The sequence below is a fragment of the Vidua macroura genome, chromosome Z (genome assembly GCF_024509145.1).
Source record: "Vidua macroura isolate BioBank_ID:100142 chromosome Z, ASM2450914v1, whole genome shotgun sequence".
NCBI classification, from domain to species: domain Eukaryota; kingdom Metazoa; phylum Chordata; class Aves; order Passeriformes; family Viduidae; genus Vidua; species Vidua macroura.
The window spans coordinates 65,722,994-65,864,927 of record NC_071611.1 but is presented as its reverse complement, the minus strand read 5'-3'; the positions used below and the strand labels follow the sequence as shown (position 1 = coordinate 65,864,927).

Here is a 141,934-nt window from a genome sequence, read left to right as displayed (position 1 = left end):
TGGCACGGGGACTTGGGCTGGGGCCAGTGCCACTGAGTGTCTGCTGTGCTGCTTCGCCAGCTGGCTAGAGTTACAACAGGGTGGAGGGAATGCCCCTCCATCTGCAGCAGCTTCTTCCTTGCTAGAAAAATCTCCCAACGTTCCTGAGTCATCTACTGCGCAGGAGCCACAGCCCTCTTTTCCTCTTGTTTTCTTTTTTTCCATCAGGACCCCATGCAGCTGCCCTTGCCTAGGGTTGCTCCTCTGCAGTCCCAGTTTGAACCAGAGAACACAGAGCAGCAGGGAGCAGCAGCCTTGGGAGTTGGTTAGTTCAGGTCAACCATCAAAATCTTTCAGATATGACCTTGACTAGTAACAGTAGGCAGATCAGCATCTGGTTGTTGGTGAGATAACCCCAGACTAGGGATTTATGCAGCAGCCTCATCCCTCCTGCACAGTTACTCTCGGGACTGCCAGAACTACCTTATCCCAGCATGGAAATGACTCCAGTTTCTAGACTGTCAGTTCAGAGCTGCCAAGTCAGTCTTCTCACCACACAACTAACAGATAAGGATTGGAAGGGATCTAAACATATTAGGCTTGATGGGTTGGGACACTTTTAGATAGCAAGCTGAGTAAGAGCTTTCAGAGCCAAGGCAGTATCCTCTGCATCCTCATGACTTCAGCCACGTCAGCCAGCCCTCACATGTGAATATGCCTGACTGTCAGCCAGAAAGCTTCCTGATAACCCCTTGACTCCCTTCACTGAGAATTTTGGGTGCACAGGACCATATGACAAAAGAGCAGGAGAAGTGTTCTTTGATCAGTTTTCAAATATGCTGTTAACATTACTTCTTTTTTTTAAGTAAAAGATTGACTCTGTGTGCCTGGGTTCAACAGGAGTTTTGCTTCTCATCTTAATGGGATTTTTGGAAGGGCACTTAGCAGTTCCTGTGCCTCTGTTCACCAAAAACTTCAGCAGGGATGTTTTTACCAAGTGCTGGCATTACATGGGGTAAATAAGGAAAGAAACTTAGAAAACCTTGGGCTTGCTATACAAGTGGCCCAGTTGGCTCCAGAAAGAAGTCCTGAAATGAGAAACTTCAAGTACCCCAGACTGCACAAATCTAGCCAAGTGTGACACATTCAGCCCACTGAAAATGTTTGCAAGACCAGAGCAATTATCATTTCATCTCTGTGAGCTCTTACTACTTGATTGACCTCGCAGAATGATGAAGTGTAGCAGAATCCATCCGAGAGCAGGCCAGATCAAAATTCAGATCAAAAAGAGTTTTTCATCATTTGAAAACAAAAACTAACAGAGCCAAAACTGTGGATTATACAGGTGAGTGTTCCTAAATGAGCTTCATTCATTAATTCTTCCAAACAACAAGCATGCAATCAGGTCAGGGAGAATTGCTAACCTGAAACAATAATTATGATTTGCCTTGTGTGATTTAGCAATTAATTAGCATATGACTAGTGAACATTAGGCATTTACAAGATTGCAAATCTGTAGTCCCAACCCCAGCTGGAGGCTCTGTTAGACTATACTGCTAACATAAGTCTTAGTAAGTAGATTGGTAATCTCTGTTATGGGTTTCTTTCCTGTTCAGAGCGTAGGAAACATCCCATTCCTCTAGGTCTGAACAAGGATTAATTGATTGGTCTCATATGAACCTGAAAGCCATTAAGAGCATGAAGGATGAAAAGCAATTCAAACTGCTTTATTGTCATTTTCTAGTAAAGTACCAGTTTAGACTCTGGACCTACTGTGAAGCAGCAGGTTTCCAGATATTGACTGTGCTGGCATGTGCTTCTGGAAAAGAGGAAACGGCTGATTCCTAAAAGCAGAAACATCTGCTCAAGTCATGAACACACTTTCTGTCTGAGGCCAAACAACAGGACTGATAAAGAGGTCCCTGTGCTGCCAGCCACATTGGCCAGAATCACAGCAAAACAGTGGTGAACTGTGAACCATGCTGATCCTCCTTCATCCTCAACCTAAAATATTTGTTTTATGGGGCTCACCATAACCCTTACCATGTTGGCTTTCACAAATAAGGCACAGAGAATTTTTTTTCCCTCCCAGATATCGGTGGAGGAGTAGAGTTGTTTGCCCATGAGAGTCATCAAGCAGTCCAGAGAAGCCAAACTTGGTAGTCTGGGCACTGCACTAGGAGGATCCACATTTTTGATTATGGTTGTTCTCATACGCCAGCTTCTTGGGCTGTTTGATGCATTTGTTGGCCCATTTAAATCAGTGCATCTACCACAGTGTTCCTGACTAGACAGTGAACAAATATGAAAGAATTTGGCCCAGTGAGTAAAATACTGATGTTAGAACCCCATCTAAGATGATTCCTCATCTGCCCTGAGTTCAGTTTATTTGACAGAACTCCAGAAGTAAATAAGGGGACCATTCCAATGCTTTTCTTGAAGCAGCAGAGCTGCAAAATCCAGGCACGAATATCCAGACACTTTTGATAGTTTAGTACTACTGGCAAGTGAGTATGATTGAGGAACCTATCCACTGGGGTATTGGTCTGATGTTCTTGGAAGAAAAATTCTCTGCCCCTTTTATCATGAATTAGAAGTTGGACTTTTCCAATTGCATCTGGAGAACAACATTCTTAAAATCAAAAGAATGACAGCAAAGACTAAAACCTTGTATCAACGAGCAGTGTGTCTGGACTTATATTCTGCAAAATAAGCAGAGCATGAGTTTAATTTCTCACACCGAAGTCACCAGATACTGACCATAAGCATTTCCTAAAGTCCTTGTGAAACACAAGGGCCACAGGGATACAGCCCAGAGAGAAGGAAGGTGCACAGTCGACCTGTGGGTCATGTTTTCCAGCTCCCACTACACCTTCCTTACAAATTGCTTACCCCTGTTGCCTGCTTCACAGTGTTGTGAGGACATTTCCTGCTTCAGAACTGACACTGCAGCCTTTGATCCTGCCTGAGTCCCACAAATGAGAACCTACAGCAAGGGGTTCTTTATTCTTCTTGCTCCCAGCCCTCACCACACCACATCTCCACCTGCACTTCAGCAATTCACTCGAGCACATGCTTAACATTAAGGTCATGCAGGACTTATGTCTGTGATTAAAATTAAGCATGCATTTAAATGCTGTGTGGAACTGGGACCTCAATGAGGATGGCTGCTGGATCAACCTGCTATGACCTCTGCTGAGCTGATTATAATTCAGCCTTTTGTAGCATTCTATTTTTCCCCAAAAGTCATAGTTTACTCACTGTGTCTTGTAACACAAATTTAAATGGTCCTGATTTTAGGTTTTTGCTCTTTTTTTTTTCTCCATAACACTGTGCAAATGACATTGATTTTTCTAGCCCTGCAAATATTTGATATTGATAGGAAAGATGTCCCACACCCCCCAGCTTCTCCCCAGCCCATTCTGTAACACCTTCCGTACACCAAGGAGGCATGTGAAACATAAACATACCTTGGATGCTTTTAAAGTTCTATGAAGGAAATAAAATCAGTTTCTGTAAAAATTTCAAGTTTCTGCAAACCAAGTTTAAGAGAAAACAGGTGAGTGTTGTCTTTATGTGTGCAGCAGAATAAAGAAGAATGGTTAATCACCCACACCACAGAGATTCCTGACTAGTCCTCTTCTGACCATTGAAAAATGTGGTGGCATAAATAATCAGGCAGATTTACTTCACTTTCTCTTCTGAAGGAACATTTCTTCCTTGCTGGAAGCTCAGAGAGGAACTCTGAATATGCCTGATGGATTGAGAAGCAGAAGGAGATCTTTAATTTTTGTTTTGCAGATTCATATCTGTGGATTATGCTAGTCTTCTATCCCAAAGGGAAAAAAAAAACAAAAAAAAAACCAAAACAAAAAAAACAAAACAAAAACCCAAACAAACAAACAAAACAAACAAACAAACAAACAAAACAAACAAAAAAACAACACAACCAACCAAACTAAAAGAAAAAACAAACAGGCCATGGTATCATCTGCATCAGTGCTGTGAACAGATTAGCCCCATGCCATGTGGAAACTCCTTATCCAACAGCTGGGATTTAACCTGTGAGGACTCACCCTTTGCTGTGTGGCCTTGCATGTCCATTTCACCCCCAAGTTCCAAAGGCAAAATATTTCAACGGCGCTTTTTCCAATTTACCTATCGCCCATATTATGAACAGACAGCTGATCTTCCTTCTGATTTTTAATCCTTCCCCCTTTCTGTCCAGAAGGACTGCTTAACCTAAAACCTTAATCCTTAAGCTTGGAAAGTCTGCAGTCACTTGCCTTCATAACGATGTTAGCTTTATCACTGCATCATCAGAAGTACTATTTTTTTTTTCTTTTTTTTTTTTTAACAGAAAAGTCGATGTGCTAAGCCTCTCCTCCAGCACTGCAGTCTTCAGATACAGCTGGTGTCCTTGCCCAGCCTCATAGCTGAACTTCTTAAATTCAGGTTTATTTTATCATCCCCAGCAAGCCAGGAAATTGTGGCTAATGGAGAATCAAAGGGTTAGTAAAAATTTCACATCTTACCCTGACAGAGGAGAAAAAGAGCAGTTTACCTTGAGCAGACAATTAAAAATAGGGGGCAAAAGCCCAGCACTGTGAAGTCAAGGAAAGCTCTGCCATCCACACCAGCAGGGCAGAATTTTACCTGGGATGTTTTATTTGGTTCCTGGGTGCTCTCAGCTTTGGCTCTGTTCTCCTTGGGCAGCAGCTTCAGCCCTTTTTTTCCAGTGAGAAACCACTTGTAAAAATGAGTGTATGATGTTTCCTTTTTCTTTCCCTGAGAGTGGCTAATAACCTCACCCTTTATTAGAGATGGGAAAAAGCACATAAGAAAGAGATGCTGAAAACCAAAATTCATTATTTCTGTGACTCATGGAGGACTTTTTCTTCATTAAGAGAGTTATCTTGAGGGCATAAGGGAGATTTAAATCCTTTTTCTCTGGTTCATGCTTCTGTTCTCATGCAGTTTTACCACTCCATCCAAACATTTCTCCATTTACAGCCTTGGCACTTCAGTTTTTTGGTTTTTCTACTACACTTCTCACCCAGCTACCTCTCCACAGGATTTGTTCTTTTAAAGACATACAGAACTTCTCCAAGATACATGAGATGCCTCTGTTAATACAAGATATGTAAAATATATGCTTCACATTTTCATGCCCCACTGTCAAATCGGGTAATATGAGATTAAATAAAGCATGTGGACAGTCTTGTTTAGCTCTCTGGTATTCATGAATGAAAAGCTGAAACTTCTTTTTTTTCCTAAATATTTACCTTATAAGTGTTAAGTGTGCTGGTAGTATAACTATTCATATATTTTTCATTTTAATTAATGAAAAAACAATCACAGACAATATATTCCACTTTTCTTTCAGAAAAGGGTAACTTTTAATGAAAAACAGAGAAAATTTGTAATATAGCAAAAAAAGACTGACAAATTTAGACTTCAGTGGTCACTTCATGTGTACAACTTAATATTGTAGAATTTCCATTTTTTATTAAAAAGTCACAAATGAAAATGACAGTCTAGTAGTTAATATCTGACACCATAAATTCATCAAAAACTGAAGAAGGACCTAAAAAATGTCCATTACATGACTTTTGTCTGAAAAGCATAGCAGTCAAGCCTTCAGTCCTCTACATCCAGAGTTCCACACCTAATCTATAGGGAAGGCATGCAAATACACCCTTTACTCCAGATAATGGAATTATCTGGAATTACAAATTATTGTATATCTCTGGCATGAGTGCCAGCACACATCTGGAATTCTGCAGATGAAGGTTTCCAATCTCCACTGAAACCACTGTCACCACTCTGTTACTTCCTGGGCAAGGATTTTGGGGACAAAAATGGAGATCTGTGCTCCCCACAGCACTGCCAGTGTGCCCACAACCAGCTCAGGTGGTTTGTGTTTCTATCAGATTCCTCCTCTGAAGGGCTTGTTAGCTGACTGGTAAGATTAAAATAAAATAAAATAAAATAAAATAAAATAAAATAAAATAAAATAAAATAAAATAAAATAAAATAAAATAAAATAAAATAAAATAAAATAAAATAAAATAAAATTAGCACTCCTGATTAAATAAAAAGCAAGGTATCGGAGAGCCTGTGTAACTTCTGTGGAAAATGGAGGTCTACTCTGATTTACCTTAACATATACATCATTTTTTGCATGTCTGTTGTGCTCCTAATTCAGAAAGGGATGCTGTAGAGATGTTGTAGTGCCAGGACTCTTGAATTTAATCCATTCACCTTCTCCTTCACTAATCTAATGTTATTTATTTAACAGCATCAGGCAAAATCAAGGCTCAGTCCTACTCGACTATTCACTAGCATTGTCAAGCAGAAGAAAAAGAAAATGTACAATTACCTGATGTATACAGAGTTTGTCATGTTAGGTCAGATTGATCCCATCTCTGACAATGACCAACAGCAGATGCTTGAGGAAGGAATACAAGGTCAGAACAGCCACAGAGAGATCTTTTCCTGGTATACCCCTCCACATTCTGAAAAAGAACAAAAAAGAAAAAAGAAAAAAAAAAAAAAAAAAAAAAAAAAAAAAAAAAAAAAAAAAAAAGGTAAGCCTCTACAAAACTGAATATATTACTGCATGCTGAGAGTATTTGGTTGTGTAATTGCCCCTGTGCTTAGTGTCATGCATGTCCAGAAGGGGCTTCTAATCCAATCTCATACTTTGAACAGCCGTTGGCTCACAGGACCAGTAACTCCATCAGAAAACACCTGACATGCTGCACCCCAGAACAGAGCTTTGAAACTGCAGTTTTTGAAAGTGGTGTCAGACAGCAGCACCGTGTCAAGTCATTCACTTTTCCTTCAACTCAGATTTTCAGCTCTGGCCAGGTCTGGATGCCACCACCTCCACAAACCCTCCTCCAAAACAGGTTTAATTGGGAATGAAATGGAGCACACATCTAAACAACAGAAGTAAAATCCATCAGGCTGCTGCCTGTGCAGGGGAAGCTCTAAACACAGAGGAATCTGAGTGCCTCTGGGAGAGTTAACACCATGAGGATGACAGTCACCGTGCTACTAATGCTCAACCCTGCAAACTATTTGGCCAAAATAGAACAGGCAATCCCTTCATTTCTGTAGAACAATCCTCACTATATTGAGCTTGGATTGAGGAGACTGAAGCTTGCCAAAACTGACTTTATCAAATGTTCTACAGTAGTTCAGCCAAAATCAACTCACTTTGACTGGTTGAAGAAGCTTTCTGTTCTTTTCTGCTTGGGGTTGGCATTATGTGCATCACTTGGGCCTCTGAGCATTTCCAGTGGGGCTGAGGAAGCCAGCTGAGGTCTGTGGTGTTCCTGTCGCTCTCTTACCCTTTTCCAACAGGTTGTTTGGGCTCGCAGGTATCCTGCTTACTCAGTTCTCTGTGCTCCCATGCACGCAGCCTTCACATCCACATCTGCTTGTGCGTTTGCATGAGCCAGGGCAATTTCAAAGAAGCCCAGTTTTCTTTTTTAAACAGTGGTGCAGTTTGATTTGTCCTTATAAGGCCATTTCTTAGGGTGGCCCCAAGCCCTGACGAGATGTTCCGTCCTGTTCAGTGCATGTGCAGGGTGGGGATCCACTGTGCTCTGCAGCCATGAAGGGCACTTGTTACCTTGGAAAACAAAGGGAAAGCTGATTGAGGCCCCATGGGGTATTGCTCCCCTGCTTAAAATCCTTTCTGAACTGAAGGATTGACTAATTCTTCCATAAAGTGCAAGTACACCTAGAAGGAAACATGCCTTTTTTTTCTCTATTTCTCCACACGTCTTTTTTTTCCCTATTTGTTTAGATGCGTGGCAGGAAGGGGCTAATCTTTTGAAAAGGACCATCTGAGAGGGAAAAAAAAAAAAAAAAAAGCCTAGCAAATGAGCGCAACAGACTGCTTTTTGTGCTACAGCATGGCCTTGCTAGGTAAGACTAGAAGCAGGGTTTTGGAGGAGGAGCAAGGGGAAGCATCCTTCCCCTGCCTGTAAAGTTAAGGCCACACTGAAAACCAAGGATGCATGGGTGCTCCTCCTTCACCACTCTGCTCCTGTGCTTGCCTGAGAGAAAAAAGCCAGTGCCTGAGCTGAGGAAGAGGTGGCAGAGGCTGCTGGCAAGGATGAGGATGGTGGGACTACATCCAGAGGAAAGCACCACTCAGGCAAGGAAGATTAGATGCCCTCAAGATTAGATGCCCTCAAGGCTTGAGTCAAGCCCTGTTGTGGTTGGTGGGAAGGTTTTCATTAATCTGAGTGGAATGCATTAATGAGTGCTGGCACACATTGTTTATATGGTAGTGTTTATATGGTAGTTCCCCAGCTGCAGGAATGAATCAGAAAGGTGCAAGCTCATCATGCATATGAAGTCTTTTTTAGATACCGATCACACTACAGGAAGCCTTTGATCTTCAAGGAAAACCTCATTTTGCCTTCAGCAAGGAGGAATACACACACAGTGAGCAGAAATGTCCTCCTCAAGCAATATTTGCTGTTATTACACCGACTTCACCTCTGCAATGAAATGGGGGTGGGAAAGTGACAGGGCTGAAAAACTCTGAGTGGAAACAGGACGAGGCTGCAGCTCAGGACACTTGGCCATTTATGAAACGTGGCTTCCAGACTGATCAAACCCGACTGGCCTTCATTTTCCCACAAATTGTTTCCTATATTTGGCAATTCAATTTCCAGCACGCCTCCTGTGCCCAGCCCCACCAACTGCTGAAGGACAGGAGATGGGAGTGAGGCATTTATGCAGAAATCAGTGCAGCTGCATCCATCAGCAGTGTGGTTTGTGCCCCTGTTTGCCACAGGAGGTGCTTGTGGATGCCAGAGTTAGAATAATTTGTGGTTTTTCCTTTCCTTCTTCTCTCAGCCAAACTCACCTGTGCCTTAACTGAGTACAGGCACTTTTTTTCTCATGTAAACTGCATATTTTCTCCAGGCAACGCTGGCATTGAAAACCTTTGTGTTGCTCCACCTTTATTACAGATCTACCATCGTCTTTCAAACTCTGGTTTGTTCACCCTCCTGCTCCACTCTTCTCAATATGTTGAATGCACTGGTAATATACTGGTGCTGTTTTGGTAACACTTGCCTGAGAAACTCTAGTTCAGTATTAGTCTTTAGTGTTTGCCCCTCCTACCCAACATTTTTAAAGATGCCTGCTTCACTTTTATGTTGAATGCTGTTTACATGACTGGAAGGCAAACACAAATTCTACAAAATTTGTCAATGGATTACAACTTCCACTTAAATTTTTCTGCAAATCTCAGTGACTGTGGTTATGATTTTCCCAAATTCCTATACTATGGAATGGATCTGTTTAATCTAGGATACTAATCACTTCTAAAGTGTGGTGATAAAAGTGTCATGAAAATACTAAATTCCTGTTTTAAGTCTTCAAATTACTTCTACTGTATTCACCAAAAAATTATAAAATATTAATATATTTCATTACAACCATTCTTTCATTCAAGCCTCTGTTAGAGAATACTATTTTTTAAACCTCTCCAGCTATCAATAAGTTATTGGGATACCATTTATATATTGCTAATTAATTATTTAAAAATTGGATCAATTGGAATTCATTAAGCACTTACTTCTAGAAAAATGCATAAAAGCACAAAAGAATTATTAAAATTACTTTTGAGATACCAATTTTCTGTATACAGTTATACAGAAAGTTATAACTGTATAACTGGAATTACACAGTTTTACCAAAATGCTACTGTTATGTCTTTGGTAATTTTTAATCAGAAAATGAGTCATTAAATTAAAGTACAGTGAAATAATCTTGAGAGTTTTTTACTTCCTCTTCTGAATAGAACAAAAAGAAAATTCAAAATATCTAACCTTTCTTGAATTTAAAAGTTTGTTTTTCTGACAAGTTTACTTAGTGGCCATTAAAAATAAAACACTGATTAATGAAAAGAAACCTGAAATAAGAAGAGCCTGGATTAATTAGTGGCCTTCTGTGGTGTGTTTTTTAATACTTTAGAATAGCTTTAATTGCGTTCCATTGCATGGCTGAAGTGACCCAATACACCCATGTTTCTCAGGAAGATCAATTGAAAGCTATTGCATCTTGTTCTCTTATGTTCCAGAGAAAAGGAGAGAACAGGGGATGATTTATGCTCTCAAGACCTCAAGGAAAAGAGTCACTAGTGGCAGGGAATGGGATTAATTTGATTTTTGTCCTCACTTGCAAGAGCATTTCTTAATAAACCAAAGAACATGATCAACAGTATTCACATTTAAAAATCTGAGTGCTTTTTTTACCTTTCACAAACACTTTTTTTGAGACAGGAAAAAGTTAGATGGCCCTCTAGACACACATTCCTCATCTGTACAGCATTTGGTTCTAACACTTTGTTCCAGGTCACATCTTTGGTCTCCAAAACCCTTCCCAGCTCTGATTCCCAGCCGTCGAGTGCCCAATGGAGAGAAATGAGCTGAGAAGGGCTGGTAGAGCAGGATGAAAGGCATGACTGGATGTAGGGAGACATCCCAGTGGAGATAAATGTGTCTGTCTGGGGCCGTGGGGACAGCCAGCCCTGCTGGAGAGCAGATCCTTGTGAAGGACACGGGAATGATGCTCCTCAGCCTGGTCCCCAAGGGATGGGACAAATGAGAGAGGACAGCTGCTGGAGATTTTAGATTTTAGAGGATTTTAGGTAAGCAGAAGGCCCTGACAAAACTTGGCAGAAGTGAGATTGAAATTGAGAGGAAAACAGTCAGGCTGTGATCTTATGTGGTGACTGATTTTTTTTTTTTTTTTTTTTTTTTTACCCAGTAAAGGGATGAGCAGGAGTTAGTTCACTTCCTACCTGAGAGCATTCAAGCAGTGGGATTCTTTTGTGCTGTTGAATTTTACACAGCAAGAAGAAGAATTACTGCTATATAGTGAAAATTTTTTGTCCGTTGCAATATTTTTATAGTGCATTCCCACAATGCTAAAAACTGCACATAAACTTGCTCTTGCTGGTCCGGCTTGGAATCTAATTGATTAAAAAAAAATTAAGAATAGTGTGTGAGACTTATTAAAACTGAAAACTACAAAATGCAAAAAAAACCTATTCACCCTGTGGTGTGTACGTGCATTTAGGCGTCTTCATAAGATACATCTATCTGCATCTCTGCAAATCTCTTAGGTGTTTTGGTGTTTTGGGTTTTTTTCATGTAATTTAATAATATGTAAAATAACTTAAAGCAAGGATAAAGGGATGTAGAAAACCATGAAACAAGCACTGCAGAATAAAAATGTAATCTTTGCCTGCTATTTTCAGAGGTAAGTTGATGAGAAAATCAGTTTTTGATGGTTAAACTATGAAAAGGATTGAATAGGAAAAACGGAATTTCTTGATTTTGTAAGACAACATTAGAGACAGTGGAGAGTATTGGTGCCTTTAGATCACAGAACTCTCTAGGAGCAGGTGCCTCTGTATCCAGTTGTGAAAATTAACAGTGAGGAAAAACAGACCTCCAAACCTGGCCTCAAAATGTCCACTCCTCAAGTTGTTAATGTTTGAACAAGGTTAGATATACATGGACAGAAGAACTGAAGAGGATTTTGAGCTTGGCACAGTAGGAGCATCCTGGTGGCAGGATGTATGTGGCTTGGCTGAAACTCCTTGGCTGGTGGGGAAAAGATCTGGAATCAGATGGGATCCAATGCTGAAATGGCAGGAAGCCTCAAACAAAATGAAAAGGTTTGGCAGGCTTCATAATCTAGGAGTGAAATGAGACTCCAAAACATGTTCCAAGGCTTCTGCAACTGGGGTTGTGTGTCAGGCAAGAAGATTAGTCTTAAGGACTTGTCTACACAGGAAATGGCTGGTTATACTGAAATAATGATACTGCAAGAGCTTGGCTGGTCCGTTTCCTGATGCAGATGAGACTTCAGTAAGGCAAAGAAATCCTTATGAGAGAGGGAAAGCACAAAGCTGGCTGGGCTTACCCATCAGGCTAAACACTGTGGCTGTCACAGAGCTTAATCTGAGGATGGCTTTCAGTCCTGCTTGCTGGGGACGACCAAGGTAAAACAGCTCATGGCAGATGAAGAGGTCAGCTGGGAAACTGGGCTCCTTCTGGTGCTGAACACTGAGGCAGGAGCTGCACACTGCCCAGGAATGCCAAGTGTCCACCTCCTGCGGTTCACACCTCCTCTGCTGTCCTTCAATCCCAAGGAACAAAGAGCAATTGTTTAACTTAGCAGTAGAGGAGGATGGATGTTTAAACCAAACTGCTGTGAACTGACCTTTGGTCAGCACAATCAGGTAGGGCTTGGTGGAAGAAAACTGGTTAACACCAGCTCTCCAACCCCAGGAGTGCAAGATCAAGAGTGGATAGACATTTTGAGCTCCTCACCAGCAAACCACACCTGAGTTGGTGTGCCAAAGGGTTCTTGTTGCTTTGAAATTACATGGCAGCCTGATTTTACACTGAAGACATTGAAACCCGTGAGTAACTGGCTATGAAGGCAATTAATCATTCAATACATTAATCCCAGGGACAATTAAGTAGGTAGGCAAACCAATTAATTTGTTGGAGTCCCTAAGTTTTTTCTAGTATGCCATGGGTTCTTGCACTGGAAATTCCCATTTGCAGCTTGAAAGTTGTCAAGAGGGAAAACAGATATCACTGTAGCTCTGGACTTTCTCACCTGGAAGGCACAAGAAACACTTTGAAATTAGGGAATAAAAACTTCAGAGTGCTTCTATGAAATGATCAAAAGGGAAACAGTTAAACATGTGAGCCCAGCTCTAAAGCTATGTTTAAGTTAGAAGAATGTAAAGAATGACAATTTAAGAACATACTGAGATGAATGAGAAGGTCCAAACCTCTTGGAACTATTGCTCCAGGCTCTCTGCAGACTCAGAAGTACCTGCATCAGCTGTGTTTGAGGCACATTTATCAGAATTTAATTTGCAGCCACAATGACTAGAAACATGTTATACAACATGCACACTTGGACCTTGGAGAATGACCGGGCACCAGGGAGAAGCTTCCACAGGCAACAGCACCTGCAGCAAAAAAACCCACTGAGAACAGAACAGGCAAGCAGCAACAAGTATGACAATCTAGTCTAGAGACAGAGAGCAATTTTCAGTGCACACTCGATTGAACTGGAGCTAACTGGCTGCAGAATAAACCTGACTATATAACCTGCATATGTAATTTACCTGGTTTTCCTTCTGAAGAGCTGCAAACACGTTATTGCCTTCACCTTTTCCATCCAAAACATGAACCTTCAGTGTTTTCCATGAAGCTACTAATTTCTTTGTGGCTGTTCTGAAAAAACTTTGCCTTGGTTACCTTTGCATGTGCACTTCCTAATACCCACTATGTCCCTTTCAATCTGTCCAACCTACCACCACTAAGTATCAACACACAATTCCAGCTACATTTCAGCCTTCTCCTGAATCCCCTTGTCTGGTTATTACTGCAATCAAGTAAAATTTTTCTCTTTTTCTTTTTCTTTTTTTTTTCCCTCCCTTCCCTGTGTGTGCATAAACTTTTCAAGCCCCAGAAATCACTCTCACAATAATATAACTAACATATCTGCTAAATCTGTGCTCAATTATATCACTTCTCATTACATTCCATGTCAAGTTTTGATGCTCGGCATGTTTTACTATTAGAATAATAAGTACCAGCTTGATTGCAGCTATATCTTTTGAAAGACTACACCGAAAGGAGTACCACCCACTTGCAGTTGTCAGATTTTCAGATAAATTAGTTCATTACTGAGGAAATGATGGCTTTTTTTTCCTGCCATCTTCTTTTGAAATTAATTCAAATATTAATATATTGATTGGACAGGTGGCATTTACATAGAGACTGATATGTATAAATAATTGTTACCTTTCTGAAGACAGAATGGGATGCTGAAATATTTTTGCAATTATAGGTGAGGATTTTTTTCCAAGTGTGCTGGTACTATTTATGGACTTTCTTTTGTGTTCTTTTCTGCATCTTTCTTTTGTCCTACCTTCTCCCTTTTAATGGGATCCACCCAGTCACCTCAAATCCTGTGTTTCCATAAAGGAGCTGGAAAATCCTGATATTTTTTGTGCTGGAAAAAAGGAAACAAAATGTACCCAGCTGTTTCCACATGTTAGTATAAAAACCATTAATATGTGCAGTCACAAAACAGGTAAGGATGTCCATAAGTTATGAATTATATTTAAATTTTTGGGGTTTTTTAGGTTGGGTTTTTTTTTTTGTTGTTGTTGTTTTGTTTTGTTTTGGTTTGGTTTTTTTTATATGCAATGTAGCACCAGTCTTCTTAAATATGAGGTTACATTTCATGACAACAGGATTGGCTATCCCTGACTAGATCAGTCGGCAGTGTAATCACTGGAAATATGAACTCGTATCACAAATGGTGCATCTTCAATTATTGTAGAGAACACAACAGCTGTGAAGATAAAAACTGGAAAAAATGCCTTCTACATAATTGTGACAACATGAGTACCGGTGAGATGTTGCAGAAGGGCTCCTTTGAAATACAGCATATTAAAATAAATTATGCAGAGAGAAACTCAGCAAAAGTGTGGTTTAAAATAAAGGAGGTCAGGGTGGGCATTAGGAGACAATAACTCTGGAGAGATCAGAAAGGGGAGCAGAAAAGAAATGTAATGCTTAAAACAGACTAAGACTTTATGAGCTATCATTGTATCATAGATAAAACACCAATGGAGAGAAACATATAATTTTAATACATAACACCTACAAGAAAAAAGAGAAATATCTAAATTACTGAAAGGAATAGGTAAAGATTATTAAGCCAATTAGATGCAAGAGTGAGCTAAGCAGAAGGTTTAAATTAGCAGTTTATCCATTGGAGTCAATGAAGCCAGCAAAATTGCATCAGCTGAGGATTTGGCTGATCATTTGGAGATGTAGAATAGGGGAAAAAATTTAAAAGTGCCATAAATACATGGGATTAGAGAAAATTCAATGTTTTAATAGAGATGAATGGCCAGCAAATGGATGAGGAAGACCTTGATTTTGTGCTGGTCATAGTTTTAAAATCCTGAGCAAAATCTTCAGAGGGATTTTGTCAAGACCTCTCTGGAGTAGCAGTAGAAGTGACAAGCTCAGAGAGAGGAAAGGTGTGCCCAAAACAAATGACATTATTAAAAGAATAGAGCTTTGGCAGGCACTTCAGCAGTGTTCTACTTTCTGCAGCGTGTATCCCTCTGCTCCCAGAGAAAATGAACTGGAATTGACCCACAGGCACCAGTGGGACTTCAGCAAAAGCTGATGAAGAAACAACTTCATTAAGAAATAAACTATAAACTGAACTCTTTCAAAAAGTAGAAGATAAAATACATTGTTTCCTTTTTATATCTTCAAAGGCAAGCAAGATGGGAAATCAACTACACCTGAAATCCTTCCACAGGCAAGGAAAATACCTGCTGGAGTTGCTTCAAAAGACGAAACTTGGGCTAACTTTGTAATGTATCAATAAAAATGTCATCAAACTGCATATACCAGACAGATTATTCTGTGGTAGCAGGTACTTACCTACAAAGCCAGAGATGGCCTTGATGAATTTTATGGTGTGTCTAGAAAAATTAGGTATCAGAAAAACCTGTTAGGAAGGGGAGCTCAAGCCTTCTGGAGGTTGTATATTATACAAGTTGGTTAAGACACACAGAATAAAAATTATTGGCTAATATTTGAGAGCTTAAGTTTCAAAAATACTAAGGTGTTAGAGAGATGTATCAAGAGCTGCAAAGGTTGTATTTAGGTCTTGGGGGAAAAAAAAAAAAAAAGCTTTTCTCAAGGGTATACAAGCAAAAATAGATTTGTATTGAATTGCATACATCTAGTAAAATACACGAGGAGGGGGGCACACTCTGAAAAATTACCAGTAAATATAGCCAGAAACTATTTGTATCTAACCCATAAATTCAAAATCATTTCACAAATCACTCAGTACCTCTCTCTTCTGAAGACAAAATCAAAATGTTTCTCTCCTGAAGTCTTCTTAGCAGCAAGCATAATGCAATATTGGGATACCATATCCCAACCAGCAAACTGTTGTCATCATCCAAAGGTCAGATGATGTAAAATGACTGCCGTTTCAATCTCATTGACTCCATCTAAAGCCATGATGAAGGTAAATGAAATCCAGCTGTGTCTTTTGAAGGACTGAATTTCATAAAACTTAATTTCCACCTACAGCAAAGAATATTTTGGTTCTAAAGATTTCAAAAGTGAAAAAAAGTGAATTTTATTAAGCTTTATGGTCACCGCTTTTTAGCAGTTAGTGAAGTCAGGACATGCCTTTAGTTGTTTAGAAATCTTTGTTATGGTAATTGCAGATTTTTTGCAAAGTCAATTTGTTGCTTGTATTCTAGTGGTGGATAAAACATCCTTTTGACTGGACTACATTCTATTATTTTACTAAATCAAACTTATCACTGAAGAGTGGATACATGCCAACAAATTACTTAATGAAGATCTAAGGCCATTTGTGGTTCATGTTTTAGTGACTAACGGATGTGTTTAGTCTGGTTCCAACCAAGTTAATTTTAACTCTGAAGGAATTATTTTTCATTAACTCTCCTGCAAGTTTCACTGGTCTCTAAATACAAGTTTTTCTGCTGCCTGCACTTTTAGACAAGTTCTGAGGCTGGGGAAGTGTGACCTGTGGTACCCACCAAACCCACCTTGCGGTCTACCACAGCCTGCCAACACCACACATTCATTATTCTTCTTGCCTCACGCCTCAATTATAAAGTTTTGGAGAAGGACTAGTTCTCTTTGCAAAGTGATTTGGTCCTAGTGAAGAGTTTCTGAGGAACACTGGGGTTATAAAAACCCAACTGTGAGTTTACTCAAGCATTTTGACTGCTGAAGATTCAGCTTCCTCAAGGGAGTAAAACCTCTATTTCTAATGATTTCCACTTATGAGTCTATCAGAGAAGGAAGTGACTTCCAATACCCAGCATGGTCCTCACCAGTGCACTTCTCTTAAGCATTCTCAGCAACATAAAAATACATCTTTCTATGGGTTTTCAACATGTGTACTACATTCTAGGGTGTGCTTGCAGACAAAGTGATCTCACTGTGAAGAGCTTGTTCTTGGAGATCGCAGTCTGAGCTCTGCCAGGTTAAAAGAAAAGCATTTCAAATTTTGTTAGCAGGCTAAAAGTTTCATGTTTTAATAGGAGAATTTTCTGAAGAGTTCTTAAGAGCCTAGATTTGCACTATTAACATGTAAACCTTTTTGAATACACTGCCATCTACAAGAGTACTTGCTTAAAGAAAATTTTCTTGATGAGATGATGTCCCTTGTCTTTCATAGATCAGAGCAAGACTTCAGCACTTCCAGACAACTAGCTTCTCCTCAAAGTCCTCTCCCAAGAAGGGAACTCTCAGAGGTTAAAAAAATATGAGAGTTACCAGGGTGAAAGTCAGATCAGCACATTACTAATCTTTTTAGACAGGAAAGTGAAATTCTCTCAATAGCTGGAGAACATAATATTCTACAGACAGACTGATATTTAGTTGCTCAAGGAGCTGGTACAATACTTACTTGCCTCTTGCCTACCTAGCTCTGGTAGGATAAAACAGCTGTGAAGAGGAGGATAATAAATACAAGTTCATACAAACTTGTTGTAGGAAAAGGAATAAATCCTTCCAAATCTGGGAAGGAAAAAAGAGAAGCCACTTCTAGTTCTGTGAGTGGACATTAACAACAGTGCTTCACTGCTGACTATGTATAAAGATTTTGCTTTCAGTGTCTTATTTTCCACATTTGCTTTCCTGATGTCTCCTGCTCACTACAGCTGTGTTCACTGTCCATGCTAAATGTACCAGTTTACCATCCTGAGAAGCTAATTAGACCCCATGGAGAAACAGTTTTGGCTGAGGGGAGTGGGTGAGGAAGAAAGAAAATTCAGAATAGATCTTTCCACACAGTCTTCTCACCCCTCTGCCTGTGGTCTTGTTACCCTGGGGCTCATTGATCAGCCTTCATGGGCTGCAGGACACAGTGTCAGCCATGGCCATGCAAACCTGACTCATTGCACCACAGCCAACCCCAGACTGAGGGATGAAATTCTTGGGATCAAGCTCTCAGGCTGGACAGATTCTCTGGGTAAGGAAAGATGTGGTCAATCTGAGAGGCTGGAAAGATGTTTGTGTTTAGTTCTGTGTTGAAAAACCAACAGTTGTTTGGTTGGCTTAGGGTTTTTATGTGCGTTTGGTTTGTTTTTTGTTTTTTTTTTTTTTTTTTTTCCTCACCCCTGGTTTTTCATTCCCCTGGCTACATGGTGGAACATGGACCATCTACCTCAGATAAATGAGCAAAGGCTTAATTTCTTTTATTTAAAACCAAGATCACGCCTTCACTGTGGTTTCAAACCAACACGGCGGTGGGACACCACCTTTGTTGGTAAGACAGAAAGAAGCTGAGATTGCCCTCTAGCTTCCCACCCCCGGGTGGGGACCGGGGATGCCCTGGGCCATCCTGGCCACTGCCCGACGTCCCCGGGCGACCCAAATGCCAGAACCCAGAGAGGAGCAAACTGTCTTCATCGCCCTTAATGGGACACTTAACCCGCCGGGTTAATTAAGACCCGGGGGCTGTCAGCAAGATTAACCTCTTCATTGCCGGGCGCGGCACCGGGGCGAGCCAGGAGGGTGCCCCCGCATGCCCACCACCCGCGGAGGGTCCTGCACCCCCCGGCTCGCCCCCCTTCTCTCGGTAGCCACAAATGCCCGTTCCTGAGAGAAACCAGCGGTCCGAGGGCTGGGGGGTGTCTCCGGGGAATCTCTTCCTTCCTCTTTGCCCCGGTGCTCGCTTCTTCAGAGCCCAGCGTGTCCACCTCGCTGCGGGCTGTCCCCGGCGGCGCTCGGGGGACGCTGGGGATGACAGCAAGCCTGCGGGAGGAAGTTATGGACCACCTGAGCCCTGGGGAGAAGCCCCCCGCCCCGTGGCCCCCAGCGCTGCCCCAGGGCACCGCGGTTCCTCCGGCCGCCCCGACCTCCTGCCGCCGGAGCCCGCTGTCCCCCCGGGGCTCGGGGGGCTCCTCCGGGATCGGCGAGGGAGGGCCTCCCCCTCCCCCCCGCCCAAAGACCGGGGGGATAGGGCGGGAAAACACTTCCAGACTATCTCCATGAAGATCCAGTTTCTTTCTTGCTGGTCAGAAGCAACGTGTTTTGTGGTTGTGGGTTACTCTTTCTTTCTCTCTCTTTTAATTTGTTTTTGTTTTTGTTTTTTTCCCACCCTTTGTTTTTGTTTGTTTGCTTGGTTTTTAAATTTAAAATGCTGAGAGACAAAGAGGTGAATTATCTGTCTCGGCGTTGATGGTACGTCAAAGACTGCAAAGCCCAGGCGCTCTGTTCCTGCGATGAGGATGATTTATAGAAAATTGCAGGCAGAACACATGCACATTCTGGCAGCCGTAAAGACAGTCCCTCCCTTTTCCTTAATGTTCTTTTATCAGCTTCTTAGGAGGTGTCCGCTCCGTTTGTCTGCATGAAACCAATAGTCTTAGTAGGAATCCTCAGTTTTGGTGTTTTTTCCCCTTTTCCTTAAGAAGAATTCTCTAAATCCAACCGTGCTCCTTCTGCCCAGATATTATCCTTCCTCCCATTTCTCACAGCACTTGTTTGGGGTGGAGGGGGGGGGGAGCGGAAAGAGGGGAGAGGAGGAGGAGGAGGAGGAGGAGGGAGAAGATCTTTCTCCTGTTTAGTCATTAACTTGCACGGCTCAAAGAAAAAGATTTAATGGGAGAGATCCTGCATGTATGCTTTGTACTCATGGCATTCTTGCGGATGGGAAGATCGGAGGACGCATGGGTTTAATATTTGACCACTACCTGGGCGACAGATTTTTGTATTTTATTTTATTTTATTTTATTTTATTTTATTTTATTTTATTTTATTTTATTGCTATGGTTAGTATTTCTGCGTTTGGTCTTCAGCTGAGCTGAGAGAGACAATGAAGTTCTAACATGCCTGACTTCTCCCAGAGTCAGTAAAACCTGAACTCAAAAAATTCCAGGAGATCACCTCAGGTCCACCACTCACATGTAACTTCCTCGGGAGCAGGGGAGGATCTCCCCCTCCAGCCGAACCGGAGCTCCGTGGTTCTAGTCTCTCTTCCAGCCATGCAAAACTGCAGAGCTGGAGAGCTCGAGAAACCCCACTGATGTTCCAACACCAGTCATGCCCTTGTGCTCAAATTGATTTTGCCTCACTCCCGCGTATTGATTTACTGAGTCTGCACGTAAACCCTAATTCCTCCCGCCCCTCCACCCCCATCCCCCTTTCCTCGCTAGACATAACCCCAGAAAGAATCTGACCTGGTGCTGTGGAAAGACTGGAGCGGGGGGGGTTTGCGCTGAGGTGGGGGTGTCGAGCAAAATAAGTAGCTCAGGACAATGCTTAATAGAAACGAGAATAAATAAAAATGCAGGCTACAGCCGCTTTGTCTTTGTCTGCTTGCCTTCATCACCCAGATACCTTTCTTTGTGAGCCTTGATCGTTAGTTTCCACGGTTTTAAATAATCAGTCACAAAGAGGCAGACAACTAGGTGTTGGGAGGCATAAAAGTTATTTTAAGTGGAATTATTTATTTTATTTTGCGGCCAAAAAAAAACACGTTTCACCAATGTAGAAGTGATTTTGGTGATAGTAGTGCAAGCTCTCTTTTCTCCCAAACGCTTGTGAGAAATAAAAAACCTGGAGATGACTGTCTTTATTTCCAGGAGTAGACTTCAAAATACGTGCCAGAAATGGACAATTTGAGTGTCCTTTCTCCACATCAAATGTGGGCTGGAAGGGGGATTAAAAACCAACCACGTGGTAGATCTGGTTTTATACTTTGCAACCTCCAGCTCCATTTATGTTCTTTACCCTGCTCAGGGAAGATTAGCCTCTAGATGGATGTGTCTGAGGGATCACCTCGGGGGCAGATCTGCATGCAGAAACCGGTTTTTGTCATGGCTGGAAGAGAGCTATGACCCAGCAGAGCGCTCCATCCGAGCGGCTCCCCCAGCATCGCAGGAGCAGCTGAGCGCTCCTGCACAGGAAGCTTTGTGAAGGCAACAGCTTGGAAGGGGAAGATCTTCAGATCTTTCCCCCTTCTTCTCCTCCTCCTTGGCCTGTGAGTGATTCAGTGTCCCAAACCTTAACTTTTTGTTACCACCTTCCTCCTCTTAATCTCCTTCATCTTCAACACCTCCTCCTCTATCACTACCATCTTCTCCTCCATCTGTCTGCCTGCTGGATCTCTCTCGCTTGCTTGCTTTTCCCCCTCCTCTTCCACCTCCCTCCTCTTTCTTCTTGCCTTTTCCTCCTCTCTTTTCTTCTCTTTTCTTTCTCTTTTTCCTCCTCTTCCTCTACACGTTGTTGTTGTTGTTAGAAAGGATTCTTGCACCCCCTGGTGCTCTTGCGTTTTGTGTGGTAGGAGAGGAGATTGTCTTCTTTCTCTCTCTCCCTCTGGTTGCTCATTATTCAGAGAGAGACACAGAGGGTGAGAGAGAGAGAGAGAGAGAGAGAGAGACGGATATCTCAGGTCATCTGCAGCTGCAGCAAACCAGTGAAGGAGAGAGAGAGAGAGGGAGAGGGAGAGGGAGAGAGGGGGGGAAAAGCAGGGAAAGATGGCGATCCTCCATTGCTGAGACCTGGCAAGGAGCACATGAGACTCACAAAACAACTTCCACAACAATAACAAGAAGAGCTAGGCAGAGAGGAAGAGGAGAGGAGAGGAGGCAGCAGCAAGAGCAGCAGTGCCGGGACGCTCCTGTAAGTTCTTGCAATTAAAACCCATCTCTGGTTTGGCATTGGAGAGATCATCTCTCGTTTGTGTGTTTATGTGTGTCTCGTTGTGTGTGTGTCTGTGCGTGTATTATTTTGTTTGTTCTTTTATGTCTGTCTTTCTTTCCACCACCTTCCTCTGAAATCCATTCATTCGGTCAACGGAGGAAGGAGGAAGAAAGAAAGGAAGAAAAGAAAAAAAAGAGAAGAGAGGGGAGCGAGAGCGGGGTGTTTTGTTTGAGAGAGAAGTCTCTTGCATGGAGGAGGAGAAGAGGAGGAGGTGCTGGTGGTGGTGGTGGTGGTGGTGGGAGGAGGAGGAAGGCGGTTAATTAATTTTTTGTTGTTGCATTACGGGGGGGGGGTGGGGGGAAATAGGGGAGATAAGTGAGATACCAGCCGAGCTTTCGGGGTGGGGGGTGCCTGAGAGGATATGTGTGTGTGTGCGAGGTCTGGATGGTGCTGTGCGTGTGGACTTGGATCAGAGACGGGAGACACACGGAGGAGAGAAAAGCTCCGTGCTGGCACGACCCAGGCAATCGGGTGACCTCTTTCTTCCTTTCTTTCTTTCTTTCTTTCTCGCTCTCTTTCTTTCTTTCTTATCTTTCTGCTGTCTTTCTTTCTTTCTCCCAGCCGCTCTCCCCCTCCTCCTCTTTCTTCTCGTCCCCTTCTCGCTGCCCTTCTCGCCGCTGGCGAGGCTGGTCCCTCGCCCCGGCGGTGGTGCCCCCACCGCGGCTCTCCTGGAGTTGGGATGCGGGGGTCCCCGTTGGCGTCGGGGCTGGGGGGCTGGTGGTGCCCGCAGGAGGTGGCTTGGAGGAGGACAGCGTTCAGCTGGAGAGCAGGAGCCATTACACACGCTTGTGCTCTCCTTTGAGAGAAAGGAGAGCGAGAAGGGAAGAAAGGAAGGGGAAGGAGCCCACTTCTACTTGCTCAGTTCCCCGATGTCCCTACCTTTAAACCAGGCAAGGGAGAAGGCGCTTTCTCCCCTGCCCCTTTCTCAACCCACCCGGAGCAGGTTTCTCCCTATCTCTCCCCCTCTTTCCCTTTCTTTATCTCCCTGTCCTCCATTTGCAAGCTGTCTGCTTTGGTTCCAGTCCAGGCTCCACAACACAAAGCTTCTCCTCGCTCTCGCACACATGCACACACACAGTCCACAGGCTCTTTATGTCTTCTGGAGTAACCTTCTCCTTCCTCCCCCCCGTGCCCCCCGGCTCCCCTCAGCATTGTGGTTTCTATTCTCCTCACAGATAGATCCTCCTGGAGCTTCATGTAGTTGTGATCTGATAGGATTCCTCCCCCCCTTCCCTTCACCTCCCTCTTTTTTGGGGAGAAAAAGGGAAAACTTTCATTTGTTTCTCTGGTGTTTGGAAGGGGAGAGACCTCCAAGTTTTGAGTGCTTTCTGTCCTGCTTTTGTGTGTGCGTCTGTGGGGGTCTGTTTGTCTCTTGAAGCTGCTTACATGTCTAAGAGGAAGTGACTAGTTTGGCAGAGAGCTGTGATCTGAGTCAGGTAAGCCATGTCATGTTCTCTAGCTCCACCAGAAAATGGAGGAGAGAGAGAGTAGACAAAGCTGAGATGGGAAGTGCTCCTAACATTGTGGATGTCTCTCCATGTTTTGAGGCTTTGCTGGGTAGGAGCTAGCTTAATCATGATTTTATCCCCTAAGGTTTTCCCTTCAGATTTTTCAATGCACAACATTGTGATGGGTCTTCTCGCTGTCTTCATGCTATCAGGAAATGAGGATTGGAGGAAATTGCTCAGATTCTCCTTCACACAGAGAAACACATCCTCAGGCTTTTTTCCTCTGATGCTTTCATGCGGAGGTCACCTTTCTAGATATTTTTCTTTGGTTAAAGACCACAGGATTTTGAAAGTTGATCAGTTGGCCAAGTAAATAGCATATATAAGCATATATTTTTAGATTTCTGAAAGCATTTGGAGGTAAGTGCATGCAGCTTGAGGCTGCTCAGGTTCTTCCAGAGGGTATCATGAAATGTTTCTTTTTTTCCTAGGTGATGATGCCTATTTTTTGGGATTTTTAACATCTCATTTCCAAGAGCATTCCTTCTTTTGGATGTGTTTTAAATTAAGATGGAATATTTCTCCCCACTCACTAGGTTGCATTAAAGTGATACTGGCAAGCTTTTAGTAGGTTCTTCAGAGCATCATAACATACATAATCTCTCGGAAAAAGCAAAACAGTTTTCACAGCTGTCTTTTTGGTGTCATAAAATACTGTTTTTTCCTGAAAACTTACAGCAACATTCTTACTGTGATTTTAATGTCATTATGGAAACCTGAGATCTTTAAAGTGAGATAGCAGTTGAGCAGGAGTTAGTGTGCTTTGTTTTTAACCCACCTTTTAATCTGAAGCAATTTTGAGTAGACCCAAAGCAGTCCTCAGATCTTTTCCCACCCACTGAAATCTGCACATCAGCTGCACAGTAGATGCAGTTCCTCAAAAAGTTAAAAATACATCCTAAAATGCATGAGGGGGATATTAGAGTTCAGTGCTGCTGAGCTTGAAGGCACAGTTCCATGGAAGGGTGTGAGTGATGTCCATACATTGATTATTCTAAGGTGTTTAACAACAAATACAGGAAGATGTTAAGTGGCAGGATGGGGGACCAGTGAATCTGAACCAGAACACCCTCCCAGATGTGCAAAAAAACAGAAAGATTTGAGGATTGCAGTGATGGGTGATGAACTTGAGATTCGTCTTAGAGGTTAAAAATCAATGCCCTTGTTTTATTTTTGCTGTGGAAGAAATGTTTTAATGTGTAATCTAATATACTTCGAAAGGATATTGCTTTATCAACTGTGAATTTCTTAAGTTCTGGTTGCTGATGTGTCACCCAAATTACTGAGGTTCTCTGGCTGTCTCCATCTTTCAGAAGAAGGCCATGGAGCATACCATTTCAGGTATGTTTAATCTTATATTTTGACAAAAAGAGAGGCTCACTGGTTTGGTTTTGGGGTTTTGTTTGTTTGTTTCTTTTTGCTGTTGTTGTGGTGTTTTGTGGTTTGTTTTTTTTTTTTCCCTGAGGTGTTATTTTTTAATGGCATTTTCAGACCTCTGCACAGGTCTAAGTCAGCCATTGAAGACAAACTGAAAAATTGCCCACTGACCTTTGCTTATTTGGGTCAGATCCCAAATATCCATCCCCTATATGGACTGTATGCAGTGTTTGTGGTTCAGAGCTGTGAATCTCCTCTTACTTCTGGAGAGGTCAGCCCAGTGCTGGCACTACAGGGTGCCCTGCAGATACACTGCCCTTGAACGTGGCATGTGCAATCCAAGAACAGCTCTGAGATTTAAGATCAAGATCTTTTTGGGAGGGCCTCTTAACACCCTAGAAAACCAAACAACATCACAGTCGTTTTAATGGGATTTTTTTGGTTGTGTTTTTTTTTTTTTTTCCCTGGGTTTCCTCACTACGAGACTGAAACCTCTTCAGAGAATGACATTCTTGTTAATGGTGCTTCTTGCTGTGGTTCTTCCCAGACAGACTGAAGTTCACCTTGCTCTTAAAATTCTAGCTGAAGAACTTTTATTAAAAAAAAAAATCCCAAAACAACACAAAACAATTCCACCCACCAAAAAAATCCTAAACAAACAAAAACCCCAAAACCCATTGGTTTTTAAAGAAGCTCCAGAAAGATGATCTTAATTCACGCCATGGTGGTGGCATGAATGTTTCTCCAAATCAGGCACAAATTTCTTCATTCAGACAATGGCTTTCAATTGCTTTTGGTTTGGAGCACACAGAATCTTTTATTGGTCCCATCTCTAATAGAAAGAATAAGCATTGATAGCTTATTCTCCAGTATTTAATGCTTTTCTTAATCACTTTTCTCACATCTACTAGACATAGCCTATGAAGCACTGCTTTAAAAATATTTAAAGAATTATTTCATTTTACATTTTCACTAGCTTCACATGTGGTTATGTTGTTGAGAAACTTAAGATGTCATGTTTACAATTTCCTTCCATAATTAAAAATACTATTTTATTGCAAGAAGAAAACTAAAAATACAGTAATTTGTATGCTTAGACTGTGAAGAATATGAGTACATAAAGGGGTGCTGGAAAGGGAAAGCAGGGCAACTGCAAGTGGAAATGGAAAAAAATATGACCATTCCAATCCAGTGACCTTTATAAATTTGTTAGCGTTGTGCACTTTGACTTAAAAGAGGAATTGACTTTTATGAAGACCGATAAAAGGATGACTAAAAAGAGAGTTGACAAGTAGATGACTATTGTTCAGCATAGATGTCTGGACATCTGGCAGATGTTCCTCTGGGGCCCAAGGAATGGGCAAGTTTAATTTTAGCCTTTAGAAGGAAATGGGAAGAACTTAAGTCTTATAATAGTACAACTTACAGTTTGAGGAAGAATACTTCAGAAGAGCTCAAAAGATGTCTCTTGAAATCTGGAACTCCCAGAAACCCAGTGTGAATTAGCATTTCCTATTGGGTTTTCCCATTATTCCAAACAATGTGGAGTTACAATATAAATTGAGATTACCTCAGTTAACTGTAACACTTTCTCTGTGTGGTGTTGCGGATAATTTCCTTAAACAGGCAGAACAGCAGTGCTTTGAAGTAAGAAACTGCATAATAAGGACTTGAAAATGTGAAACTGGTGAATAGCTGTGTACTACTCATTAACTAATATTGTCCCATGTTGAAGTGTCACCAAGCAAACTAGGGACAAATGCAAAAGTCCCCAGTGAAATAGTGATTGGAAGAAGCTGCTGATGGAGGAAGGAGGTCCTGTTTTCCACAGATCAGGAAAGGTCTACAAAGGCCGAGATGTCTGTGTTGTTTTGTGTATTTTGTTTCCTTATATTTTGTTACATTTCCAATCTATTATAGAAGAAAAATAATGGAAATGCTTCTTCAGCATAATGTATTTCTCTTATTTTGAATCTTAACAGATACTTTTCTACCTTGAAGTAGAAGATTATATATTTTGTGAACTTGTTCTGGATGAATATGGTCTGCTACCAGTGCCAGAACTGTATGATTTGCTTAACTTGCATACTTGATCCAAGATGTGTTCAAGTATGAACTTCTAATTGCTGGCTTCAGCAGAGATGTTGAACTTCATCAGTCCAAATGCCTGCTTGCTTTCCCAACAGTGGCTTCATCTAGGGTACTAAACAATCAAGAAATCTCTGGGCACACGGGAGGTGTGCAGGAGGTCTGCGGAGTGTTAATTGAGGAGAGAATGAGAAATTCCATCTTATTCTTCAGAGAGTGAGAATAATTTTGGTGGGGGGGAGGGGGAAAATAAAAGGACTGTGATGAGAGTGAAGGTTGCTTAAACATCTTCTAACTTCTCAGAGAGAGGAACTCAAATTGTTTAACCAAGAGGTGCTGGAGAAGGTGGTGTGATGCAAGTCCTCAGCTGCTGGCAGAGACACAGTTAACATTGTACACGGTTGAACTTCAGAATGGCACTTCTCCAAATGAGTTGACTGTTGAAAATAAAATGTTCCAGAAGAACTGGGAGAACAGGAAAGAAGTTAAAATAGCATGGTTTGTATGCCAGTGCTGAAAGAAGAAAAGGGGAGAGGAAGGGAGATAGATCGACTTATGATAATTATCTTGTCGGTTGTAGCAAAAAAAAAAAAAAAAAAGTCTTTTGTAGAAGTTTCCAAACTTAGGGGACCAGGTTTAATAGAAGTGATCTGTATTTGCATCCTGAATTTAGGAAGTATTCTTCTACTTTCAGCTTGTGTTTGGGAAGTTCAACACATAGGTAAATACAAAGTCATGTGAGTTCTCTTGTTTTTGGGTTCTGTTCCGTTTTGTTCTTTCAGTGTTAAAAACAATACCAAAGATTTAAAAAGTCTGCCCCTCATCTCTTGAGCTTTATTAAGCTGTGCCAGAGGTTGCAGCACAAATACATCTCCAAAGGAATTTGAGGAAGAGGAGAGAGATTGAGATAAGGAAAGGGGAGCCATTTTGTTTGGTGTCTTACAGTTGAACACAATCTTAAATACAATATAATTTTTTTTTTCCCCTCTGGGCTGTGTTGGAGTTGATGGTCTTGGTGCAGTTGCTTTGGTCAGCTTGAGGCAATGTGTGTTACTGCAGTAACTCAAAATATCCTGGGCTAATCGCTACTTGAAGGAACTTTTCTTTCAGCAGAGTTTAAGAAAGCTTTTCCTCATCATTGCTTTTGACTGCTTTGTAGTAATTTTAGAGATACATCTGTTATCAGAACATCAGTCCCAGACCTAGCAGCAGTGCTATACATTGTATTTTACCTTGATCAAAAGTCTCATTGTTTTTGACTGGTTTTTGTGGTTTTCCATAATTATAATTATAATTATAATTATAATTATGGACCTCCACAGCTGCTATCTAAGGGGAGTACAGGGGTTCTGGCTTGGGCTAAAAGCAGCTTCTTAGGTAGAAGATGGTAAGATCCATCAGAAGAAGCAATTTAGTTGAGTTTAGCTGGTAATTGAAAGAAGATGGAAATAGGAGATCTCAGGATGTTCAGGAGTTGTTCTTGAGTGGAGTCAAACACAGTCTCTTAAAGAATACTTGTTTAATAGTGTCAGCATAAAGAGCTGTAGGCACAGCATCAATGTCATGAGTGATTAGGAAGGACTTATTTGGAGCTTATTAGGGTAGGAATCATTGCAAGGCCACTGTGTGTTGAGGACAAATAATTCTGGGAAAGCACTTGATTCACTGGGCTACTTCTATTAGTTTTGAACCAGTTAAATTAAGAATTCAGTTCTTGACGTGTCACTTGTTACTTCCTGGTGGAAAATAAGAGATACAATAAGAAAATAAGACCTTCTAATTGGGATTACGTGTGAAGAAGCTAAGTGTTTGCATTATGTGACAGTGTTTTCCCTTCTCCTTCCAGTTCCAGGAATATGCAATTAATAACTTGAAGTCATTTAGATAATGGGTGCTCAGCAGCCCTGGATGTTGTATTTGCAACACTTGTTACAGATGCAGGCTTTGTGCTGACCTGAAGATTAGGAAGTGGGATGTTCATCAGAATGGCACTACAGTTGCTATTAAAAAGGTCTAGAAAGGGGCCTGAGAACCCCAGCTGCTGTCATGGTGTGGAGGAAGTCAGGCCTTCAAAGGATACAAGGATTAGAGCATCAGGAAAAGTAAATGGTAGCATCAGCACAAGTAGAAAATAGGCAGAGCTGTTCAGCAAACAGAAAAAAGTAGGCTAAGGCATGCCATAATTATGTGCACTGGAAACTTGCTTCTAATAGAGCAGTGGCATGGGGTAGAGAGGCAGGAGAACGATTTTTCAAGACAAAACAAAGCAGACATTGCAGAGAATTATATAGGAAGACTGAGGATTCAGTGTGCTCGTGATAATGTGAAAGAGAAGACTTTGTTTTGAAAGATGCTAAAAATGGAATCTTCTGATGCACATGTGGTCAGTGTTTCCATGGCCTGGTAGGACAATGGGGGCTTCTTTTGCATTGCTGGGATGAGCAAACCCTTCCTTTCCGCCTGCAGCTCTTGGGTTCAAACAGTGTCTTGGGATGGTATCAGTGGAAAGAAGGCATCACAGGATATTCCTTTTGGGAAGAAGATGGGTCATCCTGGGTTGGACTGTTGTCATGCAAATGCTTCAGAACACAATGGCCACTTATCACAGGAGCCAGGCAAGCACATTCCTCCCACACACTGTCCCCAGACCTCTCCAAAGAAAAGAGCAGAATGGGGGGGAATGTAACACTTGGAACCTGTGCTCCAGCAAGCACACAAAATTTTCTTAAATTTCTTGTAATTTTTCTCTTAAATTTCTTACATTTTCTCCCCCTATTTGTCAAATAAACAGCAAAGCTAAGGGAGAGACTACTTGTGCTGGAAGATTTTGGTCCAGCATGATGTTGATGTGGAGGGTGGTTCATTTACCTTCTAATGATTGAGTTGCTGGAGAATTTGATTGAGTGTGTAGCTGGGAGAGTGATCATTAATAAAGGCCTTGCTGCGGTCCAAAAGTCAGAATTTAGCTGGCTGATGATGCTGAAAATGGTTGGGTTTTGTGGGTGTTTTGTTTGTTTGGGGTTTTTTGTGGGTTTTTTTGTTTGTTTGTTTGTTTGGTGGGGTTTTTTGGGTTTTTTTGGGGTTTGTTTTTATTTTTATTTTCTTCTCACTTCTACCTCCCTCTTGTTGATATTAAATGGACAGCTGAAATAGATCCTAGGTCAGAAATTCAGAGGGATTGGTGTAGGTGGTTTATGTCAATGGTGATTGTTCAGCAACTTCTTTGTCATTTCCCTTTTTTTGTATTTTAATTTTCATGATTTTATTAAACAAAGTGAAAACTACAGTCTGGGCTAAACTTGGAATAGCTTGAGGAGTGCTGGTCTTGAGGGGGATGCAGTGAGTCAACATGAGTACTCATCTCTAGTTGAGAAAACTGCTGCTGGAGAGAACTTAAGAGGCACATGGATATTTATTTATTTTAACTAAGACTTGGATTCTTCAGTCCAGTCAGACTCAGCTAGATTTGTGGGATTTGTGGGTATGTGGCTCTTTGTTAAGGGTATTTGGGTGTCTCTGACCAAAAAGAAAGGAGACCAAAGAATTGCTGTCCAGCCCTTGAAATATTGCTCTTTTTTTTTTTTTTTTTTTATTCATTCAACCATCTATGCCTCTACCCAGTAAAATAGGTATAATTAGGATTTAACATGGATGTTGGAAATTACGACCCTGGTGCTGGACTCTGCTGCTGTGTGTGTTAAAACAAACCAAGATAAGGAAAGAAAAGCCTCCTTTTGTGAGTGGTTCTGGTGTGTGAGACTGGAGCAGAGCTGCTCTTCTCTTGGCGAGCACTTGAGAGATGAGATATGGTTACCTGCCACCTTGTTTTTGTGTCACTGCTGTCATTCTGACTGAGCCTGTCTTCTCAAGTGTGTTATTGCTTGTGGTGAGTATGGATAAATATATATACACAGTGCCTACTTAATTGGTGATGCAGCAGAGTTTGGAAGGCAGTGGCCAATGGAGTTATCTTCTTGTTTTCTTCTATGTTGTGAGACAAATGGCACCATGAAGACAAATAAATAAATAAATAAATAAAATGTCAATGTGAACAAATTTGGAATTATTTCTCTCTGTATTTGATTGGAAGCTCTGATTTTGCATTTCATTTTCTCCCCTCCCTTTTGTCTACAGCTGTGTGGCTCGGGGTGCAGGATGTGGGACCTCTTTGAAGCCTTGCTTCTATGATGCTCAGCTGAATAGCTTGACAAGTGTAAAAAATGTAACAAATGGCTGATGGAAAATCGAGAGCAGCCAGACAGCTCTCAGCCTGGTTAATTAGCTCCTTGACTGCTAAATTGTTCCTGCTTCGTCATATGGCTGTGGCTTGCAGCCCTGCAAGAAAGGGTTTGGCTTCCTGGCCAGGAGCATGCATCCCAAAAGTTGAATTAATGTAACTTGAAGTCAGTGTGGACAGGTTCTTTTTGGACTAAATGACCTTTTATCTTTGCTGGGGGCGGGAAGTGGGGAGAAAGCATATCGGCTTTCAGCTGTGTCAGGTCATGCAGAGGCCAAGTTCTCTTGTCTGTGATCAAGCATATGGTGTGAAACAGCCCAGTGTGCAACAGCACCCGGGCAGAGAGCACTCCAGCAGCCCTTCTGTAGGTAAATGTGACCCAAGGCCACGTTCTGCCATGCAGGATGGGTGTGTTTAACCCTTCAGTGGCTCCTGGTGTGTTTCCATCTTGGTGGGTTTGGAAGGACCTGTTGCTCAAGAGTGCACACAGGTTTCTCCAGAACACCCGTGCGTGTGTGAGACCTGAAATCTCTGGCTCCAAGGACATAACTGTATTACTCACGGGGGCTGCTGAGAGAGTGAGTCAGTGTGTTTGGGTCTTTGCATGAATAAATGAGTAAACCTGAATTATTTTAAAATGAACAGATTGCAGAGGTGATAAAAAACGACAATGAACTTTCCATTCCACGCCCCCTACCAGTGTGCTGCTCTCCTTCCACTGTGGGGTAGGGGGTGGTGGGGGGAAGACAAAGATTTTCAGTTCCCCTAAGGAACCACATAAAAAGACCTGCTGAGGCTGTAGTGTAGTCAGAAAATGTCTTTCAGACAGAGATTGCTCGGCAAGGTGTCAGGCAGGTTGACCAAAGGTTGCCCAAGTTGTGCTCCTGCAAAATGAATATGGAAGGGTCGTTGCCCTCCATGGTTCTTCAGTGCTTCCACAGGTTCACCAGTTGGTGTACAGGAATATAGTTTGCTTGCTGGTATTCTGGTCTTATCTCTGAAGATATTTATTTTAAGAATTCATGTCTACATAGGTTTGTTAATACTGTACTGTAATATCAGATGGGCTGCTGAGACCTCAAGGGGGTGAGGAATCTATTTTTAGTGTGTTTGAAGGGTAGATGATGTTTCAGGTTGTGGAATGACTTTCTAGGGGGCCTGTCACCATATACTGAAGTTTTGTATGTCATGGCAGTGGAGGCCAGTCATATGATGATGAGTTAGTAACTTAAATGGGACATTAAAAAAAAATCCTGCTCTTTGGGGAAATTTTAAAGATAGATGGAGCTAAAATGTCACACCGCCTGTTCTCATGCTTTTTTCCTTGATGTGCTGAAGACTTCTAATCCTCTTTACAGGTGAATTAAGCAGTCTGCTTATGAGCTGAAGGCAATACCTGCTGATCTGTTGACATCCAGATTGAAGGGTTATTCATGTCTCAGTAAGACTTTTAGTAATGGATGACCACAAGAACATTTTAGCTGCCCAGGTGGTGTGAAGAAGGCGGTTTGTGATCTCCTTCCACGTCAGAAGTTAGTCCCATGTAGGAAGTTGGATAGTAGCAGTGCCGTCATCTTTGAGCGTGTTTGACACCCCAGCCTGCAGAGGTTTGGAGCTCTAGGTTGAAAAGATCCAGCTTCAGACAGATGCATACATGCAGCAATCTGAGCAGTGAACCCAGTTGTGCTTTTGAAGCATTGCACTGTGGTGGCAGCCACGAAGAACAGATTTTAATGATTTATTATAGTGAGATTTTACATGGATTTGCTTCCTATTTCCTTTGGAAGACAGCAAAACTGGAACTTTTAAAGGATTCCTCTTACATTCCTGGGATTTTGTTTAGTGTGCAGGCATGTGCGCTTTATTTATTTTATAACTGCTCACTACCACTGTTAGGAATGTTAACAAAGGCTTTTTAATAGGTTAGACCTCACCACTGTTGCATTTTCCTAGTTACCGTAGTGCATTTGGTAGATAATAGATGGTGGGGAGCTAAAGCCCTTATGCTCTAAAAGCTCATTCATGTGAACAGTTGCTGTGCCCTGATTCTGAATTTTCACTGCAGCTACTTGTGTGAGTAAACATTTGAAGATCCGATCCTTAGCTGCATGGAGTAATTCTTGTGGAGCTTTTCAGGGAGGCGTTTGAAAATTACATCTTGAATTGAGGATGCCCTTAACTTTCAACAGCTTCCACCTACATACATGAGATGCTCATTTGTGGTTGCATGTGAGGGCATGGCTGTAGCAGATTTGCAAGATTCAGCAGAAGCATATGCATTAGATAATTCTTTCACTTTCATTCATGTGCTCCTTCTTTCATTCTCACTCTTTGTATTTTGACAGCAGGAGCATGTATGTTACAAATGCTCAACTTTGACTTCAGTTAGTGTTGGCATGTCCCTGAAGTACTGTTTCATGTGAGTTTGCAGATGTTCTAGTGAGAACATTCCTGTTTGCTTTGTTATCTGTGGATGATGCTCACATGTTCTGGAGCCCCATCACTAATTGTGGTTTTAGAAGCCATTTTTCCCCCCTCATTTTTTTCCTCTTAATTAAGGGATTGGCTTCAATAGATATTAATAGATATTAATGGTTTGTTGAAGACAAAAGTGTTTTGGATCAGGAAGAATGCAACCTAGGTCCTTTTACAATGGCAGAAGTGTGTACCTTTGTGTGTGTGTACATAATACAAGTTCCTATCCATGTGGTTCGTGCTGCTGTGGTGGTTCATCTGGCAGATGATTTAAATATTTACTCCAAAAGAGCTTGTTCTCTGTTGGTGTGAAGCAGCATTTCCAGTTATTTTTAGGTCATTTTCATTTTAGCAACCCTGTTGGAGATAAACCAGATACAAGGGCTCCAAACTGTCCCTGCATTTTGGTAGAGATTAATAAAATAAAACTTAATGGTTTGATCCCAAGGGGAGGGAACGGGCCATCTGGTTAACAGAAGGTTAGGCAAAGCAGTACAGCACTGAGAGTGCCATAAACCAACCCAGAATATCTGGTAGTGTGTCCAGTTGCTGCATGTATTAAGCGTTGAAATGGTGCTCTCGGATCTGCAGAGCCAGCAGTTCTGTTACCACTGCTGTGACGCAGGAGATAATTCTGTTGGGCAAGCATCAGCATGGGGGTGGATCTACAGCACAGGATGTGTAATGTCAACATGAAGCATGGGAGCTGGCAGTAAGAAGGAAAGCAGCCATTTCATGCCAGTGCAGGAAGCCCAGATAGATTTTTTTTCTTCACCCCCCCTCTGTATCTTGTCCTTTTGTGCTGCTTTCATGCTTGGTATTAAACAATTACCTTCTGCTTTGTCATCTGGAAACTTCAGCCCAATAGGGTTTCATTTCTTCCTCTCTTCCTGAACCTGTGGGTTTTTTTTCCTTGGTTTTGTTTTGTTTTTTTGTTTTGGTTTTTTGTTTGTTTGATTTGGTGGAGGGGGTTGCTTGTTTGTTTGTGTGTATGTTTCTTTTTAAAGAGCCAAATGAAACACAAAGCAATGAAGTGCACTCCAAAAGCATGTCTGATGGATTATAAAAGGGGCTGGGGGGACACTGAAGGGCTGAGCAGATCTGGAGAAAGAGGACAGTTCAGTCATGTGCAAGTCCTGAGCTTCAGATGAATCTCCATGGTAGATCCTTTTGGCTTTAGTGCAGACAGTTTGTTCAAAAGCTGTAACCATTTGAGAACATTGAACTGCAGCTGCGAAATGCAGAAGGTTTGAAATGCTGTGATACTGTGTAGACCTTGAAACTCTGTAATTATTAAGAAACTGTAGAAAGCTACTGTAACTGTTCATGCTTTCTTTTTACCAGAAATTTGGCTAATGCAGTGACACCCTTTTGGTTGTGTTTTTTTTTTTTTTTTTTTTTTTTTTGTTTTGTTTTGTTTTTTTTTTTTTTTTGAAGAGCTGAATATTGTTACTAGTCTATCTAAATCTGCAGAAGAAAGTTTCTAAGTAAGTTTACTATGCATTTAATGGACTTAAAAAATTTGGTGGTATGGCTTCTGTCAGCTCAGTCACACACTGGCCAACTGGTTTAGGGTTTTTTTCCACCCATAACATTTGGAGATATCTTCTTGTAGCTGCAGCCTGGGAAACTCTGGGATACCAAAGCTTGCTCCTTGATGGGCACAGCAGAGCTGAACTTCATAATCAGAGTTCTCATGGTTTCCATTGCCTGCTCAGCAGGATCTTCAGATAATATGTTACAAATCCCCTTGAATGAATCCTTGTCTTGGATGCCGTTCTGTGGCAGCTCTGCAAAAGCATGATTTTCTTCATGTGTTCCTAAGAACTGGACTGGGAGTAGTCAACCCACAGGTATGTTTTCCCAGTTGCAGTTTGGTGATGGGAGGAGGGGATGCATATAAAACATGACTTGTGTGTGAAGACTGTTTGTTCTGTTCTGCAGTAACTCCATCCTTAAAACTGCTCCACTGGCCCTGTTCAGAATTTTTGGTTGGAGCTATGGGACTCTGGCACTTCTGCATAGGGCACTTGCAAATAAATGGCATTGAGGAATTATATGAGACTTGAACATCATTTCTCAGGGCAGAACTCCTTCTTGGTTCCATAGAGATGCCATGGTGTGGCTGTTTCATCATCAAAAGTATTAAGGATGCAAGCAAATAAAAATATTTTTTTTTAAATAAAGTACGGCAATCTGTCTACCCATGTAATTTCTACTTCAGGTTGTACTTTGTAGTGGCTGGTAATTTTGTGCTTTTTCTGGTGGTGTTGGAACAGTTTTCAGAACATGCTGGAGGAATGTTCATCGGAAGTGCTTCTTCATACGCAAATGAACAATGCCACCAGATATTGTCTGCACATTTTCTCATAAACCATTTCTGTAGTGCGAAGAAAATGCATTGTCCTTGACTTTTTTTCCTACTGAAAAAGGTGCTACTTGCCGAAGATAGTTTATTATAAATAACTACTAAGATGATAATCTCACCACAGCATGCTTGGCAGTCTTCCACTGAGTTAGCCTGTTTCAGCAAGGAGCTGTCGCTTAAGATACAAAGCAATCTGCAGGGACATATGATCACACACACTGACTGTTTTCTCAGTCATCATGGATGCCTTATCGTTTCCTGTGCCTGTAATTAGGAACTGGAATTATTATCTGGTGAACCAGCAGGATCCACCTCCAGAAAGGTGGACCTGTGTTCCCACCTCACAAACATTTTGGTTGCAGAGAAGTTCTGAGTTACGGAGGCTCTACTAGAAGAATGGCTGTTAGAAAAGGCAAGGGCTTTTTTGCCTTTTATTTTTGTCAGAAGGATAGATGTGAACTACTGGGGAAACTCCTGATATATATATATATATATATATATATATATATATATATATATATATAAAGTTGGACTGCTTACAGCAGTCATTCCTATTAAAAATTATGGAGAAATGCAAGCCTACCCTTGGCAGTGGTGCAGAGAGGGTTTTTTTTATTGTTAGCTTTGTTTGGGTAAATAATGACTTCAGGACCTCTGAATGTTTTGTTTTGTAGGGATGCTGTCCAGGAGAAAGATTATGATAAAGAGATAAGATACTATATCCACTTTTTATGAGAGTATCAGAAAACTAATATTAGTATCTGTATACACCTAGTGTCAAGATTTGGCTGTAGTCACATAGTTGGATGATGGCTTTTTTGAATTTACTGCTTTGTGGTACATGACTGTTGAGTTATCATGTTATTGCAACAATTATGTGATGGATATCAGTGGCAAACTTCCTTTCAATTACAGTGCTGGCAAGTGTTTGCCTTTTATTTGTTTAAAAACAACTTGATCAGGCCATCTCTACTGCTGTGTTGACAATATAATATGAATCAGAACTTTTTCTAACTTCCATGTTACTCATGGATTTTGTTCTGTTGTGCTTGATGCTTCTCAGTACTAAAAACTTCTCTTTAAAGCTTGGGCATCTGTGGTTGCTTAGAAGTGTGGAATGTGATATTTAGTGGAAGCAATTGGTGAGATTGAGGTGGAACAAATGAAGATACCAGCAAACATGATGGACTTTTTCTTCTACTGGATTTGGCAGATGATGTTAAATCCATGTATCTAAATAGATCAATGAGAAAGCAGGAGTCATGAAGAATTTAGTCAGACACTGACTTGCAAGGCTTAACATCAGCCTTAACATCAGCCCTTTTTCCCCCCCCCAAACATTGCAAAAGCATGGAATTGACTCATCTGGACAGAGAGATGCTAAATCTTTATCTAGTGATGGTATCCTTCTCTACAAACTCTACAAAAGCTCTGCTCTTTTCCTGTGAAGTTGTGGGAGCAGATTCATGGTGGAATGGGCTCTGCTTCCATCTAAGATGAGGAAATTATTGGAGCCAGTTCCTGGTATTCAATGTCTCTCACGTGACTGTGGATTGTTCTTCATCTCAACATCTGACCCAGATGCTTTCACACTCTGGGATGGCTCTTCAGAGTCTGTCATGTCCATAAATCACCTGCCTTGGATGAACTTGTGTCTTTAAGGAAAATCCTGTGGAACAGTTAGCTTCAGCCTTACTGAGGGACATACTCTGAAGAGCCAGCTCATTAAGCGAGCTTTGAAGGGTGTGATCTGCAGAGCAGCTTCCTGTTATTTGGTTAATGGTTGACCTAGTTCTACTGCCATATGCCTCCTGGAATGCATTCTAATATAAAATATGTGCTAAAGCAAGACTGGGATAATAGATGGAACATCAAAGCCTCTATGGAACAGAAATCATATAATGCTGTTGCGTTTTGGAGGGTATAGTAGTTACTAAAAATGGCAATATCTTAATGGAACTGTGCTGATTCTGATGGCAAACTCAGGAATGTTAAACACAGCCACCCATGTTGGGTATTTTTCAAGCTGGCCTTGTACAAAAGGTTTGTATCAGTAATTCCCCGTGCTCTGTATGTGAAGCTGAAGTTAGGTAGTGAAGCATTCAGAGTGATATTACAGCTGTGAGAAAAGATTAGATTAGATTTGGCTAAAGGCAGGCGGATTTTTTCCCTGTGGTAGGTGTTTTTTCCATTGCAACCATGGATTAGCAATTTTTTTTTCCTTTTTAAATGCTGGCTAGAAGCCACAAATTGGTATTTGAGCTTTTACCTGATAACAGAGACAGCATATTTATGTACATACTTACACTTAGGCAAAAATATAAGAAATTTGGAGGTAGTGGGTAATGTTCAACCTCCAGCCTGAATGAGGGTTTCAGATGTGCTGAAGTTCTGAAGAACTTGACTGGCTGTGTTTTCTGATTGATTTGGTTTTCTGCCCTAGGAAGAGGAAGGATGTTTGATAACAACTGTTTTCATAAGCAAGCGTGCATTATGGTAGAACAAGGGGAAGGGAGAATTAAAGCCACGTTTTGTAACCTCTCGAGAGCTCAGGCCTCTATCAGTAGAGGTTGGCGATTTATTTTTCTTTTGTCAGTGTGGGAAACTGAACTGCTCAGCAGACAGCACCACATTGCGTGTTCACACGACCTGGCAGTGGCCAACCTTTGCCTCTTGGGTTGCAGATGGCTTGCAAGCTGTCCAGGTGTGAATTCTGGGCAGAGGTATGTCACCACAGCGGTGGGGGTGGCTGGGGCCAGCCCAATTTGTCTGTGTGGGAAGCAGTAAGCTGTCGGGACACGCAAAGGCAGCTGCTGCGGATGAGCACGAGGAGTGCCCAACCTTTAGAGAAGTGGTGGGAAGTCTTGGGACTCACAATAATCTTGTGCTTCTCTAACTCCTTCAAGCCTGTTCAGGTGCTTCTGGTGACTCTGTGCACTTTTGTGTGAGGGCTGGGAATATTTTGGCACATTTCTGTAGGATACGTGCAGCGACAGCGTTCTGCAGTTTCCACTTCTTTCTTTCATTTAACGCTGAACTGAGTTTTTTTGTAGGAGAGCTGCCTGGTGGAAAACAAAACTGCAACATTTTTTAGCAGGACACAGTGTGTTGTGTGAGCCATAAATCATATTGGTCATGAAAAAAAAAAAAGAAAGAAAAAAAAAAAGAAAAATCTCTGCGACTGACACAAGCACAGCTATTTGTGCAACCTGATCAGAACAAAGGATAATGCTTCTGCTGCAAGATCAGACAGATCTGACGTTTCAGCAGGCTGGGCAAATGAATGGCGGAAGTGGTCCGCCTCCTCTTATCCATTGTCTCAAAGATGCAGGCTCATAGAGAAGAAAGGGAGTTTGAATAGGGCTTCTAAAGGAATATGCAGCTTTGTGTTCTGTGGGAAGAGAGCAAGGAGGAGTTCTAGAAGTTCTCTGCATTGGCAGGCTGACAAGCTCGTAATGGGAAAATGTGGCAGTGGACTACTGGTGTTGAAGGAACACTTTTGCTTCTGTAGCATGCCTAGAAAATCTGATCTGCAATTAGGAGACTGGTGAAATGTTCCACGCCTGGAATATGGAACCAACCCTCTCCTGAAGGAAGGTCAGTGGGTCTTTAAATCCAATGAACTCTGACCTCCTGCTTGAGACTTCTTGTATACTTTTCTTCTTCTTCTTTTTTTTTCCTTTTTTTTTTTTTTTTCTCTTTTCTGTGTCACCTGAATAGTCTGTGTGTTCTGGGATACCTCTCAGTTGTGTTCCTGATGGGACTTTTGCATAGGAAGGGCTGGAATATCCAATTACTGGGACAGTCAGAACCTTCTACTTGGGAGATTCTTGTGGTTTTTCGTGCTCCAGCTGTCAAGTTAACCCAACTGGGATTTTAGTAGCAATCTCCCTTTTTTAAAAGCATAATGAAGACAAGGAAATGTGAGAAGGGAGAGAGCCGGATAGGGATTTTTGATAAACTGGGTAGAATTGAGGGTTACTTCACATTTCAGAACTATAATATATGACTTCAGCCTCAAGGAGTATTTCAGCTGAGAAATTAATCCTTTGGAGGGTGGGGTATAGAATTTATATAAGTAACCTGGCTGGTTAGATCTCTGTATATTACCTTTTTGCATGGTCACTGGGACTAGAAAATGCTAGCAGTTAGGTTCACAATGATCAGAAAGCTTTCATATGGAACCAGTTTTCTTTAAAATCAAGCATTCCTTGGCTCATGGATCAACAGCTGTATTTTTTTAGCAAACACGCAATTTTTCTTTAAGTTAATGGAGATTAGATTTGTTTCTGTGATAACAGAACCGGTCTTGGTCGTCCATGAGATCTCTTCTGCCCTTTGTTTTCCCACATACAGCCTAGACGATTCTGTCAATCCAAAAAAGACCTAAATTAATTCCACAGGATGCTGGCAGTTGGGAACAAAGCTGTTGCTTTAGAAGCCCACTTTTAAAAAGCACATCAGAAAGTCATCAGACTCTCCTGATTGGAAGCCTCTGTTGAAAGTTTCCAATGTGTGATGGCTGGGCTGCCATGATTGGCCTGTTTAGTGTCCCAAAATAATTGTGAAAATTCACTGAATTTCACAGAATCACAGCAAGGGTCAGGTTGGAAAGTGACCATTGGAGGTCATTTGGTCCAGCCTCCCATTGTCTCTTTTCAAAAGACATCCCCAGCTTCCCCAGCCTTTCCTGGTGAGGGAGATGCTCCAGGCCCTTGCTCACCTCCAGAGCCTTTGCTGGCTCTGCTCCAGGAGCTCTGTGTCCCTCCTGCCCTGAGGAGCCCAGAGCTGGGCACAGCAGTCCAGAGGTGCCTCCCAGGGCTGGGCAGAGGGGCAGGATCCCCCTGTGACCTGCTGGCAGTGTCCTTCCAAGTGCACTCCAGGATCCCATTGGCCTCCTCGTCCCCAGGACACTCTGCTGGCTCAGGACAGCTCTTTGTCCTCCAGGGCTTCCAGGTCCTTCTCTGCAGAGCTGTTTGCCAGTTCTCCCTGGCTTGTGCTGGTGCTTGGGGTTATTCCTGCCCAGGTGCAGGACCCTGCATTTTTGCATTTCAAAATGTTCTGCTGTAGCTATCCCTTCAGGCCCTTGAGAACGGCAGCACAGCACTCCCAGTTTTGTATCATCAGTGAGCTTGCTGAGGGGACACTCTATCCCAAGCCATTAAACAATACTGGACCCAGTACCAAACTTTGGGGACACCTCTAATAACAGGACTCTGTGCTACTGGTCATATCCTCTGAGAGCTGCCCTTCAGTTAGTTCTCAGTCCACTTCACCGTTCCCTCTGTTTATTCTCAGCAGAGGCTAAAAAGCCATCCCAGAGGATGTGCCATGCTGGATTTGACCCAGAACCCACCAGCATGTGTTTCCAGCTTCTTTGACCTAAGGGGAATAATACTGGGGACAGGAAATAATACCACTAGTGTTGCTCCTTTATTCAACCATGGTTGCAAACTGTGTCTAAACTAAGTCAGTGTTATTTGGACAGAGTGATCAAAAAATGTTTATATTCCAAAAATGTCTAGTGGGAGGAGTTCAATGAGCTTTCAGTCCATGCCTGACTGTGAGGACAAGTAGAAAAAACTCATGGTTGCACATAAATCTCACAAGCATTCTCTCAAGTGATAAAGATTTGTGTCTGAAAGTGAAAGACCAGTATCAGACCTGGCACCAAGCAGAGATTAAAGGTCAACTGTGTATCAGTGAAGGCTACAAAATAATTTCTTACTATCTTCTGCTTACTCACCTCTTCAGGAAATAGGAGGGACAGCAGAGGATCTTGGCTAGGTTTGGAGAACTTGAGAAAGTATCCTTTGAAGTTGTTACAGTCCCAAATTTATATTAGGCAGATCTTATCTTTGTGGGGTATTTTTGTTATTTTCTTAGTAATATGACTTCTAAAAATATAAGACAGCTGGACCAATCTCTGCTTTCTGAAAATTCATAGCACTGTGCCAGTCATAGAGCTGATCGATTCCCCCGCCCCCCCCCAAAAATGGGGGGGAGCTATATTGTGCCGTAAATCAAAGAGGAAGCATGGGAAGCAGGATTGGCTTGCATGAAACTCTGAATGACAGCAATGTTCTTGGGTTCTCAGGCATCTGTTAGGTCAGAGTGAATGTCTGAAGTTCCAGTGGACAAAACTTGAGAATTTATCAATTCCACATGAAAGACTACAACAGACTTTTGGGCGGTCATCGAATGTTCTCAGTGGAGCTGAGTTGTAGGAGACAAATGATCAAAACATGTATTTGTATCATCTTTGGACCTACATCTGACATATTTTGTGGTTTGGTTTCTGTTTGGTTTTGGTCTTTTTCCCCTCCACCAAGTAAAAGGGGTTGAGAATGGGTCAGTGCCTCAGGGATCATCCAGAGAGAGGCACCTGTTTTTTGCATCTCTAGGACAAAGGGACTGTGGGATAAAAAATTCCATGCAGAAAGTGCACGAGAGTCATAAATCTCCTTGGCCATTGGCTTTTCTGGTGTATCAGAAGACTTTTGGATCTTTACAAGATTGAAGTAAGTAATGACCTTGCTTTGATGTATCAAACAAATAACACCAGTGTTGTGCCTTTGAGAGCCTGATCCCAAAGAGATAAGCAAGGGTTTTCCTTTGTATTTTGGACCCATTCCATTCAAAACAAAAGCATCCCACAGGTCAGACAAGAAGGGTATCTGACAGGGTTTAAGGAGACTTTTCCTTTTTTCTGTCTGTTTTCTATGCCAGTAATTTATATTTTTTAATGTGTCAGACCTAAAAGCTTGTCGTTCAGTTTGTATCTGTAAAAGACAGAAAATGTGGAACAGAAAATTGTCTGAGACTCACTCAAGAAATGTGAAATGTGTTGGCTTTGCAGCCTGTGTGGACTTAAAGGAAGACTCCTGTGTTCCTTTTAAATTAAAAAAAAAAACAAAAAACCAAAAAAACAGTGATCCTGCAAAGTAGTAGATATTTTTAAGATGGTTAGAATAGCTAAGTGGACTAGGTTGGAAAAGCTCATGATAGTAAAGGTTTGAAGCCTGGAAAATTGTGCTTCACCATGAGAGCTTTCAGGTAGTCCATTCCTCCCTTTCAGAGGTTTTCAGGAGTGACATTTGGAGGACTAAAAGCAGCCAATTTGCCTGTCTCTGCACAGTACTACAGGAATCTGGTGTCTGTATAAAGCTGGAAAAGATGCAGTGGCTGGAACCTAAGACTAGAAAAATGCTCATGATGTAAACAGTTCCTAATTTCTAATTGAATTGCAGGTAAAAAAGGAGAGCTGTTGGAATTTCTGATGGACTGTCAAAAGTTGTGAGGGGTTAAGTGTAGTTTCTTCTCAGATGCTGTGGTGAGAGACAGGCTTGATTGAGTTGGTTGCGGACAAATTGTGTAGCTGTAAAAGCTGAACCTTCAGCAGGATGACTCCCACTGCTATCTGGTGTCAATTTAGGGATTAAAGCACATTTGATGGGAATCCTGCCATGTGGAGCTGCAGGGAGTCCAGGGAGGTGGTCCTACCAGAATATGCAAGAAGATTCTTCCACACCTGGCAAAGGAATGGGAAGCAAATAAACCAAATTAGGTGAAATGATAAGGCTGACTGTGGGTTTGTAGTTATCAGTTAAGGCTTGATTATCTGTACTGGGCATTCCTCCATATCTCCATTTTAGGCTATAGACAAGTGATATGCATTTTGTTCTCCAAGTAGAATCTGTGCAGAAGGTTGGTCGAAGCTGCTTTCCTCTTCACAGTCTGATGCATTTTTCTGTTGTCTCTACAGCAGAGGAATAAAAGGAAATAGATTTTTTTTTTTTAAGTCCTAACAGAGCTACTGTAGACTTTCACACAGTAATTTCTAAAGGATAAAAAAATCCCCCAGAAGGAAGATCTCTGGTTTCCTCTGGAATTTAGCAGCACTTAAGTCACCCCGAACTTTAGTCCTGGTTTTACAGATGGAAACCAGAGGCTTTTGTCCTGTAGTTACCATAGAGGAGGTTGTTGCACAAAAACCCAATCATAATTTGTCAACATGTCAGTTTCCTAGGGTAGCCTAACATTCTACTATAGATAGCCCAACTAAACCATCTGAAATTATTATTAGCAGTAGAATTATTATTGTAAATGCATTTCAGTAGATTTGACGGTCTTAGCAATTTCAGTAGTAATTTGGTTTCATTTTTTTTTGTTAGTCATCTCTCAAATCTTAGGCTTTGGTCTGTCAAGGGTGATAAATCTATGAAATCTAGAGATTAGGTTGTTTTGTCTTCTGTGCTTATAAAATACTTTAACAATTAAGTATTTTAAATAAAAATCATTAAATCATCTTTTTTTTATAACTGATGCAAAACCAAGTCAGTTTCAGGGGAAAAATAGTTCATTAGTTTGGTTTTGAAGGTCAGCAGTAGAGGCCTCACTGTAAATGTTTTTTTTTTTTTTACTTTATAAACCAATTATTACAGCAGCGTGAAGGAGAATTTTGATTCGCTAATTGACAGGTTGTTTTCAATTCTTAATTTATAGTTTCAGTTTTGGAAGGGTTCTTTCAAGATTCAGAACTGAAAGAGCTAGAAGCCAATGGGAGAAGAAAGGAGATCAGGAATGAAGGAAAAAGACATTGAAGCTGTTCCCCTTGTTTTTGGAATGAGTGACTATTTTAACCTGTAAATAGCACTAATTAATGGTGTCCCACCATGAAATGCAAGTAAATATGAGATAAGATGTAAAAAGATTGCTTCCTCTTGACAAACCACTTTTTCTCCATTTCTCTCCTCTATTCTGTGTCAAATCTCTTCTCCCAGGCATGGGTCCAAGTCCTTTTGTCTTCAGCTTGAACATTTCCTTTCTTCCAGTAATCAAGCCTACAGATATAGGCCTGTGTGCTCAGCTGAAAAGGAAAATTTTTTTTTTCATTTTTTGACAGTGAACCTTCACTGCTGAAATGATCCTGTAGTGCAGGTGGCGTAGAGGTATAGGATATCAGTTATTTTGTCAGCTTTGCAACACAGGCTCTCCCCGAAGAGTGAAAAATAGCACCAGTCTCTGATTAGCATGTTTGGGTTCTGCCTCTTTCACCTCCTAAAACCTGGGAGATCCATTGCAGGTTCTTCTTCCAAGTGAGGAAGAAGAACTCACTCCTGTTTCAACCCTCCACTTTGTAATAAAAGGCTGTAGTGAGTACCGAGCCACATAAAGGTCTGGTCCTCAGCTGGGGAAAACTGGCAGAACTCCAGCAAATTTCTAGAAATAAAAACCTAGAGAAGTCTCTAAAACCACAGCTGTTGCTGGGACTTGCACAATATTCTACAGCTTGCAACAATACAGCAGCATGAAGCTGGGATGACACTGATGGCTTAATATTTTTTGTGATCTCCTGGGGTGTTTTTTTGTGGGGGTGAAAATCTTAAGGCAAGAACTTTGCTTCTGTTCTCTTGGTGGCATTGGCTTGGGTAGCTTTGTTTTTCTTTGAAAACTGATAGCAGAAGAGTATCCAACCATCAGGAGTGGAGCCATTATATGTGGGGCTGTGCAACAGGAGCCAAAGTTTAAAAATAAAATACCAGGCTGCCTTCCTGAGGATCCAGACATAGCAAACACACACGCACACACATACACAGGACCTTGGCTGGCCATGGTTGTATCAGTTACAGACTCAGAGCAGCAGACAATGAGAACCAAAAAGGGAGCCTTGTTCCTCAAAAAGAAAGAGGAAGAAATACAAGGCTTCTATAGCCTCAGATGGCAGTTTTCTGGTGTGCACGGGAGGCCCCTCAGCAGCAGCAGGTTGAGGGACAGACAAGTGCCAGTCATTCCTGGTGATGTTTGCTGTAGAGGCTTCCCGGCACTCCCTTCTCTCTCTCCCACATTTTCTCTGCCCTACTGAGTAAGGGGTCTGAGCTGAGCAGTCTTTTTTGAGAATGTGTTCCTTTCTTAAGAGAGAAAAGCAGTGGCTTTTATGTCATGCTGAGTGCTGAGTGATCGGGCTGACAAACAGCTTCAGAAGAAAGGAAGGACCAACTATTTTGGCTTCAGAGCTGTGTTGCTCATGTGTTTATCTGTTGGACTGTAGAAATAGCAGATGATCAGATCATCTTTCTAGAAGACCTGGAGGATGAGAGGCATACAGAAGAGATAGTGGATATACCAGGAAGAATAATTTTGACAGAAGAGCAGAAAGGTATGGCTTAGTGCCAGGAGTACAGCTTGGGAAGTGAGGCAAGTTATGTTAGAAAGGAATGGTCTTTTGAAGAAAAGGTGACTCTACTCAGACAAACAAGTCTAGGAACCTATGAAGATACAATTCTTCATTAATTATGAATGTGGAGACGGATGAAGGCGGCGAAAGATTTAATCCTTTTTTGCCTGCTTCCTCTAAGTGCTGGTCTGATCTCACACCAGCTCCCATGGCATTTGTGAGCTGGGCTGGCCAGGGTGGGAAGCCAGGGTTCCTCCAGGGTCTGGGTGTGGAGCAGCTGGGATTGTTCTTCTCTCAGGCGACCCTGACAGAAACTGTGTGCAGGAGGCAGCTGTGCACAGCCTTACCTGTAGCCTGTGTGCCACCTCAGGTGTGCTGAAAGATTGGAGCCCATGCTTTTGACTGCATGACATGCCCAGATGCACCTTGTAAAAAGTGCAAATCGAGTTTTTAGCCGGGTGTCTTCCAACTGCACCAAGAATGTTTGTGTATCTGAGTTTACAGCTACAGGTAGAAGAAAAACCCCAAACACCCAAAGGAGAGTTGTTTTTCCTCATCTCTGCCCAGGCAAAGTAGCAGTCACAGCTGCCCTTGACACACTTGGCTTTCAGCAGGGCTCAAGGCTGGTTCTGCTCTGCAGACATAGGATGAAGCATGCTCAGTGTGCTTCTTTTCAGCAGGAATGCCAGCAGTATCTTGGATTACTACAGAGGCTGCTCTGTGTCTGTAAGCTCCTTTTGCAGAGTTTGGGTTCACATGAAATGGGATCAGGAGTCCTTGGTAGGCTGTGCATGGCTCTGAGCACAGAGCCTTTTGGAAAGACGTGTTTTCTTAGACATACAGACTTTCAGTAGGGAACACTTATTTTATTGAAAAACCTTATTTTCAGAAAAACTATAGTAGCTTCACATACTGGTTGAACATAGGCTGAAGGTGATGTGATGCCTAAAGGTTTTGTAGGACGTGATTCTTGTACAATCTATCTATAAAATACCTTTGTCTTGCTTGTGGTGATATACAAACAATGAAGGATAGGTGCAACTGTCATCATGTGAAAACTAATTGCTTGGTTTGCTGCTGTTGTAAATTTTGTCAGCCAGGGTGGAGTGGAAGTGTGCACATGCTTTGTGGCTCCAGCTAGCATGTGTGAAAGAGAGGTCTGATTAAATCAAACTTCCTCTTCTATGGTCTTGAATATCTCCTGCTTAAAAAAAGACATTAAGGAAGACCCAGAGAGTTCCTCTTGCAGGTATCTTTATGAAGGTGCTATAAAGGGAATTTCTTTGATAATTGCTAGTAAGTATTGATGGGATTTTGTCCAGATCACTTGCTAGAACAGAATTATTATGATGTTTCTGATTATTTAGAAGAGTTTGGGAAGAAAGACTCAGCAGTCTGGGCAAAGTCCTGTTAAGAAAAAAGCCTCTCAGATCATCCAAGAATTTTAGTTTTTCTAGCTGCCAGCCCTGCAAAACAAATATTCTTCCTCACTCTCATAAAAAGCTTCCCCAAAAAACCCAGTTTTTTTACCATGTACATCCTCCACTGCAATGTCAGGTAATATGAAGGTTAAACCTTGTTCACCAGCCCCAAACTCCATCTCTACTGGTATTCTTCTCTGCAGCTCTGACATTTTGCTGAGTTGACCTAAATTCTTCAGCAAAAGGCCTGGATTCTGTGCAGAAAGGTGGAAGTGGCAACTCCAGCTAAAAAATAAATACAAAGATAAATAAAGAGCATCAGTTATATCCTTGTGTGTGGTGTTTTAATTTACTCTTCCTTCTGGAATTACAACTTCTGCCATGCTGGAGAGCTTTTTCATTTCTTCTTGTGGAAAGTTGGCACTGGGATTCCGGGACAGTGACACAGGAAGGTAGCGTGGCATCGCACGGAAGGGCTGGAGTCTGGAAAGCCACTTTGTGCTGCTGGCTGTGCCACAGGCCAGCTGTGTGACCTGGAGCCAAGGCTGCTTCACTTCTTTGTGGTTCTCCACTACCAGGTAAAGGAAGAAGGTTTTTTTTGTGGCAGACTCACTCAGCTTGCTTTTCACACACACAGAGCCCACCAACAAGTGTGGCCTGAACTTAGAGAGGCAAATAAATAGGTTGTGATTGGATGGAATAGAAGGTCAGTATTGCTGCCTGAAATACTTACAGATATCTGCCTTTTTGTTTCTCATCTGCAACTTGAAATCGTGAGCCTTCAGATTTCATTTTGAATTTGCAGCTGTTTGAAAACCAGGGTGATACTTCAGTCTTTGCTGTCTCTGAGAGCAAAATTCTGCTGAACTTAATGACTTGTCTGTGATAAATGAATGGAAACCTGAAACATATGATCCTGTCTTTTGTCATGCTCCAGTGTTCCATAAACAGCAGAAGGGAAAATGAAATTTGCACAGAACTGATTGTACACTTCTCCCATAGACACTTAGTCAATGAGGTCATAAATTAATGTGGAACTTTGACTCTGCGTGCATTCCTGCAAACAAGAACCCACGCCTGAATGAATGCTTATTGCTAGAAGTGAATTTAAAAAAAGTGCAAATGCCTCTTATTCAAATGACTTTTAAAAGGGAAAAAGTCTAGAGTGGACTGCAGACCACGTTATGTTCTTTTTTTTCTTCCATACTGTTCAAGGACGCTAGCTAAAAACAAATAGAATGTCTCAGAATACTCTTTGTGTGAATTCTGGTGTCATCAGGTTCATGTATGCCTCTTTTGGTATGAAAGAAACAGGGAGCAGATCCACCTGACTCGCAAGTGGTGTTGCTGAATGCAGTGTCTGAAGAGCTGTTCACTTAGCTGGACTCTTAATGCAAGGAGAACATCTTGTTTATATATGTGATTGTCCTTGTCTCCTCTCCATTTGTAAATTAAAAGACACACCCTGTCCCTTTCAACTACCATAAATCTTTTTTTTTTTTTAACAGCTGAGTCTAACATAGGTCTTTGCACTTTAGGTTTTGTTTTCTGGTTTTCTTTGCTTGTTTGTTTCTTTTCCTTGCTTGCTTGTTTCCATCTTTATTCCTTTTGTAGGAACAAAATAGAATTCTTTATGGGATTCTGCTTTGAACTTAATCTTGCTTTATTTTAAAATTTCCTTGAGCTGGAGGATTCAATGACCCTTGATCTACTGAAAGTACTTAGATGTATGACTTGGAAAAGCAGCAAGTTGAGAAGGTTTTAAGTGCCTTCCCTTTAAGTCAAACTTGGTTCCTTTTTTATTTTTTATTTTTTTAAATGGTTCTACAATAATCAGTAAAGATAATAGGAATTATGTACCCATTTGCTTTGGAACTGTGGAATGCAGCACATATGCCTGTCATTATCATAGGTGAATTTACTTTGTTGAAATCACTGAGAGCCAGAAAACCCTTTCTTTGCTTTCAGAACATTACTTCTGAATTTCCCAGATTAAAAGGCAAGCTAAATTCCATAATTCTGTTTATATCTCATCATGCTGAGGGTTCTCTTTGGTTTACAGATGGATTTTAAACCACCACAGGGCTTCAATCTTCCTGGATTTCTTTTGCATATTTTGAAACTTTTTTTTTTTTTTGCTCCATCTTTCTTAGCTTAAAAATATATTACCCACTCCTATCCACTTTTGCATGTAGAGTAAATGTTAAGGTTTGCCTAGCCATGGAGTTATTTAGACAGACGCACTTCAGTTCCAAACAGCCTTTTTGGGACCCAAAGCACGTAGCCAAAAGCAGAACACCTGTCCTGAAGAGCCACTGTCCCACCAATTTTCAGTAATGCAATAAAATAAGGGTTTTTCTGAGGCCAGGTCTTATTAGAAGACCATTTATTGGCCATTTATTTAGTGCTTCTTCTGAGGCTTGTCTTTATTGCTTCTTATTATTCACAAAACCAAAACCCTGACAAAGCCTGAGTTGCCACTGGACTGTCTTTTCTTGAATTTGTCTAAGAATCTTGGTGGGGTTTTAAGTGCATTTTGTTTTTTCCTAATTGGAGACAGTTCAAGTTTTTACTGGGGACACATGTAAGTGCTTTTTAAAAAGTCCCTCCACATTGAATTTCCCCAAGAATTCTCCTCTTTTAGGCCAGGGAAACTGAAAATCCCTTCCAGTCTACTCTATTACAAAAATTCAGTATTTGGGTGCAGTTTGGGTTTTTTGTTTGTTTGCTTGTTTGCTTGTTTGTTTGTTTGTTTTTTACCTCAAGAGATAGTTTTTATCTTGGCAAATTAGTCTTGAACAGAACTTTCCTTGTGACATGAGACACTGGGGGTTATAGATGTAGTTTGGCAATTGTTTACATATTCTGGAGTGAAGTTTTTGCTTCACTTTTTCTTTTATCAGGTGTCATTCTGTATCTTTAGGGCCACGTAAGAATGGTTCTTCAAAATGAGAGTCATCTTATGACAATGGAGACTGATTATTTTGTTCTAAAATTAGATTTTGTTACCTTCCTAGATAAATTTAAATGCTAGAAGATTGCTGAGTTTCAAATCATTAAATGCAGAGCATTTGCAACAGATGAAGAAAAACTAAGGTGTTGTGTAATGGACTTGCAGAAGAGAAAAAAAAAAACTCTTAAGAGTTCTGTAATGTCCACATATTTGCAAGGATTGTAGCTTTTGAAGGATGCAGTTGCTTATAATCTAAGCCCTTATTAAAAAGAAAATCGGGGTGTTTTTATTCTTTATGGTCTATTCCCTGTATGAGTATTTCTTAGGATGAAGAAAAAGAAATTGGATGTCAGTGGCTGACCCTCAAACAGCTTATTTAAAGCAAAGAGAATTAAACTAGGACAGAAGAACTCCATTAGGATCCTCAATCTCTTGCCATTTTTGATACAACTGAGCTATACTACTAGATTTCTCCTTAATTTGAATACATTCATAGTAGTCAGGGGCACAAGATGTTTATTACTGGGAAGACATGAAATAAGGTTAACAAGAGGTCGGTTGTGCTTTTTTCTTTTTCTTTTTGTGTGGGAGATTGTTCTTAATTATTACCTGCATAATGAAGTATATTTTTTTACAGACAGGTACTAACAGCTTTTTCTTTGTTTTAATGTAATAGTTTCTAATTCCTGTTTGATTAAACCACTTTCTGACTGGAGAACTTTCATTAAGCCTGGTCACTTCACAAATGTTGTGATCCATAGTTGTAGGATCACTCAGAAGTCCCTTTCCTCCAATCCTGAAGTACACTGTAATGTTCCACTTGGTTTCTTCTAGAGCCTGTCTGCCATCTATGTATCACATTAATGATTATGATTATGAGCCAGAGTGCTATTTTAAGTATTTTGCACTCGAGCTTTGTATTATTACACCAGCTGCAAAAATTTGATTCCTGGAAGGAGTAAATGAGTGAAAATGGGGAGCAAAAGGAGCAAGGTTCTCATTTATACCCAGGACATTGCACTCATAGTGTACCTCAACATGCAATCCAAAGGATTATATCTATAGCTGAAGTTGTTTGGGGCAAAGAATTTTGGGCAACGTGTTAGCAGCAATTTGTTCCTCCTTTTCTGCAGCATCCCTTCTCAGCTGGCAGGACCAGCATCTTACTGCCACCACCACAAAACAGACAGAGGACCTTCACTTGCCCAGGTGGACAAGAACTCTTGGGAGGGGTTGTTAGGGAAAAAGGTGTCAGCCTAGTGGTAATCACTGGTCTGAGGTCTGTCAAGTGCTGGAAAAGTGTATGTTCTTTTACCTGGGGCAGAGATGCTGGCTGCCATACTGCATGTGAGTCAGTGGGCAAATAAAACTGTATATTCTGTCTGGTATTATAAATGGGTCAGTGATGGATTTGTATTACCTGAGGAAATGAACTGGCAGACAGAGAAGCTTCTGCTTGATGCCCTGCAAATGTCAAATATAGCAGAAAGCTGGGAGAAGGGGAGGGATAGCTGGAGACAAAGGCAGTGTTAAAATAGCCAGGATGTCTATGGAGCTCCTCAAACAAACAAGTGCTTCTGAGGGGTAGCCTGGAAGAGCTGAACAATCTTTAGACTTCATTAATCAGTATTTTCTTACCCTTCAGCAGGGTTTCAGCAGTGGATCTTGCTTTATAATTGGAGTCATGCATGAGGTGCGTTTGCGTTTGCACGAGGTGGTGTGCTGTTGCACTCAGCTTTGCTGGCTGGTACAGAGCATGAATTCTGGTGCTTTGGTTTTATGGGGTTAAAACCATTCCTCTAAAAGTCCTTTTCCATCCTCTCGACATGTTCTCTTGTACTTCTAAAGTACCTCTGGAACATGTAAGATCTCTGGATGGACTGAGGGGGAGAGGGCTTCTTACTCCTCAGGGTCCTTAGGAAGCTGAACTCTTATGGGTGAGAAAGACAGGCATAGGGCTATGGCTCACTTGGATCTGATCCAGGCAATGTTCCTTTGGTTCCCAGCTGCCCTGTGAACTTCTCTTAGTGAGTCTTGAGGGACCAAACAGGGTAATGGGGTGCCAAATTAGGGAAGTGATTTCTGGCTGGAAGATTACTCCTCTCACCAGACAAGTTCAATCTTTGTCACCACAGCTACATCAGGTCCAGTTCAGTTTCTGCACTTAAAGGAGGAACATGAGTCCAGAAAAGCAACTTTTCACACACATCTTTCAAACTAGTGATATTCTGGCTTTATTTGGCATCACATTTTTTTTAGTTGGAGCCCCAAAGCAGAGCTTTGCCCTTTGTATTTGTGGTTTCTGAGTGCTAGTGACTTGGTTTTCACCTCTGTGACTACACTCAGAGTGCCTGCATGTGTTTTAAACCAGCTGTGTTGGCTGGTCTAATCTCAGATCTCTTAAGATTAAAATTCTGTGGCCCGTAAAATAATCCAGCAGTCTCTGTGTTCCCATGGTTTAGCTCTGTCACCAGTTTCTAAAGCTGTATTTAGACTCTGCAAAAATACCGTGCTTCTTGCAAACTGAGATTTGGTCCTCTTTAAAGCTCGCAGCTCACCAGCCACAGCACTGCCAGTGGCCATGGAATGGAGCATTGAGTTCAGGGTGAATGGCAAGATTACTTCTAAAGGCACTGGATGGAGGGTGTTTTAAGGGCAGATGGCTATCAGGAGATAATCTTTTCTCTCTTCAGACTTTGTGGCTGTTCTTTCAATCCACGGTCCAGCGGGGTATGTGGTGGAGTTTGTCGTATCTGGTTTGCAACTGGCAGGACCCCCTTTTAAGCAGCTCTGACTTTTCTTGGCAAGATTGAAGTCTTTGCTGGGGTTGTGCCAAGCTGAGGAGCCTGCTCCTCCCCTGCTCCTTCCAGGGTGAGGCTGGTAATGCATCCTTTGTGTAAAAGCTCCTGGAAGGTATTTGCAATGCATGAGAAGGAATTAGGTTGTTTCTGGAGTACCCGGGCACGGTGCTGCCGTGTTCTTCAGCACCACCTACTGACATCTTCCTCTCCCTCTTAGCTCAGCATACCACCGGGGTTTGCACCTCTTTCTTAACTCACAGCAACAGCATTACTCGAGGTAATTAACAATACACTCTTGGCTGGAAATTAGAAACCCCAGACCCCAGTGCATTCAGTTCCATTGTGCCATATGGGGAGCACTAATGAGCAGGGTACAAAAGCCAAGCTGCTTGGCTCTGGTGTCTGTTTTCCTCAGCTGGGCCAGCCCACTTGCCCCTTGTGTCTGTGCAGAAGAGCACTGAGGGGCTCGGTTGTGCTGGGGAGGTGAATGACTTGGCTCATGTCCTGTTAGTACAGGAACGAAGTGGCAAAACCAAATTTCTATTCTAAATTTCTGTCCCACCCTGTTTCACCTCCCTCTTAAACTAGTTTTGTGCATCAAATTAAGCATCATACAAAATAAGGGAGAAAGTCCTACTCTGACCATCCAGTTGTTCAGATTCTCATATATATATTTAGTGTCTTTCTGAATTCTGTAGGGATTAATAACTTGCCATGAAAGTAATTCAGAAGATCAGAAGAACCCATCCTAGCCTTGCTTGGGGCAAGAGCATTTAATGTTTGAGAGCCTTTCTCATCAGGGAAGTTCTTTATCCTCAGACGCTGTTGCCTATGCTCTGTATCAGGTACTGCCTCACAGCTAACCCAAAGGAAAGAGGGACAAAAAAGGCTAGAATTGTAATTTGTATGACAGTGTCAGTTTGTAGTTTAGTAAGATAGTGGCATTTTATTTGCAATCTACTTTTATTTCAAAAATTTGAAGTTTGAAAGTATCCTTCAGGTATTCAGACGGCCTCTTAATATATTTTTTTTAACAGAACAGGTATATAAGTAGAGCCCAGGACAGAAAGAAAGAGAAGAAACATTATTTGTGGGAAAAGAAGGAGTCATCAGCACTTAGGTAGCTTGAGTCAGTAAAGCCCTAGCAAAAGCAGATAGGTTCCACTATCTGTGATTCTCCTTTCACACTTTCCTCTAAAATCCATGGTGTGCCTTTATTCTGCTGTGGTCTTACAGTGAGATGGCTAATAGGTATTAATATTCAGTAACTACATTTTTCTGGGGTTTTGGATTTTTTGTTTATTTGTTTTACCTTTTTTCCACCCCTGTTTTTGAGAAGTCATAGTCTTGGGGAACCAGTTGAGTTGATACCAGTGTATCCATCATTTTGACCCATTTAATCTTATTTATGTGAGAGGTTCTTGAACCAGAAAAAAAAAAGAAAGAAAACTGAACCGTGCTTCTGGCAGCAATGAGAATCATCTCTTCCATAAGCTTTAAGAATGTGGTTTATATTTTTTTTTTTTAATGTAGAGGATTTTGCAAGCTGTGATAGATTTAGTGTGCTATTGGGTATGTTAAATGTCTGTATTCAGGAACATAACTAAATATCAACTGTATGCGGATCAGCAGAGTTAGCCATCCTATTTTCCAAGACAGGGAGATTTCTGAAAAGTTTGGAAGATAATGTACAAAGCATGTGTAGAAGATCTCCTTTTGTGAAATCAGATCTGGAACCCACTTCAGGCTCAAACAGTCTTTCAGGTAGCTAGATAAGGACATTTTGGGAAGAAAATGAGTTTGTGTCTGCTCAGTTTAGATTGTATTATTGATTTGTAATGAATCCCCAATAGCAAAGTTCTTCCTGAAAATACTTTACATTTTAATATACATTTCCATGTAAGTCAAGGGAAATATTTGCTGGAAGAATGGAATCACAGGCATCAGCTAACATATCTCTTATGTCCTTAACTGCTGAGTTTCAGAATGGAACAAACAACCCAAAACTGAATGTATGGAGATATTGATAATTACAGCTGTATCCAGTGATACAGTTTTATCATTAATTCCTTTACAGGAAAATATGAACCATAAAGTATGTATATTGTGGAGTAGCAATCCAGCCCATGGAGTTCTATCAAAACACAGTTGTATCAAATAAAAAAGCAAACAAAAATAGTGAAAAAAGAAATGGTATTTCAGTTTAGTTTATGTTGTTACCAGCTCAGAGAAGTAACTCCAAAGACAGTCCTCATAGGACCAAGAATTTCAATAGCTTGACTGGAATTCAGTCACTGAAAAAGATCTATGAGTTGAGTAGGTTTACCTGACTGTAGTTGTTAGTTGAATTTATTCCCTGAATTCTTAATTAATTATGGGGTTTCCTTTCATAAATGAAAGGTGAGGCTGGCTTCCTCCAGTTGGAACAGCCTTCAGGTTTCCAGTTTCTCAAATGTGTTAGTTTTTGCATTAATCTTACGATTTTGTTTGTTTTGTCCTCATTTTTGCTGTGGTGACCTTACATTATAAAAAGTGTTTAAGAAGAAAAAAATCAGGGGAAAAAAAAAAACAAACCCAAAACCCCAAATCCAAAGATGAGAGCTGGAGCTCCACTGTAAATGGGCTGAACCTGGCCAGGAGCCCAGGCAGCAGGGCTGGAAGGTCGTCAGCACAGCTGTAGGCATTGGTTTAAAACCCAGGCTTCCCTAGCAGGGAAAAATGCCTGAGGTGTTACTCATGGGAATTTTGAAAACTTGTCTTATCTGTAATTACATGCCAGCAAATTTAGTTTCCGTGGTATTTGGTAGTTAATTTCTGGAAGGGTGGGGAAGACTGGAAAAACCTGGAGGACCATGAAGTCCAACCATCAGCCAGCACTGCTCATGTTCATCCACAAAACCGTGCCCCCAAGGTACACATCCACACATCTTTTAAATACCTCCAGGGAGGGTGACTCAGCCAGTTCCCTGCTCCCTGCTTGGGGGAAGAAATTTTCTCTTCAGCTCCACCTTTTTGTTGAGTAAAATGAACGATCTGAGCCCCACCTCAGTTGTGGGGTTGAAGATGCCTCTGATCATCTGACCAGAGGAAGGGCTGGGGAGCTGGAGATGCCTTTGTTTCACATGCAGTGTTACTAATGCTGAGCTGGAAGCTCGCGGATTGTTGTGTGGTCTGACTGACCTTTTTAGTTATGGTTGTACATGTGCATATTCTTAACTTGTAGAAGCTCTGCTGACTCCATCTCAAAATATAACGGATGGGTAGTCAAACCACAGAAGCTCAATTTTGAGGTCAGTGCCTTGGGCTTCACAATTAATTTTGTATTTTGAAGCTTTAAAACCAAACTTAAACATAATGATTTGTACTAGTTTGGATGCTGCCAAATTCTGTAATTACTGTTGTTCAACAAGTACAATTATCTTTTGTTTTGGATTTTTACAAACCTCAAAATCTAATGCAACTGTGTCTCAGATGTTCTCAGGCATTTATGAGTGTAGAGGAGGATGCTGTAGATGATTTGAGACCACCTTGTGTCTTTAAAACAGTGTCTTTGAGAATCTCTGTTGCCCAGTGTTTTGAAAGCTTTTTGCTCATAAGAAAAATAAGAATACCTCTATATCTAAAAAGACATTGTAAATGCAAATTAGCCAGACAATGGCATTTTAATAAAGTTTTGTGAGGTTAGCATTGCATTAGTAAGGGTATTTTAGAAGTCACATTATTTATACACAATGTGGTCTCAAGAGATCGCTTGTGAATCTGTTCAAGGTCTTCTGGGATTTATGGATTCATTTAATGGTGATTTTGTTTGGTTGCTTTGGGTTTTTCTTCCCACACTTCTGCTGCTGAGTTACTAGATTTGGTAATTCCTGTCTCACTCCACCTCCATTCCCCTCTAAATTTTCTTATTGAAAATGTAAAGGGTTATGGAATGAATTAGCTTAGCTGACCATGATGGAGATGTGTGAACCTTGCTTAATCTCCGTGGCTCGGGATGTGTCTTGCCAGTGTTTCAACATCTGCGCTTGAAAATGGTCTTTGCTCTTTTCACCGGGTGAATATCTCCTGGTGTCATGTCCCATGGGGACAAAAAAGAAGAGAGATGCACATTGTGTTACAGTTTCTTTTGATACGTGAGCTCAAACTGGCAGTGTGTGTTTTTAGCCCTTACACAGCGGTGGGATTTTAAAGACAAACGTAGAAATGGTAGAGCAGAATGCCTTACAGAAGGCTTCATCCTGCTCTTAGCAGGTGATGCATGATGAAAACATCACACTGAAGTCCACTCAGCTGTACTTGATGTTTGTTCCTCACGGGAAGCAGTAAGATTAACCTCTTCTTGGGCTTGGTACTACCTTTGTGGTGCAGACCCTGCTGAGATTCAAGCAGGAACCCATTAGAGAGTCTCCATAATTTTTGTAATCAGCAGCTATTAATGATATCTCTCAACACAAAGTTGGTTTAAGCTTGTGTAGACAGCAACCAGCATCCTTAAGGATGCATTCTCCAAGCAGCAGTGCATGCTGGAGATGAATGAAGATGGTGGTGGTTTTCACCTCTTGGAGCTGCCAGGATTGTTGTTTTTTTTTTTTTTTTTTTTTTTTCATATCCTCAGCGCTGATCTCCCTCTATTTCATAAGCTGGCCTTAAGTTTTCCAAAAGAGACGGCGTTTCTCAGTGATGTTTCTAAAGGGTCTGAAGTTTTCGGGGGGCTGAGGAGGGGGAGGGCTGAGGGGGGGGAAGAGCGAGTTTTTTTGTGTGCTCGCCTTGTTTTTCATCTCTTCCACACAATGGAGCTTTCAGAGAACCTCTCTTAAAAGGCATAGCTACAGCCTTTGTGTGAAGGGTGTGTCTGCTGGCAGGGTTTGCTGATGCAGACAGGCTGGGTGGTGATTAACAAAGGTCATTAGACTTTGGAATCTGGCAGGGGAGTGGGGTGGTGTGTCTTCTGCGCCAAGCAGGAGAGCTCCCCAGGGACAGGCCCGGCTGGAGGCTTCCCGCCTGCTGTCCCCCCTCACTCCCCCGCGCCTCCTCCTCCTCCTGCTCCTGCTCCTGGGAGGCTCAGCTGCGTGTCGCCTCTGCCTGTAGGACATCTTGGACCAGTGTCTTGACGCTGTGAATGCAGCGTTTGTGGAGCGAACCGCCTCATTTTGTCATCCATGGGACAGGGGAACCCAACCCTGAGGAGGAGGTTTGGGGAAACCCAAGCCTTCGGCTGAAGGAGAGAAGGTGCAGCTTTGAGGAGGGCGCAGGGGGAGGAGAGCAGAGACGATTTGGAGGGCAAAGCCATGCCAGGAGAAAGGGAGATGTGATTCTGGAGGATGGTGATTTTTAAAGCATCACCTAAGGAGGAGGAGTTAAAAAAGAGGGGGCGGGGGGGAAGAAAAGAAAAAAAAAAAAAGAAAAAAAGGCTGGTGTGCTTGAGCTGAAGCTGAGATAAGTGAGGCCATATTGTGCATAGGCAAGAAGCTCTGAGGCTCTGAGTGCAGGAGTTGTCTGAGCTAAAATGGCTGCTCCCAAAGCTCAGAGGACTAGGGCAGCTTAGTGAGTCTTAAAGCTTCAGTGACGCAGGGGCTCATATCTCTTGAAAGTGTGATAAACACATTCAGTAGAGCTGTGGCTTGTTTGGCTGAGATGAAAGGACTAAGCTTGGGGGATGGGTAGTGAAAACTGGATGATCTGCTTTTCTGTGAAGTGCTCTAAATGCAGGAGTCGTCTGCTCCATGGAAAAAAATTGTTTTCAGGTCTAATGGACTGTGCTAAAGGAGACGTGGGGTGGGGTTTCACTCACTGCTGTAATTTGATCCAGAGCAGATAGCAACCTCTTCCACACAATTTGGTCTGGTGCTTGCACATAAAAGCTTGAGTATCTCGATTATTGTAACTTTGTTAGCTGAAAAGAAGCTGGTGCAGCGTTCATTTTCTTTATTGGTGGTGAGAGGCAGTGGGGGGAGAGAAAGGGCACAGTGCAGCCTGCAAAGTAATGTAGGTAAATGTGGGGGGAGCCTCTGTGCTCAGACTGTCCGGAATTTGACTAGCTAGAAGTTTATTTTAGTAGGCTATCAGAAGAAGCATTCCTTCATCTAAAATCCTGGTGCACTGCTCTCTATTTTTTTCTGTGCCTTAGTGTTTTGGAGCTTTCTCCTCACTTTGTAGGTTGCTTCCTCCATACTCTACATACAACAAACACATGGAATTTAAATTGCTGTGGGCTGCCGTTGTGTCTTGGACGTCTGAAATACTCCATTTGTCATCCTTTTCCAGCAGATGCATGGAAGCTTAAAGAGGCAATTGCTGTATTAGCGTAGGTAGGTAGCTCTTGTGCCTAAGCGCTGCACAGGGTAGGAGGGTCTAAGTCTTTTGTTTGGCTTCTGCTTTGTATCTCCTGTCCTTCATGGCAGTGCAACCCTCTGTCACAGGATTAATTGTCACAACTAAACCACTCTTCTTCACTGTATCTTATGTTGCTTTGTACTTGAAGGTATGCAGGGCTTTTGGATAAATCAGGGAAGTCATAATGACTCTTGAGTCTTTGTAACTCGTGTTTCCATTGTACTTTTTCAGTATGGTTGTTCCCATTGCTGTCCTTTTCTTCCTCCGGCTGCCTCCATCCCCCAGGCTGCTAAGGCACAAAGGTCTTCTCCCTAGAATAGACTGAAATGAAACTGTAAACATTTTAACAAAGAGTGGAGGTGCCCTTAAAAGCTTGGTGGAAGTAGGGCAGAGCAAAGTATTCTGCCTTGGGTTCGCGTAAGTGTATCCTTGCTTGTAACCTTGCTGTTAGTTTTAGACTTTCAATATCAGGACAGATAGGATGCTGTGATGAAAGACAGATTTCTCCCTGTGAAACCTTCTGATGGCATGGTAGTGAATGAGGCAGGAATTGGCAACTTCCAGGAAGGTTAGAGTGTGTCTCCTGAAGGCAGAAGCTGCTGTCTTCTGATTGTAAATTCCAGTGTATGACTGGGAGTAATGTGCCATTTCTCTGCACAAGGGCTGTGGTCTTTGAACAAGACCAAATTCTGAAAAACAGCCCGATGTAATGGAAAAGCCAAGAGGACAAAGTCCATTGGATCAGTAGTCACTTGTCAGAGAGTTGACTGTTCACAGAGTTGAGTCAGCAGCTTGTGAGCTACCTAGATAGAACTTCTTGTGGATCTGAGTAGATGCTTCTTAATAAGGTAAGGAAAGGTTGAGTTCCACACCACTGTGTTTGTGGAATCTCTGCAAATGACCGAGGCATCAAAAGCTTGGTGTTACCTTGGTTTTTCCAGGATTTGTTCCAAGAGTGCTGCTGTAAACTCATATTGTTCTTCTTCTCTCCTTCTCCTGTTTTTCTTGCAGATTTTTCTAATGTAAAAGATCATCCTGAACCATGGAGGTCCTGCAGTGCGATGGCTGCGATTTTCGAGCTCCATCTTACGAAGACCTAAAAGCTCACATTCAGGATGTTCACACTGCGTTTCTGCAGCCAACTGATGTCTCTGAGGAGAGTCCTACCCAGACGAGATCTGGTTCTATCAACGCTAGCAACCAGACCGAGGTTGAATTTTCTTCTGTAAAGGATGAATTTGCAATTGCAGATGACATAGCAGGTAAATCTCAACTCCAAGATTATCTCAGCTCTTAAGATCTCAGCTGTACCCCCTCTTTTACATGTGTCTTATTTTGGTGTGTTTAAGTTTCAGCCTTTGTTGTGTTTTAAAAATTTGTATTATCTTTATGGCTATGTCAGCAAAGCAGATATCTAGCATCAGCCATACTGGCTCTGACCATGGCTTTTTTTTTTTTTTTCTCCTGCAAATGCAAGCATGGAGGATGGTTTTATTTCCCAGCTTCTTTTCATGAGGTTCTTCATACTGATTTTTCATTTTCAGCTTTTCATGGTTATTTTACACTACCATGAACCACCTCAAAATTACAACATTTGTTAGTTTTCAAACTGAAACTAGTTTTATTTTTTCCCCCAAGAAGGTCATTTTGGAAACTATTCACCCAAAACTGTACACCACAGTCATTTATATGTAGAAATTATTCATAATGGCCACTTTCCTGACCATTTGCAGGTCTGTAGATATTACCATAAGTAAGCGAGGGAATCCTGTAATGGTTGTTGTCAGTTCAGGGTATGGTCACATTCTTAAGCATACAGGGTGGGTGAAGGAAAAGGCTTTTTATTTTATTTTATTTTATTTACAAATTTACGTATACACCTTAATTCTCATTTTAGGGCAAAATGCAACAAGTCAGATGGGGACTGGAAGTTACTATAGCCAGAGCCAGACTTTCTATGGCCAGCATATGGCTCCAAATCCTAAACCAACCAGCAAGTTTTTCCAGTGCAAGTTCTGTGTGCGTTACTTCCGTTCCAAAAACCTCCTCATAGAGCACACACGGAAGGTTCATGGAGCACAGGCTGGGGGGAGCTCAGTGGGGCCGCCAGCTTCTAGTTCCCTAAATTACAACATCATGATGCATGAAGGGTTTGGTAAAGTTTTCAGTTGCCAGTTCTGCACCTACAAGTCACCCAGGCGTGCGAGGATTATTAAGCACCAGAAAATGTATCACAAAAACAACCTGAAAGAGAGTTCAGCTCCTGCTGCTGCTGCTGCTGCTGCTGCTGTGTCTGAATCAACGTCTGCTTCTGTGCCAGTGCAGGAACCCTGCAAGGAGCTGCCGGCAGAGGTGGTGGAGCGGAGCATTTTGGAGTCGATGGTCAAGCCCCTGACCAAGTCTAGGGGCAACTTTTGCTGTGAGTGGTGCAGCTACCAGACACCTCGGAGGGAGCGCTGGTGTGACCACATGATGAAGAAGCACCGCAGCATGGTGAAAATCCTGTCGAGCCTGAGGCAGCAGCAGGATGGAACCAGCGCACCTGAGGTGCAGAGTAAGAGTGCCCAGAGTGCCTCTCCAAACTCGAATTACATGTCCATGAACACAGCAGGACGTGAGATGTCGAGTGCTAATGTCTCTAACTTCAGGGGATCTATGGGCAATTCACTTATCAGGCCCAACTCTTCTACATCTTCGAAGTTTTCTTCTGTGTCTTACCCTCAAATGAAGCCTAAGTCACCTCACAACCCGGGCATGGTTAATTTGTCTGACAGATCCCGCTATGGAATTGCTGATATGACGAATTCTTCTGCTGACCTGGAAACAAGCAGTATGCTAAATGACTCCAGCTCAGATGAAGAGCTAAATGAAATGGACAGCGAGAATGGCTTAAACTCCATGGATCACCAGACCTCAGGAATGTCTGCAGAGCAGCTGATGGGATCTGATGGCAACAAACTATTGGAAACAAAGGGAATTCCCTTCAGAAGATACATGAACAGGTTCCAGTGTCCTTTCTGCCCTTTCCTGACAATGCACCGCCGAAGTATTTCCCGTCACATTGAGAACATCCACCTGTCTGGGAAGACAGCTGTGTACAAGTGTGACGAGTGCCCCTTCACCTGCAAGAGTTCCCTGAAGCTCGGTGCCCACAAGCAGTGTCACACGGGAACAACATCCGACTGGGACACCATGAACTCCCAGGCTGAGAGCATTGCCTCATCCCTGAATGACAGCACGGTGTCTTACGAGACTGGGAATATCAACGGTAGGAAGTCAGCTGGGATGATGGAACCTGTGCAGCCACAGCCGCCGCAGTCGCAACCACAGCAGCAGCAGCAGCAGCAACAATCACCCCAGCCCCATTCACAGCATCCATACAAGTGCACGTTGTGCAACTATTCCACCACCACTTTGAAAGGCCTCAGAGTTCATCAGCAGCACAAGCATTCGTTCTGTGACAACTTGCCAAAATACGATGGGCCGCCATCAAGTGCACCGCAGGAGAGCGAGGCAGATGCTCACCCCTCTGCCAGCACCGTGAAGAAGAGCCAAACCTCCATCCTTGGGCTCTCATCTAAAAATAACTTCGTTGCAAAAGCCCCTAGGAAGGTCTCAAATGACTTCCCTTTAGATCTCTCTCCCGTGAAAAAGAGAACTAGAATTGACGAAATAGCGAGCAACCTGCAGAGCAAGATCAGCCAAAACAAACAGCAGGAGGATGCTGTGATTAACGTAGAGGATGATGAGGAAGAGGAGGAGGACAATGAGGTGGAGATAGAGGTGGAGTTAGACAGAGAGGAAGAACAATCAGAACCAATGATAGAGGTTTCCAGTTCTTACACACCCCAGCAAATGTGGGGCAGAGAGGCTAATGATTCCCAGAAGGAGACAAGCTTTAGGAGCATGCAGCATGACTACAATTCCACCAACGGGGCGGAGATTGAGCTCACTTTGTCTGAGGATGAGGAGGACTACTACTCTGCTGTCAGCATGAAGGACCATCAGAGCCCTAATGCCTCTGTTCTGGGCAGCCAGTCCAACATGTATGGTACCGACCAGAACAACGAGAATTCGGAGTTCAGTGACTCTGGCAGGCTTTACTACTGTAAACACTGTGATTTCAGCAACAAATCTGCCAGGAGTGTCAGTACTCACTACCAGCGAATGCATCCCTACATTAAATTCAGCTTTAGGTACATCCTGGATCCCAATGATCATAGTGCAGTGTACCGGTGTCTTGAGTGCTACATTGACTACACAAATTTTGAAGACCTGCAGCAGCATTATGGCGAGCATCATCCTGAAGCTATGAATGTACTGAACTTTGATCATTCTGATCTGATCTACCGCTGCCGCTTCTGCTCTTACACAAGCCCAAATGTTAGAAGCCTGATGCCCCATTACCAAAGAATGCATCCCACAGTGAAAATTAACAATGCAATGATATTTTCAAGCTATGTTGTTGAGCAGCAAGAAGGGCTGAACACAGAGTCTCAGACACTGAGAGAGATCTTGAATTCTGCTCCAAAAACTATGGCAACCTCCACCCCTGTGGCTCGTGGGACTGGTGTGCCAGCTGGTTTTAACAAAAGTGCCACCAAGAGTTTCAGTCCTGAATGTGAAAATCAGAAGGAACCTTCAGTCAACACTGTGGTTGTTTACGACTGTGATGTGTGTTCATTTGCAAGCCCTAACATGCATTCAGTTTTGGTGCACTACCAGAAGAAGCACCCCGAAGAAAAGGCCTCATATTTCAGAATCCAGAAGACCATGCGCGTAGTCTCTGTTGACAGGGGCTCTGCCCTCGCCCAAATGTCATTTGAACTGGGTGCTCCCATCTCCCCGAAACTCTCCAACTTGGCTTCTCAGCCTCCACCTCCCCCACCACCACCCCCAGACCTCTCTACTGAGCTCTACTACTGCAAACACTGTTCCTACAGCAACCGCTCCGTTGTGGGGGTGCTTGTCCACTACCAAAAGAGGCACCCGGAGATCAAGGTCACAGCCAAGTACATCAGGCAGGCCCCGCCGACCGCAGCCATGATGCGGGCAGGGGAGCTGCCACCGGGCATCCAGAGGCCACCAGTGTCCATGCAGCAGCTGGGCCGCGGTGGGTCCGAGAGCTCTGTGAACCCTCCGGAGAACGAAATGTTCTTCTGCCAGCACTGTGATTATGGGAACCGGACCGTGAAGGGTGTGCTCATCCACTACCAGAAGAAGCACCGCGACTTCAAAGCCAATGCGGATGTGATCAGGCAGCACACAGCCACCATCAGGAGCCTTTGTGACCGCGGCCAGAAGAAATCAGCTGGCAGCCTGCCCGCCCATACCTCCGGCACCGAGCGGGACAAGTCCAAGCTGAGAGCCCTCAAGTGCAGGCAGTGCAGCTACACCTCCCCTTACTTCTATGCATTGAGGAAGCATATTAAGAAAGACCACCCGAATCTGAAGGCCACGGTGACATCCATACTGAGGTGGGCGTTTCTGGATGGCTTGATAGAAGCTGGTTATCACTGTGAATGGTGCATTTATTCACACACAGAGCCGAGTGGCTTGCTTGTGCATTACCAAAGGAGACATCCCGAGCATTATGTTGATTATACCTACATGGCAACCAAGCTCTGGGCAGGTCCCGATCCTTCCCCTCCTGCCCTAGTGATGCCAACAGAAATGAAGACCTATAAATGCAGAGACTGCATTTTTGAGGCATCTTCAATTTGGGATATTACTAATCACTACCAAGCATTTCACCCTTGGGCCATGAATGGAGATGAATCTGTGTTGTTAGATATCATTAAGGAGAAAGATACTTCTGAGAAAACCATGCCACAGCCTGATGAAGGTGGGGTCAGGATGGAATCTGAAGACCAGATAGCAGCACCACAGATGGATCAGGATGCAGAGTGTGCAGAGGATCCCAGCCTTTCCCATGAAAAAACTGTCCAGCTGGCTTCTGCAAATCCTGCCATCTCTTCCACTCCATACCAGTGTACAGTGTGCCAGTCTGAGTACAACAACCTGCATGGCCTCCTGACACATTATGGCAAAAAGCATCCTGGCATGAAAGTGAAGGCAGCAGACTTTGCTCAGGATATAGACATTAACCCAGGGGCTGTGTACAAGTGCAGACACTGCCCATACATTAACACACGTATTCATGGCGTCCTCACACACTACCAGAAGCGGCACCCATCAGTAAAAGTCACTGCTGAAGACTTTGTGCATGACGTGGAGCAGTCGACTGACATTGCTCAGAACGACGTGGAAGAGACAAGCAGGATTTTCAAGCAAGGCTATGGTGCTTACCGCTGCAAACTCTGCCCCTACACCCACGGAACCCTTGAGAAGCTGAAAATCCACTATGAGAAGTACCACAATCAACCCGAATTTGATGTTTTTGCCCAGTCACCACCAAAGGTGTCTGCCTCAGTGGAGCCAGACATGGTGACTGAAATCAAGGCCTCCCCAGAAATTACTGCTGAGGATGTTGGAGAGGTCTCCATGCCGGCACCCCATTTCTCAAGTTCTCACTTAGTGTCACACACAGTTTTCCGGTGTCAGCTCTGTAAATATTTCTGCTCCACCCGGAAGGGGATAGCAAGACACTACCGCATCAAACACAACAACGTCCGGGCGCAGCCAGAGGGCAAGAACAACCTCTTCAAGTGTGCTCTGTGCTCCTACACCAACCCCATCCGCAAAGGGCTTGCGGCACACTACCAGAAAAGACATGACATTGATGCTTACTACACTCACTGCCTGGCAGCCTCCAGGACAGTAAGCGACAAACCCAATAAAGTGATCATTCCATCTCCTCCCAAGGATGACACTCCTCAGCTCAGTGAGGAGCTGAGGAGGGCTGTAGAGAAGAAGAAGTGTTCGCTCTGCTCCTTCCAGTCCTTCAGCAAGAAGGGCATCGTGTCCCACTACATGAAGCGTCACCCCGGTGTTTTCCCTAAGAAGCAGCATGCCAGCAAGCTGGGGGGATACTTCACTGCCGTGTATGCTGATGAGCATGAAAAACCAGCTCCAACTGAGGAGAGGAATGACTTTGAAAAGCCTGAGGTGGAGGCTGAGGCTCAGGAAATCGAGTGGCTTCCCTTCAGGTGCATTAAATGTTTCAAGCTGTCCTTCAGCACGGCAGAGCTGCTGTGCATGCATTACACTGACCACCACAGCAAGGATTTGAAGAGGGACTTTTCCATACTTGGAAGTGGCACCCGCTCTCAGAGCCCTGTCTACCAGTGCAAGCACTGTGATACAAAATTGCATAGCACGGCAGAGCTGACTGCACACTTGAATGGTCACAATGAGGAATTCCAGAAGCGTGCCAAACGTCAGGAGAGGAGGAAGCAGCTTTTGAGCAAGCAGAAATATGCAGATGGTGCTTTTGCAGATTTCAAACAAGAGAGGGTAAGGATTTGTGTGTCAGTCTCTTTCTCTGCCCCCTGCTTCCCACCAGGGAGCCCACCAATGCCCACTTGCATGTTCTCTTTGACAGCCAAATGACCACAGGCTAATGAATGACTCAGCGTGCCAGTGAGCTCCATAAGTCAATTACACATCCTGCTTTAATTTCCTCATCCATCCTCCCTAGGTTCTGTAGGAAACCTTGTTCCTCTCTACCACTTCCTTCAGTATTTTCTTTATCTTCTTTCCTCCCTCCCATGCTTCTGGAGAGCCATCTGTGTCTGACAGTTGCTTGTTCTTTTGTGACAAGGCTGCCATGTACTTTGTTGTGGATTCTCTACAAAATGTCCCATCCCCTTCTTCCATGTCCCTCTGGATAATACATCAGTTTTCTTCTCAACCTTCTTTCTCTCAGTCCTTTCTCTCGTTGAGCACTCAGGATTAGCATGACACGGATCTGTGTAGTGACAGGAGCTTTGGGCAGGTTTCTTATAAGGAGGGGACAAAATTGTTTCTCCATTTCTTGCTACTTACCCCCTTCCTTCTGCTTCAGTTTGAAAAAATACACTTGCGCAGGAAAAGCTTTGCACAGAAGTTGGGGAAGTTAGGGGGTCGTGGAGGAGGAGGAGGCACAGTTTCAGGCTAAACTAAAATGGTCTTCTAGAGGACCACTGTTAGCCATAAACTGAATATTTCTTCTGCATAGATGTCTTGTCCACTTACTTTGTATGAATTAATGATCTCAGCAGAAATTGACCTTGCAGTTCTGCAAGACTGGACATCAAGTACAACATCAGGTCTGAAGTCTGGTCTGTGCACCTAAAAACGAGGTGATAAAACCTCCTTCAGTGAATTATGTTTGTGTGCTCAAACAGGCTTTTGGACACTTGGAAGATGTTTCAAAACTCAAGGAGAGGAAGGTGGTTGGCTACAAGTGCAAATTTTGCGTGGAAGTCCATCCAACACTTCGAGCCATCTGTAATCACCTCCGCAAGCATGTCCAGTATGGGAATGTCTCTTCTGTGTCAGCCACTGTAAAGGTAAGAATTCCTTAAAGGTGACTGAAAGTGACTGAAACTACTTGCATTGTTTAAAATAAAGGCCTGGTTGATAACTTGTGGAGGGCTCTTGTGAGTTTGAATGGGTTTTGAACTGGGCATTCTGGTTCAGCATGATGTTTTAATCTAACACTAAGTTTCTGAAGTGCATTTGGTTTGTTTCAAGATGTTTTAATTTTTTTTCACTCTCGATCCAGGGGCACGAAGACTCTTTAATTCTCATTTCTTCTCAGCCACAAAGGAGTTGGTGTCGTTGATGATCAAAAGACGGTTTATGAGCGGGAAACTTTCTCTCAGCTACTTTATGGGCTACATTTCTGCTTAGCTAAGATCAAAAAGAGTTTTTTTTGTTTTCTCTTTTTCTATATGTATATGATTTTTATTTTAGGAGGAGGAAGTGTGCACATACAAATGTGTGAAGCTGATTGTGGTGCACCTTTCCGCTTTGGAATTTGTACACTGGCTCCAAACAAAACATTCAGTGGCCAGCTGAGCCAGTGATCCCGTCCAGGTGATGAGGTGCAAACAGTGTTGTTCCTTTCTCCCTGTGGAAAGGGGTGCCTCCTATGACATCTCCAAGGACAAGTGGTGTTTCAAAGTCTGATTTTCCAGGATATTTATTGGCAGGGGAAGTGAAAGTGAACCAAGGCTGTGGGAACTAGCTCTTGTCAGAGGCTCCTGCTGCCTGAGTGACAGGCCTTTTTTGGTGACGTAATCTGCTTTTTGTGATGAAGCTGTGTCCTCCACAGCCTAACTCTGCCCACCTAAGAGAGCTTTCATTGCCCTACCACTGACCTTTCCTTACCTTCTCACCTGGTACTCCTGACAGATTCAGATGCTTCCCTCCTGAGAGTCCTTTCCCTCTCCTCCTCACTTCTCAAGTGATGCTTGAGTAGGGTCAGTGCTTTCTTTTGAGTAAATAAAATCTTGCATCAGGGAACAAAAGCTGAAAGCCATGGCCTAAAGAATGTGCTGGAAATGCCTCTTACAGGGTATTTAAGTAGCTGCACAAATGCGTGCTCTGGTTAGAAATGGGAAAGGAAGGCTATGAAAGAGAATTAAAAGAAAGACTTTTTCTGTTTGCTCCATATTTTTAGAGGGTTCTAGGGTCTTAGTGTACCAGCTTGTTTCTTGAGAGTTTGACACTGATGGACAAAGTCTACTGAAGAGTAGACAGCTGTATTAGTCTGCAGGATAGCTACAGTCAGCTAGAGCAAAGTAAACTAAAATTAACTTGTCTGTAACTTACTAATTATTTTCTGATCAAGTTTAGAAGATTCTCACTAGGACCATGGGAAGATAGGTTTCTTGGCTTTTTGCATGATCTGACACAAACTTGCTCAAGGAGTGAGGTGTTTTTTGTTTGGTTTTTTTTTTTTTTACATATGCATGCATATATATAATAGATGTAATTATGGTTTTCTCTCCCAAGAATAGGTCATTTTTTTTCAGAAAGCCATTGATGTGGAATTTGTGTAGGGATGTGTTTAGAGAAATAATGCAGTGGGAAGCCTGGACGTTCTGCTGAACACAGGGAAAGACTGAGGGGGGCAGAAGGGGAGAGAGAATTGATGGCTTTGGGGGGATATGTGTTTTTTAGCAGGAAGCTGAAGATCCTTCAAACACAACTTTGATGGAGGGTTTTGAGGGAGCCAAAGACCCTGGCATTGTGGAATTTACAGAAGCTGAATATGGAGCATCCCTGGAAGATGAAGCCAGGCCTGGGGGCTACCACTGCAGCCAGTGTGACCGGGTTTTGATGTCTATGCAGGGTCTGCGATCTCACGAGAGGAGTCACCTGGCTCTGGCCATGTTTGCCCGGGAAGACAAGTACAGCTGCCAGTATTGCTCCTTTGTCTCTGCTTTCAGGCACAAGTAAGTTGTGGCTTTTTTTGTTTTGCTTTGTTTTGTTTTGTTTTGTTTTGTTTTGTTGTTTTTTTTTTTCTTTTGGTTTTTTTTTTTTGTTTGTTTGTTTGTTTTTGTTTTTGTTTCCTAAAGAATCGCCAGCTAGCAGTGCTGGTTTGTGGGCTGACACTGAAGAAGAGCTCGCCTGATTTGATGCTGAGCCACACTTTACTTGTGGTGTTAACATATTTTCCACACTGCAAAGTCTTTGGCCGTTATGATTGGCTGTTTGTAAAAGGTTGCACCTTTATGTGTTCTTTAATTCGTGTTAGCCCTCTTTTTTGCATGTAGGGGAGAAGCGTGCAAGCCAAAGAATAAGGATTATTTCAGTATGCAAACAGTGCAGCCCACCATTTACACAACTTTGTCAAATGCATGAGACAAGCCAAGAAGAGAAAAGTTAATCTTCCATATTTAAGAAACTTCTGCTGCATATAACTACCTTGTTTGTAATTATTACTTTTTTTGAGTTTTTATTTCTAAAGTTAAAACAGTGTCATAAATTTACCTTAAATCTGATTTTTTGTTCTTAATTATGGCATGCAATTTCAGTCCACAACTATTTCAAATTCATAACAATGTGCTGTATGAGTGACTCCCTCATCCTGCTTCCTTGTCTGATATATGATAATCATTAATAGTCACATTTCTTATAATTTGTTTCCCTGAGATTTGACTTAGCTTTAAGTTTCTTAGTTTTAAAAATTACTTTAATAATAAAAATATATGTGTCCCCCCCAAAAATGGGGTCTGTGATATATTTTCCAGTGTCATCCTGGATCTGATTCATAGGCCTGTTTCCTCTTAATTTCTGGGGAGAGAGCTGCTTGTTCACTGTTTTAACAAAAGGAGGCAGATCCAGGTGCTCATTTGATGCAGGACTCTTAAATTTGGTGATGATGTCACCATTTTGCAGTCAAATGCATGTGGAAGAGAAGACATTTTTTAGTTCCTTGTGATGAAAAACAAAGTTTCTGTAGGTGTCACAGCACTGCTGATGCCACAGTTGGAAAGGTCCACGGGACTGAGCAGCCAAGGGTAGGAGAGGGACTTGGGAGGAGGATGATGTGAACAGCTGGGTGTATCCCACCCTGCTTTGGCAAGGCTGGCAAGTGAGAGGAGCCCCTGCAGGGCTTGCTGTTTGCCTGGTCAACTTGCTTCAACAATCAGACTTTTGTTGAGTTTGATGCCTGGTCACTCCGTTTCTTACTGAGGATAAGTCATGTCCCAGAAGTTGCAGGATGGGTAAGTCAAAAAGTGGTGGATGGCAGGGAAGAACTCACCACCTAACTTGCTAATAGGTGTGGTCTGTGTTGTTGAAGTTGTTTGCTTTTTTGTTTCTGATGCAATTTTTCCCCTGGGAGATTAAGTCGGTGAAGGAAACCAAGCCAAATGTTTAAACAGCCCAATATTCACCCAAATCTGACCAAAACTTTAAAACCTCCTTTTGGAAGAGTGCAGCTGGCAAACTGTGTGGTTGTGAATATAGTTTCAATTATTGCCCTGTAGAATACCTTAAGGTATATATATTTATAATAGTTTTATATGTATTACATACCTCTCTAGCAGGCTGCTTTAATTGTTAAGTAATCTCATTCCCTGGAGGCTGTTTAAAACAAGTTTTGTTCTTTGAAATAGTCAGTGTGAGTGTTCAAAGCTTTACTCATTTAAGAGACATTTTCCCCCATTTCTGTAGAAAAGCTGTGCATTTTGTCTTGTCCCAAACTCCATCCTGGATTTCTGCTAAGTTGTATTTGTATGAAGTGACCCTGAGAGGAGATACAAGTTCATTTTTCTATTTTTTTGCTGTTATCAGATGTTTGAATACACAGGCTTCAGTGTTAGCTCTTGTAAACAGGGGTTTTCTGGCTCAGGCTCTTGTCAGTGTGGGACTGATCACGTGAAATCTTGTGTAGTGTGACAGGGCTGGAACAACTGCTATTTGAGCTACATGTTGATACTCTGTAAAAGAGCAGGACAATTTAGGACAAATAAAAAGAGCTATGCCTGAAATACATCTAGAACTGAAGTGGGGGTGGAAGGCAGTTTTGGCAAATTGCAACTCCTGCAGTGTCTCTGCCCCGTTGTTGTTCCATCACTGTGCATGAGATGAGTCAAGCTAGGACCAGATCACAAAGCATAAATGTGTCCAACGTAGAGGCTGTACTGGAAATATCTACAGCTTGGGCTCAGACTACCTGCTTGCCACCCAGAGACAGTGAATTCCTGTCTGTCAGCCACAGCGTAGGAACTGCAGAGCTCTGCAGGATTCACTCAGTTAGAATGAATTTGATGTTCTGTTAGAAAATGTGGGAAGCATCCTTTTTACTCCTCCAAATGTTACTGAGCTGTCAGGACAAATTGTGTCGAGAGCAGTTTTTTGATCACTTCACAGTATTCAGGCTGTTGGTGCTTCCATTTTCCGTGAAGAAAGTAGAGGCTGGTCTTTGCCACCCCTTCTTCTCCTGCTGAGCTTCATGTAGAATCTCCTACACTGCTGCTTCTGAAACTCTGCTGCCTTTTAATCCTGGAACTCATGAACTGTAGCCTGCTGGCACCCTCCCCAGAGCAGGATCTCTAATCTGCTTTTGCTGCTGTAACCAAAAGAAGGCTTCCTCAGTAAAGTTGGTCAACAAAAAAAATTTTTTTTTAAATTTTTTACTCTTGATCAACAGGACAAGAGGGCACATGTATATTTTCACAAAAATTTTTGGCAGGAGAAAAATTGTGTCATGATAATTTAATAAGAAAATAATTTCTTGCCTGTTTCATATTTCTTCAGCTGGTCCTTTCAGTGTGGATCATGCATAACTTAATTTATACTAATCTTGCCCTGTAAGTTTATTTAGGTGGCTTGCTCTCTGTATATACAGAATTGGTGTTAGCTCTGCTCCTTTCATTGACTCTAGATTTGACTTTATTGTGCAAGCAGACCTGTTGAATTTGTTGAAGAGAGCATGTGAGAATGGGTCCTTACTTGCTCTGCTGTTGCTGTTAAGTGCTTTGCTTTGCCTCTGAAGGTACAGCTCAAACAACTGATCCGTTTCTGTCTCCCTTTTCTGTCTCTCCTCAAGCCTGGACCGTCACATGCAGACCCACCACGGGCACCACAAGCCGTTCCGCTGCAAGCTCTGCCCCTTCAAGTCCTCCTACAACAGCCGCCTGAAAACCCATATCCTCAAGGCTCACGCTGGTAAGTCTTTCCCTCTCAGTCTTGCAGCTGAAATTGGCCCAGTGTGTTCTTGTGGCTGATCACAGATCCTGGGTTGAACCACGTGTTTTGTCACCAGAACTGGGTAAGATTTTTCCAAAGGCCACGTTTGTGGCTGGACAGCTGATGGAATCTGTTGGGCTAAGTAGGAGTTTGGGTAATGGGAAGGGCAAGGATTAAAAATGATGGGTACTTCAAGACCTTTTTTCTTCTCTTTCGTTTTATATGAATGGTATTTTTTCCTTATTTCTGCTTTTCTCCAAGTGGATTTCATCGCTTACACCATAGATGCCATAATGAAATTGGCAGTGAGCATTGCTCTGCTCTTTGCATTTATCTTGGTGCTTTAGGTGACTCTGGGAAAAAGACTGTGAACAGCCTTGTGGTTTTTGGTAGAGTCTAATGCTGGCTTTCCTGTTAAATCCAAACCCTGCAAATACTGGGAGTCAGGTCTGTGTACAACAGACTGAGAATGTCAAAATTGCATTACTAGACATGGAAATTTGTCTTGCAAATCTTTGTATTTCAGTATGGAATCCATACCAGCAAGCAAGCAAGACATGCTTCTGAGGAGCAGTAATTGGGAAGGTGATGTGTCACACAAAGGAGGTCACCTGAAATTGTTGCAGCTTTGATTATTAAAAAAGTGATTTCCTCATCTTTATTCCTTGGCCGTAGACTCTTGGCATCATCACACATCCTGCATTGAAAGATTATCTTTTGGTTTGCAGTCCAAACATGCACTTTGGTGCAAATAATAGAATAGTGACTAGTCTGAAAACCTGACAACTAGCCCAGCTGTTTAAAAGTTGTGAGTAGAAACTCCTTGAACAGGAGTTTTTTCTGATAAAAAGGACCCACAAGTATGTTCCTTTTTCTATTATTTGCTTACTCAAAGTCATATACTCTGGGGTGGAGGAAGAAAGTGGGAAAATGGGGAGAAAAGGCATAAGAAATTTGGAGCTGTCTGCTGATACAAAAAAAATATTATTGTTGCCATTGATCCAAAAGCATTTTTCATCTACAGAAATACAGATTGATCGTCTTGTGTACTTTGTCTCCTGGGTTTTTTGGGGGTTTTTTTTGGGGTTTTTTTTGGTTTTTTGTTTTGTTTTGTTTTTTTTTTTGGTTTTTTTTTTTTTTTTTGGTTTTTTTTTTTTTTTTTTTTTGTTTTGTTTTTTGGGTTTTTTTTGGGGGGGGGTTTGGGGGGGGGTTTGTTTTTTTTTTTTTTATTTCACAGAGCTTTTGCCAATTTCTGTACTTGGATGGATAAAATAAATTGGCTTGACTTCTGCCACCCTCCTTTTGTATGGGAGGACCATGGCATTCTGTCCTTTCTAGGAAATCCAACTGTACACAGCAGTTCCAGTTCACAGAATCCCACATCCTGTATGAAGGAGCCATGGTTCTTTATTTTCACCAACCATTAAGTAATGTTTTCTTGATGCTATTACACAGCTAGGCTCCTTGCTTGAACCTGGCAGATTTTTAGACCCAAAGTTACCATGCAACTAATATTTACTTCACACTTCTCTTCATGTAATTCATTGATTTATTTTTTAGGAATCCATGCTTCTGAGCTTTGTTTAGTGGACAGACACCCCTTGAAGGGCCATGTTTTGCATTCAACAAGAACACAATTTCATGGTTGCCTAGATAGTGCTTGCACAGTGACTTGGGTAATAGGGTTTCCAAAGGCTTACAGACGTTTCTGCCTCAGTCCCATTTCTACCAAATGAATAGTCACATCACAGAAAAGTTGCTTGTATGTTTTTCAGTCAGAACTTTGCTTTGGTCTGTTTTGAGTCAGTCATTCAGAAATAGGTACTATTGAACAAAAGTGTCTGACTTCCTCAGACTCCCCAGTTTTTCAATGACATGGTGGTCTTCTGAACCTCTTTTTTTGTGTTATTACAATTTTTTTTTTCAATTGTCAATCGTCTCATTATCCATTTATTTAGAATTTAAAACTTCAGTCCTCCTAAATTTTTCCTGAACTCTCCTGGAGATCTTTAGAGGTCTATAAAATCCTGAATCCTGAAGTGTTTTACTCAGTCTGCCTCTCTGCCTCATTTTCTGGGTGTAGATCAAAATTCAGTGAGCTACAAAATCCGCTCTTGTGTGACAGCTGGTACCAGTGTTTCTGGCATTTGTTTGTCATCCAGTGTGTGCCATCTCCTTTGGCATGCAGCAGAACAGTTTACAGTTACTCTAAACGGGCTCTCTTGTTTTCATCTGAACTTTTTCACCTGTTCTTTATCTTTTTTTCCTTATTTTTTTTTTGCTTGTGTTTTTGAGGAATCCTTGTCACCAATTTCTTAATCAGCAATTACTCTGGAAATGCAGAAATGGGTGATTGTAAGATAAGAGCATTGGTTCTGTTCACTTTCTGTGTAATCTAGTGCTCTGAGTACATATCAAGTGTTGAGACCCACTACATAAATGTTTACATTTATTTATTTATTTGTTTGTGTATTAATATGATCACTTGGTGAGATGCAAAATTAGCAGTCAAAAAAAGTGCAGAAGACTTCTGTTGGGCCAAACTGTAGCTTTTTCTCTGCAATCAGACACATCCTTTTCATGTTTTGATGTCCATTGGAAATGAATAGTGGGCATATTTATTAGTGTGTCTAGGCTGCTTGGTATGTAATCATCCTTTATTTGCTTTAATGTCTTGTGGTGCTTTTAAGTTAACAGTTGGTTGGTGCACATTGTCATCCAGGAATCTCTTACACTGACAAAGCCATGGAGGTCTATATTCTGTATCCCACTGGTATCTTGTAACCTTGGAATATCTTTTGTCCTTAAATTATTGTGTTCCATTGAGCAACTCATCATGCGTGCCACTCAAGAAATGTTGTATTTCTGTTTGTAAAAAGGAAATATGTAACTCCTGTAATGCACAGGTGGGGAATGTCACTTGAAAAAACACGCAGGGCAGTTTTTTGTTTCACCACTTCAGACTCTTCGAGAGATCTGTTCTTTTTCAGATGCACCAAGAAAGGTCATTCTAAGAGTTTGTATTTAGTCCTGATGATTAGCATGGTTTTTCTGGAAAATGGGTGGGAGTTTTGTGGAGGATGTTTGCTTATAATTTCAGGTGTGCTTACTCTGAATGGCTGCAAATGTGTGTGTTTTTATATTCTCTTTTGGTTCACTTATTTCTGGTGTGGGAAACAGTGCTGCTTGAGAACCTTCTTTTCTGGATTTGTCAAGAGGTGGAAAACATTTTCTGCTTCATCCATTACCAAAACTCTCGTTCTTCTGTTGCTGTTCATGAGTATTTCGCTCTTGTATTAGTTTTGGCACTTTATGTACAGATCGTATGTGGCCAGTGTTACTCTTGTACATGGAAGTGGCACTTCCAAAACAATAATTTGGCACCTGTATATAATATCACATTGTTTGTCTTGGGATGGTTTCACTTTGTGTTCCAATTGCCTCCGTGCCTCCCCGCAAAACAAATCTTGTATCAGGATTTGTTTCCCCTTGTTTGCTGTCTCTATGGCTTGGAATGTATTCAAAATTAAATCAACTACTGTGCATTACTTCTGTTCTTTCACTTCTTTTAGTGGTTTCTCATAACACACTTCCACACAGCCTGGTAGATACACCCGTTTTTACTTGGCATGGTCATGTGTCACCAGCCCTGACTTGGTTGCCACTTCTTTGAACATTGATGCTGCCTAATGGCAGGTTTTTAATAAGGAAAACTGTAACCTTTCCCAAATGTAATTACACCACACAGTTTTGTTTTTTTTTAACTTTTTTTTCTTTCTTTCTTTCTGTTTGTGGAGGGCCCTTTGTTAGAGTTTTGTAGTGTCCTTCTTGCTTCATTAATAATGACGCTGGATGTGCTGCATGCAGAAACAACTCCACCATCTCTAGTTGCTGTGCTCCCAAATTTGGGAGTGCTGTGGTTAAGTTACTCCATTTTCATCCCAGAGTCTGTTTTCTTCCCATACCATGCAACACAGGCATGCTGAAAGTCTGGTCTCTGTTTTTCTTGACATCAGCCACTGTACAAGGATCTGCAGTTGCCAGAAAGTGATACTTCGGTCCAAAGCAGGTGTCTACACCCACAGACTCCAGGCTGCTCCAACAAGGAGATGTGCATAGCTCATTTCCTTTAGGATCAGTCTTTTCGCTGAAGAGTCGTGGGAATTTTACTGCCAAGTTCAGTAAGAGAAGTGTGAGGGCCCCATTTTGTTTCTTTTGTGAGCTGATGACTTGCCTGTATTTCGCTCACCCAGGTGAACATGCCTACAAATGTTCCTCCTGCTCATTTTCCACCATGACAATCAGCCAGCTGAAAGAGCACTCCTTGAAAGTGCATGGGAAAGCACTGACACTACCAAGACCCCGCATTGTCAACCTTGCAGCCTCACACGCCCACCACACCTCCAAGAACCACACTCCTGCTGAAGAAGTGGAGGACTCTAATGGTAAGAGGTGCCTCAGAGCAAAGAATTTAATTGTCTAAGGTGCCGCTTAATATTTTTATTGCAAAACGAATTGCAGCAGCTTTGCACCAAAAGCATCTTCATTTGGTCATTAAGAGGAAACCAGAAGTTGCATCCAAACCAGGAGTAAACGTGGTGTTGTAGGAAGTGATCTGCTTTAGGTCCTCACCAGCTCATACTACAATTATTTGTTCCCTCACTGCTCCAGCTGACTTTGGAACATGTCACTGCTGGCTTTGCTAGCAGAGATTTACATTGTAGAAAATATTTCAGACTCATAATTTTCATTCCTAGCCAGTGGGGAAGTGGTCTTCAAATTCCATCCATGATCCTGATTTTCTTTTATATTCATAGAATCACAGAGTGATTTGGGTTGGAAGGGGCACCTTGATGATCATCTCCTTTCACCCCTCTTCCATGGGCAGGGACACCTTCTACTATCCCACATTGCTCCAAGCCCCATCCAACCTCACCTTGGACTCTTCCAGGGATGAAGCAGCCACAGCTTCTCTGGGAAACCTCTGCCAGGGCCTCACCATCCTCACAGGGAACAATTTTTTCCTAATATCTAATCTCATGAGTGGAGCACTTTGATGAAACCACATGATAAAGCTTAAAATGCGAACCAGTAACAGTAGGAAGAGTAATTATTGATGTTGTCGGTTGTGCAGAGGACGTCAAAAGTACCTTCAGATACTCAGCTGCAGGGAGGAGAACCTAAGCACCATTTCCTTTTCAGTGCTTCTTTTGAAAGCTGCTATTCCCCTTGTGCTGGAGAGATGTGTAGAAGATGCTTGGAACACAGTAGAGGGAGGGACACTGTTTAAACAGAGAAAATAGAAGAGGAGGTGTTGGAGTATCACAGCAAGCTTTAAGGCTTTTTAAGTAGTAGCTTATGAGGCATCTTTTGGTGTCACTTCCTACCAGTTAAGAGAAGAGCTCTTCTTTGGAAAAAAAGAAACCCCAACCTTAATTCCTGGATGAGTTTCATTGACATGGAAGGAGAATGTTTGCAGATGTTCAGAGAATTGGAATATATGGAAGGTGTGTTAGAAGAGGGGAGAAGAGAGCAAAATACTTTTTTTTTTTCCAGAAGCTTGAGTGGTTCTAACTGCTAAACAGCAGGAATTTTGTTGTTTGCTGTTTTGCTTGGGATACTGGTGAACTAAGGATGGGAGGTAGATATTATTTGTAATTGTTTTGTAGCATTTTTGGTCTCCAATTTTCCTTTCTTTCTCACCAGAAAAAAACAAAAACAAAAAAAAAAACAAACAAAAAAAAAAAAAAACCAAAAAAAAAAACCAAAAAAAAAAAAACCAAAAAAAAAACAAAAGTGAAATCAGAGTGAAAGGAAAGTTCAGAAAATGGCTGAAAGGAATTGAAGGAAGTAAATAATCAGCATAGAAGTACCTTATTGAAGGAAAAAAAAAAAGGCAAAATATTTTTGTGATTTAGCAAGTAACTTTCTGGGTGAGAATCAGAATCTTAACAAGAGATTTTGACCAGCTGCTCCCAGACAACCTATTTGTCAATGGGTTGTCTGGAACAGTGCAACTACTGAGTTTTTTTGCTGGATTAGTTTAAGCTAATTTTTTTTTTTTTCTGCTTTTAAAATAAAATGTTCCATTACTGACTTAAGAAGTGGAGAATAATTTTCAGTGGCTGTCCAAGCCTTCCCTGTGTGTTAGCAGTCTTTTGTTATTTGTGTGTGGACAATACTCTGTTTTGGGAAGGATGGTTCAGTTACTTTTTTTGTTTATCCCAGGTGCTAAACCTCTTGATTAGTGGAGTTAAAATCCAGGATACCTGCTGTATCCTGTAGAGAATAATTCTGCAACTTTTAATATTTCTTCCTAGAAATAGTTAAAACAATGACTCTGTTAATAACAGCATTTCATTGGGTTGACTTTGTTACCTAGACCTGTATTACAGCCTGAGACCAAGGCCAAATTTGTCCCAATTAGCTAGATCATCTTTAAATGGGGTTAATGGTTAAGTCACTTTGACAATAATAGAAGCCACCCACTGGGGAGCTCATCAGACAAGTACAGGTGTTACAATAATAGCGTTAGCATTTTCAGCATTGCTTGAGGAAGGAATAACCTGCTTTAAGTAGTTTTTTTCACATTATACAGTTGGCTGCAGGTCAGGTTAATGGTGGCTGCTCTTATGGCATCACATGTTTTTTGGGTTTTTAGAAGGCAAATTAAATCATTGCTTCTGTGGCCCAGGCCTGTGAGTCACAGGTGGTGTGCAAGACTAGATGAAATACTGGTCCCAATAATAGGAAATGCAGGCTCTGTTATATCTAGTTGGAGTATTAGGAAGGGCTCACGTGGTGTAGAGGAGCTGGATTTTGTCTTATTGGTTTGTATGAATACCCTGCAGTGTGAACCGTGATCAAAGCTAATTCACCAGGGATGCAGCAGTGAACCTGGGCTGGGGTGAAAGGCAGACAAAAGACTGCATCCTATTGTTAGGGAACTTGTTTTGTAGGTTGATAGGTGTGCAGCAGGCTTGTGTAATTTAAGTGGTTGCAGAAAGGAGCTGCTCCTGCCTGTGAGTGAATGCTCTAGTTGGAGTAGGAAGTACAGCAGGGTGGTTTGGGGAGATCTGGGGAGCTGTCAGGACTCAGTCGTCAGTTGTTGAGCTCCTTAAAAATGTGGAAGAGGGAGAAGGGTACTGAATTGTAATAGCAAAGTGCATTAATAGAGCTGCTCTGCAACAGCAACCCAGTGGAACTTCTGTGATGCTTCTTTTCCCTGCAAAAATTGTTCCCTGATGGCCCTTGCTTTTGTTCTTTTAGATCCATCTATTCATTAAAAGAGGTGAATGTGTTCAGATTTCTGTGGCTCATCTCCTTCAATTCTGAGTTGGTAGCAGCAGACCTCATCTGGAGTACTCAGCTGCACATCCCAGAGGTGTTTTTTGGGGTACCTGATAGACTTTTCATGGAACTGAATCTAAAGTGGAGTAGGTGCTGAATGTTTTGGGTATACCCATCCTTTCCAAGTGTAATTCTGGTGACAGCTGTCATTAGAAAGCATAACAACCTCTTTAGTCCAATTAATAACAATTATTCAGAGTGTGTGTGCTTCTCTCAGGGCAGTAGTGTAAGAAGGTGATGGTGTCACTCTTGATGAGTCAGCAGAGAACGCTTTTTTTACAGATGCATCATTCAAGGATCCTGCCTTTTTTATTGTATTCCTCTTTGCCTGCTGGGCAATATTTTAATATATAAAGAACTTGTTTTCACTGTATCCTCTTCTAACCAGAAATAAAGCACTATGTGGGGTTTTTTTGGGGCATGTGGAATTATGGTAGTTTGGTTTGTGGGTGTTCTTCTTAAAACAGTCGCCAAAAAAACCCCAGAAAATACTGGTCATGAGTGCTATTTTTCTGGTTTCCATAGTATAGGGACACTGAATGGTTTGTAGTGTCCAGCTTTTGTTGACACAATGAGGTTGCCATTGTGGTAAAATGTTCTTTGGCTCTCCTGATAGTTCACAGGTTTTTTTTTGACTTGTAAGAAGGAAATGGTGGGGGTTTACTATATATTTGTGTGAGTGTTTGGCTTTTTTGTTTGAATTTACTTATTTTCAATTTATACTAAAATGTTCCTTAACAGTTCTGAGAACTTGAGCAGCAAAAGTTAATTGTAAATGAAAATGCTACAAACTGCTAGGAGGACTGGATGAATCTCCTCACAAGATCTATTTCCATGTTCTTTCAGCCTTTGTGAGAAAAAGAGCTTGCATTCATCTTAATCTCTGGCCAGAATGGGTTTTTTGGGTTTTTTTTGATGGTGGTGTCATCCTGTGGGGCTCTGTGTGTCACAGGTAAGTGTTCCCAGCTCTGCTCCTGTTGAGGGCAAGGCAATGGAATCCAAAAATCTGCATTTCCAAGGCATCATGTGGGAAAGCTCCTATCTCTTTCCATAAGAAAGAGCTGCAAAGACACAAAGCAGAGACCCAAAAATTGTGTGGCTGAACGTGAGAAAACACGAACAGCAGCAGGAACTGTGTGCAGAGGGATCATCAGCTGAGGGCAAAGCACATGGCCACAGACACTGCCTGTGTGAGTCGTGTTATAAATGTGTGTTTGTGGTCAGGGGTGTGGAGGTGGTGATCTGCCCTCCTCTCACAATCTGCAGAGACACATGAGCTCAGCCCCTTGTCATAAAGTCCGTAAGGCAGAGTGACTTAACAGGCTGATGAAGAGTTTCACGTTGTGCCTTCAAACACAGCAAAGGCCTCTTGAGACCATGTGAAATACCTGTCCTAAATTGCCCTGGTTGCTATTACTGATTTTTGGAGTCACCCTTTGTTTGTTGAAAATAACCCCTTTGGCCTAACCGTGTTGTAGAGCAAAGCACTGCTCTTCATTCATATGGCTGGCAGATTTGGAGCCTCATAAATTTCCTTCTGTCATGACTGCATGCAGTCATTCAAAATTACAGCTTTTTAAAATTTTAGTGTTTAAGAATATTGAATTGTCAAAATAAAGCAGCAAAGTGTCAGGCTAAACAGACCTGGATGTGGTTTCTAATGTCTCCTCAGTCATGCTGCTGTGGTAGAAGACCATTTCTTTTTACTGGCCACCAGTTCTTGATCTACTGAAAGTAGCACACTATTTGTGTGCCCTTGAAGCTCAATAATTATGCTTTTCATTGTTGTGCAAACCAAACAGGATTTATCATTAATACCAACACACATCACAAAACATATGTGAGGTCAGAACTAGAAGATTTCTTGAGTCTCCCAGTACACGGTATGTCAACATCTTAATTAAATTTAATTAATTGCAGCAGCAAATGCATTGGAAACTGCTAAGTGAAACATCCAGTGCCCTGTTCCAGTTTTTTTTTTTCCCTGAACTTTAGCCTTTGCCAGTGGAAAATAACTTTGCCTCATCGAGAGACTGAAATATAAATACATCTGCTTGTGTTGCCAGAGCTAGGCTGGGCAAAAACTGCTTGACTAAGTCTTGTTTCTTGGACTGTTTTTCCAGAACTGTAAATCCCTTCCAATTTCAGTACACTTTTTCAAAGCAGATAGTGCATAATCAGACTGTATGTCTTCTTCTGTGCAGCCTCACAGATGAACTCCTGAATGTTGCAGAGGGTCTTTGGCAGGTTTTGCTAAAGCAATTTCATGTAATACCAGAATGAGGGGAGAACTATGGGCAGCAAGGCACCATTTCAAGAAAATTTGCAAATCTAGTGCCAGTGGGTCATGATTCTGCCTTCCACCTTTCAGAGGAGAGGCAGGCTTTCCAGGTGGCCAGACATACTACCCTGATTTTTGGGTTCTGCTGTTTTTTGTTGTTGTTAAGTCTTTTAAATCCATATAATGGATTGTGGCTGGCTTGCTTATTTTTGTTCACATGCACTGATACTCTTGATAAGGGATATTTTTCTAACCTTGCAATCAGGGCAGAAAGTTCCTAAGATGGTCCCTTCCCCTTTGGTGCTGTTTCTCTATTATTGTTGCTTGTGTGTCTTTGTGTTTTATGGCTGCTGCTGTCTGGGGAAAATCACAGTGGTCAGTCCTCACAGCCAGAAAACTTGGTATTAGAGCAGAATGTGTTTAGTTCTGGGTTTGGAGGTTTTTTGGGAGGAGGGCTTGGACAAAGACTCTTTTGAAGTTTCAGGCCCTTTTTGTTTCATTGCAGTTTGGCTGGAAGGGCAAAGAGCCAGTAGTGACTATAGGGCAAATTCAGGCAGAGCTTCAACAGCTAATTGCTTTAATTGCCAGGTGAGTTGGAAGGATTGCATCCATGTTAAGGATGCAAGATGGTGATCTGCATACTGCAGTACAGAAGATGTTTTTGCTTTTGTAGTTGGAGTTGGGCTGCAAAGAGCTGCCTGCTTGTTCTGCTCGTTTCCCTGCCCCACAGGAGTGATGCCTCATGCTCACTCTCAAGTATCAGATTAATCTGTGTTACCTGCAGGCTGCTTTTTTTATTTTCCCCAGCTGTGTTCCTTCTTTCTGTAACCTAGAGCAAGTTCCTGCTTTCCCCTCAGCCCTTGCCTGTCTCTTCTTCCCACAGTGGCCATGCTGTCTCACAGTGCTTTTAAAACTCTGTGGTAATTGCTTGGTGTGTTTTATTCCTTGTGGTCAGTGTTAAGCTAAATATCAGATGCTGGATCAGATAAGACTTTTCTCCTCCATCAGATTGGCAGGGACTGGTGGAACAAGCATAGGGCTTGTTCACCTCCACTTTTACTGAACAAACTCCTTACTGTTCCAAGGTCCTGAGGCGCTGGGGGAATGACCTTGTTCTCTGAAGCTCTCTTCCACTGGGGTATAGCTGTTTGGCTTCTGGCCTTTTCCTGCAGCATGTTGAGAACTGTTTTGTGGCTGGTGGAACAGAGGGAGATGTCATTGGCTGTGCTGAGGGGAGTGTCAGCTTGCTGTTCATTGTGCTTTTTTTTCTGGTGCTGTTTTTTGTGCTTGAGCTGAATGGGCAAAGGCAAAGCTGAGATGAAGCAGGGCGCAGACAGGAGGAGCTCATGCAGCTGGAGAAGGCTGGTGTCAGCCTTGTGTGGAGTTGGCCACCCTGCTGTGATGGGATTGCTGTGGCCCTGAGAGGCTTGCCTAGGGTTGGGAGAAGACAGAATGTTTGGGTGGGTCAAGAAATTAATGAAGGAAGAAACTGATGCAGAAAGAAGTTACCCGATAGCACCCACAGTGAAAGAAAGAAGCATATCCTGACTCCTGTTGTGGGTTGTTGTTTGTTTGTTTGTTTTTTCCTTTTCCCTTGAGGTTTTTGCTTTCTTTTGTCTCTGATTTTCATGTTCAGGATAGAGGACAAAGTGGTAGATGCTGATCTCTTGCGTGTCTGGGTAATTTGTCATCTCTCAACACAGAGTGAAAAGGATGCTGTTGGCATGAAAGGGGGTACAGAGTGTGACTTGACCAAGGGTGTGCAAGAGGGCATTTCTGCAGAGTATCATACCCACATATCACAGCCTTCTCTGTCAGCCTCACTGATGTTCTCCCTGTCACCTGAGACTCCAGTTTATCCCATTGATTTAAAACATGCTGGAGGGATTTGGTGCTTGGCAGAGAGGTAAAACTTCTTTGCTCATTTTAGCTCTGTTGAAATGGATGTGTGTTATCATCATAGTTGACAGCCCAAGATTTGACATTTAAGTATCTGGTTTTATTTCTTCTTTAAGGAGCATTGTTACTACAAGTGCTTGAAAACACTGCCTGGAGTGTTCTGAGCTCAGAGCTGGTGATAGAGATGAGGACTTTCTGTTGGCAATAAAAATAATGTCAATGTGTGTGCTGGAGGTCTCCAGAACAAATTACACAAATTCAGGTTCCTGAACTCTGTGGTTAGAATGAATCCCTGGTACCCACATACTGCCACTGTAATTTTAGGGCCAGTTTTAAAGCAGAATGCCAATAAGTATTGCTTGATAAATTGATTTCCCCCCCCCCCCTTAATTTCAAGCCTTAAAGGAGAGTGAGCATTTAGGTGACAGAAACATGTGTGTTTGTGGCACTGTGTTTGTATTAATACAAATATGTAGAGGGTCATATATGGAAGGAAGTAGGAAAATTACCTGATGAATTGTCCTTAAAAATGAGAAGAAAATCATGGAACACAATAGCATGAGGATCAAATGGCTACTGATGAAAAAGAAAAAAGTTGATTGGTAGATTATTGTCTTGAGTGAAGAATCAGTTGAAGTAGAACTTCATAAATTCCAAAAAGAGCTTGTTACCAGTAAGTACTTTTAGCAGATTGGTTAAATCAGTGTCTTGCTAAAGCTATTTCCAGTTCTGTTTGTGTTCCCTTCTTCTGTAAATGCACTTCCATTTATGAAGTTTGAGTTTGAGTTCAACAGAATGAGGAATAGCTAGACAAACTTTTTATTTTATGCATTTTATGGAAATAGGTAAGATCATAGAGATTGCAGTGTTTGACATGTAGCGGAAATCTTGGTTTTAAGTGCAATCCTGTATTTAGGCAATGGAATTTACTTCTGTTTGCAACAAGAGGGTTGTGTGCGGCCTAAATGTGACCAGTAAGTGGCCAAGTCACCTGAAGAGCAGAAAAGTTAGATTGAGTTGAGGCCAGGAAAGAAATATGGTTGAGGAGAGAAGAGATGAAAACAAGTGATAACTAGAAGTTATGGTGAAGCATTTCCTGAGCACTGAACTGATCCTTCCAAATCATAACATCAGCAGAGCAGGTTGATGCCTGCCTTGAAAGCTCTTGCAAATGGGAATTTCTGGTGGTGTGGGATACTCTAAAACAAGGGGCATGGGGATCTCCTGGGCTGATCTTTTCCTTCTTACAGAAATGCCACGGTACAACTTACTTCATCGATTATATTACTTCTCCATAGATCCTAATTAGTTCCTGCTGCTTTCAAATGCATCATCTTTTACAGAATATTGTACTCTTGATCTCAACTGTGAAACTCCAAAATTCCTTTACAGGCAGCAGGGTGAGAGTCTCTCTGTGGAAGTGATTCAAGTAATAAAAATTATTTATTATTTTCTTCTTAATAGGTGAAATTTATGTCCCTTGGAAGTTACTTGGCTATTAGCACAAGAAGCTGCATGGCCTCTGTGCTGTCTCAGTCCTGATCAGAGCTATGGGACACAACTCCAGAGGAAATTCAAAGTTATAGAGAAATATGGATATAGCTTCTCTCACCTCTTCTGAATAACCAAGATTGCACAGTTCATGTGACTTTCTCTTTGCTCTCTTCTGAGGCTTAGAAATACATATAAAATCCTTCTCACAAAAGCTGGTCTGTTATGATCCAAGTAGTGGTTTTTAAAGACAAAGCTGGAATAAATTCCACCAACAGTCTTTGGTTTTGTTTTGTTTGGGGGTTTTCTTCAATTGGTTGTTGTTTTTGTTGTTTTTGTTTTGGGCTTGTTGTTGTTTTTTGTGGGGTAGTAGTGGTGTATAAATCCTTAAATGGTGATTTTATTCCAGGACTTTATTTTCTTTACTTTGTGATTACTCTTTGATTTTTTATTTGGGAGTGTGCAAGTGAGGGCACAAAACTTGTTTTTGTTATTTCTCACTCATAACATTCTGGCAATGTAAAGGTTCTTAAGCAGAAATCAGAATTTAGGAAGAGGACTAGGCTGACACTGATTTTAAACATGCAGTGAACAAGACTTGCACTGTCTGGTTCCCTGAGCTTCTTAATGAATGTTTAGTTGCAATTCTCTGAGTCTGTTCTCTCTTCCCCTCCCCTCAGCTTAATTTATTGCCAGAACATTTCACTCTCCCACATACTCTTCCTTCCAGGTCAGTGCTGTGTGGCATAAAGTGAACAAATGTGTGCAGTCTTCACAATCTTTGTATGGCACCCTGCTTCGCCACCTTCCCACTTTTCAAGCTGTTGCCATTCATGGCTATGTGCAATCCTGCCACTCAGTCAGCTGGTGATTTTGAGTCCCGTTGAATTTTGGAAGGGATTGTGTTCCTAAATCTCCTAAATTCCACCCTTATGCTTATCTTAAGCATTTTAAAATAGCAATTTGCCTTATGTTGTTTGTTGGTGTTCTATCGTGCAGCATTGCATCTTTACTTGGTTTTACAAATTTTTGTCCAGAGGAGACTGCTGCTTTTCTGAAATCCTTGGGGTTTTTTTCTGTCATTCTTTGTAGAAATTTTCTTTTTATGAATGAATTTGGATAAAGTTAAATAGCATTCCAAATATTTTCCTCTTAGTCTCTCTAGAACATTTCCTCGCAGATCCAGAATGTCCTAGGCCTGTATTAATATTTAATTTCCTTTTTTTCCCCTCACAAAGCGTTACTAAGCACTTTCTTTTATTTATACATTCCCTTTGGGTTTTTCCCTTCTCATGAGCCAAACATCTCTGTCCCCAGTTTCTCTGTTCTTTCAAACACTGGTCTCTTTTGACTGGTTGATGTTTCTATGTGAGTATACCAAGAGAGCATGTTGTCTTCACTTTTATCTCCCAGTGACTCCTCCTGGTCATTGAGCTATTAAATTATTAAAATTCTGTAAAGTCAATAATGTCACTTTCCAGTGCACTCCAACAGCTGCTTTTCCTGAGCAATCTTGCTCCCTCCACCCCTATCCATCACTGTGCAGGCATGAAAGTGTTTATATTACTATATGTCTGGTTCTGTTCACCCTAAAAGGATAAAGCAGGATAAAGGATAAATTTCCTCCCTGTAATAAGTCCTTTTCCCTCTTGTTTCTCAGCTGTTGCTCAGTGTCTCTTACTTAGATGTGTCTGGGTGAATTTCTGGCCTCTAGTTGTTGTGTTTAGGAATCTTGTGGAAGTGTTTTGCATATGGTGTTCGTTCATACCTCTGAAAATACCTACCAACAACTGAAACATCACTGAATTTCTGTGTGAATTTATGTTTTCAGTTCGGGATCAGAAACTGCATTTTTTTTCACCTGGAAGTGATCCCAAAGTTTTGTTTTCATTTAGGTATCTCAAACATGTTATATGCTGCACAGGATCCAATGAAACTTTGGATTTTCACTTTGCTTCTGTGGTGGGTTTTCATTGTATATTTTCTTTGTACATTTTTTCCCCATTGTGTGACCCCAGGGTATGCAGGGAATCAAGCTGAATTTTCATGACTGTATTGCCTTGCTCTTTTGGCTGAGGTGGGAACTTCCAGATTTGTTGGCAGATTCATTTGTCCCAGTCTTTGGGACTGTAGTCTGGATGAAGTTTTCGGGGTGACAGCATTCCTGACCAGGGATTTTAGCGTTCTAGGCATTCTGGAAATGCCCCTGGAGGGACGCAGTGAGACTTGCTTATGTGTTCTTACCAGAATGCAGCAGTAATTTAGATACAGCTGTGTTGATAAATCACCACGTGGACAATCATTTTTCCTGCCTTCCTTTCCACTTCTGAAATTTTGGGTATATAAAAACACTCTTCTGTACTAAGGAATGGCAATGCCTTTTAGGTCCATAGGTGCTGGCAGGGGTTACATTCTTTGTTGGCCTTGTTGTTTGTCCTGTGCAGGTAATTTGTGGGTAGGTGCCATATGTAAAATCTCAAAATTGAGATTTGCATCATTGTTGCTGTTCTTTCCATTTTTAACTGCAGCAATCACTGTTAATTTTTGCCTCTTGACATGACTGTAGGTGTCCTTCATTTTATCTCAGATCATCTTATGCTGTTATCTTGTTTTTGGAGTTGCACTGTGAAGTCCTTCCATTAATTTTGAATAAAATTGGTCTTTACAAAGGAGTCTCAGTGTTTTGGGTGTGGGCTTTTTTAATTTGTTTGATTGTTTCAAATGAGTCAGGGCTAAGTGTTCCATTTTCTTCCCTTTCACTGTATATATGAATGTGCTTTATTTTCTTGTGCTGCCTCAAGGCTGTTGAGTGGGGGGAAAAAAAGTGCCTTTTTTCCTTAAAATGTAAATGGTACTTCCTGGTGTTTTAGTTTTTTCTTAATTTCCCTTCCATTCGTGTTTATTTGCTGCTGTTGTGTTTTACATGTAATTAATACATATTTTCTTACATCTTCCTTTTTTTTTATTTTAAATGTTTTCTGCTTTCTGATTTCATAGGCTTTTAGGGCCTTTTTTACTTGTTTCAGACATAGAGCAACCTTGCTCTAGGCCAAGGTTGTTAACACTTTATCAAAGTGCACCCAGCCCTTTGTGCCTGGAGATGCAGGAAAAAGAAGAGGTGGAACTTGAATTGTGTACAGCCATGACTCAGTTTCTGTGTCAGTTCTGAAGGAAAAGCTCCGCTCCTTTCCTCCTTCATCCTTCAGCCTGGCATCCCATTGTTGGGGCAACACCTCCAAAATGTGTCTAGAGCATTCAGCCCACTCTTCCAGCAGAACAGAGCAAGGAAAAATGCAGTTTTTAAAGCAGTGCTGTTGCTCTGTGACTCTGGATATGTATCCCCAACCCTTCTCTAAGACACTGCTTTTGAAAAAAAAGAATTAAAAAAAATATCCAAAAGCTCACGCCCATCCACTGTTTCTCATTTGCTGGCAATTTGCTCTGTGCTGTGTGCCAGAATGCATCTTTAGAGGCAGGCTCAGGTCAGTTGCTGTCGTTCCACTGCCTCTGCTGGTTTTGGAGTGGGCACGATGAAGGTGAGGCCTGCTGAACACAGTGGAAAACTTCCCATGCCTTCAGTCAACTGTGGGCTCTGTCCAGGGTGTTCCTGGTGGAGCTGGGCTGCACCTTCATGCCAGGAGAGCTGTCTGGCATGCTGGTTCTCAGACACCAACAGAAGCTCTATGCACATGTGTTAATCCTGAGTGTTTTCCTTCAGGAAGTGCTAAATCTTGCGCTGCAGCAAGTTTGCAGCAAGTGTAATGAAAGAATTTGGCAGGGGAAAAGGCAAGGAGTACACTAGGCCGTGCATGCTGCCATTGTTCAAGGGTAAAACTCACTGGGAAAACTCTTTAGATGACTTTTTAAAATTCCTTTAAATGTCATAACTCTTTTAAGTGTAATGAAGCAATATACTGAAAAACTGCGAGCTGACCAGTGTGAAAGGTAGAATTTTCTTCTGGCTATTCATGATGACAGGGAAAGCTACTTGATGTGCTTTTTTTCATGTGTGTGTGGGAATTGACATGGAACTATCTGCTTCTGCAGTTTTCACAAACCAGATTCCACAGGGCTGTGTAAATAACCAATGGAAAGTCTGAAAGCTGGAATAATAGACACCAGATGATAGGAGGAGTAAAAACATCTGAAGTACAGTAGATCTTGCAGACAAAAGCAGAACTTCCTTCTCCTGAAAAGAATGGTCTTTATACCTGTAGCTTTCTTGGCCGTGGATATCTCTGGGACTTTGGCCAGGAACATTGGTGATATGGTGGAAATTTTTCTTTTCTTCCTGAGGAGGGGATCAAGTGAGCCACAAAGGAGACTTCAGTACCCTAAGAGTAATTTGACTAGTACACATTAAAAAATAAAAACAAAACAAAAAAAAACCAGTTTCAAATGCTATGAATTTTCTTTTTAGGCGTCTTACCCTTGCCAGGAGATCTGTGTAGCAATGTTGTGAGCTTTTAGAATCACTGAACCTGGTAGCCCAGAGAAGTGAGTCAGTAAATCCCGTCTGAGCTCTCAAGGTTCTCTCCCAAGGAGGAGTGAGTACACAGTTGCTGCCTTTGAGAGAAAAGAGACTTCTGCAGAGGGTTCACAGTTCCACAGGGCTGTCCTGTGCCAAAGTAAAGGATGTGGGGAGCCTGCTTCGAACACAAGGGAAGGAAAGCCTTGACATTTAAACAGGTGGAGCTCGCTGTGAGCCCTCCTGGTGAACAAACGTGCTCTGGAAGGGGTGGAAGCAAGGATAAACGCTGCATGTAATCCAGCCTCACTCAGTTCATGGGGCTTGGATAAGAAAAACAAAACTAAATTTCATTCATTTTACCAGAATCTTTCATGTCTCTGCCTTTCTCTTTGCCATGTACACCTGGTGGTGAAGCCAGGGGAGCATGGAGACATTTACCTGCTGTTTCTGTTTTATTTCGGGGTTTGGTTTGGTTTGGTTTGTTTTTTTTTTTTATTGTCATTATTTTGTTACTCATTTCTTGGGCATGTGTAACCCCCACCTGTGGTAGTGAGAAAAGAAAGCAAGCATTTTGCTCTTTTGAAGACAGGTGGAGAAGTCCCCACACTCAGTGTTGTATAGGCCTGTTTGCCTTTTGTTCCCCTATACTAATTGGTTGGAATGGATGGTGTTAAGTTCCCACAAATGTGTATCTGTTAGGGAATTCTTATATATCTAGCCTTGGGGAATTCAGCTTTGGAAAATGAAGTACACATCAAAGATGCAGGAGGTGGCTGGTACAGTTTGTGTCCTGACTTCCTTCCCACCTCCCCCCTCCCTTAGCTTTTCTTCCCCCTTCTAGAAAGCTTAGGAAAAGAGCCTTTTGTCTTCTAGTCAGGAAAATTGTGCTGAAATTCATCTGTGCTTTATTCATCTGCTTTGATTTGTGCCATTCATGGGCAGTTGTGGGTTATGTAGAACAAAGCAGATGAATTCCTAACCTCCACATTCAAGCAGTGTGTTGGGAAAGGTTCAACACCACCCTTCCTCCCCCCACACTCTTTTTTTGGGGTATCCAACCAACATATTACAGCTTTCAGTTTCAGTACTGAAACATTGCTGGACTCTGTTCCTCCCCCCACACTCTTTTTTTGGGGTATCCAACCAACATATTACAGCTTTCAGTTTCAGTACTGAAACATTGCTGGACTCTGTTCCTCCACATGCCATTAAAATGGTGTGGCAGAGTTCTGCTGGCTTGCAGAAGGAATGTGTCTTTAGAGATCTCTTTTCTCAGTATGGCCAAGCAGCAGTTTGAAAGTTTGCTTTACTGGAATTTATGATTAAACATATTTTTTTTCCAATGGTGCTTTAATTTCTAACATCATCAGCCTAAGTAGGGAAGAGTATCCATTTATTTTTCTTCTTTTTTTCATTTTTTTCCATATAGGTAGATTATTTACATGTACCCTGTGCCAGATCTTCACCTTGTGTGAACTGGCATAAGATATTTGAGAGGATCTGGTCTGATTTATGTGCCAAACACATAAAACATTTGGCAGTATGATTAACAGGCTTTGCCTTCAAAAATTAGGTGTCTTAAAATCAGGCTTCTTTTTAGACTAATTTAAATGTGTCACTCATTTTCTCCCTGAATCAGATCTAAAAAAGAGTAATTTATATTTCTCACTTTATAAATTGTAGAATACACATTAAATTAGATTAAGAAGTGCTGCACCTCTTAATCCCTTCAGAAAGCAGGGTTAGTTTCATAACCAACAGCTTGATCAATCCCCTCCAGAAGCCAGTAGGTTCTGGAGCAGGCATCATCAGACCTTTTTTAGATTTGTTGATCCACCTGGAATAACAACTCTGTTCTGTTTCCCTGCAGACTCTTCATACTCGGAGCCTCCTGATGTTCAGCAGCAGTTGAACCACTACCAGTCTGCAGCTTTGGCCAGGAACAACAACAACATCAGCCCAATCCCACTTTCTGGGAGTGCTGCAGGAGTGGAAAAAACAGAAGCCATCCTTAACTGTGAATTTTGCGAATTCTCTTCGGGTTACATACAGAGCATCCGGCGCCACTACCGCGACAAGCACGGAGGGAAGAAGCTCTTCAAGTGCAAAGATTGTTCCTTTTATACAGGCTTTAAGTAAGTACTGTGCAAAACAGATGAACTGCACACATAAGGGGCTTTTTTTTTCAGCGCTTGAAAAGACTTCTGAGGTCTTTGATGGCGAGCAGGAACACAGCCACTGCTGACCAGGGAGGGCAGCGTAGGAAATGCCATGCCAGATCACAGCAGCATCCATGTAATCCATTTTCTTCTCTCCTACAACAGGCGGTACCATCTGCTGCAGACAACAAGTTGCAGTAGGTTTCAGAATCATGGAATTGTTTAGAATGGAAAAGGCCCTTAAAATCATAGAGTTAACCATTAACCCAGCAGTGCCAAGCCCAACATTAAATCTTAGTGACACATCTGCACATCTTCTAAATCCCTCCAGGGGTGGTGACTCAGCCACTTCTCTGGGCAGCCTGTTCCCATGCCTGACAACCCTTTCTGGGAAGAAATTTTTCCTTACATCCAATCCAAATCTCCTCTGGTGCAACTTGAGGCCAACAGGTTCACAACATCCCCGTTGTCCGTTTGGCACAATCCTTTTTGCAAAAGTCATAAACTCTCCATTTTTCTCCGAGTTCCAGACACATTTCTTTATTGGCACATGGAGTCAATCTGCTCTTGCACCTTTAGGATTTTCTCCTTGGAGAACATCCAGTGTTCCTGGATTCCTTTGTCCTCCAGGATGCCCTCCCAGGGAACTTTCTCAACCAGACCCTTAACCATGCCAAAGTCTGCCCTCTGTAAGTCCAGTGTGGCAGTTCTGTTGCACCCCTCTTTACTTCTCTGAGATTCTCTGAGAATCAAGAACTATCATTTCATAATCCTTTTGTCCTTAAGTGTGAAAATTTTCTCTGCAGAAATAATGTAATTTCCACGTGCAGTCAGCATGAAATGTGGGACAATCAAGTGTCCAGCAGTGACAGGGGAATTTATTTCACCTTACTGAAGAAACCCTTCTGATGTAATTTTATTTTCCCCCCAATCTTTCTAGCTTAAATGATAGAAAGATGCTATTCTCTAGCATATCTGATAGCATACAGAGACATTTCAGAAAATCCAATTATTTAAATTTAAAGGTTCGGTGCCTTGTGTGTTTGTTTGTGTGTGTGTGTTTTTAGCTGCTCTTCTGTAAGAAAAGAGAAAAAGGCACCTGTGCAGTTCACCATTTCCTCCTGATGTGCTGGGCCCTCAAGCATAACACCCTGAGCTGACTTTTGAGGCCTTAAACTTGTTAAGAGTGACAGTAAACAGTAGGACTGGATCAAGGGAAGGAGTTCTGTTGAAGAAAATGCTGAGCACAAACCTGAGAGAATCCACATGTGAACAGCCTCTAGTTACATGTCTCTACCCTTTTTTGCTTCATCTCTCCATGTTAAAATTTGCTGCTTATGTTTAGTATCCTGATTGCTCTCTGTCTTAAATACTACCAAAAATTTACAGGTCAAATCTGTCTGTGTCTTGCAAGTGCCATTTTCTTTCACCTTGATATTATGAAATAAATCAGGAAGCATTTAAACATGTTCATAGCAGCATATTTTTTGTCTTAAAAAAGGGGAGGAGGAGGCAAAAAAATCCCTAAAAACATGCCAATCCCCTCTTTAAGCCACCCTAGAAACTTAAAAGCATGAGAGCAGTGACCAAAGTTGATAGAAATATACCTGCAGAATTCGATGATTGCTGGATTTGGGTCCAAAGCCACTTTTTACTCCAGTTCAATGTGTCAAGCCCCTTAGCTTTTGCAAAGTTTATCACTGCTTTAGGAAAAAATTATCCAGTGGTCCAAGTTTAGGGACAGCTCTGGTTTCAGTAGTTGGGCTTGTGTTAGATGGATGTACAGTTAATTTCTTCCGTTATGCAAATCTCTTGCAACTTGTAAGTGTGCAGCCAGTGTAATACCAGCATGAAATTTTTGGTTCAGAAGTACTATGAAGTATTCATTCATTCTTCCACCCTAATAAATACAGTATTTTAAGTCTTGAGTTTTCAGATTATTACAGCTGATGATGTAAAAGTTAAACCACTCAGTGCCGAACTCACTATATGAACAAAATCCCTTTGGTGGCCGCAATCTAAACAGGTTATCTGGTTAGATCAAGATGGTTAAGGATGTTTTCTGCCTGAAATAAGTTTGTCCTCCCCTCTGCAAGTCCAGAACAGTTGATGGATTTTGTTCAACTTGCTAAAAATTTAACCTTCACCGGAGAAAGCGCACTGAATGTTTCAGCCTGAAGACAGATAATGAGCATGAAGGATGGGAATTCTTTTGCTATCTTAACTATAGCAATGTGACTATAATGGAGCAGCCCATGCAGCAGAATATCATGTCACGAAGAGTGTTTGTTGCTTTGAGGCTACGAGCCTGTAGATTCCTCTGCTCATGTGTCGCTCATGTGAGCAGTCCCTCTGCGGGGCCGTGCGGACAGGGCTGAGTGGCATCTGCACCTTTTTACACCACACATCCCTTATAGAGAGTTGTGGCACCTCACTGCTCCCCTCCTGACTGCTGCCATTGTCTCCCCTCCTCTCTCACAGATCTGCTTTTACTATGCACGTGGAGGCCGGGCATTCGGCAGTCCCTGAGGAAGGACCCAAAGACCTTCGCTGCCCTCTCTGTCTCTACCACACCAAATACAAACGCAACATGATTGACCACATAGTTCTGCACAGAGGTAACAATGTCTGTGTCCATGTCTGTGTCCAGTGAGGGGAGTGCTGGACAGGGCCCTGGTCTGGTTCCATTCAGCATTTCAGACTGGTTTCATTAAATTTTTCCTCTCTCTGTGCGTGAGGACAAATATGTCTAAGGAGTCACTAGCCCTTGATTGTCTTCTTGTTTCATTTCTATGAGATGCATCTGATTTATTTCCTGTAAAATTCAAAGTTTGCCAGTGCTGATTTGGGATAGATTTTAAGCTTTTCCTCAAGGGAGGTGAAAAGCCATCAAACACCTGTTTAGAAAGAATTGCCCTAATTTGCAGCTTTGATCTAGGCCAGAGTTGTGCCCTGCCAATGTCCTTGTTATCTTTAAGGCCTTGTTATCATAAAGTCACCCAAAAGGTTTATCAGCTAACCACAGAGGCCTCAAATATGCCTTGATAAATTCCTTGAGTATTTTCTCCTCCGTGTTCTTAGGAACAAAGTAATTATCTCATTTTTTGCTTTACTGTAAGACTCCTTTTCTGTCTTACACATCTCAATTTTTAAAATTTTGTTTTTTAAGCCTGCTACAAGTGGGAGTAGGGATTTCTATATTCTATTAACTGTGGGCTTAGTAGCTCAGAAGAGACAGCAGTTTGGGCTCTCTGGGCTGGGATTCCTGCCCACAGCTATCACACTTGATGCTTGTGGATGGTCTGTTGGCTGCCGAAATCCAAACCCATGTGTTGGGATGGCACTCTGCCTGCGTGCAGGTTGGGCAGAGATTCACAGTGGGGTACTGGTGGTGAGCAAACACAGGTTTTGCATGCCATCTTTTTCCTGGAGGAGATTCTGGTGTGACAAGTGCTGTCGTAATTCCTTGTAGTATACCACTTCTCAGTGTGTTGATAGCTTGAAGTCCTTCTTGTAACAGTGCAGTGAGCTTGGCAGAATTCAGATTTCTTTCTAATAACAGGGCTGCTCTGAGGGAACATCTGAGGAAATGACCTGTCAGTGATTCAGAAAGCACATTACAAAGCTGACATATTTGGTTGCAAGGGTTTGGCCGATGCTTTGGCTTTTACTTCCTGTCTTTGAAGGTGTTGCTGTGTCAGATTTTGCCTGATTTTCTCTATTTTGTGACCATGCCAGGCCTTCAGCGGACAATGCCAGACCTTTAAAACAGAGGGAACTGGATGGGTTTAGGCTATTTTCCATCATGTATAGGTTTGGTATTGGGAATGTCCAGTTGCAGAAGTGGAAGAGCACTTCGTGAGCTCAAGCAACTCTACTGCTTGTGCAGAGGTGTTTCTGACCAGTTGAAAGGAGGTTGTCACCTCCTGGGTGAATGAGACTCTGGGTCTTTTCTTCTGTAGGACTTGCTTCAGTTGCACAAACCAACCTCAAAGAGTTTTTGCTGCTGAAACAAGCCTTATGGTAGAAGGACATAATGGTTTTGCACCACAGTGCTGGAGGGAGGAAAAAACAGAGTAAAGTAAGTTTTAATGCAAATGGGATTATAGCTGATAAAGAGTCTCAGAGGCCACTAAAGGGTTTTCTTTAACATCACGTATCCAGGGTTCCTACATAGAGTGATTTCTGGTGCATATATCCAGCTAAAAAACAGCCCTCTGCTCTTGTGTTTAATTGTGTGGCAGCTGAAGCAGATGGTTTTGGCAAGATTTAATGTGTTCTGAAAAAGAGGCTGAGGGATAGTCAATGTAGTTTGAGATAGCCTTCCTGTTTTATGGCCATTGCACTGGTAAAGCAAGGGCATAACCCTGAGCTGCGTCCTAGAAGATTAGTTTTGAGGTAGATGGAGTGGTGCAGTATCTAAAATCAGGAGTGAAGGATTCAATCCATTCATAGTTAATGTTCCTTTTGTGCAAAAGGCATGTTTACAGATGCATGACTCTTACATTACTTCCAAGTTGCTGCACCCCTAATCCTTGGTGAAACAGCATGTGCTTGAAATGGATAATATATTTGCCTCCTAATGAGTGGCTACAGAGGCAGAATTTCACAGGGTGAAAGCATTATCAGCTAGAAGCTTGAATGCCTAGTGAGAAAAAAAAAAACAAAAAAACAAAAAAAAACCAAAAAAAAAAAAACCAAAAAAAAAAAAAGGCAAGGAATTTGCTTTCCATGAAGAAGGAGAGGTTCCAAGAGCTTCTCTCCTGTACCACCTGCCGCTGACCAGTGCCAGGGCAGCTCAACCTCTTTCCTGTGGGTACAGATGGAGCACAGACTCTTTACAAGTGTCCTGTCCCAGGGGGCTGACACAGCCAGAGGCTGCTGCAGGTCAGTGAGGAGAAGTTTGGCTCTCTAGTTCTTACTGGTCTTTATGGCAGGCAAGAGGAGACAGGGAATTCCTGATCTAGCAGCATGTTAGCCTTTAATTTATGCTGGACAATACAATTTGTGTGTCACAAAATCAGTTAGACTGGAAAAGAGCTCTGAAACCATCAATTCCAACCTGTGACCAATCCCCACCTTGTCTCCAGCCCAGAGCACTGAGTGCCACCTCCAGGTGCTCCTTGGACACCTCCAGGCATGGGGACTCCAAACCTCCCAAGGGAAGCCCCTTCCGATGCCTGACCACCTTTTTCTCCTGATGTTATCCTTTCCAGCAGCATTCCCCTCATGCATTTTGAAGTATATTGGTGTTTTTCCAGGGCTGAATCCAACTTACCAACTTCACTGTTGGCTATGCTTTTCAATCCTTGGGTATTTTTTTTTTCTTATCCTTCCTTTAAAGAACTAGTGATTTTCTTCTTCCATATAAGAGAATAACACCCATATGTTTTGAATAGTAACCTTTAAGATAAATTTTCAAATTTAGCCACATCCCCAAAGGCTTCCTTGCTACAGATCCTGGTTCCTTGCACATGCTTTTTTCTGGCATTTTCCATTGTACATACAACTTCAAAACCCAGGATGACCAAGTAATTGGTCTGTGTCTAGATAGTAGGACTGCTTTTTTTTTTTTTTTTTTACCTTTGAGGGAAGGAATTGAGTTATATATGCTTTGATGTGTTGCTGAACAAAGATTTCTCCTTACAACTAAGGACTAATAGAGTTCTGAGCTCTCTTGTGCCTTGAGCAAAAAAATGTATGTCTGCTTTGAGTTATAGTACTGAGAATAGTTAGTCATTAATGTCCTTTCCTTTAATTCCCTGATACAATTAGCCTGAATATTCCAGCCTAGTGAAAGGATTGGATTTCTTAAACCAAGATGATGCCTTTGTTAGGTGTTTATTCTGTTGTTAATTTTTTAATTACCACTCTTGCAAAATTGTTCCACAAGTCAAGACATCTTTTTGTGAGGTGTCTACAGTAGTCTTTGATTAGATGCAGTTGAGCTTTGAAGAAGACTCATGGGGGTAAAGAAGCTACCTCTTCAATTTTTGTATGGGGCTTTATGGTTTGCTGCAGTTTTGTTGGTTGTCCAGACATGATAAGTGCATTCTAAATGAGTAATTAAATAAACAGGGCTTTGCAGGGGCAATCTGGAGGTGAGAGCATCACCTTAAGAAATGCAACATTCCAGGTCCAGGAAGCCCTGCAAGTTCCAAAATCATAGCTTGGAGGAAGCTCGCTGACATGAATACATCTTGTAAAAGTTTTAAATCATTCCCTGAAATTGAAATCTTTCCATTTAGAAAGATTTGTGTTGCCTTTGATTTGGGGACTGTGTGTGTGGTTGTGAGGTTAATAGGTTTTGTTCATGTGAATAAGAGAATGCTGCTTTACTTCAGGCTGGTAGATTTAGTTTTTTTATACCATCATGTGTTTTAGCGTCTTTAATCTCTGACAGGTGTTAGAGGAAAAGTGAATGTTAAGGTATTTTAATTAGTATTTCTGTTTTTGAAAACTTCACTTGGCTTTTTCACTTCTGAAACTGGCTGTGTCACTTATTTCTGAGAGTCCAAAAGCACGCAGCTGCAACAACCTTGTAAAAAGTTTCTCTGGTGATCTCAGCAGCACAGCTTTGAATTCTGCTGTGTCTTAAATCCTATTCTCCCCTCCCGTGTTTTCACCCTGAATGGCCACTATTTGGTTTCTTAATAGCTAGAGAAGCTGTTGTTGGTGTAGAAAAGAATCATAAGTCTTTGGGTGTTTATTTTCTTTTTTTGGGGGAAAACTTCAAAAATAGGAACTTAGGAGATAGATAAGTTTTGTGCTAGGCAGGATGGAATATTTTGTTGAGCTGTACAAAAAAAGTCTTGCTGCAAAGGGAGTGTGTGTTTCTGTAGTTGTCTTTGGATGTAATTTTACCCTCTCACTAGAAGAAAGGGCCCGTTGGCTCAGATCCATTTGTGCACTGCCACGTCTCACATTCCTTCAGCCTTCATGTCTACCATAAGAGATTCAGGCCTCTTTTTTTTCTCCTGTCCCTGGGGATGAGCCTAGATGAGGAGGATCAAAAAACCCTCCTTTATTATGCAGTGCATAAGGAGGAATAGTGCTAAGTTTCAAGTGTTCTAGCTCAAAATGCCAGTTTGGGTAACAAAAGCCTTAATGAGGACCTGCTGGAGACCCGCATCTGAACGGTTAGATTTGGGGCTTCTCTGGTGTGCACAGCCTGGAGGGAACCACAGTGGATGAGTGTTGAGACACATCAGATTCTGGATGTGTCAAATGACCGAAATTAATTGCTGCTCTGTTAAACTTCACTGCTTTGTTAGAGGGAGTGCAGAGTTTAAAAACTCAGCAAGAGCATTTTCAGTACATCATGCACAGAGAGTTTGGGCTTCCTGAAAGCTCTGGGTACGTCAGGAAGTTTCTGCTGCTGGCTGAATTTGCACAGCCCTTTTCCAGGGAGAGGTGCTGCCTTGCTCACCTTCTCGGTCCCCAGAGGGCAAGTTTAGGGGTGGTGGTAAGAACACCAGCTCCAATTTATGCAGAGCCAGCAGTGTGTGATGCTTTGGGAAGCACCCTGCAGCTTCCCTGTTTATTACTTCTCTAGAAGCAGTTCCCGGCTGCTGTCAAATACTGAACAAAAGCACACTTTTGGTCTTGGCTGATTTATGGCTGGTTTTGTGTTCCTAGGCTCTGCTCCTCTGACTCATAGATGGAGTCTCACTTGGCCCAAAACCTTCCATCCCCATCCTCTTCACCCCATCACCAGTCACAGAGGACATCTGCATTTGTGGCTTTTGGAGATTAACCCTGCCCTGTCAGGCAGGATTGTTTTCCTGGTGGTGTTAAGTGAATGTTGTGCTGTCCCCACAGAGGAGAGGGTCGTTCCCATTGAAGTCTGCCGTTCCAAGCTGTCCAAGTACCTGCAGGGAGTTGTTTTCCGCTGTGACAAGTGTACCTTTACCTGCTCCAGTGATGAGAGCTTGCAGCAGCACATAGAGAAGCACAATGAACTGAAACCTTACAAATGCCAACTCTGCTACTATGAGACCAAACACACAGAGGAGCTGGACACTCACCTTCGAGATGAGCACAAGGTAAGATCCAATTAGCTTTAATTTGTGGCAGTCTAGTCTTTGCAAATATTAAATTGGTTTCTTTGCATGTCTGACTAGCCAGCTTGACACTGGGGTTATTTTTGACTCTCTCCCCAAATCTGAAAACTAATCCTATGTTGTGCTTCGCTTTCTCATTTTTCTCTTTATTTATCTTTTTTTCTTCTTGTTGTTTCTTCAGAAACTGAAAAATAATCGTTTCTGAAGCTGTTCAGATTGATCAGAATTGGCAAACTGCTGCATGCTGAGTGTGATTATCTGGAAAAGGCTCTTGTGTATGCTGGGTTTATCTAAAGGGGGGTGGGGAAGGAGTTGTGGAACAATAGCAAGGCAGTGTGATTCAGCCCTGTAAAAGGCAGGAGATTCCAAACACAGGATTACTCTGGTAACTTCAGCAGCATGACATGCCACGCATATTTTAATAACAAAGAGGTCTATACATCCCCTTTTACCTTTAACAAGGGAAAGATAAAAAGCAAGTCTGACCAGGTCCTCAGTTAAAACCACTTTGGAGTTGTTTTGGATTACCTGAGAGCATATCAGGTCCAGTCTTTAAAGGCTTTCCAAAGACTGCTAGCTTTGAATTTTAGTAGCTGAGAAATATTTAAGTTCTAGAACTGAGATGTGTTTTGGAATATTTCCTAGAGTGCTTCCTTGGCAGGTCGCCAGGGGAGGCAGCTATATGCCTTCCCCTCTTGGAGCTTAGCTGCCCAAGGTCCTCACTAAAGGCTTCATTGACTGAATGACTTTTCCTTAAAGCCAAATATATATGGAAGGTATTAGCAGCAGAAGTCCAAGGAAAAAAAAAAAAAAACCCAACAGTTTTCATGCTCAAAAAATATTTGGCCATCTTATAAAACCAAACTTTGTTAATTTATGTTGGCATGCTAGGCTCCTCTGCCATCCTTGTTACTTCTGGAGAGTCTTCTGTGATTCAAATGGTACAGAAGGAGTTCCACACCTCCTGGTCATCACAGCAAGGTGCCTGCTGTATCCAGGAGGAACTATTGCTTGGGCTTTTTTGACACAGTGCACCAGGCTGGGAAGATTATTCCCTTAACTTAGCTCTCCCTTCTGATCTGGATTTGCAGTGGTGGTGCTGGTAGTTTAAGGTATCGCTTCCCCTTTTTTGGTGGGTAAATTACACATCTCCAATTTGTGTCTTAAGTTCTGGGCTCAGATACTACCCGGGTTGTATATTGCATCTCAAAAAAGAGCCCCTTCACATGAGCTGAGTTGAATCAAGTGTCTTGCGTGTGGTCTTGTTTGTTTAAACCTCTGTGGGTGATGTGTTAAGTTAGAGAACCTCATCACAACTGTCTGTAACGCAGTACTAGGAATCTTCACACCTCCATATTCAGTATACTTTGCTCTTTGTATGTATCCTACAGCCTGCTTCACATCCTTCTTGGGATCATTCACGTCTCCTTTCCCACAGAGGGGTAAAGAGCAGTCAATGGGTGTTGATACTTCATTCAGCCTCTTGCAGGACGCGTTGTACTGCACTCACTTGCTCCGTCTCCAACCCCTCTGCCTGCGTGGCTCAGTGCCTGTGCTGCTGGAGGGCTGTCTCTCTGCATGAAAGATTAATCCAAAACCCTTCCCAGCAGTGATCAATGAGCTCAGAGGGTGCTTGTCATGCAGCAAGTGTTAGCCTGAGTGTCCTGGTCACGCTCCACACTCTCCGCCTCCACTGTAAATCTGGGCTGCTGCTCTGCTGTTCCTCTTGGATGTGGAGCAGTTCCTGACTCCTGTGCCCTGAGCTGCTCCTTTCATACTGCTGCTGTGAGCTGTTAAGTAGCTGGTGCATTTCACCCCAGGGTTAGCTGAATTCGACTGCTGGATGAAGTGTTCCCATTATAGTCTGCATATCAGTTTGCAAAGCACTTTGCAGCCAGGGCGTAATGAAAATTAATCTGTTATTAATGAATGAGAGTGTATTAGCCACACAGCAGCCATGTGCTTAGTGAAAAAAAGAACCATCCTTTCATGAATAAAGCTGAATGAACCCGTCACAGAGAGTTTCCCCTCAGCGTGGATGTGTGGTAGCAGTGTTTGATCACAGCAGTTGAATAATGCCATAAAAATGAGGATATGACTTGATGTTTTGCATTTCTTGGATGAAGGAATGAGGGGGGTTTACCCAATCTCATTAATTACCAAAAAACAGAAATGAGAAATGCAGATTAAACAGTGGTGGAAGAATCATTGCCCCTGGAAATAAATGAATGTTAATTTGATTATGGGGACTGCATGTCACCACAAGCTGAGCAGGCTTTGGGGGTGTACTCGGTTTTGTTTTGCATTTGTGGCCACTTTCCTGGCTGGTCGGTGATTGTGCTGAGTGCTAACAGAAGTGTTTCTTTCAAAGGTGAGTCGTAATTTTGAGCTGGTTGGACGGGTTAACTTGGACCAGTTGGAACAAATGAAAGGGAAAACAGAGAGCTCTAGCAGTGATGAAGAAGAAAAAGAAGAAGAGTTAAGCCCCAAGGCTCAAGAGAGAGGTCAGTGCAGCTCTTTGATGTGTTGGGGGGGTTCTTGTTGGATTTTTTTGGGGCACTGCAACCTGCCTCACCAGTCCAACCATGGCAGTTCAGCTGTTGACTGGACAGCACAAATTCTGCAGAAATAGTAACAGAATGTTACTGAATTTCCTGAAGACACAGCTCCTGTGGGAATCTTGTATTTCTAATCCTCCTTACAAGTTTCTTTGTCTGTTCAGAGAGAATACACACTATGAGAAAGCACAGATAGCATCTGTGACTAATGTGCCTGTTCAGATAGCATCTATAAGGGCTTGGAAACCTAAGTAAGTGTATTCTGGTGGCCTGTCAGATTTTTTGTGTTTTGGTAACCAGTTTCCAGCTTTCACTTGGCATTGTCCAAGTGGGGGATGAAGGCTGCTTTACGGGCTGTTTTTTACCTCTCTGCCCAGCATTCTTTGTCAGACAGTCAGTCCTTTTTGCATTTGCTGCAGTTGGCAGCTCCAGAGCCAGGGTACATCCATGCCCACCTGTCTGTACCATTTTATATTTAAATATGTGCCTAAGTTTGTATCAAAGAATAATCCCACTGGCTTCAACAGAGCTAGGCCGCATACTTTTGGTTTGGTTGAATTTAGATCAGCAGAGAACAAGTAAGTTCTCTCATAATTAAATGAAGGGTTTCCTTTCCAAAAGCTTTCTCCCATGAAAGGCAAGTTATTTCAATATCTGGTGTAACTGTGTTTTGTCTGGTGCAACAATGCATCATATAATGCAACAACTCTTTAATATCTTTAGTCCCGTCATGGTTTGAAGAACAGGCCACCCAATTCTTGATGCTGACAACTCCACTTTGCCAAGTTCTCTGTACTTCAGCTAAAGGTATCACCACCATGTTCAGTGAACATTTTCCTCCTGATTTTTTAGCTTTCAAACTCACTCAAGAGCTTTTCACAAAAAAAAAACAAAAAAAAACAAAAAAAAAAAACAAAAAAAAAAAAAAAACATGTTTTCAGGCATTGAAAAATTCCCATTTCTGGATTCACAGGTAGTTTACAGAACTAGAGGGGTACAGATCATGCTTCTTACCTTTTAATAGCAAGACCCCAGCATCTTGGATTTTATTTTGTGTCCCTGCAGTGAGAATTCAGTTTGTGCTTATCAGCAGCAGCTAGTGATGGCTTTTAACTTAAATGAGAACATAAGCCAATTGGATAGGAAACCATTTATGTTTTAATGAAAAATACCTTGCACAAGGTTTTAGAGGTAGAGCAGCAGAAAAATCAGAGGGACATCAGTTCCCCATGCATCTCAGAGTTCAGCATTCCTCGGGGACAGCTCCCACCCTCTTGGCTTCGTGGCTGGAACAACAATTGTGTCATGATTTGACTAAAGCACCAGCTCACCTCAGCTGCAGATGCAGCAGGCTGATTAATGTCGTGTCTAGACCCACAGCTAGCAGGGGGTGAGAAGTCAGGCTGTCCTTGTGAGAATTACCTTAACATTACACACAGGCACAGGTGCTGAGGTGACCTTGGAGGCTGTGGTGCTTGGACCAAGGAGAAGAAAGTGATCTCTGCCAAGCCTCACAAATCCCTGTGAATGTGCCAGGGGGGCAGCCCAAGGTGAAATTCATTGTTTAGATTGGCTTTAGGTTACACCCTGGAAGTATAAAAACATCACCTTCCATGCTGGAGTATTACACATGCAAGGATTAATAGATGTGTTATCCTCGTGTTTCAGAGTTAAGCAAGGCAGCATTTTGATGATTCTGTACTTTTTTTTTTTTTTCACCTCTGTCTCTGTTTTCTTTAATCTGTGACTGGCTAAAATGATTTCTGCATGCTTGTTTGGATGATCAGCCTAAAAAAATCAGGCATATTTTCAGGTTTGGTTTGCAACATTTCTTTCTTCTCTGGCCTGTAGGGTTGATATTTCACTGTTGGTTTTATTGAGGTTTTTTGTCCTTTTCAATCTCTTAACCATTTGTAATAGATTATAGTAAACTAGGTAGAAAATGCAGAAAACGCTTATGCCTACTACAACAAGGATATTAGAAAAGATCCAGTTGTATTGATTGTGTTTTTCTAGGGTAAGTTGTGCGAATTATCACTCTTAAGGTGCAAGATTTTTGAAAAATGTCCCAGTGAGACAGGAGCTGAAGGATGCTAAGTTTCACACTGGCATCTCCCTAGGCATTTTCAGAAGATGCTTCTGACACAGAAATGGTTTGCCCTGGTAGCAGAGAGCCAGACCTGTGGTTTCAAACAGAACCTGTCACAGTGGCTAATGCTGTCACAACTTTCAAACCACATCAAACTGTGCAATCCTGGATGCTGCTGGGGTGCATCTGGCAATTCTAGCTTTTGTGGTGTTAGCAGGAAGTGGGATTTGCTGAGAGTGCCTCTGTGTGCTCCAAGTGTCTGTCTGAGGTCTGTGACTTTGGGAGAGTCAGGATTTCTTCCCTGGATTCACCACTTTGACTTGAGCTGCTCTGTGCATTACTGAAGGTGCAAATCAGAACTTGTGGCTTCTTCAAATGGGCTGCTGGACCAAACAAAGGCCATTGTCCATGTGGACAGGCAGAGCTGAACTGCATTCTTGGATGGGAAAGGAAGGGAGTCATTTACTTCTGGTAAAGGATATAGTATAAAAGGAGATGTGTGGGGAAAAATGAAGTCTCCGGCATAGACCATGCCAAGAACAGCTTTCCCAGGTAGAGCTGTGTCTCAGGGAGGCTGTTACTCATCTTTATGTCTTGGTCTCAGTAGATCAAGAGGTGTTTTTTCCATAATGGGCAAAAATTTAATGTCCATGAGTGTTTACATGTGTGGCAGAGCAAAACCACACAGAGGTCGGGCGTGTGTGTGGTCTGTCACTTCTCCTCTGCAGTACCCAGTACCCTTCTGATAATCCTCCAGGGAAGCAGCCCAAATTCACATCCCTAGAGACAAAACTTACAGGGGAGTAGGATGAACAAGATAGTGTTGTCTGAAGAGGTGGTGGATTTACTAGAGTAATACTTGTTAAACTTCCTGGGAACTACAGGTATAAATTATGGAGTGGCTTGGGTTGGAAGAGCCCTTTAAATAGCATCTAGTCCCACCCCCTGCCATGGGCAGGGTCACCTTCCACTATCCCAGGTTGCTCCAAGCCCCATCCATAGCTATATTCCTATACGGAACATCAGCAGCATTTGCCTCCACAACTATTACCCTCTAAAAATATTTATCTCTGTGTCATGAGCTAGTCTGTGTGTTGCAGTGTGTTTATACATTTGTGCCATACTTAAGGTATCAAAAATCCAGATGTAAACTGAGCTGATGGCATTTGCTGTTTGCATTCTGGTGTTCCCCAACACAGCAGCTTTATAATGTTTAACCACATAATAAATAAGTCCCCAACAATAAGAAATACAAAGTGGATTTTTTTTTTTCCTTTCACAGGAAAAGGCCAAAAAATTGTGTCGAGAACCATTCCGTATAAAACTGAAGTAAGGGTTAACTAGTGAGAAGTGTGTCAGAAAAATGCATTTGCAGGACTTAGGTGTGGGTAATAGGGAATGTGTGAGCAATTTTGAGTTCACAGACTGATCCTGAACAGAGTAAGTCTGAGAGTGAAGAAATCAAGTGAGCAGAGATTAGAACCAAAATTAAGCAAAATCCCTTTTCTTTTATTATGTAGTTCAGGAGGAGTCAGAAAGACATGCTGTTGATTTCTTGCTTAAGATAATCCCTGCTAAGGAATTAATGCTCTGAGCAGATGGTGCTGTCTCATTTCCAGCAAAAGAATCAAGTGAGATAGTTCATGCAATTATTTTCAATGGCTTGTGCGGTGATCTTCTTAATTTGTGAGAATCTTTTGTCAGAGCAGGCTGTGTTCACATGGAGCTTGGCTTTCAGGAATGTCATTCCCTGAGCTGCCAGTGACTTACAAGGTGCTTGACACTCCTGCAAATGAGGCCCCAAGCACTTTGTATAAAAGATTAGGATGAGCATGAAACACCTATGCAGTTAGGTTGCAGGACTTAATCCGTGAGGCTTCATGATCTATTACAAGAATCACATGTTAAATCCCTGTGTTGCCCAAAATTTGTACTATCAGTTCCAAAATTATAGATGGACTTGGGTGGGGATTTTGATTTTGCTTTCAAGCCACTTCAGTCCTAAGCTTTGCAGTTTTGGTTTAGAATTTAAATTCCACTTGTTGAAATAGAGGAGTAGGGACTAGCAACTTGTTACCCTTACTTGCTGAGATGCTTTAAGACCTCGGGTGGGATGTGTCACTTGCAGTGTCACTTTTCTTTTCAGCAGCTGCATTTTCCCAGTTATTTGACAAGAAAGTCCTTTTGCTTCTCTGGAATGAGAGGTGCAGCAGAGAGGACTGGAGTAGGATCACTATGGTCCCTTCTTGCCTGGCATTTCTGAGCTCATGGGCTGTGCTGTCTTTTTCCAGATCCCATGGTGTTTCCTGACAGCAGTGCTCCAGAGAAACGCTTTCCGTGTGAGTTCTGCGGCCGGTCCTTCACCGAGGGCTCTGAGTGGGAGCGTCACGTGCTGAGGCATGGCATGTAAGTTGTTTTGTGTTCCCTTGCCAAGCAGCCAAAGGTGTCAGTAAATCTCCGTGTATTCCCCCCACCCCATCCCTGCCCTCCCAAAAAGCTGCAGTAAATGCAAACACAGTCCTGTGAAGACCAAATTTGTCTTTGGATAGTCATCGAATGACTCTGCTGCCCAGGGTGGCTGTAAACTGTAGGGTTTAACTGTGATTCTAAAACTTAAGGTTGTCCCTAGGTGAATGCCTCTTGGCCAGGATTGACTTCCTCTAAGTGTGCTGTTGATTTTTTAAAAAAATGTTCCTCTCTACGCCAGTTTGCACACTGTGGGATGATACACATCACAGATAGGAATCTCTGGAGCAATCTATTTCCTTCCTTTGATGTAGATCTCATTGGTAGCAGAGACCTCTTTTCTAGCCAGAGTTTGTTCAAAGAGTAGATTTCACTCAAGGCTACTGACATGTGGGAAGCATCTGAATACAATATTGTGCATTAACTGCGATGGGATAAGAAAAAATAATTTCTCTTACCGTTAAGAGAATGTAAGTCTAATCATAAGTACTTGAAATGCTGCAACCTTTGAAAAGTTTTCTTGGATTTTATTAACTCTTTGGGAAAAGCACTCCTTTCCTTTGCCTTTGCTTGGTGCCTCCTAAGTCTTGTTTACAAGGGACTGGGGAGATGGGAATAAACTCCAAGTGTCACAGTTTGAGTCCTCCCTTCTGATCCCAAATCTGTCCCAGCGCAGAGCAAAGAAATATTCGGTTTCAGGGCTAGAATGTCCCACCAGCAACTTCATTCCTCCGTCTCTCTTCTGGAGCCGGTGGCGTGGTGTGGCTGCCTTTTTGGAGAGTGGTCAGCTGCTGTCCCCCGTGTAACAGGCACGGGCTGGCTTTGCTGTGCCCCGTGCCCGACCGTCTGTGCTTCCCGCAGGGCGCTGAACGAGAGCAAGCAGAGGAGCAGCGAGGACAGCCAGCCCAAGGAGGACGTGGAGGAAACAGCCAGCACGCTGCCGGAAGAGAAGGAAGGCATCGAGACCATGGTGGTGGACTACTCCCACGGCGGGGAAACAGCCGTCAGCATGGTGGCTGCTGACCAACCTCTCCTAGACACCCCGGAGGCCAAAAACGAATAAGAATAAGCATTTGGTGTGGTTCTAATCGACAGTACTTGAACAGTGATGAGCGGGGCGGGGCGGGCTGGGAGGGCAGAAGGAAGAAATAAAGCTGCTTTTAGGACTGAATGATCTATTTTCAAAGCACTGGTACCTGTGTGAGTGTGTGTATATTAAAGTTATTTAAGTGATGGAATAAGTGGCACCATTACATCACTGCATCTTTGTTTTCCTCCTGGATCTGACAATGGGAAGTTACGTTCATCTTTGGACTAATGAAGCAACTCCCCGTGTTTTTCCTACATTTCACATCGTGCTTTGCAGTGGAGACTTCGATTGTTTTATGAGTGGAAGCGTCGTGAGCGTGGAAGAAGTGGTAGGGGGACAACTTTTGGACGCACAAGTTTGTGTGCGTTTTTCTAGTTTTAATACGTAATGCTTTTCCAGACTGAAAGCAACTGCTTTAGAAAAGAAAAAAAAAAAAAAAGAGAAAAAAAAAAGGAAAAAAAAAACCACACGGAAAAAAAAAACGGAAAACAGAAAAAAAAAAAAAAAAAACCAAAACAGAAACTGCTTTGCTTAAAACAGTCACCTGTTTCCTAGTACCTCAGAATTAACCAAGGGAGATCTCTGCATTTGTCAGTACTACCTGTTGTTGTTGTGGTTAAATGTAGAGAGACTGCTGGGCAAGGTGGTGAATGGAGGAAGAAAAAAAAAAGTTTTAAAGAAAGGAAAAACAAATTGTGCTTAAAATCCCAGTGTGGGTTTTATTTCTTAAAATACTGTGATTTTTTTAATTATTTTAGTAAAAAAAAAAAACAAAAAAAAGAGAGAGATACTTTAATTCCTAGATAACTGTTTGTGAATTGTCATCCTTTATTCCAGGTAAGCTGTTTGTTAGTATTCAGTTATAATTTTAGTATTTGGTAGATTTCATGTGACTGATTGTGCGGTTTTGTTTGCCACATGTTTTGTTTTCTATCAGCCTGAGGTGTTACAAATACAGCACAATTAAGTTTCTCATGTAAAAATGAGTATTTCTTTTTGAGTGGGGAACAGGGAAAGGAGACTAGATCTTGTGAATAGAACCTTTTTTTGTTGTTGCTGTTGTCGTCGTTGTTGTCCTCGTTAATTTTAAACATATGGAGATAACAAGTTTTAACTTAAAAAAAAAAAAAAGACTAAAGAACCAAACTTACAGCACAGCTATGCAGCTCATGGGCCAAACACATGGGTCCTCATAACCGTTCTGTTGTTTGTCATATTAACATCGATCAGTCTCACAACTGTAACTTTTCGTTGAGATTGGCTGCCTCTTTTTTTTTGCCTTTTTTTTTTTTTTTAAATTCCGTCTGTGGTTTGTGTGTGGGTTTTTGGTTTTTTTTTTTGTTTTGTTTTGTTTGTATTTCTGTTCTGTTTTGATCTGTTTTGGTGTGGTGGGAGGGAGGGGTGTCTGTTAACACATCTTTTTGCAAGCGGAGGTGAGATGGTTACACACGACATTGAGCCTGGAGAACTACTTTTAACTCGATTCAGTGGATGGAGTTGCTGAGTTTTTTTTCCCCTCCTCCTTAGCTTTTTAGCATGAGGGGAGCAGTGTAGAATGGATAGGAACCTGCATACCTTAAGTGGCTGATCCTGCAACTACTCCTTGGGTAGAAAGCCTATTTAAACTCAATTTGGGGATTTTGCCTGAGCGGCCAATACAGGATCTGGTGCCCATGGTATGTTCTGATTGTGAACAAAAAAGAGGAAAAAAAAAATAAAATTATAAAAAAAAAAAAAGAGAAAAACAAGAAAAGAAAAAAAAAACTGAAAAAAAAAGTTTCTTTCCAAAAAGTAGAAAGTACTTGACTGAAACCTAGTTTTAGAAATGCATGTGTCTTCGTTAGTTTTTTTTGTTTTTTGGGGGGGATCTGGGGGAGGGGGAGGGGGGAAAATAGGAAGCTCTCCAGGAAATTGTGTCCTGGAGAACTTCACTTAAAAGCGATGGCAAAAATGTTGCATTTGTGGAATAAGTGCTACTTGAGAAGCATGGTGTTTTGCTTTTGGGGATTCATCAATTGTGTGTTAGGGGGATTCTTTCGATTTTTCTGGAGTTTTTTTTGGGTTTTTTTGGTGGTTTTTTTTGTTTGTTTGTTTTGGTTTGTTTTGGTTTGGTTTTTGGTGGTTTTTTTTTTGTTTCTTTTTTTTTTTTTTAATAGGGAGGGAACATCATAGAAAAGACACATTGGAGGGACAAGTATAAATACACATTCTGTGTCTGTATTTGTTTTTTAATTGGCCTCATTTCAAATATATTTAAACAGTTCCATACCTGGATTGGGTGTTTGTAATGGTTACCAAAAAGGAAAAAAAAAAAAAAAAAAAAAAGAAACAATGATTGTGACATGCTTTTATCACTACTTAATTTTTCAAATAACATGTAAATATTGTAATCCATTGGATTTTGTTTTGCTAACCTGTAATAAAAAAAATATGGGACCATTATCCTTTTAACAAGCTTAGAATGTCATATTTTTTTCCTTTTTTTCTTTTCCAAAAAATGTATACCTGATATATTGTGGACACACATTTTAGGTGCATTATTATGATTCTGTTGACTGTAATGACATAGAATTGAAAATAACATTTTTTTCATTGTTTAATTTATACAGAGGACTTTTTCAGAGTTTGACAGAAGGAAATAATAGCAAAATGCTAACCCATTGGCTTCAGCACTCGGTATTTCCTGATTTTAAAATTACTGCTTACTGATGGGGGATAGGAAGGGGATACTGAACTGTTGCACTGACGGGTTTGTTTTTTTTAAAAAAAAAAAAACAATGAAAATTAATAAAAACTTTTTAAGAGTGTTTACTCGTCTTGTGTGGTTTTTATATTTATATTACTCTGGAGATGAGTCCCTGCAAGTTACTGGTTTTGCACTTGGCAGCTCTGAGTGAGAGCAAAGTCCTCTTTTTTCTGTCCTGCAGCCTTTCCCCCCGTTTTCACAGGGAATTTTTGATTTGCAGGTTATGGGGACTGACTTGCCTTAGCTCACAGAGGTCTAGGGTCTACAACATCCCCCAAAAAAGCCTCCAATGTGCCCCAGCCCAACATACATTAGAGGTCAGGGGCACACTGCCAAGCTCTGCTGATTTCTCATGAACCCAGACATAGAAATGAGGAAATTTTGTGTGTATGGGAAGATCAAACTAGATGGAGACAGGCTGGTATTTGGATTACCAACTCAGCCCTGACATGAGCTGTTGCAATATTGGGATTCCCCAGTATCTGATGACCTGCTGAATCCAGCACTGAGGCTGTTCTTGTCTGGAGGTGGACATTCACCCAAAAAAATCTGGAGCTGGATGTATTTCCTCATTCTTCTCCAAAAACCCAAAGTGTTGCTCGTGGTGTTGTCACAGAATCTTCCTTTGCTAAATACAGGTTTTTAAATGCATGCTGGTAGAATGTCAGAAGGTTGTTGGTTTGGGGTTGGTTTGGGGTTGGGGTTTTTTTTTTTTTTTTTTGGTGTGTGTTTTTTGTTTGTTTGCTTGTTTTGTGGATTTTTTTTGGGGGGGGGGTTTGTTTGTTTTTTGGTTTTTTTTTTTTTTTCCTATCTGGTTGTATTTTAATCAGATCCTGCTCCCACTTTAAGCAGCTTTTTGCTGGTACTGGAGCTGGATCTCAAAGGAATGTGTATGCTGTGAAACAGCATGAAACCTTTAATCACCTGATAGCTTTACATGCTCATGCCTTTTTCCTAGGAGTCAAAAAGTAGAGAAATATTATATTTCCCTGTTAAGATGCTTATTTTCTTTACCTGTGTTGACAGGGAAAAGGTAGGAATGATGCATTTTGGTAGTGTCATACTACCTTTTTTCAGGGATCTCTGGAAACATTTATTCAGAAAGACATACAAGTAATTTGCACATTATGTGTTCTAGCCCTGCACTTTCACTAAATTAAAAGAGGAAAGGCTGCTCAGTGATATATCACTAATAAGAATTACATCACTGATGTAATAATGGAAGACCTTGGGGTGAGTTCTAGATTCCTGCAGCTGCATTTTCCCACCCAGCTTAGTGTCAGGATTGTGTGATTTTGAAACAAAGCATTTGATGTTCCCAACCTTAGGTATCAGTCTGGATGTGACTGGATCATAAAATCATAGAGTGGTTGTGGTTGGAAGGAACCCTAGTGATCATTTTGTTCCAACCCCGTGCCATGGGCATGGACACTTTCCACTATCCCAGGTTGCTCCAAGCCCTGTCCAACTTGGCCTTGAGGGATGGGGCAGTCACAGCTTATCTGGGAAAACTGTGCCTCACCACCCTCATAGCCAGGAACTTTTTCCTAAAATCTCATCTAAACCCATTCATTTTTATTTTGACCCACTCCCCCTTGTCCTATCACTACAGTGACAGTCTCACCCTGTCTTTCCTCAAGTTCCCTTCATGTCCTGGATCACCTGTGTTGAGGACCCTGTGCTGAGCTGAAATCACAGGAGTGGGAGGGATGAAGCAAAGGGAATGGTTACTAAAAATGGTCCTTTACTCACATTATTACCCCTTTGCCTCGATGGGCAAGTCCCTTTCTTTCAGCTGAGAGCCCTGGGCTTCCTAGGGGATGTTTGTGCCGTGGGACAAGTGGGATTTTGCACACACTGTGTTCCCAGGCTCATTGTCCTCCCTTTGCTTATGAGGTCTGAGTAAATGTTTGCCTCATTATTGCTATCTTGGCTGCTGGCATTTTCCTCCAGCCTGGAGGTACAGTGCCTGAATGCTCCCCATGCAAAGCTCTTGCCTTTGTTATCCACCCCAGAGCAAAGGTTTTGAAGGAGTTGCTATGGGAATAGGAGTATCAGGCTGGTATCTCCCTCCCTTCCAAACATCCAGCCTCCCTGGAGGAGAGTTCAGCCTTTGAGGTTGTCCTGTGACTCAGGGGCAGCACTGAAGCTTGGCAGAGTCACATACAAGTCTAGATCTGTGGGGTTTCCAGAAGAAAATCCACTCTCTGGGAAGTGGGTGTGAAATCTTGGTACTCCTGGCCTGTTTATCTTCATGTGAACCAACACAGCAAAAGTCAGTCTCCAGGCTGGGAGGAAACATCCCTGCAGAGCTGCTGGTGTTCAGTTTAGTGGAAGCTGGCCCAAGTTTCTGCTCTCTTCCTCACCCTGAAATCTTCCTTCAGTATTTTTCTGAGAACATAGGACTTTCCCTCCATGAGAGTCAGCTGTCTGGCTCCAAAGCAGAGAGATCACAAACACCATTGTCCTGGTCTAGCATCAGCAATAATCCTTCTTTTGGCAAGAGGCTGAAACTCTTGATCTCCAGATCTCCCTCCTGATCCTGTTTCCCAATCCCTATATATTTGGTGTTCTCTAAACCCTTGACTTCTCCAGCTTGTCTCTTTTTGCAAACCCATGTTTTCGGTGAAGTGTGAGCTACTTTGAGGATGTGCTCACTGACTCACGGCTGTTCTCTGAACAGCATTTATGGCTGTCCTGTGTCTCATCATTTCTGACCAAAAGGCAAATCTAAAGGTAGGAGAAAAAAACCAGCCACTTAAATGTATGCTCAGCGGCATAACATGTAACTGAGACAGTGATTTCTTAGCAGAATCAAAGTGGATTTTATCAGATTTTCTCTTTAGGTTTATAGGCATCACTACCAAGGGACAGCACACAAGGGCCCTTAACGGGTAGGAAGTTACCATCACAGAGGAGAAGATATAGATCTCTATTTCAGATTTAATTCATTCCATCTTGGGTCCTACAATCCCTTCTCTCCAGCACTCACACAATATACTGCAAATCAAGTGAAACACCCAAAAAGATGCCAGTGTGGGGAGATTTTGGGTTTGCTTTGCTCTTGTGGTTGAGCCCACGTTCTCCCTTTTTACAGCTGGAGGAATCTGAAGCAAAGTTCTGTCATCTTGCAAAAAGTGAGAAAAAAGGCTCAAAAAATAAGCAAAATAAAATAAATTCTCATGCAATGCACTGTATTGTGTAGCAACAGACAGAGTGTGCAGCTAAGACTCAGGTAGCACGACTGACTTTCCTTTTGCTGCATTTAAGATCTGTTTTGTTCCAGCAGAATGCAGAAATTGATCAGATCAGGTGTGTTCCCTCTCTGGCTCAATGTCTTGACTCCTGAAGGAGAACAAAGAAAATCCCACAGTGAGCAGGAAGGGAATAATCTGTCCCTAATGAAAGTGTCACCTTAATCCATTCTGACAACAGCTTTATCCACAGAAGTAGAAGAAGTCCTACCTCTTTCACATTCATTTTGTGTTCTGATTACATAAGTTACAGTACTTTTGCTACTAATTCAATTTTCGATTTGACTGAACACCTAGTTTTTCTGATGAGAACTGAGAGGTAAAATACTTTTGTGTTAAAATTTTTGCTATTTTAATATCCCAAAAAGATATGTTTCCTAAAAGTTAGTGGTGTGAGCTGTATTACTCTGATGTTGTTCATAAAATGCATTTTTCAGAAAATAATCAGTCAAGAATTGCAAGTGATTAATTTCAACTAGGATGCTTAGGGAAAAAAATGAAGTCAGGTGCTGGAATGGGAGGAGACATGCTTTCCTTCTCAAATAATTTCTCTCTTTGAATATTTGGTCTAACAGCAAATATGCCTCAGCTCGCTTCTTGAGTTCTCTGTGGAGTTTACACTTCTGTTAATGAAGAGCTTAGCTCAGTCTAGCCAAATGTACATGCATGACTTCCAAATCTAAGTGAAATGTGTCTCCCTGCAGCTGTTCTGTTGTGCTCTCAGCAGCATTTAGAGAGAGGCGGGTATTCACCAGCAATGCCTCAAATTAATTTAGCTTGTGCTGAAAATGTTGGACTGAAATTTGAATTTTTCTCTGCAACTGAAGAAAACTGTATTTAGCAACTGTGCCAAATATTGCTTCAAGTCCTTGTGGAATCATTTAGACCGAAGTCACTGCAGGCTTCTAGCAGAGATGCTGCACTTAAAGGAATTTTAAACTATTGAAGGTGGTTTTTGTCTGTAAGAACCAACAGATAATTAGCAGGCAAGCTCTGTATAGCACTAGGCCTCTTATGTGTTTTTTCCAGGAAAAAAAACATATTTTCCTTGTCTTAGGCTCCTCAGGACGTCAGGCACGTGATTGTTGAAACCACATGATCTGAGTAAAAATAGTCCTTCAGGAGTGGAAAGGGTTTGGTTTCTCATAGGTAAATAAATATCCATCACTCAAAACATGCTGCCTGCAGAAAGGCACGAGGCCTTTGAGATGTTTTGCTGCAGCTGCAGAGTATTTCTTACTAATAGCACAGGAATATCCTCCAGGAAAACAGGTTAGAAAATCATATTTTCTTCCCCCTGTTCCTCAGCTGCTCTTGTAAGCTCCTCTTCCTCCTTCCCTCACGGGATTGCTCTGGAAGCCAGGTGGCAAACGCTGGCCAGGATCTGTCTGGTAGGAGTTGGGCTGTTTAAGGAGACATTATTGTGGTTGTTGGTTGAGGTGCTGCAAACAGGACTTATGTTTCTTCAGCTCAGTGGCAGAAAAAGGATTTTTGGGGGTCAACAGCTTTAAATATGACTGATCCCTCCCTGCGGAACTGGTTGTGCTTCTGTGCTGTTAACCAAAAGCAGGAAGGGCAGGTGGTCAGGTATTCATATCATATCCCATGCAAATGACTCAATGAACAGCAGCAAAAAGAGTATAATTATATTCTTATCATCAGATCAAATGTATGTTGTTATTTAATCCATTTAAAAGTTCACATTTATCAGTTTCATGCTGTAACCTAGATTTCTTTCCATGTAATTTAATTGGAAAACTGACAAGGAGATGTTTTTTTCCCTCACGTTAATTTATATCAAATGGGTGCTGTCGCTGAGTCAGTGGGGTGTTCCTGGAGGAACTCTGCATTCTCAGAGAGCCTTAGAAGGAGAGAATTCAGCTGGTTTTTGCCTGTGGAGAAAAAAAAAAAAAAACAAACAGGTAGACCTTCTCCTCAGTGTGATCCTTGAGAGGAAACTTTGTGATTGTACACTGTGAATTCAAATAGAGGTATGATCATGTCCCTTCACCAGCCAGCAGTGGAGAAATGCTATGCTAACAGGTGGTTAAAGTGCTCAGGGAAGAGGTGATCACTTCACTTTCCATGCAAAATTGGAACCTTGAGCAAGACAAGTTTCCAAGATTTCTCAATTAAAATGTCCAGATTAAATTTCAGAGAGCTTCCACCCTGAAATGAACACCAGCAAATGCTGTAAATGAAATATCAAGGGTGTAATGCAGCTGGGCTGTTCTGCAGTACTCAGGTGAGTTTCTGCTTTGTGAGAGTTTACTAATTCTGTGTTCATTCATATTTTCTGCAAATACCAGGATCTCCATTCCATGGCTGGTTCTTATGCACACAAATGTAGTTTGCCTTTTTATCAAGCTAAAGTATCTCAAACCTTGCCATTATACTTTTTTTTTTCTTTTTTGCTTCTTTTTTTTTTCAATGTCTAACCTGAAAGCTAATGATGGAAAAAGGAAAACAAGAGCAGAGAGTGATGATATAAGCTTGCTTCCTGGTTTCTTTCTCTCTTTAGGGTTATCTGTAGGTCCTGCCCATGTTGACATAGTGGTTTTCCATACAAACCTCAAAGCAGAGGGTGAGTTTGAGCTTTTGGAGCTTGGATTGGGTGTGGGTTGAATCCTCTCAGGTCCAAACTGAACAAGAACTTTGGAGACATCAGGATGTGAGCACTGGCCCAGTCCCATGGTAGGTCAGACCAAAGACTCACCGGAATCCTGATCAAAATTTTGTGGCTCAGATCCACATCTAATTTGAAAATCTGAATTGATGGTCCCTGAACAACCTGTGAGTACAGCTGTTTCATTGCTGGACTGCTTTGCTCTGCACCAAGTTTTCCAGATTGTCTTCAGCTGACTCTGTGAGTGGGGAATCTTGTTTTCCTCTTCAATAGCAGGTTTCCAGTACAGCTGTGGTTAGTCCAGGTTGTCTCCAATTTCAGGCTGAGATGTTTTTCTTTTAAACGTAGTGATAGTCCCCTCTTGATTAACTTTACTGTGTTAGGAATAACAGTCACCAAACCTATAATATTTGAGTCTCTCAAAGCAGGAAGAGTTGTACAAACTTGCATTCAAAATCCTCAAACTTTAATTGTTGTTTACAGTCCAGTAAGAGACAAGGGCTTAGAACTACATATAAATATCTCCTATCACCATTTCAAGGTCCCTTTCATGGAGGATCAGTTGCACTAGAGAGGCTTTTGTTGTTCATGAAGTATTTCAGTTATTTTTAATCTAATGTTTCTTTTCACCAGCAGTAGATAGAGTTTGAGCAGAAGTCTGTTAGCATTTCATCCTCTGCCACTAATGCTCTTTCAAAGAGAGTAATTAGAGGATGGAATGAGAAAAGTGGAATAAGACAATAATCTATTCTGCATGACAATAGCATAAAGAAATCATGTCACACAAATATTTCTGTAGTGTTTCCTGTCGTAGAAAGAGAGCAGAAACCTTTCACAAAAAGTCGTACAATATAAATGACAAACAAGTTGTGTCTTTCTATTGGGGAGAAAAAGTGTTTAACATCCCTTTTTGCCAGATGTGGAACTGGTAGAAGAGGGAATGTGGTTTTGAGGAATTCTATCATAACCCAAAAATTAATTCTGGTGAGTTGGGTCCTTGTCTATGGCCTTAGCCTGAAGACATTTAGAAGTGGAAAGGATTTTAGTTAAATATTTTCTCTAAGTTATACCTTTGTGCACGAAAGGCACACATTTTTCTTATTATTATTTTTATTTTTAATGTTTATTTTAATTCTTTTTTCTTTTTAATATTTGAATCTGGCAGGGTACCATGTATTAGGCTTTACTATCTAGATGTGTAATGACTACAATATTGTCAAATATTTTCAAGTCAAATCAAATACTGTCAAATAACTTAAGCAAATTTAGTGAGAGGATACCCTTTTTCTGAGGGGGAACAAATCTCCAAACCTTCTTGGAGCCTGTTAAAAAACACTTCTGAGGAAAGAGAGGCATTTCTACCAACTTTGGGAAGAAGCAAACATCCATCTGTGTGTCTGGGGCCAGGAGATGACCCTCTCTTGTTGGACTTCCAGTTTGACCAACCACTTCCAGACCTACCCCATGGAATCCGGGCTTTTTGGGTATCCCATCCTCACCACCTCCTTGTGCAAGCAGAGAAACCCTACAGGTCTCTGGGCTGCACTTGGCAGGCTTGGAGCTGAGGTGAGGATATTATCTGGCTTGGAAAATGGAGTTTATGCTTCCAGAGCTCGTTGTGATGGGGAGGATGGTAACATTAGCTTGGGCAGCAGCAGATGGCTTTTTCAGGAAGATGTTCTGGGAACATGTTCAGGTTTTGCCTTTCATGTGGTGTGTGTGCACGCTGGCAGCTGACTTAGACTAAACAAAGGGTAATTCTGCGTTGTGGTTTCCTTCTGTCAACAGACTGTGTGGTTGGGTGACGTTCCCAGTGGCACATATCAGATATTATTTTCCTCCCTCTGGGATCCCTAGCAAGAATCCATCCGGACTGCAAGTCCTACCCCCTGCTCTGCCAGCCCTCACCCTGTTTTTCCTCCTTTTTCAGACTCCCATTGTAATATCCAGTCCCTCACTTCCCTCATGGAGATGGTGGGGGCCTCCTGCCCTCCCGTTTTGGCTCCCCTCTCCCCTGGCCTCTGCCACAAACCCTCCTGCTGATGTCATCCAGCACTGATCTCCTCTTCCAGCATGAGGAGTTTAATGCAGGATCCTTTTCTCTGTCCTGATGGAGGCCAGCACAGTGTGAATTGCTGCTCACACCTCATTTTCAGGCCAGATCTCTAAGCACAGCCTCCTGGAGGTGAGGGCTCTAGACCATGCTCAGGAGCATCTCTTCCCACTGCCCCTCCCCTGCTCTCTGGCTCTCTCAGGAATATCCTGTGTCGTAAGGTGATTCTGGAGCCAGGGGAAATGGGCAGTGTATCGCTGTCCCCGACCTAAAATCACTGAACAGTAGCTGAAATCACCTAATTCCCAGGACAATACGAGCCCTGCCTGCTGAGGGGTGGTTTCACATAGCTAATGAGGAGCTCAACAATATTTTAGTGATAATTTGGTACTTAACTTTTAGCCTGTTATGTATGTGTTAATTAAATGCTTTAACATGCTGTACGTGTTTTATGTATTAATAAGCAATAAGTGTACAAGTTACACTTTTTTAATGTGATTTAGAGCTAATTGCAGGGTGGTGAGATTTTCTCCTTTATATACCTATTAAACCCACATAACTGCTGTTTTTACAGTTGATGGGTGTTCAGTTAACATATAGTAATTGCTCTTTAAGGGCTTCAGTAAGTGCATGTTTGAGACAATTTACAGTGTTAGCAATTTCCCAGTACTATTCCTCAGAGGTGCAGGGAAGTTAATCACACCCAGCTCTGGATTTCGCTGTGAGTCTGCCTGGAGTCCCTTCCCATGCACCATGCAAGCTGCATCCAGCCATGAGGGATTCCACTTTCAAGGATGACAAACACACAGATAAACACTTCATTGGCTGTCACACAATTGTTTAGACTGAAAAAAAAAACCCTTTTAATATCATAAAATCCAACCATTAACCCAGCACTGCCAAGCCTCAGGTGCCACATCTACATATCCTTTAAATCTCTCCAAGGATGGTGACTCCATCACTTCCCTGTACAGCCTGTTCCAATGCTTAATAGCCTTCTCAATGAAGAAATTTCCCCTAATACCCAATCTCAACCTCCCCTGGCCCAGCCTGAGGCCATTTCCTCTCCCCCTGTCCCTGTTCTCTGGGAGCAGAGCCTGACCCCCTGGCTGTCCCCTCCTGTCAGGAGTTGTGCAGAGCCACAAGGTCCCCCCAGAGCCTCCTTTTCTCCAGGCTGAGCCCCTTCCCAGCTCCCTCAGCTGCTCCTGATGAGATCTGTGCTCCAGCAGTTCACTGCACAGCATCCCAAGAGCAGCTGGGATGTAGGGACATGTTGTTAGAAAAACAAATCAGGAGGGGCATCACTCAGTGTTTCCTGGTTTATCCTGCAAAGCCACAGAGGAAAACAACCATCTGTCCCCTTTTCTCTTGGTAGCTCACGCAGTCCCTCTCTGTCTGCCTCCAGAATGAAGCCAGGGAAGCTGTGAGCCCTGGTCCCTGCTGCTGCATTCAGTGTCAGCTCGGGCAGATCCCTTTGTGCCTCTGTGCCCCTCCTGCCCCTCTGTGGGACTGACACTGCCTGCCTTCACTCTGGGGGAATATTGTTCATTCTGGGCTGCAGGCTCTGGCAGCAAGCTGTTCAAATGCTTCTTTAAGACAGATTTAAAACCAGACAAACAGCACCACCCTTCTGCCCCATTAATTTAGATATTTTGTGGGCAGGAGGAAACTGCTTCCTAAGGCAGCAAGGTGCTCTTGCTGTTTAATTGACAGAGTCATCTGAAATCCAATCTACCAGACAAAGCAAAGGAGGAATGTAATTTGAAAACTGTATGCCAGTGAGACAGAGCATATGGAAAAGAAAGCAAATTTTTTTTTGTTCCACTTCATTCCTTTTGCATAATGTTGTATCCTTTTGACAAGGTAGCATAATAAAGCTTAACTCCCTCTCTGCTGTCCACCCTCCAAATGCTGACTTAAAAGAAAACAGCAAAGCTCTATCTTTAGTGTTAAATGAACAATGGGCCCTCTTCCAACAAGAAGAAATGAGCTGATTTTGAAAGAGTTCTGGAGAAAAGTGCAAAATGTTCTTACTTCTCATGAAATAAATATTTGAATGATAGTCACTTGGCTCATCCTGTAACGTGTCAGCGCAGACTCTGCACTCCAGGTTTGTATAAAATATTGGCTGGGGTAGAGAGAAGGGCCAGATAGCCCATATTGCAGATAAGAAGAGACAGAGACACCATAACATCTAATACACTTCAGAAACAGTAACTTAATTAATATTTCCACCACAAGAAGGTATATTTCATCCTATCTCACTGACAAAGCCAAAGCTCTCCAAGCAGGCTGTGGGATCTTGGGAGGCTGGTTTTCACGGGCCTGGGGAAGCTCAGTGTCTCAGGCAGAACTCTGCATTTCACCAGAGGCTACAGGGAACTGCAGGGACTCACTCAGCACAAAAAGCAGGGAAAATGCTTCATCCTACAGGGTGATGGAGACCTGACAGAGCACCATGGGCTGAGATCAGCCAGGAGCCTGCCTGACAAAGCTCAAGGCTTGAGCCAGAGGTTTTGCCAAAGCTGCAAGGCACTCGGAGCAGATATGAGGAGTTGTCCCCACAGAGACAGGGACAGCCTTGATATCCCACAGCTTTTCTGATTCTGATTCTTTTTTTTCTCACTTTTCTTCTTTATTAAGCTGTTCAGCATGGAAAAGACATCTTATTTACAGTGCTTAGGCTGCTGTTATTGATGTTGAGAGCTTTCGGAAAAGTTTGGGAAAGCTAATTTAAAATATGTCCTGGTGGGCTAAGGAATTGTAGATTTAGCATTTTTGAAGGAACGCCTTCATTTAACCCACTTCAGGGTGTTTGAAATGGACATCACCAGTCTTCTCCTCCTTTGAGAAAACAGCCACTGGGTGAAATGGAGCTTTCAATACTTCCTTCATGATGCGGTAATAATGAAAAGTCCCTCGTATGTTTTTGCTAGCTCCTGTGCCCACAGCAAAATAGATATCAAAATGATAATTTACCTGGATGTGCATAATGTCAGACCTCAGCAGCTGTCACAGATCTGGCAGCTCTGCATTGTATCACTCACATGTCTCCTAGTTCTTTTCCTCCTCCAGTGCAGTTATGTGTTTCCCACTGATGATGATATATCGAGACTTGGCACACACAGCTGGGAGAGGGAAAACAATCTTAAAGGTCAGGCTTGGAGGTAAGGTTTGGATGAATCATCCTCAGTTTTCTCCTCCACGGAATGACTCCAGCTTCAGTCAGCTGTGACAATACTGTCCTACTCCTACAGGGAGCAGGAATGTGGGGAAAGTGAATTCCACAGGAGGTTCAAGGTGGGCAAATGGGAGGTGAAATGTTCCGTGTGAACCTGGTTCAAAACGTGGACTGATATTTCAGATAATTTTTACTTCTCACTACGTACCTTCTGATACAACAGTAGCTGTGGAAAGATACCTGAAAGAGTGAAGAGCAACAAAATATGTGTTCAAAGCAGGTTGCTTGGAGGCATCTGATATTCTGGCTTTTTCACAAAGCTTAGAATTTGGGATTCTTGCTTGTAGAAGCAGAGTGATAGTTAAATGTAGCCATATATCCTGTTTGCTTTTAGTGCTTCTGAAATTACTGCCTGTGAGTAGCTAGCATCACCTAGAAGCTCCTGCAGTGGTGAGAGTGATAATGTTAATTTGGCAGACAGCAGCAATGCAAACACTTCTAACAATGCTCATTGCCCTGGGAAGAACTGGAAGTGGAAAAGGGATTTTTTTTTTTAATTAAGGGTGTGGTGAAAAAAAAAAAAAATCTTGTTCTGGAAACCCTCTAGGCTTATATCTGCATCTGAGGTATGATTCAGTGTTGATGTGGCAGTGTGATTTGCCCTAAACGCTGTTTCCAAAGCAATGATGGCTGGAAACTTTCCACAGGTGAGGTTGAGGTTTTCTGCTGGGAGGTGCTGATTCCATGGATGCAAAACCTGCCGTGTAGGAGCCTTACTGTGGCAGGAATCTCCTTGCGAATCAAAGCAGTGGGTGCCACTTGCTCAAAGTGCAGCAGCAATGGCCTTTGTTTAGGAACAATGTGCTGCTGAGAGCTCGATTGGAGAGGCAAGGGTTTACTTTTGATTGGAACCTGCAGCATTCCTGTTCCACCAAGTCCCACAAACCCACCCCTACCAGCCCAGAAGACACCTGGTACTTCAACACCTGGGCACTTTATTAAACAGATGCACTGAAGCAGGAAATCATGCTCTCCAATTTCTCTTAAACCTAGTGCTGAAGGCTGGGGTGTCAAACAGGGGCACAGTGACCAGGAAAAGGGATTAAAGTTGAGTTATCTCATCCCTGTGGACCTGAAGCAGAGATGCAGAGGGAAGGAGGCTTAACAGACTGGTGGTATCTCGGCCAAGCAGCAGAGGTGTCAGGGAGTCAATGCCTTTACAAGCTTCTCTGAAGCTTGGTAAAGAGGCAGGCAAGTGAGATGAGAAGCTTCAGTTCCCATCCCTGGATCCAGGCTGGACACTGGAGAAAGAATGAGGTCACGATTACAGAAACAGCACAGGCTGAGGAAAGGCAGAGCATGTCAGGCAACGTTTCCCTGGTGTTTTTCCATGACCTCACCAGGCCTGGTTTCTCACCTTCTGAAGCCCAGGAGGTGTACCAGGGAGCCTCACTAACTGTGGAGGCTAAAGAAGGGCATGCACTTTGCACACTCCTGGTGAGAAATTCCCCTGTGCCAGAGAACTGGATCATGCCTTTAGACTTGCAAGCATCCCAGAGTAGCTGTTTTGTTTCCCTGTTGTATCCTACCACCAGCTGCTGCCTGAAAACTGGAGTATTTTCCCCTCTCTGTGCTTTTCCAGAGACATAACCACAGCAAAAAAAGAGTTTTCAACTGTCAGTGGACTTGAACTGGTTCAATATTCTTTCTTGTTGCACAAAGTCTTATTACAGGTTTTCCTGAACCTCAGTTTAGAAAAGGTTGAGTCTCACATGATGCCCAGAGCTGTAATGCTCCCTTTCTTACAAAAACACCTATTTTGCTCAACTGCACATCTGTGTCTTGTTCCTCTCTGTAAATGGGACTGCAAAAAAACCACAGATGTTTTGTCAGCTTCTCCTTTCTCATCCACAATGGTCAACCCTTATTTCCTCCAGCACTTCATGCTGCTGAAGAAAAACAAGATTATGAACTCTGTCAAATTACCTCCAGAAATATTTAATAAATACAAGAAGACTCTGAATACTATTAAAAATATTTTTCATAAAGAGAAAAAATTAACACAATGGAAGGTCACCTCCTGAGTATTTCCCAGCCTATGGCAGTGACTGATGCTGATCCCTTGTGGGGGCAGCTGTGGCACTAAATTCTGGTTCCATTGCCAGGAAAAGTGCTGCCTGACAGAGTTGTGGCAGGTAGATGGTGCAGTAAACAAAGTTATTGGGATGCACTGGGCATGAAGAAGTGGGAAAGGTGGGAACCCTGCAAGGACAGGCTTAGTGGGGACCATGAATGTGGAAAGATGGGGACACCAAAGGATAGAACTAGAAGGTGTGTGAAGATCTGGTGTTTGGGTAGCTGCCACACAGTCCATAAAGAGCTTGGGTGAAGCTATTCCCATCCAGTTGCAGAGAAAAAAAAAAACAAAAATAAAGAGGGAAGTCTTGCTAGCTTCATGCATGCACACACACGCATCTCACAGTGTCTCTGCAAGAGCAATTTCCTAGTGAATTGGAAGGTGTGACTGGGGTTTCTGAAGCTTCCCCCAAGGCAGCAGCTCTTCCACTGGCACAGATCACCACCCCTCCCCTGACTGATGGATTAACCTCCCTTTGTAGCCCCCAAAAATCTGAGCAGAGGCTCTGGCCACAGCTCTTTGCTGCCCTGTCGGGTATTCAGAGGTGCAGATTTACATGTCCATGTTCTTTGAAATCCCATCTTTTGGTTCCAGTGACAAAACGAGTCAGTCTGGAGCATTTCCAGTGATTTGGAAGGTGCTCCTATGTCCCTCTATAAATAGCTAGCTGGATCTAGCTCCTCAGTGTTTCTAACCGTGCTTGCAGTGACATGAGCTGTGCCCTATATATTTATGAAGCTCTGGGAGTTATTGCTGCTACTGCCTGGAGAGCAAAAAAAACCTGAGGAACCTCCAGGAGCTCAGTGCCTACATGATTTCAAAAACATGGCTGGCTGCTGGAGCTGCTGCTAAGCTGAGTGGCCTCACCTTGGCAGAACTGAGAGTCTGTGTGGAGCTGGATGAGCGGTGTGGGCTCCTCTGTGCCCCAGCTCTGCCTTCTGGAGTTGAGTGCTGCTTGGCCCAAGGGATTCAGCACAAGGCAGGACAATGCAAGGTGTCCTCCTCTGAGGCAGCATGGCAGAAAAAAATGTGTATTTCTTGACAAAGAGCTGCCCCTGAGCAAGGCTCAGCTCCTCTCTCAGAAGTGCCTGGAGAAGTGCAGGCTCAGTTTGCTGGTGACCTCCCCACCCTCAGTGTGCCATGACCTGCCCCTTCCTCCTCAGCTGCCAGGCTCCCGAGCTCTGCCTCAAGTGCTGGGAGCACGTGGGGTGTGCTCATCCTCCTTTGTGAGCAGCAGGAGTGGAAGGCTCTGAGAGGAAAGCTCTGCTTTTCATTCCGCTCACATTAATCCTTACAGGGTGGTGACAGGAGCTCAGGAAACAATTTAGTGATGATCCACAGTCACAGACCAAACCCGTCTCCTGCTGTCTCAGGGATGTCATCTCCACGGTGCCTGGGGAAGGGAAAAGCTATGGAGCACTTGTGTAATTACTCGGGTCACCAAAGCAGTTGTGCATACGCAGAGGATTCCCTGCTCTGCAGCAGCTGCCTGGCAGATGGAGATTAAATGTAAACATCAGAACTGGTGAAATAATAACAACAACCGCAATAATTACAGTAACAACCACAGTAATGGGGTTGTGGAGGTGGAAGGAAACTGTTCATAGGAATTTCTGATTTGGGTTTCTCACCAGATTTGTCTGTTTAGGCCATGCTTCAGCTTTCCCCATTCAGGGTATGCATAACCCCTCAAGAATCAGCTTTTTCTAGCAACCCATGCACATAAAACCCTTGCAGTTGCTGCTGCTGTCCCAGGATCACTGGCTGACCTGTGCTGATCACTGTGCTGGCCAATGCCTTTGTTGTTTCTGTACACTCGCCTGTCTACAATGCCTCCCCTGTGTTGCACTGATATTGATCCTTGCTGCAGGACAGGCTTTCTGCAACCCTGCCACAGAACCCTGGATCCTGGTTGGAACCAGGACCCTGAACCTGATGCTCAGCAGTAGAACACAGTACCATTTCCAGAGTTTAAGGATTTTACCAAAAATTTCAGGATCATTGACTCTGTCTTCTAGAAATGAAAGTTGTGTTACAGGCTGAGGAAGTGAAAAATCCAAAACCAGTTTTTTGTGCCCGAGTATTTTGGTTTCTGCAGTCTCAAGCCTCTATCATTATAGCCTGGTAAGAAATAGAGGTTGGACAGATTTATTTAAAAAACCCTCTGTGTTTCCTTTAATTAAAATCTTGTAAAACACATCTCTGCTTTAAATATGGTCTTGAATGGCTCCTGACACCATTGCTGTTATATCCCACCCAGATCTTCATGTTGGTGGGCAGGTAGAGTGACTTTCTTTTGAGAGTTTCACTCTCATTTTCTCAGCATGGAGGAATATTCCTGATGGCACAAAAAAAAAAAAAAAAAAAAAGAGGAACACCATACATTCCACTTCCTGGGACTGCTGAGTTTGAAATCATTGTTCTCTGGATTGCGTTGGCTTTAACCTGGATGCCATTTAATCACATCATCCAACTGACAGCATTGTTTTAGGATGTATGGGATGGCTCTCAGGAGATTACTAGGCAGGCTGGGAAGGATCTTTTGGTTTGAACTTGCTGTATTATATTACCCTGGAAAATAAGAAAAGCCCAAGATTTGCCCTGATTTCACAAAGGTGTTGAAGGATTGCAGGTGCTTTTGATTTTTTGGAATTGTGTGCTCTTAGAAAAAAAAAAATGAGGTCGACCTGAAGTTTCTGTGAACTAGATTTCTTCCTTTCTTTTTCTTTTATTTTTTTTTTCCATGTAAAAAGAAAACTTCCTTCCTTCCCAAAATTAATTTCTATGCAGACCTTATGACCCTCAGCACCTTGCTATCCTGTTAACTTGCTGGTTGCAGCACTTTTTGCTGCACAGTTTCGTAAGCATACAAAGGCCCCCCACGGGAAGTTCTGCAGTGCTTTCATAACCCTGGAACTGGATGGGAGAGAAAACACCAAGCTCACCTCCTAGAAACTGCCAGTGTGTGGTTCCAGACTTGTTTCTCTGGCATTAGAAGGGATTTTACCTGCACTGGTAGGTAAGCAATGTGAGAATTTGGCTCCATGTCTCACAAAGTCTGATGGATTGAACACAACATGGGGACTCCCGAGATGCTGTCAGTCAAGTCCTTTATTTATGAAGTTTTCAGCTCCCTTTATTGTCTTAGCTCATTATGACACAGGTGAGGTTAGGCTTTTTTTTTTTTTTCCTTCTTTTTAAAATCAAAAATACTTCCCACTCCTTTCAGAAATGAGTGGTGTTAAACTAAAGGTTGCAAAGGGCTCTACAACTTTACACTGTCACCCTGCACAGCCTTGTTTCCAAAACCCAAATGTCTCCTCTACTGTGCCTCTGAAGGGCAGGAGTAGCTGTTCCTTGAGGCATAGATAATTTATTTTCCTTCATATTTGCTGATATTGATGGTTACATTACAGAGAAAGAGCTGCCTGTTCTGAAGGAATGCAATGTTTGGCCAGGATTCGATTTTAAAACTGAGCAGGCGGGAGAGCATCAAAACTAAGGACAATGATGAAACCAATGGCCTTGGAAAAATGCCCTCAGAATTTGGAAGGAAGTGGCAGAAGTCAGAAAAGCTTTCTTCCCTGAGGATGGGACTGAAGGAATGCAGAAATGTTCACTGTGATGGAGTTAAATTCAGGGCAGATAGCTACTTACAATGCAAGAGAAAAACACAGGAGCGAAATGAAGGTTTCTAATGATCATGCTGGTGAGGAAAACATTGAGGAAATGCATCCATTTGTCTGAATTTAAGGATTGTGTGCATCTTTCTTTACCCACCTTGCATGAGGAGCTGAGCCTCAGCCCAAGGTTTGTGCTTGGACATCTCTGCTGGCACACGTGGGTTCCTCCTGCATGTGTGTGTAGGTGGGAATTGGACCTCCTGGTACTGCTAAAAAACACACTGGCATGTGATAACTGCAGGCTCCTGGCAGGATGCTCCCTCTCCAAAGCACATTCCTGAAGGTTCAGTCAGTGCTGCTAGGGCAGCCTTTTGTGTGTGTGTGTGGAGCAACTGCTTGGTATTAAGTACCTAAACCCTTGGTGAGCTGCTTTGGGGCGGCATGAACAATGTCATCTGGAGATGACTGTTCTTCTTCTTTCAGTCCAGAGCAATTGGGGTAATAGATGAGGCTTCCTGGACAGATGAGTGTGACTCACCCAGCTTGATGGACAGAAGGGAGGGGAAGTGAAGTAAGGGGCCCAAAATAATCTTAGAGACATTGGCTTGGAAGGAAGGACAAAAGAGGGCACAGACTAGAAAATAAAAGACCTACAGTGATGTGACATTAAGACCATCTGGACAATGTTTGGCAGCAGTTGAAAAGCAAACAAAGCCCTGAGAAGGGTTTCTAAAAGTGAGGGGAATATAAACGACACACTGATGGGCAAATGCTCAGAAAGAACTGAGATCTCCTCATCTATCTGCCTTGGTGACTCCAGTTTTGAAAAAGGACAGCCCAGAGGCAAGGGAAAAAAAAAAAAACCAACAAAATAAAAAACAAACAAAACAAAAAAAAAAAAAAAAAAAAAAAAAAAAAAAAAAAAAAAAAAAAAAAAAAAAAACACAACAAAAACCCAACATTCTCTCAGGGAATATGACAGTTCGAAGAGAGAGATTCCTCCAAGTCTTGGCTTGCTTACACTTGGAGAAGCTCTCTGAGATATCTGGCTGAGACAAGGGTGTTTGAAAGGCAGGTAGCACAGTAACACTCACCAGCTATGCAAATAAGTCCCAGCAATAATAGGAGAGCTCAGGGGCTGACATGCAGAACGGTGCAAATGGACCTGTGTGTTTGCATAATATCTGCCAAGATGATTGAGGTTGCTAGGTGCTGCTGCCAGAGAAGTGAAGTAACAGTGATTGTATCAAAAGTGGTGCAAGGAGAACCTCAAAGACTTGAAATCCTCAGGGGGAAAAATATAACACTTTTGGAGTTGTCCCTGGTAGCTGCTTTGACCATGAGAAATGCTGCGGTTGAAGGGAAAGCAGGAGCTGCTGCCTGCTTTTCTGAATTGAGTTAGGTGGCTTTCTGCAAACTGTTTTTTTTTTTTTTTTTCTGAAGAAAATCCCAAAGCAGAAGGCTTGCTGTGCTTTCCAGGCTGGTGGTTTGGAGTTTTTTTCCCCCCCTGCCTATCTTTTTCTTATAAAATCCCAAACCCTACCAAACCCAAAGATATTCTAACTACATGCCAGGGAAAAAAAAACCTGTTTAATTCCTTGTTCCACTCCCCCTGATAACATTGATTTTGATCCAAGTGCCACAGCAACATTGTTGGGAATGTTTCTCCTATCTCCAGTCCAAAATTAGAGAGAAGGAACTTTGCTGGCAGGCACCTAAGCTTTGTTTTGGGGAAGCATATCTGTATAGACAATCATGATTTTGGACAGCAGCTGAGGCTGTGGGCCCTTATCCACCCAGACTGATGGATGGAACAGAAGTTTTCCTATCCAACAATTCCAATAAAGTCCTTAAAAGCACCACTGCTACCGAAGTGGACAGGTGTCATTCTGTTAACAGCAGTGCCTTTGGACAGAATGGTGGCTTGCCATCCTTCCATATAATGTGGCTGTGCCTCCTCCTGCTGCTCAAAGAGCAGGAAAAATGACTATCAGCTTTGGGGTAAGACATACGGGTTTTATGCTGTTTTGTTTTGTGTGTGTAAAACAGGAAATTCCCCCTGCCCCCTCCTTCTTCTGACTATGTTCTTGTCTCCCCAGCTCTGGTTTCTGCATCCTTTTATCACAACTGCTGCAAAGTTCTTTCTTATCTAAATTGGCTTTGTGGTCATGCATCTGAACACCCAGCACAGAGGAAACAGTCCATTGCAGGAACACAAACCACAGGGCTTCAAACTGTTGATTTTACACTGATCTCCCTGCAACTGGCAACCAAACCCCTGATTTCCAACTTGGGCACTCCCAGTTACTTACTCCCAGAACCGGGAGTAAGAGTTGAATTATATGAGGGAATTTAGTGAGGGAAATAAGGACTCATTAATTAGAAATTAATATAAGTATAATTAAGCATTCTGCTTCCATGTAGACCTTCAACACCAAAGGGTTGAGAGGACTGTGATCTTTCCAAAAGTGCTTTTACCCCAAGGTTTTCAGGTTCTTTATCAGTAAGTAGAGCTGGGGAGGAGAGCTGGGGCTCCAGCCAAGGCTGGAGGAGACACCTGGCTCCAGCTGAGCTGTGGTAACTCAGGGACAAACAAGGGAGGTGCTCACAGTGGTCAGACAGCCAGGAAACCCTGCTCTGGGGCTCTCTGCAATGCCAAATCCACAGAGGAGCCTGAGGAGAACCAGAGGCAGTGAATTTGAGCATCAGCAATCCATTCACACAACAGAAGAGCAAAATAATCCTCTGATGTAGGTGCTTTATTTAAAAAGTCAATTGGCAAACAGGAAACCAGAGAACATGCCTGGAAGAGATGTCTGCTCCATGGCCATGCCCCAGGGCTGGTTTGAGTTATGGATGTTTGTCTAATCTCTTCTTCAATCCCTCCAGAGGTGGAGGTGTGATACCAATGCCCTGGGGCTCAGCTGCTGCTGCTGCCTGCATGTTTTGTTTCCTGAAGCTGGAGCTAATGACCTTTTCCTGCAGTAGACAGCATAATTTTGTGTCCCATCTGCAATGGAAATGGGAGGCAGGTTATTCCATTCTTCCTCAGAGCAGCTGAGGACATCTCCCACACCTCCCTTTGCTGTCCTCTGAGCCAGACAACCACCAAGGTTTTTCTGTGTTTTGCAGGTCAAGATTTCCAGACTCTCAATTTCACTGTTGCTCTCCTTTGCATTTGCTGCAATGGACCCTCATTTTCCTTGGAATCTGATGCCCACAGAATGACCCAATAGGTATATTGCATGCAAAACCTATGTGTGAAGAAGCAGAGGGGTGACTTCAGATGTGCTAGACATAACTGCTGTATTCCTGCATGCAGACATGTCTGTATCACTCTTGGCTTACATGTACTTTGTGGCCGCCTAAAACCCCCAGATATTTTTATACGGTATTTGAACAATTGATTATTCCTTCCAGATTTTTTTTTAGACAGTTAATTTACTTTCTTCATCCTTTTCCCAGGTTAATTTCCTACTCTGTCAAGATCAGATTGAATTCCTCAGCCTGTTTTTCAAAGCTCACAGGCCCTCTCGCTTACAACCTACAAAGTAACGAACAGACTTTCAAGTCCCTCAAATCAATAAAAATATTGAATTAAAAATGTTGAACGCAGTCTTTATCTTAATATTGTTGCAAATTGACTTTTTATTATGCCCAGGTAATCTCTGCTTCACTGAGCAATGTGTCCCTAAAAGGAAGCACACAGAGAAGTCTTGTTTTTGCCTCATGCAGGAAAATGCAATTTAAAACATCAGATATGTGTAGGGAAAGGAGGCAGAGTATGGAGGCAGAGCTGGTTTATGGCCAAGGTTTCACACTGGCTTTGGATCTCACCAAACTTGGGAATGACATCAGGAATCTCTTCTTCACCAAGCAATATAACCAGGAATGTGACTTTCACAGGCTGCCAGACTACACTGACTCACTCCTCGGCATTGAAAAGGTACAAACCTCCTAAATGTATTATTCCTTCACTTGCTTTTACTACTTGACAGTGGTCCAAAACTTCCTATAACATTCACCAGCAATTACAGGGACTGCCCAAGACTGTTACCACGGGTATTTCATATGCAAAATGCAGGGCTCTATGCTCCCAGCATCTCCTGTGAATTCCTCTGATTCTTGAATCCATCCTTGTTGCAACAGCCAGAGGTGGAAAGGGCTCATATAAAAAGAGAAAAGGTGATAATGGATGTGTCTGCATGTTCTACCAGCCAAAGACATGGGCTAAGGCACCTATTTATTACTGATTCTTTTAGCTGCTGCTTTGTTATATAAGAAAACTCCAGCTTTTTCGGGACTTGAAATGAGTTTACTCAGGTTCAGAACTTTTTTAGCTGTGGTACCTATGTTTTAGCTCACCTTTTTAACAGAATGCACCAAGTTGTAAACACAGCTTGCCCTGCCAACCTGAAATTGTGTGGCTGATTCAGCTCCAAAGTATATATTTCACTTTACAATTTTCTTCCTCATGCAACAGCAGTTAAGCCCCTTAAGCAGTTAAGGGATTTCCAATGGGATACTGACTTAATTAAGTGCACTTTGCATGCATTCAGATGTGTTTCAAGATCCCCAGTTTTGGTGTATGCTGGAATTTTCTCCTCTGGGCTTGTAAATCACCCCCTTGTAAATTACCCCCCATGTAAAGCATGTAGGCAAGATTTCTGTCCTTTATAGCAGTCCAGGCTGGAAAAACTGCACTGTGCTGTTTCTTGAGAACCAGTTTGAAGCCAGCACGGCTAAATCTGCACAACTTCCTCACATCACACCCAGTGCAGCTGGAAGTGGCTAGAGACACAGGAAGGACAAACAGAACCCTATCTAAAGTTTTGTTTGCAGTAATCCAAAGTTTTCTTAAGGACAGAGTCAGGACATGCTCTCCTGAGGGGAAAGCTGCCTGGGATTCAGCGAGGAGAAGCTGACGTGCCCAATAGGATAATGCAGCACTGTCCACACCTCTGGCTGCTCCCCTGCTACCCATTCAGGTGTCAGGAGACACCAGGCAGCCAATATCAGCAACTCCTGAGTGAAGTTTTGCCTCTTCCCAGTGGTTTTCCAGCACAGAGCACTGCTGACACAGACTGCCTGGGGTGGAGGCCACCACCCCACCACGCCAGTGTGGATCTGACGTCTCATGGTACCAATTTATTTTCCTGCTGGGGAGAGGATGTCGAAGAGGAAGGGATTTCTTGGGACCCGGGTGTTTTCTGCCCATCATGGACATAATGATGGGCACCAGGTGTGGTGAGCTCCTCCTGTACTTCCCAGGGAGTGCTGCATTCTCTGTCCAGCCCACTGCTTGCTGTGGGATTTGGGGTGTTCTGTTGTTGGTTCTCTTGGAAGGGCTCTTACAGTCTTGATGGTGTTGCCCTATTTTGGATAACCCCCAGGCCCAAAAGATAAGGCTATTCCTAACTCCAAGAAGTCCAAACACAGCTGGGAGGTTTTTAGGACCAGCACTTTTCACCCTACAGCCATGTTTTAGCACTGCCTCTGCACCATGTCAGCCATCTCCCAGCACTGGAACTACAGGTGTTTTCATTGGACCTCCTTCCCATTCCTCCAGGATATATTCAGTCCTCAAACAAGTTATTTCAGGCCTCTTGGACACCTTATTTACCGCATTCTTACTGCATTTTTACGGTGGAGTTTGTGTACATTATGAGATTTTTTTTTTTTTTTTTAACCTCAGGAACTAATTAGTTCCTGAAGAGGAAGAGGGAAATGCTTTGCCTCCTATTTCACAAATAAGAACACATTATGGACCTAGATGAGACAGACATTAGCCCAGCTCTGGATTTCATGGCCATCTCACTTTAGAGCCAACAGGCAGGGCAGAAGGCAGTCAGGGGATCCAGGCCTGAGCAGGACAGATGCCTAGAGCAGAGCAGAGGAGATGAAATGGGTTCTCCCCAGAAGAGCAGGTTAATCCTCAGGCTATTCTTCCTGTCAGCTTTTTGGAGACAACTTTTGGCCAGGCAGAGGGGAGGAAGGCTTGGTGTGTAATCTAGTAGCTGGCTGTCCCCCAGGCATCTTTTGTGTCATCTCCAGCAGCTCTTGTGTGCTGCCAAACCATACCCCTGCCACCACATGATGAGCTCTGACTTGTGTTAAATTATTTCAGAGACATGAGAACCCAATCCCACCAAAAAAAAAAAAAAAAAATAGACAAACAAATCCAGATGAAGATTCGACAGAGTGGTGGCATCCTTGCACACAACAAATGAAGGGCTGCTTTGCCATCTACTTGGGGGTGACATAATCTGACCACATAAGGAGTTGTGAAGGTGAAAATGAGGCTGTGAAATTGTGTAATTAGGTGGTTTTCTCCCTGTGATAAAAACTAAATTAAATATAACATTAAATAGTTCAGTTAATTAGAGTGCCACAGTAGTAGTGCCTACTCGTGCTCTAATTTGTGCCATGTTGAAAGTGGCTGCTTCTTTCACCTCTGCCTTCTTATAAATAAACCATATGTTTTCTGGATCAGCTCATCCAATTATATCTTAATTGTTTTTGGGAGCACATCTTCCTGCTACGTTAATTGTCATACAAGGATTTGTACACACAAGGTCAGATTCCCACTGGTGATATTTTAATTATTATTAGAGTGCAAATATGGTCTTTAATAGCTTATTAACACACCAGAGGGTTTAGCAAACTTCTATCAGCAAACAGATACACACCAGGATATTTTTCTGTCAGGATTTTGGTAGCCTCTTTGATAATTTCCTTATAAGATGTCTGAAGAACCTGGATAGAACACGGGCAGGCCCCAGGAAGCCCAGTTTGGGTATTGGAATGCATCTGGTGATGTATCTGACACCACCATTCCCAGAAGGATGTCTGACGTGCACTGAGTAACACAAATTGCTCATGGTGAAGAGGAGGGGTGATTGTCTCATTTTGTTATATTCCTGAAGTGTGGAGGGCCACAAAAGCTTTACAAATAACATTTAGCCAGGTAGTTGCAGATTTAAATGGAGTTAAAAAACAAAACAAAACAAAACAAAACAAACAAACAAACAAACAAAAAAAAAACAAACCAAAAAAAAAAAAAAAAAAACACCAAACCCCAACAAAACCCACAAAAAAACCCAAAAAAACCTGCTGAAGAAGGCTTTGGTTTCTAAGCTGCGGTTGGCATTCAGTGGGGCTTGTCCTCCTAGACTTTGCTGCTGTTGAATCTGCATCTCTCCCGTGTGTATTTTAACACCTTCCAATAAGTGTGTGGTGAAAAACAGGGAGAGGAAAAGAGATGCTGGAACTTGCAGTGTCATACCTACATTACAGATTAATAAGACTGGAACTTTGTGGAAAATAGGTCTTTACACTTATCTTAGTTCTACTGGCCATGTAACAATTTTTACAGCTTTTTTTTTTCCCCTTATAAAACAAAAAAGTAGTGGGAAAATATAACTCCTTTAGAGTCAATCTTTAGTCTTGAACAAAAACATTTACCTTCAGATGAGCCTTGAGTTTTAAAAGCACACATGTAAGAAGGAGGAATTTTGATAAGAGACATCACATTGAAATGAGAAATGACAATGTGATGTTTAGGCAGTGGTGGACCCAAAGTAGGCTTCCTGTTGCTTGACCTCTCTCTCTTCCTCCTAAAAAATTTCTTTCCTAGTGGGTTACATTTTAAGCTGCTCTAATTGAGTAGGTTTTGTGCTTTCATTGATGGGGTGGGAGAGATGAAAAAGATATGGAGCTCATAACAGGGCAGCCATGCTTCCCTCCCACTCCTTCATACTGTGTGAGTAGTGAAAAAAGGCCAAAAAAAGGCTAAGCCATGCCTAAGAGAGGAGCAGAATGTTGCTGGGGCTGAGCTGGGGTGCCTGCTCTTTGGTACTGTTCTCTCTGCCTCTAGGATATTCCCTGGGAGAGGACATCAGCAAGGAGGACATCATGTGTGAGCTGCAAAGGCAACCTGAAGTGAAAATGCAGACTGATTCCTCGTGTCTGCAGCCAGACAAAGTGAACCAATAGCACTTGGAGAGATGGACACTTACCTATGCTGGGCACTTGTCCACTTTCAGTACTGCTTCCCAAGCCCAGAGAGACCCAGCTCAGGCACTTCATCGGACATGGAGAGAGGCACCAGCGCCAAAGCTCCACTCTGCAGAGCTGTCTGTGATTCAAGCATACAAATACTGGTTCCAAAAGCCACTCACTGGCTGGAGGAGCTGTGGGTGGCTGTATAATCCTCCTGCAATAGGAGGTAGTGACACTGCAGGTGGGTGGCACACGTCTGTGTCCTCCAGGGTTGAGGGATGGACAGGGTGGTGGCACTGGGGAAGCAGGACAAACCAAACATCTCAGCTCTTTGCTCTACATGTGGGTGTTTTCCATGAGGTTTTTTGGTCCAGCAGTTCCTCACCTGGAAAGAAATGGAATATTGCCCCTGCCCCATTCCAGTGAAAATGAAAGGAGAAGGGGAGTATGAAGTACTCAGACCCTGTGGTGAAGGCACAGCAGTGTTTTATGCAGAACTGAGCTGCAACAGGACCCCTCACAACATCTCATTTACTCAGCTGGGCCAATCCTTCTCTGGGAGCACAAAGGAGCTTTATTTCAGGCTGGGGTCTGGTTTTTGAGGTCAACACCAGAAATAAAACCTCTGACAAGCAAAGACTTTGTAGCCAAAGAGAAGAAGATGCCAGAAATCCAGAGAGGGGCCTTGAGGAAGGGGATCTGGAGGAACAGTGGTTCAGACCCTTCTGCTCTGTTGTCTACAAAGCCCTGGGAGCCTCAGTCCCTGTTCCACCCTGCTCCAGTGCCATTAACAAGCAGGGTGGGGGTACAGGTTCAAGCCACTTGTGGAGACACCATTAAGGGTCAGAGAGCCCCATGCACAAAATTTCATTGGTAATAGGTGTGAGGCACTTTGTAACCTGACCCCAAAGTGCAGTTTTTAAGCAAAACTGAAGCCTGTGATTGATATTAGTGATGAACAATGTGCCTTGGCCTATGTCCAAATTGGCACAAATGGACACTTTTATTTAGAGTACGTGTATGTGTGTATATATAGTTGTATTTACATTTCTATTAAGTTATCGTTCTCCATCTTTCCTTTGTATTTGCTTCTCATTCTTCCTTCCCTTCCTTGGCCCCACAAACCCTTGCTGCAACAGTATTTTTTTTAAAAATTTGGTTTTTCCTACTCTGGCAAAATGGTGAATTCTGATGGTTGGAGGTTTAACCAGAAAATCTCAGTTGTCTTGCTGTCATTTTCAAATCTAACTTAACCTCTTGGAAACCTAATGATTTATTGAAAATTAATTGCATGTAGGATAGGACGTAGGATATTAAATTTCTGATTCTCTTTTGGGTAGGACACATAAATTGCATATCTTCCAAGTGCCATGAATTCATTGGCCAATCCCATTCCTAATGAGAAGCTCATGGGTGACTGCAATGAAAACTAGCTAGAGGAAAAAGTGTTTTAATTTAGATTTTGATCTCAGCCTTTCCCCACTGCATTCACCTGAGCTTGTAAAGCACACAATATCTTCCAGCTGGGCAATTCTGCAATGCTGTCCCACTGTCATGAATATGACTCGGGCCTTTACTGAATTTCTGCACTGTTCCAGACTTTCATATTTCAAAGATAAAAATTGAGGCTTTGAAGAAAAGCTAATCTCAATGCAACTGAAAAAAAAAAAGAAAACCCTCAAGCAAACAAACAAACCCAAAAACCAAACAAAACCCTCAATAAAACAAACAAACCCAACCCAAACCAAACCAAGAAAAAAACCCTAAAAACAATCTGGTGCATGATTTAGTTTATAAATAATTCTAAATAAATTGCAGCTATGAGGAAGAACTTTTGTATTTTGTATGTTTCTATTGTATTGTATTATTTTGTATGGTTTTGTATTTTGTATTTCACAGTTAATTCACAAATAATCACTATTATTTGCTCTGGCAAAGCCAGCAAACACCACTGCACAGTTAGCAGCACACAGAGATAATTAAGGCCTTGCTATTCACAAGATAAAATCTTGTGCCTGACTACTCAAGGTACCTGTTCTTCACTCTGAACTTTGTTCAGGTGGTTTCTATCTACACCATATTCCCTTAACCAAAACTTATTTCTACCTGATCCGAGATTTTTGCTGTTGCCACTAGAGGTCCATTCACCACTACAAATATAGAAGAAAGAGGCAAGCAATGCATTTTCTTCTCCAGAATGTATTTATTTAAATCACAGTTCAGTGTCAGCCTTGGGGTAATGATCTAAAGGATGATGACTGTGGGCACTTATAGCAGTAGAAGTGAAGTCAGGCAGTGTCTCTGTTTTTTCAGGGTTTGGTCTTACTGATGTCATCCTTTTGGTTTGACAACGGACACTTCTTGGGTTTTATTTTCTGTTTCCTTATGTGCTGGTCCCAGGTCTGTGTTGCCCAGATCAGCACACCTGCTGTGCAAGCACATTCACCTGTGATAAAGAAAAAAAGCCAAATGTTCCCCTTCTCCCCCAGAGTACCACACTCAGTCATCACAAACTGCAGCAGCATTTGCTTCAGCCTGGGTAAGAGCAGAGTCCGTCCTTTTGTTCCCTGAGCTTCCCTGCTCCCTCCTTCCCTCCTCCTGTCTTTGTCACAGTCTCTGTGAACACTGCCTTTGCCCCATTTATCTTTTCATCCCTGGCTCAGCGCAGCCTCCTCTTCTGCTGTGACATCCCAGGGTGTCTGTGAGGTTTCTAGCTATTTCCCCCTTTGGCTGACATTAAATGCAGGCTTTTTGCTGATCATCAGAAACGTGCCTCTGCTCAGCTCTGGAGGGAAGGAACAATGCTGCTCTCAAAGGTGGGGTTTGTTCACTCCCGACTTTATTCTGCTCCTGTTGGTAATCAGGAGTAAAATTCCTGCTGGCTGCAGTGAGACCAAAGCTGGGCTGAAGCTCATGGCTTTTGAAAATCTCCTGCTTGCATCCTTTGGATCTGTTTTACTGAAGGACCAAAATTAGAAGGCACTTACTGAACTCCACCAGTTTTTCTCTGGTGGGTTTAATAGTTGTCCTGCCTGTCCATCCTTTCCCCTTCAATCTGTGTGGACGATCCCTCTCAGGACAGAATCATGTCCAACCTCAGGAGAAGTGGTGGGAGGAAATATCATATGGAAGAGAGAGTCCTGAAGCACTTTTCCTTGCCTCTCTGGAATCAAGATGTGTCAACAGCACAGGGCTGGCTCTTCTATTTGTCTGTCCCCATGTTTCAGCCTTTTCCTTCCCTGGACTATTTTTTTTTTTTTCTTTTTTTGTCCCATGGCCCATAAAATCTTGGAAAAACTCTTTGGAAACACAACTCACTTTTACTCAAGCTGCAGGCCCATGGATCTCAGGAAGTTTAACTCTTCAAGTACCTGCTCATGTAGTTTCCCAATAATTGGCCTGATTGAACAAAACATCATTTTGATTTAATCAGTCAACAGCCCACCTGTGAGCATTTCACAGTTGAATTTCCAAGTTTTTTCTTCCTCTGCCAGTGGAGATTGGTAATGAAGCTAAGCACTGGTAGGGAGGTCACCTCAGGATGAGTGTTTTCATAATTCACTTGTGTCCAAATTAGGAGAGGCTTGGTGCCCTGCACAGAGACTTCTCATTTGCTCAGGCAAATAACTCTGGGATTCTGCTCCTAGTCCTGTTCTCTAGTTGTGGATGAGTGGTAACTTCAAATACCAGCAGAAGAAAATCTGACCTCTAAGTAAAAAGCAAAGTTCTGTTATTTGAATGGTGAAAGAAAACACACCTTCATATATCTGAAATATTTCCAATTTAAATCTGCACCAAAATGGTAGAAGCCTCCATAACACAGAGATTTTTAATACTGACATTCAGTTTGTCCAGTTTAAGTGCCTTGTCTGCTTTATTTTTTTTTTTTTTCCCCATTGTGCATTCCAAGTGCCACTTTTTTATCTTTTTATTCTGTTACTGCTGGAACAGAAATTAGGAATGAATACTTGAAATAGGAGTGTATCAGGAAAGATGAGTAATTTTATCCTTGCCATACATCAGCACAGTTCTCCAGATTTCCAGTAGGGGTTTTATGTTTTTTTTTTTGTTTGTTTTTTTGTTTGTTTGTTTTTTGTTTGTTTGTTTTGTTTTTGGGTTGTTTTGTTTTGTTTTGTTTTGTTTTTGTTTTGTTTGGTTTTTTTTGGGTTTTTTTTGAGTTTTTTTTGAGGGGCGTTTGTGTGGTTGGTCTTCTGTTTGGGGTTTGGGTTTTTGTTGGTTTTTTTTTTTTTTTTTTTTTTTTTTGTGTGTGTTTTTTTGTTTGTTTATTTGTCTTTTTATTTGTTTGCATGGTTTTTTTTGTGTTTGTTTGTTTGTTTGGTTTCGAGGTTTCTTGGTTGCTTCTTTCCCTCCTAACTGTTTGAACAGGACAGACCTAGAATGAAAACCACCTATTATTTTTATATCAGCCCTACCTGAAGGTCCAAAATAATATCACAGTACCAACAGGACAAGCCATTTCACATCCCTGATCAAAGAGAAATGTGCTGCTCTGAAAAGCTTTCAATCTAGAGCAGTGTTTCTCAGTCCTGTGAACCCAGCCTGGGTTAGATTACAGTGACTTACTGGTTTTGCAGGTTTCATCATGGCTCAGTTCTCCAAGGGTGGACAGAAAGATGCTTTCTACTGAGCTCTGGGATACAGCAGAGAGATAGAGAAGTGTAAACCTGGACAGGTAATACAGGTGAAGATTAGGGGATGGATCTGCAATTTCCAGAAGACGAGCAAAAAGAATACAAAATTTATCCCACTCTCCTTAAATCTTCACTCTCTTCAAGCGTGATTTTGGATTTTACACAGTGCATCAAGACCTGAACATGGCAAAGACTCCATGGAGGCTTTAGCATGTGGCTCCTAGTTGTGCCCCTCAGTGGGAAGGAGAAACCCAATGCCACCACTTTTTTTTTTTTTTTTTTCTTGTTTGGCACTCCTTGGAAGCTTTTTGGCTTTGCTTTTCACCTGACCAAAAAGCTACAAATGCAAACCAGGGCAGGCCCCGTGCTGCTGGCTGTGACCAATACAAAATGAGAGGTGTGCACCCCTTTATGGGCCAGTGTGGACACCAAAAAACACCCACTACTCTGCCTTGAGCGACGCCACTAATCTGTGACTTAAGGGCTTTCTGAGTCGTGGAGGTAAAACCAGGCAATTTCCCTGATCTGGAATGATAATCTTCTTTGCCTCCGTGCTTCAAAAAAGCTTGATAGG

General features: G+C 42.3%; 1 protein-coding gene across 6 annotated transcripts; it reads left to right on the top strand.

Annotated features, from left to right (window-relative positions):
* The first annotated feature begins 21,692 nt into the window (after window positions 1–21,692).
* ZNF462 (zinc finger protein 462) lies at window positions 21,693–110,934 on the top strand. 6 transcript variants are annotated; one of them, XM_054003397.1, is made up of 14 exons: window positions 21,693–21,761; window positions 60,592–60,842; window positions 61,478–66,996; window positions 67,869–68,033; window positions 69,823–69,926; window positions 73,031–73,149; window positions 77,424–77,615; window positions 92,533–92,797; window positions 95,303–95,439; window positions 100,643–100,866; window positions 103,256–103,388; window positions 104,166–104,249; window positions 107,823–107,937; window positions 108,859–110,934. In XM_054003397.1, exons 2-14 carry the CDS (start codon window positions 60,623–60,625, stop codon window positions 109,058–109,060), a joined length of 7,479 nt encoding a protein of 2,492 aa, XP_053859372.1. In that variant the 5' UTR covers window positions 21,693–21,761; window positions 60,592–60,622; the 3' UTR covers window positions 109,061–110,934. The 6 variants fall into 6 exon arrangements, with proteins under 6 accessions (XP_053859372.1, XP_053859375.1, XP_053859371.1 ...); XM_054003400.1 differs by lacking the exon at window positions 21,693–21,761 and adding an exon at window positions 60,264–60,428 and having other exon boundaries at window positions 61,901–66,996; XM_054003396.1 differs by lacking the exon at window positions 21,693–21,761 and adding an exon at window positions 60,264–60,428.
* The last annotated feature ends 31,000 nt before the right edge of the window (window positions 110,935–141,934 follow it).

Coding starts and splice junctions, on each gene's coding strand:
- ZNF462 (XM_054003397.1), top strand. CDS start 60,623: ATGGAGGTCCTGCAGTGCGATGGCTGCGATTTTCGAGCTCCATCTTAC. Junction 100,867..103,255: donor ACCTTCGAGATGAGCACAAG/GTAAGATCCAAT, acceptor TTTCTTTCAAAG/GTGAGTCGTAATTTTGAGCT. Junction 104,250..107,822: donor TCTCTGTACTTCAGCTAAAG/GTATCACCACCA, acceptor GTCTTTTTCCAG/ATCCCATGGTGTTTCCTGAC.